Below are 114,155 nucleotides of genomic sequence, written 5' to 3' on the forward strand. Positions count from 1 at the left end.
GATGAATAACTGCAGGATAATATAACACTTGAACCCTCAACAGCAAACTCCTCAGTTTTAGTTGGTCTGATTTCATTTCCATACACAGTACCTGCAAAAAAATAAATCAATGTTTACAAACGTAGATATTTTAGTGAATCAAGTGTGATCAATGATTTATTCAGTGGTATGAATACTGTATGAATAATGCAACAAAATTGAATACTTACATGTAAAGAAATATCTAAAGTTTAAACAAAAGTAGAACAAAACAGTAAACAGAAGAAAAATATGAAAATATGCTGAAAATGAGGATATTAAATTATTTGCTGTAATTATTACAAATCATTTAATGAAGTGCTATGAGGATGTGAACACAGCAATACAACTTTTGGTTTATGTACACTAAAGTATTAAATGATTATATATCAAAACCAAAAAAAAGCATTTTAAATCATGATAAAGCTCATATGATCATAACACTTATTTTTCTCATTATGGTGTATGTTTATGTTTGCCTTTTGTGTTATTTTTATTTTTATTTATTTTTTGGTTAATGTAGCCTGGGTTTCACCTACACATTCACTTATCATTACAAAGGCAAATAAATGATTCAGTCTTACTCAAATTAATTCTGTAACTTACTCAATAACTCATAATTGAACTCCTTAACAGCTCATTAAAATGTTAATGTTGAGTTTATGTCGCCCTCTCCTGGTGTTTCATGTCTTTCTGCTCATGCATACTACACATTCACAGAAAAATTTAAATTGCAATAACCAAATTTGTGATTAATATTTTAGTGGTATGAGCAATATGAAATTAACTGAAACCAAGAGTAATTTAAAATAAATATGAATGTAAATATAACTAATTCAAATTTAGATCATGTAAACTTTTAATTGAAAGACTAAATATAATGATTAATTGGTTTTAAGAATGAAATCAGTAAACCATTTATTCTAATAGAAAATCATTTCAAAAATAGATAGCTTACATAATGATGTAATGTATGATGTTGCATGTTGTCAGAGTTTTCGTCTGAGTGTTGAGGTTTTTCAGTCACTGTGGACCTCAGAGCACAGTAGTACACAGCAGAGTCAGACACATGTAGGTTCTTGATTGTTAAAGGAACTGAAGTTGTGCTGAGATTTGCATTAAATCTCTCCTTGAATTCTTCCTCACTGTTTCCAGATTTAGAGAATTTATTAAGCATATGCTTGGGGATTCCATTGTCTTTCTGCTGGTACCAGAAGAGAGTCGGGCCTGTATTAGCAGTCTGATATGTACAGTTGATTGTTACAGTGTCACCTTCAGAAGCAAACTGAATCCTTGTATGCTGATCAACTTTGTCTTGAGAATTACAACCTGAAACAGAATTATAACAATATGAATAAATATGCACATTACACACATAAGGAAAATTCACATGAAAAATATTAGAAAAGAATAATTTATTTTTCTTACCCCATATATATATAACTATGATCACAATGGCACTTTTCCACAGTGCCATTATATGCAATTGAAATTGGCGACTCTTAAAAAATATGCAGAGTGTGATGTGTGTAATGAGCCCCTTCCTCTTTCTGCATCTGTTAAAGCAGCAATAAATTCAGATCACTTTGACTGACAGCTGGGAGGAGCCTGCACTGTTAGTCTTTTCAAAGGGTTTTACAGTAACTTACTATAGAATACACAAAGATTTATTTGGTCTCTTACCTGAATTATTACTCTCAGAGTGCTTGGGATGCTCATGGTCTTTAAAACACGAATATATATATATATATATATATAGTATATGCACTTAAACTTAAATTCCAGTAAAAACTAAAACAAACTAATTCTAAAACTAATAGCTAATGTATTGGTTTTATTTTATATACTGGTCAACATTAACTAACACCTGAACAAAATTTCACATTAGTTAACTTAATGTTAATATGAGATAAACATCGTTAAAAACATTGTTTTTTAATCAGTAAGTAAGCCTACGATTCCGTAAAATATACAATAAAAATACGGCAACTGTGGTTACCAGAATTACACCGTACAAAACGGTAACCCCGTTTTTGGTTTAACGGTTTTATACCGTAAAAAATACAATAACGCTTACCTTAAATGTACAGTTTAATACCGTAATTTAACATACTTATTTCAAAGAAAAAACATCATTTTCAGAGAATTCTGGGAATATAAGTTTAAATTAAATAAACGGAGCAATTCCAATAGGGTCCTCACACTGCAGTGCTCTGGCCCTAATTACCATGAACCATTTAACAGGTTTGTACTGTAGCATTTTCACAGTTTTTTACTGTTAAAATCACAGTCGTTTTTTACTTTAATTCAATATGCTTTATGACAAAGTCGTTTGAAAGGACAGCGTAGTTTCCTTTATAGTTACCTCAGTGTTAACTGGTTATTTGTTAACTGATGTGCAAAAATCTGACAAAACATATACATATTTTTAAACCTAATTTCTGGTCTTATTTTCTCTTAATGTGCATCCATACACAGCGTGGATGTTCTCCGGAACTCTTCCAGTCTCGTGGATTCATCCACGAGAAAAACCTGCATCGCTTCCCCGTGTCTTATTAGTTGTGACAGTAGGATAAGGTTTGTAAGCGTGAAGAAGCTCAGTGTTTAAGAATTTTCTTGGAAAAATAATTCTAATGATTAAAATGTAGTTATTAATGTTGAAATTGAATATTCATACTACTAAAGCTGGAAAGTAATATCCAGAACATACTTTTAATGTTTCTTTGAAGTTTTATAATGGGTCTAATTCAGTCCTACCCAGGTGTTACCACATATTTTATTAAATTAAGAGCTGGAGAGATTGTGGTTTTGATTGTGGTTTTCACTAGATATTTTCAAAGTGAGAAGAGCTTCAGGTTTTTGTACGACAAGTTTCATGTTTTGTATCACTGGGCTACTACTCTTAGAGCACAATAATAGAGAGCTGAATCTGACAGAGTTACACCAGTAATAGTGAGTTCAGTGGATGTGCGTGTTGTAGCTGAATTAAATCGACCATCAGAGGTGTGTGTTTCAGAACGTGATCGGGCACCTCTGCGTAATAAATATTGTGGTTCTCTGTTGGGATACTGTCTGTATCAGTAAAGCCAAATGTATTCACTACTTGAACTATATATGCAGCTCAGTTTGACAGTTTCTGTTTCTTTAGAAGTTTTTTCTGTCCCTTTATCTGGATCAATGCTGTCTCCAGCCACCAAACCTGTCAAAAGTATGATTTTGATTTATGAAATCAAGGTAGAAAACAATATCGCAAACACACTTTACTATTTTTTATGTATTTTTTAATAGAAAAATCAAACCATTAAAGAATTTAGCGTTGCAGTCTTTAAAACAATGTAAATATTAATATAGAGACTTTCAATTGTTCAGTAAATAATGTACCTGTTCCCACAATGAGTATCAGTACAAAGCATCTGTCCATGTTCAGTCAGATCAGTTCAGTTCTCTGTTGAGTCTCTCAGTGCTCTGAGCTGTAAGTCACTGCAGATCTGTCAGAAACACACACAGGAACTTCCTGTAACATAAAGCCATGGCTTGCATATTGACTGTTTAATTTTCCCATGTTTGTCATGATTATTGAAATATCAACTGGTGAAAATATTATATTAAAAAAATATTTTGCAGTTAAATTTGATGATGTTGTGTTTTATTAAGTACTTTGTTTCTGTGGAACACTTAATGTAACTAATTAACCTCTACACATGTGATATATGCTTTTAAAGTTGCCACTTTGCCCATTTCTTCAGTGAATGTTGAAATGTATACATCTGTCTGAAGACTCTTGATTTTATGTCTAATCTTGTACATGAACACCATACAATATTTTTTTTTTTTTGTTTGCACTGAAAAGAGTACTTTATTAATTACACTTAAACCAACACCAGTTAAATACCCCAGAGTGTAAAATTTGGAGTGTTACACTTTACACTTGGAGTGTAATTTTTCTACACTATAAGGTGCTATATTAACACTAAAAATGAAACACTATGAACAGTGTACTTTAACACTAGACAGATTGGGACCATATATGATCTTTAGTATAGTGTTAAAATCAACACTTTAAGTGTACTTTTGAAATGGATATATGGCATACATAAGCATATGGCATTCTGTTCAATACTGTAACTGTCATCCAAAATGTTGCCATGGTTTACATCAGAACATCTCTCCAGAGTACACTGTTATATTGACAACATGACTAAACTATTTGACTGTCTTATGCATAAACTATGACACAAGGACTTGTCATTCTGATGCCACTGACATGTTCATTGACACAGATCTTTATTTTTGTAACAATCATTAATGTTTTATCCTGATTTTCATGCAGTATGGATGGGAGTAATGTCAGAAAATTGATTTATGATTATTGGGGTAATTTTTATTATTATGAGGATAATTAATGTTTTAATATTTTATAAGAGCACAGTTTTGTTTATTGTAACTCAGTATTATATGCTATCCTTACAATTACAGGGAATATAATATTATTTAATTTTGTATACATTTAATATTGTTTTTGCAACTATATACTTTAAATAAATATTTGTGATTTCTCAAAACTAAAGGTGCCTCGGGTATCCTTTGGTGTACTCCAGGAACCTTAAAATGTATTTTAAGTGCCTCAAAGCTCTTTTTCTCATAATAGGGTTCCTGGAAGAACCATTATAGTCTTTGCAGTTCGTGCAGGAACTCATGGGATCCTTGAAGCACTTTGTTCCCAGTTCTGAGGTTCTGGAGTCACCCTTTCATTACACTGAGACCTCAAAGTGCTCTGGAGGTTCCTGGATGAACTCACATTTTAAAAAAGGGTTACTGCAAGCTCTGTTAACATTAAAGTGGTTCCTGGAAGATCTCACTTGTAAAAGCCAGCATCTGGAAGAACCCAGAGAAGTGACAAAAATTAAATTTGACTTATTATTATTTACTTTTTAGGAATGTGATGGAACAATTCGTTTTGTGGCACTTGCATGTGAAAAAAAAAACCTAAATGGTTGAACAAATCTTCACACTTGTTCTGTCAAAACATAAATAAATTAAATAACAAAAGGACATACAAAATCTTCTAAACAGACAGAATATCCAACTAAAATGTTACAATTATTTCTGAAAACACTTCTAAGCAATAGGGAATATATACAAGCAAACAGGCATCCAGTGGCTACACCATGTTTGTTATTATTATTTATTAATTTCCTCCAGACTTAAACTTAAATACTGCAATAACTAAAAATAGTTTTATTGAAATAGGCTTAATGTTAAATCATTTGAAGGAGGATAGTTTACCTTGAAACTTTAAAGCAAACATTAAAAATATTATTTAACTAAATATGACTAAACGCATTAATTTAATAAAATAAAAAAACTCTAATTATAACAATCGGTACAATAGTAATACTTAGATTTTTTTTTCTAGTGAAATAAGTTAAAATTATTCAGAAATAACTGTTCAATCGTTGTCAAGAAGAAAATGCATGAGGCTTGGCGTCCTCGCGCTCCTGCTGTTTGCTCGCGTGCGCGCGCGTGCGCGTGGAAGAGCGATTTCAAATACAAAGAAGTAACGGCTCCTTTCCTCAAAGAAAGAAACAACCGCTGCGCAAGGTGAGTAAAGGCTCCGAAATAAATACACGGGTTTATTATTTGTATACTAATTCCTACACTGACACATTAAACTGTATGTTTTTTATTTATTTATTTTTTTTGTTTTAACCATTAATTTAATAGCTGCGATGATTACGAGTCTAATGCACTTTGTGGGACGAAATGGAGACTACAAACACAAGGTCACAAACAATAATTATTAGTTAGGTTTAACTTACACATGATGTTTACGTTTATTCATTGTAACTCTTTTCTTCAACTTTTCTAAATTATTGTTGTCGTTTACGTTTGTTAAATAGTTACACATCCATTTTAAGGTACATAGCCTATAAGTCTTGCCACTATTGGGCAAACAGGTCTGATCCTTAATTACTACAATTAGCCTGAATAATTTGTAAGCTAGATTTATGCCTATTTTTTCACATCTTCGTGGCACACCACAATGATTTCCGTCATCTCATGTGTTAATATTTTTTTTTAGTGTAACAGTTTATGATTTGCAAAAATAACTGTTGCATCTGTGTAGATTACATGAGCAAAGTGTATGCGCGTTGTGCACGCTATACATTATGGTCAAGCATGCGCCCTTAAAATAGCATAATGAACAACGCGCAACGCGCCACTGACTTTAGACTAGGTTTTTTCTGGTCAGTGGCGCAATTGTTTAATGGAACAGCAAAATAGCACCAGGGATTGTTTGCGCCGGAACACGCCTCCTTTTTTGCGCTGAACTGCCCAGGGAGCGCAAGTTCATTCACTAGTTTAGCGACGTGCTTCTGTGGAGGGAAAAGCGCGCTTTGCGCGGGTGCAAAATAGGAATGACACATGCGTCTGTGTACAAAGTCAATTGCGCTGGGTGCAAGATAGGGCCCATTGACTCATTTTCAAAGATATTATCTGCTAAATGAATAAATGTAAATATTATGTGTTCTCTTATAAATGTCCTCCATTAAACAGATCTGTCTTATCAGATGTTTCAGGTTTTTGTACAGTAGTACAAAACAGAGTCAGTCACTTTAGCAGAGGAGATCTCCAGATCCACATGGTTTTGCTTTTCTTTGTTGGGTTTAGCAGTGAATCTGGGATCTACATCAGAATTCTTAGCTTCTGTTGCACGATATATGATGATTACAAGGAATTCAGGAGCTGATCCGGGATACTGACGGTACCAGAATAAAGAACGTGCAGATGAATAACTGCAGGATAATATAACACTTGAACCCTCAACAGCAAACTCCTCAGTTTTAGTTGGTCTGATTTCATTTCCATACACCGTACCTGCAAAAATAAATCAATGTTTTCAAATGTAGATATTTTAGTGAATCAAGTGTGATCATGATTTATTCAGTGGTATGAATACTGTATGAATAATTCAACAAAATTGAATACTTACATGTAAAGAAATATCTAAAGTTTAAACAAAAGTAGAACAAAACAGTAAACAAGAAAAATATGAAAATATGCTGAAAATGAGCATATTAAATTATTTGCTGTAATTATTACAAATCATTTAATGTAGGCATTTAATGAAGTGCTATGAGGATGTGAACACAGCAATACAACTTTTGGTTTATGTACACTAAAGTATTAAATGATTATATATCAAAACCAAAAAAAAGCATTTTAAATCATGATAAAGCTCATATGATCATAACACTTATTTTTCTCATTATGTTTGCCTTTTGTGTTATTTTTATTTTTATTTATTTTTTGGTTAATGTAGCCTGGGTTTCACCTACACATTCACTTATCATTACAAAGGCAAATAAATGATTCAGTCTTACTCAAATTAATTCTGTAACTTACTCAATAACTCATAATTGAACTCCTTAACAGCTCATTAAAATGTTAATGTTGAGTTTATGTCGCCCTCTTCTGGTGTTTCATGTCTTTCTGCTCATGCATACTACACATTCACAGAAAAATGGAAATTGCAATAACCAAATTTGTGATGAATATTTTAGTGGTATGAGCGATATGAAAACAACTGAAACCAAGAGTAATGGAAAATAAATATGAATGTAAATATAACTAATTCAAATTTAGATCATGTAAACTTTTAATTGAAAGACTAAATATAATGATTAATTGGTTTTAAGAATGAAATCAGTAAACCATTTATTCTAATAGAAAATCATTTCAAAAATAGATAGCTTACATAATGATGTAATGTATGATGTTGCATTGTCAGAGTTTTCGTCTGAGTGTTGAGGTTTTTCAGTCACTGTGGGATTCAGAGCACAGTAGTACATAGCAGAGTCAGACACACGCAGATTCTTGATTGTTAAAGGAACTGAAGTCGTGCTGAGATTTGCATTAAATCTCTCCTTGAATTCTTCCTCACTGTTTCCAGATTTAGAGAATTTATTAAGCATATGCTTGGGGATTCCATTGTCTTTCTGCTGGTACCAGAAGAGAGTCGGGCCTCCATAAGCAGTCTGATATGTACAGTTGATTGTTACAGTGTCACCTTCAGAAGCAAACTGAATCCTTGTATGCTGATCAACTTTGTCTTGAGATTTACAACCTGAAACAGAATTATAACAATATGAATAAATATGCACATTACACACATAAGGAAAAGTCATATGAAAAATATTAGAAAATAATCATTTATTTTGCTACTTACCCCAGATATATATAACTATGATCACAATGGCACTTTTCCACAGTGCCATTATATGCAATTGAAATTGCCGGCTCTTAAAAAATGTGCAGAGTGTGATGTGTGTAATGAGCCCCTTCCTCTTTCTGCTTCTGTTAAAGCAGCAATAAATTCAGATCACTTTGACTGACAGCTGGGAGGAGCCTGCACTGTTAGTCTTTTCAAAGGGTTTTACAGTAACTTACTATAGAATACACAAAGAATTATTTGTTCTCTTACGTGAATTATTACTCTCAGAGTGCTTGGGATGCTCATGGTCTTTAAAACACGAATATATATATACTGTAAAAAAAAAAATCAGTTGTTTCTACAGAAAAATACCGGCAGCTGTGGTTACCAGAACAATACTGTAAAAATGAGATCAAACCGTAAACATACTTATGGAGTTACATGCGAATTTTACATTTTAAACATGTATATTTAACATTGGATTTCAGTAATATTACCATCATTGTTACACTGAAGTGAACAAGTTTGTTGAGTTAATTTAACATTTTAAACATGTGATTTCAACATTGGGATTCCGTGATATCTATATGTCACTACTATGCTAAATTGAAGAGTTTGCTCAGTTAAATTTACATCCGGCTGTTTATTTAACATTATAATGTTGTATATAAATAGACACTTTCCTGTATTTTTTACATGTAATAATTGCTTATTGTGCATCAATAAATGATCAAATTATAAGGGAAATATCAAACAATAAACTAATTTAAACTGGTAAAACAACAGTAAAACTTTGCATTTTAAATTGGGATGTCCTGTATATTATACATAAAATATCCATAATATGCTGTATTTTATGTTTTAATAATGAAGTTATATTGTGGTAAATTTAAAAAGATACATCTTGAAATAAGACAAGAGAGGAAAATATATTTTACAATTTATTTAATAGCCATCAAAATAGTTGTAAATAACGATGCATTTTTTCAAACTTAGTTTTGGTAAATTTTTTAACCAAGTTTAAAGTGCCAGGCGCACAACAACAACTCAGTATGGCATAACACAATTGGCCCATTTTTTTCAAATGTATACAAGATGCAAAAAAGCTACATGTAATGTGTTTTTTATTTTTTATTTTTAACTATGACTGAATCCAAGTTGAAATACTCCAGAAGACCACCTTTCTTAATGTGCATCCATACACAGCGTGGATGTTCTCCAGAACTCTTCCAGTCTCGTGGATTCATCCCCGAGAAAAACCTGCATCGCAAGGTTTGTACGTGTGAAGAAGCTCGGTGTTTAAGAATTTTCTTGGAAAAATAATTCTAATGATTAAAATGTAGTTATTAATGTTGAAATTTAATATTCATACACTGAAGCTGGAAATTAATATCCAGAACATACTTTTAATGTTTCTTTGAAGTTTTATAACGGGTCTAATTCAGTCCTACCCAGGTGTTACCACATATTTTATTACATTAAGAGCTGGAGAGATTGTGGTTTTGATTGTGGTTTTCACTAGATATTTTCAAAGTGAGAAGAGCTTCAGGTTTTTGTACGACAAGTTTCATGTTTTGTATTACTGGGCTACTACTCTTAGAGCACAATAATAGAGAGCTGAATCTGACAGACGTGCATCAGTAATAGTGAGTTCTGTGGATGTGCGTGTTGTAGCTGAATTAAATCGACCATCAGAGGTGTGTTCATCAGCACGCGATCGAGCACCTTTGAGTAATAAATATTGTGGTTCTCTGTTGGGATACTGTCTGTACCAGTAAAGCACAACATAGTCACTACTTGAACTATATGAGCAGCTCAGCTTGACAGTTTCTGTTTCTTTAGAAGTTTTTTCTGTCCCTTTATCTGGATCAATGTTGTCTCCAGCCACCAAACCTGTCAACAGTATGATTTTGATTTATGAAATCAAGGTAGAAAATAATATTGCAAACACACTTTACTTTTATGTATTTTTTAATAGAAAAATCCACTAGTAAAATCAAACCATTAAAGAATTTAGCGTTGTAGTCTTTAAAACAATGTAAATATGAATATAGATACTTTCAATTGTTAAGTAAATAATATACCTGTTCCCACAATGAGTATCAGTATAAAGCATCTGTCCATGTTCAGTCAGATCAGTTCAGTTCTCTGTTGAGTCTCTCAGTGCTCTGAGCTGTAAGTCACTGCAGATCTGTCAGAAACACACACAGGAACTACCTGTTCACTGAACTTCCTGCTGCTGTTCACTTAAATCCATATGGTGCCATATACTGCCATTCAGAAGTTTGGGATCAATACATTTTTTATGTTTTTTAAAATAAGTCTCTCATGTTCATCCAGGCTGCATTTATTTAATAAAAAAAAAGCATAAAATATTAGTAATATAGTAAAATATTACAATTTAAAATGAGAGTTTTCTATTTAAAGATAATCTATTTAAAGATCATTTAAAGTTAATCATTAATGGATTCAGATGCAGGTGATTGGTTGGAGATGACAGTTTTAAAACCAAACAAAAGAGCCTTGAGAAAAGAAATCAGAAAATGTGTGATTGGTGTCTTTTGGTTTGGTTACAAATTTGGGATCAATAAACTGCACTCTGTTAAAAAGGTTGAAGAGAAAAAAATAATTAAACACAATAGAAGTGCATCTGCTCTGTTTTATTTTGCCAACTTCACAACTCCAGGTTCATCTTCATCAACTTTAAATACTTGATCCTTGATGGTTTGCTATAAATTACACCTTATTACTGAAAATAACTTTTCATAATGTTTTACTTTTTTTGTAGTGTTTTGTTAACATAGTTTTTAATTTATTTAGTATGTTTTTGTCTGAGTGTTGAGTGTGTTTCAGTCACTGTGGGCCTCAGAGCACAGTAGTACACAGCAGAGTCAGACACATGTAGATTCTTGATCATCAGTGGAAATGTTCTTGATGTGGAGTCCAATGTTGCTGAATATTTCTTTATAAAATGAGGCTCATTGTTTTATTGATTCAGAATAAATGTTGCTGATCTGTTTGGTATCTGTTTGTACCAAAAGAGGTGCAGATTTGTAGGAGTATAATTACACATTAAAATAACTTGAGCTCCTTTACTTTCAGGTGCTGAGGACACTGGAAAAATAAATATGAAAAAGTAAGTCATTAACATGAATTATTAGCAAAATAAACAAACATTTATTAATCTTAATTTCAGTGAATCAGTTTCTTTTAAATTATACAGATGTGCTTACCATCATAATGTGCTGTGAAACACAGGGAAATCAAAGCCCATCTATACATAGTTGATCTATAAACAAACATTCAATCACCTGTGCTCTCAAAATCTGATCATCTTGCAGTGTTTTTTTTTAAACGTTTTTGTTGTCACGTGATCTACTCATATATTGAGATGGTGAGGCTGACTCCTTGTGGATGAAGTTTGAAATTGCTTAAAAAAAAACTTTATTTTGGAAACCATTTGTCATCAATTTTAAATTAGCCTGAAAATGTTTTAGAAGACATGATTAAAATTAAATAGTCATCCCTGTGTTTTTAATATATTTATTTACTGGATATACCAGTGGGTATCATGTACCTGTATCAGGCACCAATTTGTTTTTAGCTTCTTTGAAGTAAATGATCTGAAGATGATTACTTTGGTTGTTTATTTACCACATTTGTGCATGTGTATGTGTATTTTACACTGACACTTTTCAACCTACAATAATCAAAATGCTCAAAGGTGTGGCTTCTCTGAATGGCCAAAATAGTTCTAGATATCCATGTAATTTACAGATTTAAGGGCCACATTTCTCATGGTTCTTTTATCTTAAAAAGTGAATAGCATAAAAAAAAAATAATAATAACAGTCAATCCTTACAGTTTTGTGGATATATTGTCCATATATTTTCAATAAACGGTTTAAATCGGTTTAAAATAAATTTCTACAATAATAAATAAATATTTCAAAGCAATTTTATAGTATATTCTTGTTGGTTATATAATGTTATCTATTTATTTGTATATAACATTAATAATATGTTCATAAAATACATTTAATATTGTTTTTGTAACTATAAAAAAAATCTCAAACTGTTACACATGCTCTGGTAAACACTTGAAGTTAATGTGTAGTAACATCTTAAAAAACAGTCTTCATAGGTATTTGAGTATTTTCTTATGAATCTCCTCTTATAAATAGATTTGTCTTCTCAGATGTGTCAGGTTTTTGTTCAGTGTTCTTGTGTTTCCTGTCACTGTGGGCGTCAGGGCACAGTAGTACACAGCAGAGTCAGTCACTTTAGCAGAGGAGATCTCCAGATCCACATGGTTTTGCTTTTCTTTGTTGGGTTTAGCAGTGAATCTGGGATCTACATCAGACTTAGCATCTTTTGCTTGATAAAAGAGGTTTACAAGGAATTCAGGAGCTGATCCGGGATACTGACGGTACCAGAATAAATACTGTGCAGATGAATAACTGCAGGATAATGTAACACTTGAACCCTCAACAGCAAACTCCTCAGGTTTGGTTGGTTTGATTTCATTTCCATATGTGGTACCTTCAAAAATAAATCATCTTTTATAAATGTGTATTTGGAATAAATCGAGTGTGATCAGTGATATTTTAAAGGTATGAAGATCACCTTAATTAAAATTCCTCACATTATGGTTGATTAGAATACTATGATAAAATGCAAGAAAAACAATACTTACATGTAAAGACAAAGAGCAGAATAATAGATTGCGGTACCATTGTCTGTGTTCACTAATGCAGCTTAAATGAGCTCTGCAACAGACACTGAACTGTTTTAACAAGATTACAATGAGTGTCAGTCCTTAGAGCTCCACCTCCTCTAGTAAAAATATAACTCACATTTTGAAAATCTTGAGTAAAAAAAAATAAAGTATATATTACCGTCCAATTTCTGTTGATTTTGAAATGCTCAGAGCACAGTAATACACATCAAGGTTTTGATATAAAAACTCAAATCAGTAATTCCAGATGGAGTTTAATGATCATTCCTCATGAGTGATTTTAGAAAAAAAGTGGGTTTGTGGACCCCTTTCCCAATGTGTTAACATTGCTGAGCTGCTTAGTGCGGTGTTAGAAAAGGTTCATGATGGAGAAATGTGGTGCATAATCAGACCTTTCCAGCTCAACCTAACTCTAACACTAACACACAGCAAACTTAACACATGAGCAGCATGGTCTATCTGTCTAAGATAGACGTCAGAAGTGGTATACTCATATTCAATATTAACCAAGAGTTTTCCTTCAATGAACTCTTAATTTGCTGCTTAAGTATTAGTACTGTAGTTGTTAAGTTTAGACATTGGGTTGAGTTTGGGTTAGGGTTAACTCTGAACTGCTCTGTGCAATTCTCTGAAAGGTATTTCTGAAACATTGAAATAGTTTATGAGTTTTATTGTTCAGGAGGATTTTGTACAGTGTAGTTGAGTTTCCTGTCATTGTGGGCGTCAGTGCACAGAAGTACAGCGCAGAATCTGTTACTTCAGCATCAGAGATCTCCAGGCTCACAAGATTGTTGTTTTTATCAACTTTAGGTATGATACGATCAGGAAGAGGTTTACTTGTGTCTCCATTTTGATAAATATATGCAAGGAACTCTGGTTTGGATCCCGAATACTGACGATACCAGTGCAGGTTTGTAACAGCTCCATCATATTTACAGGACAGAGTGACTTTTTCTCCCTCAGATTTAAGTGCCTTGGGTTCCCGCGGTGTGATTGACTGTGCAAGCGTCTCCTCTGCAAAACATTACATCACATTTCTTTAATGAACTTACCCAAAGGATTCATAGTAATATATTACAGCATTACAATGAAATCAGTGCACACCATCAGAAAATAATAGAAATGAAGCATCCAAACACTGTATAAAACTCATTTTTATGACAAACTCAGATTTATGACATCATTCGATCAAACTATTAAAGGTAAAGAAACAATAACTTCTTACTTTTAATCAACAATAGCAGAAGCAGAACACAAAGGATGGGCATGTTTGCAGTGCACGAAGCAAAAGTTGAGTTCCTCTTTTCAGATCTCCACAGGCTCCACCCACTGTATCTGTCATCATAAGAGGATCAAAACACAGCATTAAAATTAAACTTTTGATTGATGAACACTGAAGTAAAAATATAAACCATAATAACCAAAAAGAATTAAAGCTTGTCTGATCATTAAGATGATCTTTTTCACTATGGTGGATGTTTATGTTGGCCTACTGCTGTTTTAAAGTATATGTTTATGGTTTATTTATCAAGTTTATGGTTCATGAAATCTTCACCAACACATTAGAGTTCTAGCTCAAATTAGAGTTATAACAGCAAATTAATTTACTTAAAAGAAATGATTAACATGTCAGTAACACTGACTCTGTATCTCCTTGAAAGATGAACAGTTCATTAAATGTTAAAGTTGAGTTTATATCGCCCTCTTCTGGTCTTTAATACCTTTCAGCACACTGCACATTCACAAAACAGGTAACATGTTATAATTCTCGTGGCATGAGTAATATAAAATCAACAGAAATCAAAAGGGTAAGGGAAAATTAATGCATATTTAAAAGTAACTAAATATTAAATTAGATCATGTAACTCAAATATAAACTTTTAGGTGAAAAAAACATAAATAAAGTATATATATGTCATAAAAATGAAATTCATAGACTAAACAATTTAATCTTATCAAGTAAAACTACATTTGAAAATAAATAAAATTGAATTACATAACGTTGTTGCATGTTGTCAGAGTTTTTGTCTGAGTGCTGAGTGTGTTTCAGTCACTGTGGGCCTCAGAGCACAGTAGTACACAGCAGAGTCAGACACACGCAGATTCTTGATTGTTAAAGGAACTGAAGTTGTGCTGAGACTTGCATGAAATCTCTCTTTGAATTCTTCCTCACTGTTTCCAGATTTAGATAATTTATTTAACATGTGCTTTGGATTTCCGTTGTCTTTCTGCTGGTACCAGAAGAGAGTCGGGCCTGGAAAAGCTGTCTGATATGTACAGTTGATCGTTACAGTGTCACCTTCAAAAGCAAACTGAATCCTTTTATGCTGATCAACTTTGTCTTGAGATTGAGAACTACAACCTAAAATTGAATTAAAACAAAATGATAAAATATGCACATTACACACATAAGGAAAATTCATTTAAAAGTATATTTGAAAAGAATCATTATTTAATAGTATTACTCACCCCAGATATATAAAACTATGATCACAATAGTACATTTCCAGAGTGCCATTATATACAAAAAATATTCAGAGATGTTGTGATCCTTTTCCTCTTTCTGCATCTGTTAAAGCAGCTGATGATCTGACTGCTGGGAGGAGCCACTGTGTAGAAAACTGTAGTATTGTGTATATATTAAACTACAGTGTATCACTTAATTATTATTACATGTACAATCAGTAATCTTAGGATATACATACGCATACATGCATTTGATGAGCCTATGTCTTGGAAAAGTTCATTTATTTCAGTAATTCAACTCAAATTGTGAAACTCATGTATTAAATAAATTCAATGCACGCAAACTGAAGTATTTTAAGTCTTTGATTTTTTTTTTTTAATTGTGATGATTTTGGCTCACAGTGAATTATTGAAATAAATGAACTTTTCCACAACATTCAAATTTTTTTAGATGCACCTGTATATTATTTATTCACCAAAACATACAGTGAATAAAGTCTTGACTGATCTCTGCACTTGATGAGTCAGTTGGGGCATTCAGTGGCAGTGTAATATTTCCTAATCATTGGTGTTTTAACGCTGGCTTTACTTTCATCTCTCTCACAATGCTGACTCATGTTCTGTTATTAAAAACTCAACCGTCACTTGCATCCCAATGGTCTTCAAAAAGACCTCAGTATTACCAATGACATCAGTATTTAAATTACTAGTATTTTTTAACAGCTTTGGTCTTGTTGTTAAAGCTATTTTGTGTAATAGGTGATAATCAGGTTTTTGTACATTGTTGCTGTGTTTCCTGTCACTGTGGGCACCAGAGCACAGTAATACAGAGCAGAGTCTGATACAGCAGCAGAGAAGATCACCAGATCCACACGTTTGATTTCTTTTTTAGCTTCTGAAAATAGTCGTAGTTCAAGCTCAGATTTGTTAGAATATTCAGTGACAAAAAGTAAAAACTCAGGTTTTGCTCCGGGATACTGGTGATACCAGTGGATATTAACACTAGTGCCGCTAGTGAGGCTGTAGTTACAGGACAGAGTCATATTTTTACTCTCAGAATCATGTTTTACTAGAAACCATGGTTGTATTGTCACCAAAAGAATTTCCTGTGGGAAAAAAAAACACATTAATACACTACATATGTAACACTAAATGGATTTTAACAACAAATTTATTATTTTGATAATTTTATAATAATAAGTTTGAGAGACAGTGATTGCAAAAATAGTATTTAAACACCTGTCTGTCTCTGTCTCACACTCTCAACAGTGTGAATAAACTCCACCCACTGCTTACAGTGAAAAGTATATGTTCATGTCAAAATGGTATGTTTCAGAGCTCTTAGATCTTGTCCAGATGTGCAGAGCACAGTAGTAAACAGCAGAGTCAAACACACACATCCTGAATTGACAGAGATTGAACTAATTGACAGAATCCTGTGTATTGCACTCTGTCAAGAAAAAATACTGTATATTCTTGTGTAATGATCATGCAATATGTTAGATTTTAATTGAATTGTTACTTACCAAGAAATACTGTCAGTAAAAGTAAATTCCTCCACCAGATTAATATAGTTTATGTGCAGCAGGCAATATTAGTCTGAAGGCAGTGCAAATCTGCAGAGGATAATATAGCAGGGACTTCATAAATCAGCATCATACATTATGATTATGCCACACAGTGGCCAACTTCTGAAATGACATTGTTTTCTTTCAATTATAAAGGGTCCTTCTCAAAGACAAAAGCTGAAATAATTTTAATGCAAATAATTCCCTTTCTGACTTTTTTTCTATAAAAAAAATAATAATGTAATAACGTTTTTATAATGTGTATTTCTTTCTTGCAGCAAGACTAAAAAGCACACAAAATGTTGTTGTATTACAGAAATTACAAAGACCCTTTGAGTAAAAGCGTTTGCTAAATTAATAATATAATGCATATGGCTTTGGTTCATTGGGGACTAGATTTGAGCATGACAATAGTCTGTGTGTCAGTTGGAGAAGAAGCTCTGATGTCTGCCAAAGCCATGAAAATAATCCCAACAGACTGAACAATCATATAACAGTATAGGCTGGATGCTGTCTGAGAGGCAACAGAGAGACACGGTCATTTGAAGAAGTAGAAGGAGTCCTAATATTGAAAAAGACAGCAATCTCAACACCCTTTAAACAAATCTTCCCTCTACTGGCTCCCTGTTTTACTGCATGGCAAGCAATAAAGAAATTATATTTTGTGTTTGTGTATAAAAGGAACCACAAAGAATCAAATTTTATGTCTAATTCAAACTCACACGTGATACTTCAGATTTTATTACATTCAGGGCTGGATAGATCAAGGTTTTGATTGTGGTTTTCAGTAGTAGATAGTTTCAAAGTGAAAAGAACTTCAGGTTTTGGTACCACAAGTTTCATGTTTTGTATCACTGGGCTCTACTCTTAGAGCACAATAATAGAGAGCTGAATCTGACAGACATACATCAGTAAAAGTGAGTTCAGTGAATGTGTGTGATGTATCCAAATTAATTCAACCATCAGATGTGTCTTCATCAGAATGTGATCGAGCACCTTTGAGTAATAAATACTGTGGTTCTCTGTTGGGATACTGTCTGTACCAGTAAAGCACAACATAGTCACTACTTGAACTATATGAGCAGCTATATGTTGACCATTCTCCTTCTTTAGAGTTGATCCTTTATCTGGATCAATGTTGTCTCCAGCAACAAACCTGTCAACAGTAAAGTTGTGAAAGCAAAACTGTCAAAATAATATTGGAAACACGTCACAGCATGTTTTACAAAATAGAAATTAGCAAAATAATATCAATATAGCCTTTTGGGTTTGAGATTTTAAAAGAGCATAATTTTTATATGTACATAAATATTTTTGTCAGTTGCAAATAATGTACCTGTTCCCACAATGAGTATCAGTATAAAGCATCTGTCCATGTTCATTCAGATCAGTTCAGTTCTCTGTTGAGTCTCTCAGTGCTCTGAGCTGTAAGTCACTGCAGATCTGTCAGAAACACACACAGGAACTTCCTGCTCACTGAACATCTTACTGCTGCATATGACTTATCTGTGTTAAATAACTACCCTATTTTTATAAGTAATTTAGAGAACATTGTATATACAGTAAAACATTTTACATGGGGATCTAGCCTACACTAAAAACAATATCAGGAGCATGTTAATTAAACCATTTTTGATGAACTTCAGCTTCCTCACTGTGCACAAAACATGATAATGGTGATGATGGAGCACATGGATTATATCTTCATTAACATTAACATTATTATTCAAAAAAATAAAAAATAAAAATAAACCCAATAAATGCTATGTGATGAAGCCAGTGAAATATGCATTACACCAATATACATCCAATTTCTGAGTTTATTAAGGTTGTAAAGATACAAATATTTTATTCCTTTATTTATTTTTATTTTTTAACTACTTATTATTAGCATGGAAGTGTTAAGTAACATGCAGAATATGGGATATCTTGGTTTATATATTTTATGTTATATAAGTATATTTTCAATATAGTTTGTATACAATATAAATTAACATACTTTTGTAGTATGGCTATTTGTCTTATATAGGATAGAAACCTAGCAATATCTCAATGTGAAAGTGTGTGAACACTGCCATCCTGTGGCATAAATAAACCTGCATTGTTTATTGCAAATATGGAATATATTAAATGTTTATAGTTTGACAGTTGCCTGAATTACAGGTGTTAAAGAGCAGCTTCATAGAGATTACAGGGATCTGTATGTACCTTTTGATTTTGGTACTACCGGATTTTTTTTTTTTCATTGGTTTGTCAGTTACAGCTTCTTTCACTCTGTCTTCATCTCTGTCTCTGTGTTTCTCTCTCGTCTCTCAGTGTAACAGGTTTTTGTAGAGAGCTGATGTGTTTCCTGTCACTGTGGGCGCCAGAGCACAGTAGTACAGAGCAGAGTCTGATACAGCAGCAGAGGAGATCACCAGATCCACACGATCACTTTGTGGAATATTAACAGAGAATCTTGAATCTATCTTAGACACATCAGCTATTTTTGCTTTGTTGTTGGTGAGTACAAGAAATTCAGGTTTTGATCTTCCATACTGACGGTACCAGTGGAGATAGTTTGTAACTCCAGAGTCAGAAAAAGTACAGGATAACGTAACACTTGAACCCTCTTCAGCAAAAACATCTAGCTGTTCTGGTTTGATGACATTTCCAAAGACAGCAGCTGAAAAGGAAAAGTTAATTGGTAAATTTTTTGTGAAAAGTTTTTGAGAAAAATTGTTAAATAAATAATTATGTAAATAAATACCAGTTGAGACACAGAGCAGAATAACTGAATGAAGATCCATTGTTCAAGTGTTCACTCTGAGAAGAGTCAGAATGAATCGATTCATCCACAGTCACTGTCAGACACCATATGAACACTGAGTCCCTCCTCCCTCATATTATAGCTCAATTCAGACACTGAGAAGACAAGAAAGATCTAATCACATGATCAATTTTTACAACTAACCACAATTAATCTTGGATCCTTTTTTAGGAATATGATTGTCCTTATAAGAGTTTGGTGTTTATTTATAAAGCACCATTAAAACAACATTGACCAATGTGCTGTACAATAATAAAAATAAATAACATAACATAAAAATTCTGAAGTGAAAGAAAAGTAACTAAATAGCCAAATAAACCACACTAAAGAATTACAGAATAACCAGGTGTTTTAGTGTTTACAGTTTTAGAACTTTTTTTCTCCGTCAGAGTCAGAAACATTTTTAATGTCATTTTGTATGTCCTATTTTTAAATCCTATTTTTGGTAACTCATTAATCAAATGCAACACATACTTATGTTTCAATCGTGCATCATAATCCAGTGGCTCATGTTAGCAATACTGTTATGCTGTGAACATCCTTAAAACCAAGAAAACACATTTACATAATTTAAAGTTGAAATCATGCAATTAATTAAAAATGTAAAATGTCAGAAATGTTTACTGTAAGGAAACAAACACATCTGTGTTTAAGTTGTGTGTTTTTGTATGTGGTTTGACTTCAGAGCACATTAGTACACAGCAGAGTCAGACACACACAGATTCTGGATTGACCGAGGAACTGTTCTTAATGTGGAGTCCAGTTTTACATCAAATCTCTTCTGAAATTCAGGCTCTGTAGCTCCCTTACCAATGGAAAAGTCACTCAGAATGAATGTTGGTGATTTGTTTGGTAGCTGTTTGTACCAGTAGAGATAAGCATTTGCAGAACTCAAGAGAGTATACACACAATTTTTTTTTCAGCAGAAGTCTTTTCTCTTAAAGGCTGATCGACACTGTCCTGTCCCTCACTGGAAAAGATGGGGCATAAATTAACAACCATTCACAGATATTATGTAACTCAAATAAATTAAGAGTAAATGAAAGACTGTTCTTACCAAAAACCTTTAATATCTGAAGAACCTTTCTGTTTCACAAAATGTTTTTGTGGTGAAAGAAGGTTTTTCATATTAAAATAAGGTAAGAAAGAGGTGGTTCTTAAAACAACCTTTGATTAATAGTTCTTTATGGAACTAAAAATAGTTATTTTATGGCATCACTGTAAAGAAACTTCTGAAGCACCTTTATTTTTAAGAGTGTAGAGTGCAATATCCTTTGACAGATTATGCATAATATGACATTATTGTGTAAAATTATGTTATATATAATATATCTTTACATATCTGAATCAAGATGTGAAGGCAGGATAGACCAGATGACAGGAGAATGTCCTTAGAAAGAAAATCTTATTTGTTTTCTTATAGTTTTAGATGGTTAAGGTTTCGCTATATATAAGAATCTGAGGGATACATTATTCTTAACACATTTGCTGAGATGGACAGTCAAGCTCAGATGCTGTGCTGTCAGACTCCTCCTGCAGGTCTTAGCATTTGTGACACTTGCAATAACTTTATCAACAGAGGCTAAAAACAAGTGTCTATTGTAGATTTCAACTATATATATCTAAATCAGGTTTATCTATTTGTTGTTTAAATCTTAAAATAATGTTTATTGTTTAAATGTTTATTGTTATTTATGATAGATGTTCAGATCTATTAGGACTCGTCATGCATATATTGAATATGCCATGTTCATTTGTCTTTATAACTTGATTATACATTTCATCAGAAACCACACACAGGTGTTTCCACAAGTATAATTATATTGTGTGAATAATAGATTGTGGGTTTGATGTGGCTTGAGATCAAAGTGAAAAATAAATGTGAGTTTTTGTACAGCTTCACAAAGACTTTGTATCACTGTGATCCAACTCTTAGAGCACAATAATAGAGAGCTGAATCTGACAGGGTTAAGCGAGTAATAATGAGTTCAGTGGATGTTTCTGATGTAGTCGCCTGAAAGCGAGATTCAGCTGGGGTCCCAGTACCACTATATGCCCGAGCATTTTTCCACACTACATACTTAGGTTCTCCATTAGGATACTGTCTGTACCAGTAAAGTCTAACATATCTGCTGCTTGTATCATATGTACAGCTGAGGCTCACAGTCTCGCCTTCCTTCATGACATTAGTTTCTTTATTTGGCCTAATCTGGTCTGCAGTCATCACACCTTAAACAAAAAATAAGACAATTGGACAAGTTGCACAATATTACTAGTCCTAAAAAATAAAATTGCATCCAAATTAAAGGTTTACATAATATATTTGGGTCTACTGTGTGTATTTGTTATGTGTATATTAATGCACACACATCCACATCCATATATATATATATTCATATGTCTATATCTCATAAAATATATTAATGTACACATGCAAATATATTTTTTTAAAACCTACATGTATATGTGTGCAGATAGATACATAATAAATATACAGAGTACACACAAACTTTTATTTTGACGCTAATAACATTTGACAGTACTAATTCATACACTTATAGTTTTTCTTCTGTACATGACTAGAATGAATAAAGGGAGTCATACTGTACCTTGAGCTAGAATTAAAATCAGAAACGGGATTCTTTCCATATTTATTAGATCAGATGAATGCATTAATGTTCTCTGTGCTTAATTCTAATTAGTTTAGTCCTCACAGAAGAGGTGTGTCTTGAGGCTTTTTTTTTTTTTTTTTTTTTTTTGGTTTTATGGTTTCAGATGCAGGTGATTGGTTGGAGATGACAGTTTTAAAACCAAAAAAAAAGAGCCTTGAGAAGAGAAATCAGAAAACGTGTGATTGGTGTCTTTTGGTCTGGTTACAAATTCAGGATTATTAAACTGCACTCTAAAAAGATTGAAGAGAAAAAAAATAATTAAACACAATGGAAATACTGTAGATCTGCTCTGTTTTATTTTGCCAACTTCACAACTCCAGGTTCATTTCGAACTTTAATTATTTGATCCTTGATGGTTGGCCACAAATTACACCTGTTTATTACTGAAAATAACTTTTCATAATGTTTCTACTTTGTTTATAGTGTTTTGCTAACAAAGTTAGAGTTTTTAATTTATTTAGTATGTTTTTGTATGAGTGTTGAGTGTGTTTATGTCACTGTGGGCCTCAGAGCACAGTAGTACACAGCAGAGTCAGACACATGTACATCTTGGATTGTCAGAGGAACTGTTTTTGATGTTGTATCCAGTGTTGCAGAAAATCTCTTCTTAAAATCAGACTCAGTTGTTCCTTCACTAAAAGGAATTTTATTCAGAATGAATGCTGGTGATTTGTTTGATAGTTGTTTGTACCAGAAGAGATAAGTATTTGTAGTTGAAGCTGTGGTAGTGTAGTTACACACTAAAGTTACTTCATCTGCTTCATTAGCAGTAATTTCTCTTGAAGGCTGTTCAACTCTGTCTTGCCCCCAGCACACTGGAAAATAGATTTAACTATTAATATTTTCATATGAAGTAACTCACATATGAACAAATGATAAAGTGGAAATTAAAAACTCTCTTACCTAAATCATGAGCTATGAAGAAAAGTGTGATTGTCACCCATTTTTCCATTGCTGAGATAGTGATTAATATTTTAACGTCTTCTAATGAATGTCTCTCTGTCTTTACTCTAGCTCTTGGTTTGCTGTGTGCTGCTTTTCTCTTGATGTTTCAAGTCTTCAAGCTCTCACATGCGCCTGAATCATTGAAGACACTTTGAGGGATGCTGCCTCCCTGTGGTGAATTTATGTATATTCTAACTGACATTTTTATACAAATTTTTGAAAAACAGTCAGTAACACAATACACATAAAGTTATTAGATTTCTGCAACACAAGAGTAGTGTCTTGTAAATGTGTTTCTAGGGGAGTGCGTTTTGCAGCTTCATGATATTAATATTTAGCCTGTGGTAATAATGTATCAAGTAATACAAATATTTAATAAGAAATGTCATGAAAAATACATCCTACAGATTCATGGTTTGTGGAAAGAAATTAAATGATATTTTAAGTTTAATTACATTAGTAATATTTAGAGAAATAACACCAAATATGTAACAATGAAAAGACAAAATTAAAAACCAAACTTGGTAATATTTCCAAACTTGTGAATGCCCCACACATAGTTCTTGTGTGAGTGATGAGTGTGTTTCTGTCACTGTGGGCCTCAGAGCACAGTAGTACACAGCAGAGTCAGACACACGCACATCCTGGATTGTCAGAGGAGCTGATTTTGTTATTGTGTTGAGACGTGCATTAAATCTCTTCTTAAAATCGTCATCATTAGCTCCATAAGTGGACAGCATATATTTTGGGAATCCATTTACTTGTTGCTGATACCAGAAGAGAGTAGGGCTTGGATCAGTGGTTGTATATGAACAATTGATTATTACAGCTGCACCTTCATCTGCTGTTTGAACTCTCAGATTCTGGTGGACAGCATCCTCAGATTTACATCCTGGAACTTAGAAAAACATTAACCATTTGAATAATTCAATCATTCATTCATTCATTCCAAATTTAAAATGCAAGAAAATCTATACTTACCCAAAAAATATGAGATGAACAACATTAAATATTTTTGCCAGCGTGTCATCATAATTGTATAAATGTGCTGTGTTAAATGAAACTAAACTGAATGAACACATCAGCAGAACTGATTTTCAACCCCCTTGTTGTTTCAGTCTCTCTTGCTAAAGTTGAACACATTTACAAACACCTGGAGGAGGAGCCTCAGTATCCGAATACAGATCATTTGACTGAAAGGATTTGTGAATCATTGTACAATATTTAGCATTCGTTTTAATTATGATTCATAATTTTTCAGTTATATATGGAAAAAGGTGCAGATTACAGATAAAACAAAATTATAGAATACAGTTATTATAAAATATCAGTTTTGTTATGCATAATGATGTTAACAATGATAATTATATTACATTTTTAATGCAACATGTAGGTATTTAAATAGAAATAATAGATCTAAATGTTCTTGTATGAAAGTAAACGGTGCCGTCACCACAGGCCTGTAGCACACAGTACAGCAATACACAGAGTCAGACACACACAGACTCTTGATCATCAGTGACTGTCCTTAAAAAAGATCAACTGTCCTTGATCTGAAGTCTGATGAAGCAAAAAATGTCTGTTTAGATTCATCTTCAGTACTTCCTTTACCGACTGTAAATTCACTCAGAATGAACGTTGGTGATCTGTTTGGTATCTGTTTGTAACAGAGAGATGAAGCATTTGTAATTGTACAGTAGAGTAACTTGAGCTGCTTCACTTGCAGTCATTTGTCTTGAATGTTGTTAAACATGGTCTTGTTCCAAGCACACTAGAAAATAAATGTACACATTAAGTTAAAAAATAATGTTTTAATAATTTAATATTTTTGTTACAATATAGTCTTTGTTTCTCTTTAGCATTTTAGATTCTTCACAAGATTTTGGAGAACCATGCGTCCTTGTGGCTAGTTTAAATATGTTTTGCTGAGTTGAACCATTTAAATTTATCTTTAATATATTCTAACATAATTTGCAAGGAACTAATGTCAGAATCAGTTAATCAGAATAAATAATGAATAAAATGACATTTATTAGACATTTTATTTTGCACTATTTGAGTATTTGTTTTGAGCACTATTTGTTTTGCAGTGGAAAACTTCCTTTACGAGAGTTGTGATGTAAAATCTAATTCAGGAAGTATTGTGTTTCCTATTCATTACATTTTCAGTAACCACACACAGGTGTGCCTCCACATGTGAAATTAAATTGTGTGAATTATAGATTGTGGGTTTGATATGGCTTGACATCAAAGGGAAAAAAGAATTAGAGTTTTTGAACGGCTTCACACAAACTTTGTATCCCTGTGCTCCTACTCTTAGAGCACAATAATAGAGAGCTGAATCTGACAGAGTTACACGAGTAATAGTGAGTTCAGTGGATGTGTGTGATGTAGTCGACTGAAAGCGAGGATCATCGGGGCTCCCACTTCTAATACCTGATTTAGCAGGCTCGAATAACAAATAGTGAAGCTGTCCATTAGGATACTGTCTATACCAGTACAGATAAACATAACTGCTGCTTGTATCATATGTGCAGCTGAGGGTCACAGTCTCCTTTATGACACTTATGACACTTGTTCCTTGATTTGGTCCAATCTGGTCTTCAGTCATCACACCTAAAACAAATTATCAAAATAATTTCTGAATCAAGTAAAACAAATGTATTTCATTTAAATGTGTCTGAATACTGTAATGACTGAAAATGTTTTACCTGAAGTCAGAATTAAAATCAGCAGCAGGTGTTTCTCCATGTTGACTAGGTCAGAACAGGTGTGTGTTAATGTTGTGCTCTGAGCTGTAGATCTGTGTTACTGTGAGTCTCTGCAGTTTCACTCTCAAACACACTGGAACTTCCTGCTTTCTGCTGCTTCTCATGTTTTGCTCTGCAGCTGGTTAGTTAGAGGAAAGCTTTTGCTGCAAGGAATTATAGTATATTTGTATTTATTCATACAAACATGAATTCTTAATGAACCAATAAAATAAACATGAATGTTTCAAAGTGTTAATATTTCTGGATTTAAATTAGATTTTGAATTTCAGATTCAGGTCAGAATCCCACTGCATAAGATATTATATATTTGAATGCTCATAGAGCTTGTTTGTTGTGTTGATTTTATTCTCATGAAGCTGTGGATGAAGTCTGAAATTATTAAACATGATATTATTTTGTTAACCTTGAACAATTCTTTATCAAGATAGGAGTTATATATATCGTTTTTTAATGCTTGATCCCCAATATAGGAGTAATATATATAGTTTTTTTAATGCTTGATCCCCACTATACTTATCCCTCTGTATGTTCAGTCTGATCTCATTGCAATTCTTACAGTACATATTTTACGAGGTGGATAATTTTTATGAATTTGTATGACTATTTGTAAAAATTCATACGATTTGTACTACATCATACGTATTTTACGAGTTGCACAATTCATATGAATTTGTAGGAATGACCTACACCCAACCCCGGCCTTAAACCTACCCTAACCATCACTGGGGTCTAGACAAAGCGTACAAAATTGTATGAGTGAGGTCGTATGAATTCATACGAATAAGCCACCTTGTAAAATGCGTATGAATTGGTTGTGAGATAGCGTTGGTATGTTATAAGTCTGTTTATTCACTGGAGATACCCATTAACCTTTGTTTAGAATAGCTCAAAGGAGTGTCATTATTGTATGTGTTTTATCAAATGATTATTTGTCAAAATATATATGTACATTGTTAAATTAGAAATGTAAATGCATGCAAAACATACACAAATGCACTTACATGTCAAGGCAGAAAGCGGAATGACAGGATTAAATATAATTGTACATGTGTGTGTCACTGCAGCAGGACTGAGCTTTGTGACAGTCTAGCAAATGTAACAAGGTCATCTTGGATCAATATACCAAACTCCTCTTATGCACGTACGTAGCACTTGAAGCACAGCTGTGCGATTGCTTTACGTGCAATGTTGGGAAACGCACGTCAAACAATAACGAACGATCGTAAAATTACTCGTAGAAAGCACTCTTAAACGCTAAGATCAATCGTGCCAAAAAAAACCCTTTACATCTGCATTTAGTTTAAAAATCAACATTTTAATTAAGGCTGCATTTACACTGCAGGTCTGGATGGCCAAATCAGATTTTTTGACTGTAATCTTTTGGATGATTTCTACGACCCGCTTACACCTTTTAAAAGTGAACTGTATCTCTGCATTAACACTGCACACCTTGCAGTGTTGGGGTAGTTACTAAAAAAATGTAATTAGTCACTAGTTACTCCTGTAAATTGTAATGAGATTACTTTACTAGTTACTGCATTTGAAAAGTAAGGGTGTACTCACACTAGGCACGGTTGCCATGAACCGGGCCCGAGTACGATTGTCCCCCCTCCCCACTCCCCCTCTGGCCTGCACTCATATAGGGTTTCAGCATTCGTGCTGGAGCACGCTTACGTCATTATGGTGCGACGGTTTCGGGATAAACAGGAAGAGCGGCGCTCTATGAACACAATGGAGTCCATCGCTCTGTTTTCTTTGTGGATAATTTTGTGTCGTTTGGTCCACAGCCCTCTCACAGCCTGTTGTCAAACAGATGTGTCGCCTTAGAGGCGCGAAATTTTTCACGTAACAGTGCTGCTCGTATGAGGATGTTTGCAAGGTAACTTACCAGCTGAAGTGCAGCAAGGACTTTGCAGTTTTTAGTTTTTATGCGTTTTGCACCTCTGCCGTAGACCAAAGCGACCCTTTCTCTGCCATGTTGGTTTTGGAGCGTCGCAAAACCGTGACGCAACGCGTCCTTTTCCGTGCTCCGGCATGGTTAGCGCTCACACTGCATGCGAACCGCGCCCGAGTCCAACTGAACCGTGCCCTGGCCCACCTCTTCCAAGCGGGCCAGGGCCGGCCAGTCGAGCCGCGCCCGGGCACGATTCGGAGCACTCACACTAGTCAAACGAACCGCGCTTTGGTGGTCAAACGCACTCGGGCACGGTTCAAACTGGCAGTGGTGTCAAAAGTACTGGCATTCATTACTCAAGTAGAAGTATAGATACTAGGGTTTAAAAAGACTTTTGTAGAAGTTGAAGTATCAACTCAAGCTTTTTACTCAAGTAAAAGTGTAAAAGTACTGGTTTAAGAAACTACTTAAAGTATAAAAGTAAAAGTAATGTAAGGGGAAAAAATGCCATTAAGAACAAAAGCTTAGGCCGCACCACAGGGGCCTATTGTGTACTACCCCACCGCCTCAAAAAACATTTTTCTAAAGGCCATAGGCCATAATGACTATAATGTTATATTAAAATGTTCGTGTTGAAAAATTTGGGATGCACTAGGCTTCCTGTTTCAGCCGCATATATGAAAATACAAAAATGGTGAGCACATCCCAAACATCCAATTAGGACACAGGGTCAAGACAACTGAATGATATAGACAAATAAAGAAGTGAAGTCTAAACACTGAAAACTACTGCTCCAGAGGAATTTAATCAAGCAACGTTTCGACCTTCAGGTCTTCCTCAGCTGCATATATGCCCATTTAAAATGAACGCACTTTAGTACAATGCAAATACATTAAAGGACTAGATGATGACTAGTTGCCAATAAGTATTGTTATGGTGCAAAAAGTCAAACTTCAGAGGCTTGTCATCAATAACTTTTAATGGAATGTTTATGTACATCCAAGCTTAGCTGCAGGAATCTGTGAGGGCAATGGACAAGAACATTGGTGCAGGTTTAGTAACAATTACACTTGTATGGTTGTCTATTTACAGTAAACATTATAGTGCTGTCAAAATGAATGATTAATCCAAGTGATTATTCAAAAACTAAAACTGAAAAAGAAATCATAATCCTGATACTTTCTTGATTGATAGCTTCTTGTATTTGGTACATACATCTGCTATGTCCAGTGTTCAGGGGGGAATGAGTTACAAAGCTGGTATAGCCTTCTTATCACAACATTGTCAATCGAAAACGCTAATTTATTAAAATGTCTCGCTACTGAACTACCTAAAGTAGCTTAATTTGTGGAGGACGAAGAAAAAGCACTCATTTGGTAAATGAGCCAGTGAGAAATAATAACTTTTAAGTAGGGTCCAGTGCCTTTTCAATACTTTTAAAACGGTACCGGCTCCTAAACGGTGCCTGAACCGATACTTTAAAAAAAAAGAACCACAAAAAAACTATGGATAACTTTAAAGAACATTACAAATATTTAAAATAAATCCATAACTTGTTGTGCAAGTTGTGCTTCCCTTAATCTAAGGCTAATAAATGTATTTCACAATCTGGGTCATTATTTAATACAAAACCACACATAATGTTTCCACTGTATCTCTGTCACTCACTCTGATATAAAAATTAACATGACTGCTGTCTGTCACTGTCTTAAATCAGTTCTGTGAATTACTGTATGGTCATTCTTTATAAAGTAGCAACAATGTCGTTTTTAAAATACAGTACTGTGCAAAAGTCTTATGGAAAAATTTGTATTTTCTCCCCAAAAAGGGTTTTAAGCCAGTTATTTATATCTTTTGCTGTAGTGTGTCAGTAGGAAATATCAGTTTGCCATTAATTTTAATAATAATCTAGTGCGATTTTAAATGCACAAGCAGTCTGCCAACGGCAAAATTAATGTTTGGAAATGTAAACTGATATTTTATACTGACACACTACAGCAAAATATATAAATAACTGTCCGAACACCATTCTTTTAAGTGAAAATACTAACGTGTCTAAGACTTTTGCACAGCAGTTTATGCATAAAGTACGTATGATTAAATTAAGTATATTTAAGTAAGTGTAATTAAAGTATGTGTTCGTTCATATGTGTTAAGGGCTAGATTTTCGCTGGAGGAAACGGCTGTGGTGTGATGAGCGAAAACTTTACAGATGAGAAACCGACAGCTACCTCGTGACCTTTTGTAAACTGTATTTATGACAAAGAACTGCACAGATATGGATAGTCTAACAATCTATCGATAAACACATACCTTGTGTCCTCTGTTTGTTTAAGTGCGCATGCGCTGCTCCGTTCGTGGTCTGCGGATTGAAGAGCGCGCTGAAAGACGGGAGGAGACCGGTCTGACGCTGGTTTCATGTGAAATTTAAGGGGACTGACTCTGAGGCGATCGGATACCGGTTCCATACCCAACCCTACTTTAAAGAAATATATTTTTTGATAAACGAACCCAAAACTGTCTATGTCCTGACTGGACTGTGATGTGTCACGTGCAGGTGCGATGGATCGCGTACAGACCAATAGGGTGTCGGAATGGTATATGGTTATACTTCTCATCCAACCACAATCAAATTCACTCCATCCGGATGGCGCGATTTATCTGGATAGGTCTTTTTTTTTTTTTTTTTTTTTTTTTTGAATGATGACAAGCCGAAATGAAATTGCAGTAACGAAGCTATTTTTAAAATGTAAGGAGTAGAAAGTACAGATACTTGCCTGAAAATGTAAGGAGTAGAAGTAAAAAGTCGGCTGAAAAATAATCACTCAAGTAAAGTATAGATACCCCAAATTTCTACTTAAGTACAGTAACGAAGTATTTGTACTTCGTTACTTGACACCTCTGCAAACTGGCTAGTGTGAGTACACCCAAACTTCACTATTTTACTTTACTTTTTTTACATTTTTCTTTTCTTTTAAAGGATTCTTTTCCAAATTCCATTTTTCTGTTGAAATTTTTCTGGATTCCATTTTTTCCTGTTTTATTTTTTTCTCAGATCCTTTTTAATGGTTAAATTTAATTATATTAATAAAAAGGCATGTCTGATTAATTTAAATCATAACACTTATACATTTTCACAGCAATGTATTAAAAGTAAAAAAAAAAAAAAATACATCATAAATCTTGGCGAGTCTCCAAAAATAAATAAATGTATGGGAAACACATCCCACATCACAACCACCTGAGCCCAACTTCAGTCTACTCATCACATTGACTTTAACTGCGTTTGTAAAAGGCACCGCAGCCAGACCGATATACACAACACAGACCGGACGTTAACTTAGGTCCAGACGCGTGTGCCAGATGAAACCTAAGATGACATTTCAGCACTTGACAAACGGAGAGCGACACGTACGTAGCACTTGAAGCACAGCTGTGCGATTGCTTTACGTGCAATGTTGGGAAACGCACGTCAAACAATAACGAACGATCGTAAAATTACTCGTAGAAAGCACTCTTAAGCGCTAAGATCAATCGTTATCGGAAACCCAGCCCAGTACTTTACACACAGGCAAACACGGCATGTGTAACGGAGGAAAGCGCGTTCCTATAGTCTAGTAAAGTAGTGTAGTTACCAATATTATTAGTGTAATGCATTACTTTGTAACTTGTTACCCCCAACACTGACACCTTGCTCTAATCAAGTTGTAGGTTTTATTTTGTCCCCTATCAACTATTATTGTGCTGATGCAGAATCTGCAAACTTCATTTAAAATATTTGTAATAACTTGGGGGATAATTTGATGAATTGTGAATGTGAAATGGATTTAAACTTGGTCACTGTAACACTGCTGCTACTGAGAGGGAACAAGAAGCACGGAGATGATGGAGTTTCATACAGAATAGTCTTGATTTACATAAACCAGGAGAAAACAGAAACACTCCCTCACGCAGCACAAGGATGTTTTGACAGGAAGCTGGACTCAGGGAAACTCGGGGCTTAAATAATGGGACTAACCAGGGAATTAAACAGGACAAAGCTGAAACCAATGGAACTATAATGGGAACATGAATGGAAAGAATCAAATTAGGATATGGAGAAAAATGAAACTAGGACAACACACAACAACTACCTGAAAAAAAATCATGTGAATGCCTGTCATTTCAGTTTTGTTGATCTATGTTCTGTGCCAAAAGATTTCAAGGGGCCTGGTAATGTAAGTCCTCTGTAATGTGATTCCTCAGTTTGTCTGAGTGTTGAGTGTGTTCCAGTTAATGTGGGCCTCAGAGCACAGTAGTACTCCGCAGAGTCTGACACGTGTAGGTTCTTGGTCATCAATGGAAATGTTCTTGGTGTGGAGTTCAGTGTTGCTGAATATTTCTTGATAAAATCAGGCTCAGTGTTGTATTGATTCAGAATGAATGTCGTGATCTGTTTGGTTGCTGTTTGTACCAAAAGAGGAATGGATTTGTAGAAGTAGTAGTATAATTACACATTAAAATAACTTGAGCTCCTTCACTTTCAGTCATTTCTCTTAAAGACTGATCAACCCTGCCCTGTGCTGAGGACACTGGGAAAATAAATATGAAAAAGTAAGTTATTAACATGAATTTTTAGCAAAGTAAACAAACATTTATTAATCTTAATTCCAGTTTATCAGTTTCTTTTAAATTACACAGATGTGCGGTACGGTAAATCCTTACAGTTTTGTGGATTTTCCATATATTTTCAATAAACTGTTTAAATCAGTTAATCAGTTAAACAATTAATTTATACATTAATAAAGATCTCAAAGTAATTTTATAGTTTATTCATGTTGGTTATATAATGTAATCTATATTTTTTATATAATATTAATAATAAATGCATATTCATAAAATACATTTAATATAGTTTTTGTAACTATATGAAAAATATCTCAAACTGTTACACATGCTCTGGTAAACACTTGAAGTTAATAATGTGTAGTAACATCTTCATAGGTATTTAAGGTATTTAAGTATTTTCTCATGAATCTCCTCCTAAACATAGATTTGTCTTCTCAGATGTGTCAGGTTTTTGTACAGTGTTCTTGTGTTTCCTGTCACTGTGGGCCTCAGGGCACAGTAGTACACAGCAGAGTCAGTCACTTTAGCAGAGGAGATCTCCAGATCCACATGGTTTTGCTTTTCTTTGTTGGGTTTAGCAGTGAATCTGGGATCTACATCAGACTTAGCATCTTTTGCTTGATAAAAGATGTTTACAAGGAATTCAGGAGCTGATCCGGGATACTGACGGTACCAGAATAAATACTGTGCAGATGAATAACTGCAGGATAATGTAACACTCGAACCCTCCTCAGCAAACTCCTCAGGTTTGGTTGGTTTGATTTCATTTGCATATGTGGTACCTTCAAAAATAAATCATCTTTTATAAATGTGTATTTAGAATAAATCAAGTGTGATCAGTGATATTTTAAAGGTATGAAGATCACCTTAATTAAAATTCCTCACATTATGGCTGATTAGAATACTATGATAAAATGCAAGAAAAACAATACTTACATGTAAAGACAAAGAGCAGAATAATAGATTGCGGTACCATTGTCTGTGTTCACTAATGCAGCTTAAATGAGCTCTGCAACAGACACTGAACAGTTTAAACAAGATTACAATGAGTGTCAGTCCTTAGAGCTCCACCTCCTCTAGTAAAAATATAACTCACATTTTGAAAATCTTGAGGAGTGAAAATAAAAGAATATATTACCGTCCAATTTCTGTTGATTTTGAAACACTCAGAGCACAGTTATACACATCAAGGTTTTGAAATAAAAACTCAAATCAGTAATTCCAGATGGAGTTTAATGATCATTCCTCATGAGTGATTTTAGAAAAAAAAGTGGGTTTGTGGACCCCTTTGCCAGTGTGTTAACATTGCTGAGCTGCTTAGTGCGGTGTTAGAAAAGGTTCATGATGGAGAAATGTGGTGCATAATCAGACCTTTCCAGCTCAACCTAACTCTAACACTAACACACAGCAAACTTAACACATGAGCAGCATGGTTTATCTGTCTAAGATAGACGTCAGAAGTGGTATACTCATATTCAATATTAACCAAGAGTTTTCCTTCAATAAACTCTTATTTTGCTGCTTAAGTATTAGTACTGTAGTTGTTAAGTTTAGACATTGGTTTGAGTTTGGGTTAGGGTTAACTCTGAACTGCTCTTTGCAATTCTCTGAAAGATATTTCTGAAACATTGAAATAGTTTATGAGTTTTATTGTTCAGGAGGATTTTGTACAGTGTAGTTGAGTTTCCTGTCATTGTGGGCGTCAGTGCACAGAAGTACAGCGCAGAATCTGTTACTTCAGCATCAGAGATCTCCAGGCTCACAAGATTGTTGTTTTTATCAACTTTAGGTATGATACGATCAGGAAGAGGTTTACTTGTGTCTCCATTTTGATAAATATATGCAAGGAACTCTGGTTTGGATCCCGAATACTGACGATACCAGTGCAGGTTTGTAACAGCTCCATCATATTTACAGGACAGAGTGACTTTTTCTCCCTCAGATTTAAGTGCCTTGGGTTCCCGCGGTGTGATTGACTGTGCAAGCGTCTCCTCTGCAAAACATTACATCACATTTCTTTAATGAACTTACCCAAAGGATTCATAGTAATATATTACAGCATTACAATGAAATCAGTGCACACCATCAGAAAATAATAGAAATGAAGCATCCAAACACTGTATAAAACTCATTTTTATGACAAACTCAGATTTATGACATCATTCGATCAAACTATTAAAGGTAAAGAAACAATAACTTCTTACTTTTAATCAACAATAGCAGAAGCAGAACACAAAGGATGGGCATGTTTGCAGTGCACGAAGCAAAAGTTGAGTTACTCTTTTTCAGATCTCCACAGGCTCCACCCACTGTATCTGTCATCATAAGAGGATCAAAACACAGCATTAAAATTAAACTTTTGATTGATGAACACTGAAGTAAAAATATAAACCATAATAACCAAAAAGAATTAAAGAATTAAAGCTTGTCTGATCATTAAGATTATCTTTTTCACTATGGTGGATGTTTATGTTGGCCTACTGCTGTTTTAAAGTATATGTTTATGGTTTATTTATCAAGTTTATGGTTCATGAAATCTTCACCAACACATTAGAGTTCTAGCTCAAATTAGAGTTATAACAGCAAATTAATTTACTTAAAAGAAATGAGTACATGTCAGTAACACTGACTCTGTATCTCCTTGAAAGATGAACAGTTCATTAAATGTTAATGTTGAGTGTTTATCGCCCTCTTCTGGTCTTTAATACTTTTCAGCACACTGCACATTCACAAAACAGGTAACATGTTATAATTCTTGTGGCATGAGTAATATAAAATCAACTGAAATCAAAAGGGTAAGGGAAAATGAATGCATATTTAAAAGTAACTAAATATGAAATTAGATCATGTAACTCAAATATAAACTTTTAGGTGAAAAAAACATAAATAAACTATATATATATATATATATGTCATAAAAATGAAATTCATAGACTAAACAATTTAATCTTATCAAGTAAAACTACATTTGAAAATAAATAAAATTGAATTACATAACGTTGTTGCATGTTGTCAGAGTTTTTGTCTGAGTGTTGAGTGTGTTTCAGTCACTGTGGGCCTCAGAGCACAGTAGTACACAGCAGAGTCAGACACACGCAGATTCTTGATTGTTAAAGGAACTGAAGTTGTGCTGAGATTTGCATGAAATCTCTCTTTGAATTCTTCCTCACTGTTTCCAGATTTAGATAATTTATTTAACATGTGCTTTGGATTTCCGTTGTCTTTCTGCTGGTACCAGAAGAGAGTCGGGGCTGTATAAGCAGTCTGATATGTACAGTTGATCGTTACAGTGTCACCTTCAAAAGCAAACTGAATCCTTTTATGCTGATCAACTTTGTCTTGAGATTGAGAACTACAACCTAAAATTGAATTAAAACAAAATGATAAAATATGCACATTACACACATAAGGAAAATTCATTTAAAAGTATATTTGAAAAGAATCATTATTTAATAGTATTACTCACCCCAGATATATAAAACTATGATCACAATAGTACATTTCCAGAGTGCCATTATATACAAAAAATATTCAGAGATGTTGTGATCCTTTTCCTCTTCCTGCATCTGTTAAAGCAGCTGATGATCTGACTGCTGGGAGGAGCCACTTAGTGTAGAAAACTGTAGTATTGTGTATATATTAAACTACAGTGTATCACTTAATTATTATTACATGTACAATCAGTAATCTTAGGATATACATACGCATACATGCATTTGATGAGCCTATGTCTTGGAAAAGTTCATTTATTTCAGTAATTCAACTCAAATTGTGAAACTCATGTATTAAATAAATTCAATGCACGCAAACTGAAGTATTTTAAGTCTTTGATTTTTTTTTTTTAATTGTGATGATTTTGGCTCACAGTGAATTATTGAAATAAATGAACTTTTCCACAACATTCAAATTTTTTTAGATGCACCAAAACATACAAGTCTTGACTGATCTCTGCACTTGATGAGTCAGTTGGGGCATTCAGTGGCAGTGTAATATTTCCTAATCATTGGTGTTTTAACGCTGGCTTTACTTTCATCTCTCTCACATTGCAGATACATGTTCTTTTATTCTAAACTCAACCGTCACTTGCATCCCGATGGTCTTCAAAAAGACCTCAGTATTACCAATGACATCAGTATTTAAATTACTAGTATTTTTTAACAGCTTTGGTCTTGTTGTTAAAGCTATTTTGTGTAATAGGTGATAATCAGGTTTTTGTACATTGTTGCTGTGTTTCCTGTCACTGTGGGCACCAGAGCACAGTAATACAGAGCAGAGTCTGATACAGCAGCAGAGAAGATCACCAGATCCACACGTTTGATTTCTTTTTTTAGCTTAGCATCGTAGTTCAAGCTCAGATTTGCTAGAATATTCAGTGACTAAAAGTAAAAACTCAGGTTTTGCTCCGGGATACTGGCGATACCAGTGGATATTAACACTAGTGCCGCTAGTGAGGCTGTAGTTACAGGACAGAGTCATATTTTTACTCTCAGAATCATGTTTTTCTAGAAACCATGGTTGTATTGTCACCAAAATAATTTCCTGTGGAAAAAAAAAACACATTAATACACTACATATGTAACACTAAATGGATTTTAACAACAAATTTATTATTTTGATAATTTTATAATAATAAGTTTTAGAGACAGTGATTGCAAAAATAGTATTTGAACACCTGTCTGTCTCTGTCTCACACTCTCAACAGTGTGAATAAACTCCACCCACTGCTTACAGTGAAAAGTATATGTTCATGTCAAAATGGTATGTTTCAGAGCTCTTAGATCTTGTCCAGATGTGCAGAGCACAGTAGTAAACAGCAGAGTCAAACACACACATCCTGGATTGACAGAGATTTAACTAATTGACAGAATCCTGTGTATTGCACTCTGTCAAGAAAAAATACTGTATATTCTTGTGTAATGATCATGCAATATGTTAGATTTTAATTGAATTGTTACTTACCAAGAAATACTGTCAGTAAAAGTAAATTCCTCCACCAGATTAATATAGTTTATGTGCAGCAGGCAATATTAGTCTGAAGGCAGTGCAAATCTGCAGAGGATAATATAGCAGGGACTTCATAAATCAGCATCATACATTATGATTATGCCACACAGTGGCCAACTTCTGAAATGACATTGTTTTCTTTCAATTATAAAGGGTCCTTCTCAAAGACAAAAGCTGAAATAATTTTAATGCAAATAATTCCCTTTCTGACTTTTTTTCTATAAAAAAATAATAATGTAATAACGTTTTTATAATGTATATTTCTTTCTTGCAGCAAGACTAAAAAGCACACAAAATGTTGTTGTATTACAGAAATTACAAAGACCCTTTGAGTAAAAGCGTTTGCTAAATTAATAATATAATGCATATGGCTTTGGTTCATTGGGGACTAGATTTGAGCATGACAATAGTCTGTGTGTCAGTTGGAGAAGAAGCTCTGATGTCTGCCAAAGCCATGAAAATAATCCCAACAGACTGAACAATCATATAACAGTATAGGCTGGATGCTGTTGGAGAGGCAACAGAGAGACACGGTCATTTGAAGAAGTAGAAGGAGTCCTAATATTGAAAAAGACAGCAATCTCAACACCCTTTAAACAAATCTTCCCTCTACTGGCTCCCTGTTTTACTGCATGGCAAGCAATAAAGAAATTATATTTTGTGTTTGTGAATAAAAGGAACCACAAAGAATCAAATTTTATGTCTAATTCAAACTCACACATGTGATACTTCAGATTTTATTACATTCAGGGCTGGATAGATCAAGGTTTTGATTGTGGTTTTCAGTAGTAGATAGTTTCAAAGTGAAAAGAACTTCAGGTTTTTGTACCACAAGTTTCATGTTTTGTATCACTGGGCTCTACTCTTAGAGCACAATAATAGAGAGCTGAATCTGACAGACATACATCAGTAAAAGTGAGTTCAGTGAATGTGTGTGATGTATCCGAATTAATTCAACCATCAGATGTGTCTTCATCAGAATGTGATCGAGCACCTTTGAGTAATAAATACTGTGGTTCTCTGTTGGAATACTGTCTGTACCAGTAAAGCACAACATAGTCACTACTTGAACTATATGAGCAGCTATATGTTGACCATTCTCCTTCTTTAGAGTTGATCCTTTATCTGGATCAATGTTGTCTCCAGCAACAAACCTGTCAACAGTAAAGTTGTGAAAGCAAAACTGTCAAAATAATATTGGAAACACGTCACAGCATGTTTTACAAAATAGAAATTAGCAAAATAATATCAATATAGCCTTTTGGGTTTGAGATTTTAAAAGAGTATAATTTTTATATGTACATAAATATTTTTGTCAGTTGCAAATAATGTACCTGTTCCCACAATGAGTATCAGTATAAAGCATCTGTCCATGTTCAGTCAGATCAGTTCAGTTCTCTGTTGAGTCTCTCAGTGCTCTGAGCTGTAAGTCACTGCAGATCTGTCAGAAACACACACAGGAACTTCCTGCTCACTGAACATCTTACTGCTGCATATGACTTACCTGTGTTAAATAACTACCCTATTTTTATAAGTAATTTAGAGAACATTGTATATACAGTAAAACGTTTTACATGGGGATCTAGCCTACACTAAAAACAATATCAGGAGCATGTTAATTAAACCATTTTTGATGAACTTCAGCTTCCTCACTGTGCACAAAACATGATAATGGTGATGATGGAGCATATGGATTATATCTTCATTAACATTAACATTATTATTCAAAAAAATAAAAAATAAAAATAAACCCAATAAATGCTATGTGATGAAGCCAATGAAATATACTGTATGCATTACACCAATATACATCCAATTTCTGAGTTTATTAGGGGTGTAAAGGTACAAATATTTTATTTATTTTTATTTTTTAACTACTTATTATTTTTACTTATTAAGTAACATGCAGAATATGGGATATCTTGGTTTATATATTTTATGTTATATAAGTATATTTTCAATATAGTTTGTATACAATATAAATTAACATAATTTTGTAGTATGGCTATTTGTCTTATTTAGGATAGGAACCTAGCAATATCTCCATGTGAAAGTGTGTGAACACTGCCATCCTGTGGCATACATGAACCTGCATTGTTTATTGCAAATATGGAATATATTAAATGTTTATAGTTTGACAGTTGCCTGAATTACAGGTGTTAAAGAGCAGCTTCATAGAGATTACAGGGATCTGTATGTACCTTTTGATTTTGGTACAACCGGATTTTTTTTTTTTTTCATTGGTTTGTCAGTTACAGCTTCTTTCACTCTGTCTTCATCTCTGTCTCTGTGTTTCTCTCTCGTCTCTCAGTGTAACAGGTTTTTGTAGAGAGCTGATGTGTTTCCTGTCACTGTGGGCTGCAGAGCACAGTAGTACAGAGCAGAGTCTGATACAGCAGCAGAGGAGATCTTCAGATCCACACGATCACTTTTTGGAATATTAACAGAGAATCTTGAATCTATCTTAGACACATCAGCTATTTTTGCTTTGTTGTTGGTGAGTACAAGAAATTCAGGTTTTGATCTTCCATACTGACGGTACCAGTGGAGATAGTTTGTAACTCCAGAGTCAGAAAAAGTACAGGATAACGTAACACTTGAACCCTCTTCAGCAAAAACATCTAGCTGTTCTGGTTTGATGACATTTCCAAAGACAGCAGCTGAAAAGGAAAAGTTAATTGGTAAATTTTTAGTGAAAAGTTTTTGAGAAAAATTGTTAAATAAATAATTATGTAAATAAATACCAGCTGAGACACAGAGCAGAATAACTGAATGAAGATCCATTGTTCAAGTGTTCACTCTGAGAAGAGTCAGAATGAATCGATTCATCCACAGTCACTGTCAGACACCATATGAACACTGAGTCCCTCCTCCCTCATATTATAGCTCAATTCAGACACTGAGAAGACAAGAAAGATCTAATCACATGATCAATTTTTACAACTAACCACAATTAATCTTGGATCCTTTTTTAGGAATATGATTGTCCTTATAAGAGTTTGGTGTTTATTTATAAAGCACCATTAAAACAACATTGACCAATGTGCTGTACAATAATAAAAATAAATAACATAACATAAAAATTCTGAAGTGAAAGAAAAGTAACTAAATAGCCAAATAAACCACACTAAAGAATTACAGAATAACCAGGTGTTTTAGTGTTTACTGTTTTAGAACTTTTTTTCTCCATCAGAGTCAGAAACATTTTTAATGTCATTTTGTATGTATTATCATGTGAAACACATTTATCTCTCCATCAATGTTAAATTACAGATAAATCCTATTTTTGGTAACTCATTAATCAAATGCAACACATACTTATGTTTCAGTCGTGCATCATAATCCAGTGGCTCATGTTAGCAATACAGTTATGCTGTGAACATCCTTAAAACCAAGAAAACACATTTACATAATTTAAAGTTGAAATCATGCAATTAAATAAAAATTTGAATTTCAGAAATGTTTACTGTAAGGAAACAAACACATCTGTGTTTAAGTTGTGTGTTTTTGTACTGTATGTGGTTTGACTTCAGAGCACAGTAGTACACAGCAGAGTCAGACACACACAGTGTTCTTTATGTGGAGTCCAGTTGTACATCAAATCTCTTCTGAAATTCAGGCTCTGTAGCTCCCTTACCAATGGAAAAGTCACTCAGAATGAATGTTGGTGATTTGTTTGGTAGCTGTTTGTACCAGTAGAGATAAGCATTTGCAGAACTCAAGAGAGTATACACACAATTTTTTTTTTCAGCAGAAGTATTTTCTCTTAAAGGCTGATCGACACTGTCCTGTCCCTCACTGGAAAAGATGGGGCATAAATTAACAACCATTCACAGATATTATGTAACTCAAATTAATTAAGAGTAAATGAAAGACTGTTCATACCAAAAACCTTTAACATCTGAAGAACCTTTTTGTTTCACAAAATGTTTTTGTGGTGAAAGAAGGTTTTTCATATTAAAATAAGGTAAGAAAGAGGTGGTTCTTAAAACAACCTTTGATTAATAGTTCTTTATGGAACTAAAAATAGTTATTTTATGGCATCACTGTAAAGAAACTTCTGAAGCACCTTTATTTTTAAGAGTGCAGAGTGTAATATCCTTTGACAGATTATGCATAATATGACATTATTGTGTAAAATTATGTTATATATAATATATCTTTACATATCTGAATCAAGATGTGAAGGCAGGATAGACCAGATGACAGGAGAATGTCCTTAGAAAGAAAATCTTATTTGTTTTCTTATAGTTTTAGATGGTTAAGGTTTCGCTATATATAAGAATCTGAGGGATACATTATTCTTAACACATTTGCTGAGATGGACAGTCAAGCTCAGATGCTGTGCTGTCAGACTCCTCCTGCAGGTCTTAGCATATGTGACACTTACAATAACTTTATCAACAGAGGCTAAAAACAAGTGTCTATTGTAGATTTCAACTATATATATCTAAATCAGGTTTATCTATTTGTTGTTTAAATCTTAAAATAATGTTTATTGTTTAAATGTTTATTGTTATTCATGATAGATGTTCAGATCTATTAGGACTCGTCATGCATATACTGAATATGCCATGTTCATTTGTCTTTATTACTTGATTATACATTTCATCTGCAACCACACACAGATGTTTCCACAAGTATAATTATATTGTGTGAATAATAGATTGTGGGTTTGATGTGGCTTGAGATCAAAGTGAAAAATAAATGTGAGTTTTTGTACAGCTTCACAAAGACTTTGTGTCACTGTGATCCAACTCTTAGAGCACAATAATAGAGAGCTGAATCCGACAGAGTTAAGCGAGTAATAATGAGTTCAGTGGATGTTTCTGATGTAGTCGCCTGAAAGCGAGATTCAGCTGGGGTCCCAGTACCACTATATGCCCGAGCATTTTTCCACACTACATACTTAGGTTCTCCATTAGGATACTGTCTGTACCAGTAAAGTGTAACATATCTGCTGCTTGTATCATATGTGCAGCTGAGGCTCACAGTCTCGCCTTCCTTCATGACATTAGCTTCTTTATTTGGCCTAATCTGGTCTGCAGTCATCACACCTTAAACAAAAAATAAGACAATTGGACAAGTTGCACAATATTACTAGTGCTACAAAATAAAATTGCATCCAAATTAAAGGTTTACATAATATATGTGGGTCTACTGTGTGTATTTGTTATGTATATATTAATGCACACACATCCACATCCATATATATATATATATTCATATGTCTATATATCATAAAATATATTAATGTACACATGCAAATATATTTTTTTAAAACCTACATGTATATGTGTGCAGATAGATACATAATAAATATACAGAGTACACACAAACTTTTATTTTGACGCTAATAACATTTGACAGTACTAATTCATACACTTATAGTTTTTCTTCTGTACATGACTAGAATATAAAGGGAGTCATACTGTACCTTGTGCTAGAATTAAAATCAGAAACGGGATTCTTTCCATATTTATTAGATCAGATGAATGCATTAATGTTCTCTGTGCTTAATTCTAATTAGTTTAGTCCTCACAGAAGAGGTGTGTCTTGAGGCTTTTTTTTTTTTTTTTCGTTTGATGGTTTCAGATGCAGGTGATTGGTTGGAGATGACAGTTTTAAAACCAAAAAAAAGAGCCTTGAGAAGAGAAATCAGAAAACGTGTGATTGGTGTCTTTTGGTCTGGTTACAAATTCAGGATTATTAAACTGCACTCTAAAAAGATTGAAGAGAAAAAAAATAATTAAACACGATGGAAATACTGTAGATCTGCTCTGTTTTATTTTGCCAACTTCACAACTCCAGGTTCATTTCGAACTTTAAATATTTGATCCTTGATGGTTGGCCACAAATTACACCTGTTTATTACTGAAAATAACTATTCATAATGTTTCTACTTTGTTTATAGTGTTTTGCTAACAAAGTTAGAGTTTTTAATTTATTTAGTATGTTTTTGTATGAGTGTTGAGTGTGTTTCAGTCACTGTGGGCCTCAGAGCACAGTAGTACACAGCAGAGTCAGACACATGTACATCTTGGATTGTCAGAGGAACTGTTCTTGATGTTGTATCCAGTGTCGCAGAAAATCTCTTCTTAAAATCAGACTCAGTTGTTCCTTCACTAAAAGGAATTTTATTCAGAATGAATGCTGGTGATTTGTTTGATAGTTGTTTGTACCAGAAGAGATAAGTAGCTGTAGTTGAAGCTGTGGTAGTGTAGTTACACATTAAAGTTACTTCATCTGCTTCACTAGCAGTAAATTCTCTTGAAGGCTGTTCAACTCTGTCTTGCCCCCAGCACACTGGAAAATAGATTTAACTATTAATATTTTACATATGAAGTAACTCACATATGAACAAATGATAAAGTGGAAATTAAAAACTCTCTTACCTAAACCATGAGCTATGAAGAAAAGTGTGATTGTCACCCATTTTTCCATTGCTGAGATAGTGATTAATATTTTAACGTCTTCTAATGAATGTCTCTCTGTCTTTACTCTAGCTCTTGGTTTGCTGTGTGCTGCTTTTCTCTTGATGTTTCAAGTCTTCAAGCTCTCACATGCACCTGAATCATTGAAGACACTTTGAGGGATGCTGCCTCCCTGTGGTGAATTTATGTATATTCTAACTGACATTTTTATACAAATTTGTGAAAAACAGTCAGTAACACAATACACATAAAGTTATTAGATTTCTGCAACACAAGAGTAGTGTCTTGTAAACGTGTTTCTAGGGGAGTCCGTTTTGCAGCTTCATGATATTAATAATTAGCCTGTGGTAATAATGTATCAAGTAATACAAATACTTAATAAGAAATGTCATGAAAAATACATCCTAGAGATTCATGGAAATTGAATGATATTTTAAGTTTAATTATATTAATAACATTTAGACAAATAACACCAAATATGTAACAATGAAAAGACAAAATTAAAAACTAAACTTGGTAAAATTTCCAAACTTGTGAATGCCCCACACATAGTTCTTGTGTGAGTGCTTGAGTGTGTTTCTGTCACTGTGGGCCTCAGAGCACAGTAGTACACAGCAGAGTCAGACACACGCACATCCTGGATTGTCAGAGGAGCTGATTTTGTTATTGTGTTGAGACGTGCATTAAATCTCTTCTTAAAATTGTCATCAATAGCTCCATAAGTGGACAGCATATATTTTGGGAATCCATTTACTTGTTGCTGATACCAGAAGAGAGTAGGGCTTGGATCAGTGGTTGTATATGAACAATTGATTATTACAGCTGCACCTTCATCTGCTGTTTGAACTCTCAGATTCTGGTGTACAGTATCCTCAGATTTACATCCTGGAATTTAGAAAAACATTAACCATTTGAATAATTCAATCATTCATTCATTCATTCCAAATTTAAAATGCAAGAAAATCTATACTTACCCAAAAAATATGAGATGAACAACATTAAATATTTTTGCCAGCGTGTCATCATAATTGTATAAATGTGCTGTGTTAAATGAAACTAAACTGAATGAACACATCAGCAGAACTGATTTTCAACCCCCTTGTTGTTTCAGTCTCTCTTGCTAAAGTTGAACACATTTACAAACACCTGGAGGAGGAGCCTCAGTATCCGAATACAGATCATTTGACTGAAAGGATTTGTGAATCATTGTACAATATTTAGCATTCGTTTTAATTATGATTCATAATTTTTCAGTTATATATGGAAAAAGGTGCAGATTACAGATTTACAAAATTATAGAATACAGTTATTATAAAATATCAGTTTTGTTATGCATAATGATGTTAACAATGATAATTATATTACATTTTTAATGCAACATGTAGGTATTTAAATAGAAATAATAGATCTAAATGTTCTTGTATGAAAGTAAAGGGTGCCGTCACCACAGGCCTGTAGCACACAGTACAGTACTACACAGAGTCAGACACACACAGATTCTTGATCATCAGTGACTGTCCTTAAAAAAGATCAACTGTCCTTGATCTGAAGTCTGATGAAGCAGAAAATGTCTGTTTAGATTCATCTTCAGTACTTTCTTTACCGACTGTAAATTCACTCAGAATGAACGTTGGTGATCTGTTTGGTATCTGTTTGTACCAGAGCGATGAAGCATTTGTAATTGTACAGTAGAGTAACTTGAGCTGCTTCACTTGCAGTCATTTGTCTTGAATGTTGTTAAACATGGTCTTGTTCCAAGCACACTAGAAAATAAATGTACACATTAAGTTAAAAAATAATGTTTTAATAATTTAATATTTTTTTTAGAATATAGTCTTTGTTTCTCTTTAGCATTTTAGATTCTTCACAAGATTTTGAAGAACCATGCCTCCTTGTGGCTAGTTTAAATATGTTTTGCTGAGTTGAACCATTTAAATTTATCTTTAATATATTCTAACAATTTGCAAGGAACTAATGTCAGAATCAGTTAATCAGAATAAATAATAAATAAAATGACATTTATTAGACATTTTATTTTGCACTATTTGAGTATTTGTTTTGAGCACTATTTGTTTTGCAGTGGAAAACTTCCTTTACGAGAGTTGTGATGTAAAATCTAATTCAGGAAGTATTGTGTTTCCTATTCATTACATTTTCAGTAACCGCACACAGGTGTGCTTCCACATGTGAAATTAAATTGTGTGAATTATAGATTGTGGGTTTGATATGGCTTGACATCAAAGGGAAAACATGAATTTGAGTTTTTGAACGGCTTCACACAAACTTTGTATCACTGTGCTCCTACTCTTAGAGCACAATAATAGAGAGCTGAATCTGACAGAGTTACACGAGTAATAGTGAGTTCAGTGGATGTGTGTGATGTAGTCGACTGAAAGCGAGGATCATCGGGGCTCCCACTTCCACTACCCGATCGTGCAGGCTCAAATAACAAATATTGAAGCTTTCCATTAAGATACTGTCTATACCAGTACAGATAAACATAACTGCTGCTTGTATCATATGTGCAGCTGAGGGTCACAGTCTCCTTTTCCTTCATGACACTAGTTTCTTGATTTGGTCCAATCAGGTCTTCAGTCATCACACCTAAAAGAAATTATCAAAATAATTTCTGGATCAAGTAACACATATTTCATTTGAATTTGTCTGAATACTGTAATGACTGAAAATGTTTTACCTGAAGTCAGAATTAAAATCAGCAGCAGGTGTTTCTCCATGTTGACTAGGTCAGATCAGGTGTGTGTTAATGTTGTCTGTGCTCTGAGCTGTAGATCTGTGTTACTGTGAGTCTCTGTTTCACTCTCAAACACACTGGAACTTCCTGCTTTCTGCTGCTTCTCATGTTTTTGCTCTGCAGCTGGTTAGTTAGAGGAAAGCTTTTGCTGCAAGGAATTATAGTATATTTGAATTTATTCATACAAACATTAATTCTTAATGAACCAATAAAATAAACATGAATGTTTCAAAGTGTAAATACTTCTGGATTTAAATTAGATTTTGAATTTCAGATTCAGGTCAGAATACCACTGCATAAGATATTATATATTTGAATGCTCATAGAACTTGTTTGTTGTGTTGATTTTATTCTCATGAAGCTGTGGATGAAGTCTGAAATTATTAAACATGATATTATTTTGTTAACCTTGAACAATTCTTTATCAAGATAGGAGTTATATATATAGTTTTTTTAATGCTTGATACTTATCCCTCTGTATGTTTAGTTTGATCTAACTGCAATTCTTACAGTACATATTTTACGAGGTGGATAATTTTTATGAATTTGTATGACTATTTGTACAAATTCATACGATTTGTACTACATCATACGTAGTTTACGAATTGCACAATTCATATGAATTTGTAGGAATGACCTACACCCAACCCCGGCCTTAAACCTACCCTAACCATCACTGGGGTCTAGACAAATCGTACAAAATTGTACGAGTGAGGTCGTACGAATTCATACGAATAAGCCACCTCGTAAAATACGTATAAATTGGTTGTGAGATAGCGTTGGTATGTTATAAGTCTGTTTATTCACTGGAGATACCCATGAACATTTGTTTAGAATAGCTCAAAGAAGTGTCATCATTGTATGTGTGCTTACATTCTTATCTTAAATTACACGTCTCTGTCAGGTTCAACATGTTGAAACCTCGACTGCTTCACAACCTGGCAAAACGCAAATGCTTTTAACTATTTTCTTATCACCTCTTTGAACATGGTTGCTTTATAAAATGATTATTTGTCAAAATATACATGTACATTGTTAAATTAGAAATGTAAATGCATGCAAAACATACACAAATGCACTTACATGTCAAGGCAGAAAGCGGAATGACTGGATTAAATATAATTGTACATGTGTGTGTCACTGCAGCAGGACTGAGCTTTGTGACAGTCTAGCAAATGTAACAAGGTCATCTTGGATCAATATACCAAACTCCTCTTATGCAAAAAAAAAAAAAAAACCTTTAAATCTGCACTTAGTTTAAAAATCAACATTTTAATTAAGGCTGAATTGGTACACTGCAGGTCTGGATGGCCAAATCAGATTTTTTGACTGTAGTCTTTCGGATGATTTTTACGACCCGCTTACACCTTTTAAAAGTGAACTGTATCTCTGCATTAACACTGCACACCTTGCAGTGTTGGGGTAGTTACTCAAAAAATGTAATTAGTCACTAGTTACTAGTTACTCCTGTTAATTGTAATGAGATTACTCTACTAGTTACTGCATTTGAAAAGTAACTTCACTACTTTACTTTATTTTTTTTTTATTTTTTTTAGGGAATTTTTTCCAAATTTTGTTTTTCTGTTTAAATTTTTCTGGATTCCATTTTTTCCTGTTTTATTTTTTTCTCAACTCCTTTTTAATGGTTAAATTTAATTATATTAATAAAAAAGCATGTGTGTTTAATTTAAATCATAACACTTATACATTTTCACAGCAATTTATAAAAAATAAAAAAATACATCATAAATCTTGGCGAGTCTCCAAAAATAAATAAATGTATGGGAAAACACATCCCACATCACAACCACCTGAGCCCAACTTCAGTCTACTCATCACATTGACTTTAACTGCGTTTGTAAAAGGCACCGCAGCCAGACCGATATACACAACACAGACCGGAAGTTAACTTAGGGCCAGGCGCGTGCACCAGTTGAAACCTATGACATTTCAGCACTTGACAAACGGAGAGCGACACGTACGTAGCACTTGAAGCACTGCTGTGCGATTGCTTTCCGTGCAGTGTTGGGAAACGCATGTCAAACAATAACAAACGATCGTAAAATAACTCGTAGAAAACACTCTTAAGCGCTAAGATCAATCGTTATCGGAAACCCAGCCCAGAACTTTACACACAGGCAAACACGGCATGTGTAACGGAGGAAAGCACATTCCTATAGTCTAGTAAAGTAGTGTAGTTACCAATATTATTAGTGTAATGCATTACTTTTGCATTACAACTCGTTACCCCCAACACTGACACCTTGCTCTAATCAAGTTGTAGGTTTTATTTTGTCCTCTATCAACTATTATTGTGCTGATGCAGAATCTGCAAACTTCATTTAAAATATTTGTAATAACTTGGGGGATAATTTGATGAATTGTGAATGTGAAATGGATTTAAACTTGGTCACTGTAACACTGCTGCTACTGAGAGGGAACAAGCAGCACGGAGATGATGGAGTTTCATACAGAATAGTCTTGATTTACATAAACCAGGAGAAAACAGAAACACTCCCTCACGCAGCACAAGGATGTTTTGACAGGAAGCTGGACTCAGGGAAACTCAGGGCTTAAATAATGGGACTAACCAGGGAATTAAACAGGACAAAGCTGAAACCAATGGAACTAAAATGGGGACATGAATGGGAAGAATCAAATTAGGATATGGAGAAAAATGGGCAGAAACAGGACAACACAGGACAAAATTGAACTGAAAATAATCATATGAATGCCTGTCATTCCGGTTTTGTTGCTCTATGTTTTGTGCATATTTCAAGGAGCCTGGTAATGTAAGTCCTCTGTAATGTGATTCCTCAGTTTGTCTGAGTGTTGAGTGTGTTTCAGTTACTGTGGGCCTCAGAGCACAGTAGTACTCCGCAGAGTCAGACACGTGTAGGTTCTTGATCATCAATGGAAATGTTCTTGGTGTGGAGTTCAGTGTTGCTGAATATTTCTTGATAAAATCAGGCTCAGTGTTGTATTGATTCAGAATGAATGTCGTGATCTGTTTGGTTGCTGTTTGTACCAAAAGTAAATAGTATAATTACATATTAAAATAACTTGAGCTCCTTCACTTTCAGTCATTTCTCTTAAGACTGATCAACCCTGTCCTGTGCTGAGGACACTGGAAAAATAAATATGAAAAAGTAAGTTATTAACATGAATTTTTAGCAAAGTAAACAAACATTTATTAATCTTAATTCCAGTTAATCAGTTTATTTTAAATTATACAGATGTGCTTACCATCATAATGTGCTGTGAAACACAGGGAAATCAAAGCCCATCTAAACATAGTTGAACTATAAACAAACATTCAATCACCTGTGCTCTCAAAAACTGATCATCTTGCAGAGTGTTTTTTTAAATGTTTTTGTTGTCACGTGATCTACTCATATATGGAGATGGTGAGGCTGACTCCTTGTGGATGAAGTTTGAAATTGCTTTAAAAACTTTATGTTTAATACCATTTTTTTTTTTTTTTTTTTTTTTTTTTTTTGGATCTAATGTATGATCATTATTTTATTATTAGAGAATTGGCACAATTTTTTTTTAAAGTGAACTGTTTAAATCAGTTTAAAACAATTAATTTCTACAATAATAAAGATCTCAAAGTAATGTTATAGTTTATTCATGTTGGTTATATAATGTAATCTATATTTTTATATATAATATTAATAATAAATGCATATTCATAAAATACATTTAATATTGTTTTTGTAACTATATGAAAAATATCTCAAACTGTTACACGTGCTCTGGTAAACACTTGAAGTTAATAATGTGTAATAACATCTTAAAAAACAGTCTTCTTCATAGGTATTTAAGTATTGTATATATAAATAGATTTGTCTTCCCAGATGTGTCAGGTTTTTGTACAGTGTTCTTGTGTTTCCTGTCACTGTGGGCCTCAGGGCACAGTAGTACAGAGCAGAGTCAGTCACTTTAGCAGAGGAGATCTCCAGATCCACATGGTTTTGCTTTTCTTTGTTGGGTTTAGCAGTGAATCTGGGATCTACATCAGACTTAGCATCTTTTGCTTGATAAAAGAGGTTTACAAGGAATTCAGGAGCTGATCCGGGATACTGACGGTACCAGAATAAATACTGTGCAGATGAATAACTGCAGGATAATGTAACACTTGAACCCTCCTCAGCAAACTCCTCAGGTTTGGTTGGTTTGATTTCATTTGCATATGTGGTACCTTCAAAAATAAATCATCTTTTATAAATGTGTATTTAGAATAAATCGAGTGTGATCAGTGATATTTTAAAGGTATGAAGATCACCTTAATTAAAATTCCTCACATTATGGTTGATTAGAATACTATGATAAAATGCAAGAAAAACAATACTTACATGTAAAGACAAAGAGCAGAATAATAGATTGGGGTACCATTGTCTGTGTTCACTAATGCAGCTTAAATGAGCTCTGCAACAGACACTGAACTGTTTTAACAAGATTACAATGAGTGTCAGTCCTTAGAGCTCCACCTCCTCTAGTAAAAATATAACTCACATTTTGAAAATCTTGTGGAGTGAAAATAAAAGAATATATTACCGTCCAATTTCTGTTGATTTTGAAAAGCTCAGAGCACAGTAATACACATCAAGGTTTTGATATAAAAACTCAAATCAGTAATTCCAGATGGAGTTGGAGTGATTTTAGAAAAAAAGTGGGTTTGTGGACCCCTTTCCCAGTGTGTTAACATTGCTGAGCTGCTTAGTGCAGTGTTAGAAAAGGTTCATGATGGAGAAATGTGGTGCATAATCAGACCTTTCCAGCTCAACCTAACTCTAACACTAACACACAGCAAACTTAACACATGAGCAGCATGGTTTATCTGTCTAAGATAGACGTCAGAAGTGGTATACTCATATTCAATATTAACCAAGAGTTTTCCTTCAATAAACTCTTAATTTTGCTGCTTAAGTATTAGTACTGTAGTTATTAAGTTTAGACATTGGGTTGGGATAGGGTTAGGGTTAACTCTGAACTGCTCTTTGCAATTCTCTGAAAGATATTTCTGAAACACTGAAATAGTTTATGAGTTTTATTGTTCAGGAGGTTTTTGTACAGTGTAGTTGAGTTTCCTGTCATTGTGGGCGTCAGTGCACAGAAGTACAGCGCAGAATCTGTTACTTCAGCATCAGAGATCTCCAGGCTCACAAGATTGTTGTTTTTATCAACTTTAGGTATGATACGATCAGGAAGAGGTTTACTTGTGTCTCCATTTTGATAAATATATGCAAGGAACTCTGGTTTGGATCCCGAATACTGACGATACCAGTGCAGGTTTGTAACAGCTCCATCATATTTACAGGACAGAGTGACTTTTTCTCCCTCAGATTTAAGTGCCTTGGTTTCCCGCGGTGTGATTGACTGTGCAAGCGTCTCCTCTGCAAAACATTACATCACATTTCTTTAATGAACTTACCCAAAGGATTCATAGTAATATATTACAGCATTACAATGAAATCAGTGCACACCATCAGAAAATAATAGAAATGAAGCATCCACACACTGTATAAAACTCCAGATTTATGACATCATTCAATCAAACTATTAAAGGTAAAGAAACAATAACTTCTTACTTTTAATCAACAATAGCAGAAGCAGAACACAAAGGATGGGCATGTTTGCAGTGCACGAAGCAAAAGTTGAGTTCCTCTTTTCAGATCTCCACAGGCTCCACCCACTGTATCTGTCATCATAAGTGTCACGGTCCGTGTGGTCAGGACGGAAGCCCCCCAGGGCGGAGCAGAAGACCACCACAATTGTGTGGTCCGACCAACGGGCGGACGAAAATCTGGCAATCCCATGGTGTACATACTGGACTCCAGAAGATCGGTGCTGACCCGACAATGCTCATGAAGATTGTTGGTGAATTGCATTTGTACATGAAGATCCTTGGTGACTTGTATTTGTACATGAAGATCAGTGGTGACTTGACTGAGTCCTTGAAGATCACCGGTGACTTGACTGAGTCCTTGAAGATCACCGGTGACTTGACTGAGTCCTTGAAGATCACCGGTGACTTGACTGAGTCCTTGAAGATCACCGGTGACTTGACTGAGTCCTTGAAGATCACCGGTGACTTGACTGAGTCCTTGAAGATCACCGGTGACTTGACTCAGTCCTTGAAGATCACCGGTGACTTGACTCAGTCCTTGAAGATCACCGGTGACTTGACTCAGTCCTTGAAGATCAACAGTGACTAGCCTTGTCTCTGGAAAGTCCATGGTACCTAGCCCTGGCTCAGGAAGGTCATCAGTGACTAGCCCTGACTCTGGAAGGTCAGCGGTGACTAGCCCTGACTCTGGAAGGTCAGCGGTGACTAGCCCTGACTCTGGAAGGTCAGCGGTGAATAGCCCTGACTCTGGAAGGTCAGCGGTGAATAGCCCTGACTCTGGAAGGTAAATCGCTGACTAGTCCTGACTCTGGAGGGTCCACAAACACCTGACTCAACTCTGGAGAGTTCACTGGGACCTGACTCGACTCTGGGGGGTCACCAAGAACCTGACTCGACTCTGGGGGGTCACCAAGAACCTGACTCGACTCTGGGAGTTCACCAAGAACCTGAATCGACTCTGGGAGTTCACCAAGAACCTGAATCGACTCTGCAGAGTCCACTGGAACCTGACTCGACTCTGGAGGGTCCAGAGCGGTCACCACCGCCTTGTGGGAATCGTGAGCGGACGCCGCCGCCTCGGGGACATCGTGAGTGGATGCCGCCGCCTCGGGGACATCGTGAGTGGATGCCGCCGCCTCGGGGACATCGCGAGTGGATGCCGCTGCCTCGGGGGCATCGTGGGTGGACGCCGCCGCCTCGGGGGCATCGTGGGTGGACACTGCCGCCTCAGGGCAATCCTGAGCGGACACCACCGCCTTGGGGCAATCCTTAGTGGAATCTGCGGCTTTGTGAAGGCTAGCAGTCAGCCCCACTGCCTCAGAGGGAACATCAGCAGGCTCCACCACCTTGTGAGTCCTGCGAGCCGACCACGCTGCTCACACCGACATCCACTGTGAATCCTGCATGCAGCGCATCAACCCGTGACGCTCCAGGAACAGGTGTGAGGCACTGGGTGCAGCCGACGAGGCCTCTGCTGACTCCTGGACTGTCGCCTCGGGAGAACCATGAGCCTGCTCTGCATCTAACTCCACCCTAACAGCTGAGCCGCTCAACTGCAGAGCCAGGTTGATGTAATCCTCCAGCGTCTCGTCGGGGTGCCAGAATGGCATAAGGGACTTGAAGGGCTCGGCTAGTCCTCCCCAGAAGAAAACCATTAGACAGGTCCTCTCTGTCGCTGACAGCCGAGCCGCCCCCACGAACTCCCAAGCATAATCCTCGATGCTTCGCTCTCCTTGGCAGATTTCGAGGAATCTCCCTGCTGGACCCATATTTGCTGGCTATATTTTGTCACGGCGCGGTAGAAACGGCACTGTGTAAAAGAACAAGATCTGGGTCCAAGTGCAGGGAAGAGACACTTTATTATAACAAGAACAAACGAGAACTAAAAGGCCAACACGGCAAAAACCAAAAAAAAAAACAAAACGAATCACAGGGACAAGCCGGAACATGAGCACGAGAAACACAGGTAATCCACATAGACATTACAATATAGCCAGGCGGGGTGGTGGGTGAGACGAAACGATATACTCGTGAACAAATAGGGAACAGCTGTGTGAGTGATTATGTGCACAGGTGTACAGAGTGAGTGGATGCAACAGGTGTACAGAGTGAATAAGGTAATGAGTCAGGGAGCAAGGGAGAAACACAGGTGGAGCAACTAAACAGTAATGAGGTGACAAGGTGGGCGGGGTCAGAAAAGGAAAGGAGAGAGCACATGGCACCAAATAAACACAACACAATCCATGTGCTCACAGAAAGACAAAGACAGAAAGACAGAAGACTGTGACAATAAGAGGATCAAAACACAGCATTAAAAATATAAACCATAATAACCAAAAAGTACGAATTAAAGCTTGTCTGATCATTAAGATGATCTTTTTCACTTTGGTGGATGTTTATGTTGGCCTACTGCTGTTTTAAAGTATATGTTTATGGTTTATTTATCAAGTTTTTGGTTCATGAAATCTTCACCAACACATTTTACAGCTCAAATCAGAGTTATAACAGCAAATTAATTTACTTAAAAGAAATGATTAACATGTCAGTAACACTGACTCTGTATCTCCTTGAAAGATGAACAGTTCATTAAATGTTAATGTTGAGTGTTTATCGCCCTCTTCTGGTCTTTAATACCTTTCAGCACACTGCACATTCACAAAACGGATAACATTTTGTAATGGTGTTATAATTCTAGTGGCATGAGTAATATAAAATCAACTGAAATCAAGAGTAAGGGAAAATGTATGCATATTTAAACTAAATATGAAATTAGATCATGTAGCTCAAATGTAAACTTTTAGGTGAAATAAACCTAAAATAAAGTATATATAGTTCATAAAAAAGAAATTCATAGACTAAACAATTAAATCTTATCAAGTAAATATACATTTAAAAATAAATAAAATTGAATTACATAACGTTGTTGCATGTTGTCAGAGTTTTTGTGTGAGTGTTGAGTGTGTTTCAGTCACTGTGGGCCTCAGAGCACAGTAGTACACAGCAGAGTCAGACACACGCAGATTCTTGATTGTTAAAGGAACTGAAGTTGTGCTGAGACTTGCATGAAATCTCTCTTTGAATTCTTCCTCACTGTTTCCAGATTTAGAGAACTTATTTAACATGTGCTTTGGACTTCCATTGCCTTTCTGCTGGTACCAGAAGAGAGTCGGGCCTGGATAAGCAGTCTGATATGTACAGTTGATCGTTACAGTGTCACCTTCAAAAGCAAACTGAATCCTTTTATGCTGATCAACTTTGTCTTGAGATTGAGAACCACAACCTGAAATTGCATTAAAACAAAATGATAAAATATGCACATTACACACATAAGGAAATTTTATTTAAAAATATATTTGAAAATAATAATTATTTAATAGTCCTACTCACCCCAGATATGTAAAACTATGATCACAATAGTACATTTCCAGAGTGCCATTATATACAAAAAAAATTCAGAGATGTTGTGATCTACTTCCTCTTTCTGCGTCTGTTAAAGCAGCTGTAAATTCAGATCACATGATCTGACCGCTGGGAGGAGCCACTGTGAAGAAGACTGTAGTATTGTGTATTTATTAAACTATTACTTAATTATTATTACACGTACAATCAGTAATCTTAGGATACACGTACATTATGCATACATGCATTTTTCAACTTTTCCACAACATTCACAATTTTTTTAGATGCACCTGTATATTATTTATTCACCAAAACATACAGTGAATAAAGTCTTGACTGATCTCTGCACTTGATCAGTCAGTTGGGACATACAGTGGCAGTGTAATATTTCCTAATATTAATTTCCATCATTGATAGCAGTGGTGTTTTAACACTGGCTTTACTTTCATCTCTCTCACAATGCTGACTCATGTTCTGTTATTCCAAACTCAACCGTCACTTGCATCCCGATGGTCTTCAAAAAAACCTCAGTATTACTAATGACATCAGTATTAAATTAGTATTTTTTAACAGTTTGATCTTGTTGGTAAAGCTATTTTGTGTAATAGGTGCTAATCAGGTTTTTGTACATTGTTGCTGTGTTTCCTGTCACTGTGGGCACCAGAGCACAGTAATACAGAGCAGAGTCTGATACAGCAGCAGAGAAGATCACCAGATCCACACGTTTGATTTCTTTTTTAGCTTCTGAAAATAGTCGTAGTTCAAGCTCAGATTTGCTAGAATATTCAGTGACAAAAAGTAAAAACTCAGGTTTTGCTCCGGGATACTGGCGATACCACTGGATAGTAAGACTAGTGCCGCTAGTGAGGCTGTAGTTACAGGACAGAGTCATATTTTTACTCTCAGAATCATGTTTTTCTTGAAACAAAGGTTGTATTGTGTCACCAAAAGAATGTCCTGTGAAAAAAAAAAACATTAAATAACACTAAATGGATTTTAACAATAAATTGATTTATTTTTATAATAAGCATATTGTTTATAATAATATATCTTACCCATGCAAAGTTGAATTATTATCCAGTTAAAGAGAAACATAATGTCTTCAGAGAGACAGTGATTGCAAAAATAGTATTCAAACACCTGTCTGTCTCTGTCTCACACTCTCAACAGTGTGAATAAACTCCACCCACTGCTTACAGTGAAAATTATATGCTCATGTTAAAATGGTATGTTTCAGAGCTCTTAGATCTTGTCCGGATGTGCAGAGCACAGTAGTAAACAGCAGAGTCAAACACACACATCCTGGATTGACAGAGAAACTGAGCTTGAGGATTTGTTGAGATCTGCGTAAAATCTTTCCTTGAATTCTTTTTCACTGCTTCTTCATCCAGTCGAGAGTTTACGGAGCATGTAAACTGGGAATTCATTGGTTTTATGTTAGTACCAGTAAAGATGAGGGTATTTGGTCACTGGTACTGTAAGTTTAACCATCTCATGTTCAGAAGCTGTTTGAACTCTTGTTGGCTGATTGACAGAATCCTGTGTATTGCACTCTGTCAAGAAAAAACACTGTATATACTGTATTTTCTTGTGTAATGATCATGCACTGTTAGATTTTAATTGAATTGTTACTTACCAAGAAATAATGTGAGTAAAAGTAAATTCCTCCACCAGATTAATATAGTTTATGTGCAGCAGGCAATATTTGTCTGAAGGCTAACAGTGCAAATCTGTCTGCAGAGGATACTCATACAGCAGGGACTTCATAAATCAGCATCATAGATTATGCCACACAGTGGCCAACTTCTGAAATGACATTGTTTTCATTCAACTATAAAGGGTCCTCTAAGCATTATTTTTTTAGTCAAAAGTTATGAGCGTGTAAGACATGCTCACAAACACATTATGTTATTTCACATGCGCAAAAATGAACCTTCAGCTGGCATGATAAAAGTACGCGCGTACAAATTCAACAACCGAGAGGTGTACATGTAGCTGCGAGCGAGCGCCTGGCATACTCTTTGTAATAAAAATAAATAAATAACATAAAAATTCTGAGGTGAAAGAAAAGTAACTAAATGGTTAAATAAACCACACCAAAGAATTACAGAATAACCAGGTGTTTTAATGTTTTAGACTTTTTTTCTCCATCAGAGTCAGAAAGATTTTTAATATAATTTTGCAATGTATTATCATGTGAAACACATTTATCTCTCCATCAATGTTAAATTACAGATAAATCCTATTTTTGGTAACTCATTAATCAAATGCAACACATACTTATGTTTCAATCGTGCATCATAATCCAGTGGCTCATGTTAGCAATACAGTTATGCTGTGAACATCCTTAAAACCAAGAAAACACATTTACATAATTTAAAGTTGAAATCATGCAATTAAATAAAAATTTGAATTTCAGAAATGTTTACTGTAAGGAAACAAACGCATCTGTGTTTAAGTTGTGTGTTTTTGTATGTGGTTTGACTTCAGAGCACATTAGTACACAGCAGAGTCAGACACACACAGATTCTGGATTGACAGAGGAACTGTTCTTAATGTGGAGTCCAGTTTTACATCAATTCTCTCCAGAAACTCAGGCTCTGTAGTTCCCTTACCAATTGAAAGTCACCCAGAATTAATGTTGGTGATTTGTTTGGTAACTATTTGTACATGCAATGTAACATTAGAGATAAGCATTTGCAGAATTCATGAGAGCATACACTTGATCTCTCATTCAGCAGAAGTCTTTTCTCTTAAAGGCTGATCGACACTGTGCTCTCCCCAGCACACTGGAAAAAATGGGGTGTAAAATTAACAATCATTCACAGATATTAAGTAACTATAACTAAGAATAAATAAGAAATAAAGTTACATTCATTGGACATTTTTGAATAATTTGTTTTGCAGTGGGAAAACTTCCTTCTAGAAAGTTGTGATGTAGTTCTAAAATGTAATTCAGGAAGTATTGTGTTTCCTATTCATTATATTTTCAGTAACCACACACAGGTGTGCTTCCACATGTGAAATTAAATTGTGCGAATTATAGATTGTGGGTTTGATATGGCTTGACATCAAAGGGAAAAAAGAATTAGAGTTTTTGTACGGCTTCACACAAACTTTGTATCACTGTGCTCCTACTCTTAGAGCACAATAATAGAGAGCTGAATCTGACAGAGTTACACGAGTAATAGTGAGTTCAGTGGATGTGTGTGATGTAGTCGACTGAAAGCGACGATCATCAGGGCTCCCTCTTAAACTACTTGATCGTGCAGGCTCGAATAACAAATAGTGAAGCTGTCCATTAAGATACTGTCTATACCAGTACAGATAAGCATAACTGCTGCTTGTATCATATGTGCAGCTGAGGGTCACAGTCTCATCTTCCTTCTTCATGACACTAGTTTCTTGATTTGGTCCAATCTGGTCTTCGGTCATCACACCTAAAACAAATTATCAAAATAATTTCTGAATCAAGTAAAACAAATGTATTTCATTTGAATATGTCTGAATTCTGTAATGACTGAAAATGTCATACCTGAAGTCAGAGTTAAAATCAGCAGCAGGTGTTTTTCCATGTTGACTAGGTCAGCTCAGGTGTGTGTTAATGTTGTCTGTGCTCTGAGCTGTAGATCTGTGAGTCTCTGAAGATTCACTCTCAAACACACTGGAACTTCCTGCTTTCTGCTGCTTCTCATGTTTTTGCTCTGCAGCTGGTTAGTTAGAGGAAAGCTTTTGCTGCAAGGAATTATAGTATATTTGTATTTATTCATACAAACGTGAATTCTTAATGAACCAATAAAATTAACATGAATGTTTCAAAGTGTAAATACTTTTGGATTTAAATTAGATTTTGAATTTCAAATTCAGGTCAGATTTCCACTGGATAAGCTATTATAATATGATTGTTGAATGCTCACTGAAGAACTTGTGTTGATTTGAGGCTCATGAAGTAGTGGATGAAGTCTGAAATTGCTAAACATGACACTATTTTGTAAACTTTAATTCTTTATCATCAAGATAGTTATAAATATATTTTTTAATGCTTGATCGCCACTATACTTATCCCTCTGAATGTTATTAGGCTGTTTATTCACTGGATGCACCCATGAATATTTGCTTAGAATAGGAGTGTCATCATTGTACGTGTGCTTACATCCTTAGCTTAAATTACACGTCTCTGTCAGGTTCAACGTTTTGAAACATCACCTGCACAATGGGATCTGGGATCTATGTCAGTGGTCCTAGTCTCTTTCACACTCTCCATTATTAGCACAAGAAATTGAGGAGCTGATCCAGGAAACTGAGGGTGCCACTGAAGTGATTGTGCAGAGGAATAACTGCAGCATAAAGTAACATTTTAACGCACTGCAGCAGATTCCTCAGTGCTTTCTGCTGTGGTTTCACCTATATATAGTGATTTGAAATTAAGCATTCAGTAAATGCTACTTAATTATATTAAGCCGTAATATTAGTAGAAGCAGAGGAACATTTTCAGCATTTAAGTTTATATTTTCAGTGAAAAGTTAATTAAACGTAAGATAAGATTATTTGACAATATGTATAACAAATGCACTTAAAGGTCAAGGCAGAATGCTAAATGACTATTATTGTACGTGTGTGGCAGCAGGACTGAGTTTTGTGACAGTATAGCAAATGTAACAAGATCATCTTGGATCAATATGCCAAATTCCTCTTTGATGCCAAATCCCCCTTACATCTGCACATAGTTTAAAACAAAAAAACATTAATTTAGACCGCATTTACACTGCAGGTCTGGATGGCCAAATCAGATGTTTTGACTATAGTCTATCCAATGTTTTTGATGACCTGCTTACACCTTCTAAAAGTGACCTGTCTCTTAAATCTGCAATAACACTGCACATCTTTCTCTAATCTAGTTCTAGTATGTTTTATTTTATCCTCTTAATTGTTATGCTGAGGCAGATCTGCTAAATTTTAAAATATTTGTAATAAATTTAAGGGATAATTTGTGGACTAGTGAAATGAATTTAAACTTGGTTGCTGTCACACTGCTGCTACTGAGAAGGAACGAGGAGGAAGGATGTTTTAACAAGAAGCTGGACTCAGGTCGTTTTGGCACTCTGGAAGCCCCTAGGTACAGGCTTAAATTGGACAGAAGGCCTCCAGGGAGGTAAAGTACCCATTCCAGGAACCATTGCTGATCAGGCAGTTCAGGGAGCCATGGTGAAGCAAATATCTTAAGGAGCTATGGCGGAGCAGGCAGACTAGGGCACAATGGAGGAGCAGGGAGACTAAGAAGCCAATGCAGGGCAGGCAGCTCAGGGGGGCATGACGGTAAACAAAATAATTTGGAATAAAGGAAACAAAAACATGGAAAGAAGGGGCACTGCTTACTGTTTAAGGTCCTGTCATCTGTCACGTCGGAATGAAAGACGGAATGAAGAATGCAGAGATGGAGCTTCATACAGAATAGTCTTTATTTGCATAAACCAAGGGGGAAATAAACAGGGAACCAGGAGACACTCACATACTGTAGCACAAAGAAAGAAGGGTATTTTAACAGAAAGCTGGATTCAGGAACACTTAAGGCTTGAATAATGGGAGATGTTCTTGGTGTGGAGTTCAGTGTTGCTGAATATTTCTTGATAAAATCAGGCTCAGTGGTGTATTGATTCAGAATGAATGCCGGTGATCTGTTTGGTTGCTGTTTGTACCAAAAGAGGAACGGATTTGTAGAAGTAGTAGTATAATTACACATTAAAAAAACTTGAGTTCCTTCACTTTCAATAATTTCTCTTAAAGACTGTTCAACCCAGTCCTGTGGATATGAAAAAGTAAGTCATTAACATGAATTATTAGCAAAGTAAACAAACATTTATTAATCTTAATTCCAGTGAATCAGTTTCTTTTAAATTATCCAGAGGTGATTTTAAAATGGGTTTTAAAGGATGAATTTTGAGATTTTAAGTTTTCAGTATAATTTCTGATGATTTATAAAATGTGATTGAGAAAAAGCAACAAAGAAGTCTTTTTTTTTTTTTAAACAAAGGTTACAGTTAACAGGTTAAATGTTTGTGTCGTCACATGATCTACTCATACATGGAGATGGTGATGCTGACTCCTTGTGGATGAAGTTTGAAATTGCTTTAAAAAAAAACTTTATAACTCTTTTATTTTAATCCATTTTTCACATAATTCGGAAATGTTTTAGAACCCATGATTGAAACTAGCTAGTCATCTCTGTGTTGTAAATATATTTAGTTACTGGATATATCAATGAGTATCATGCACCAATTTTTATCTTTCTTGTAGTAAATGATCTGAAGATGATTACCTTTATTGTTTATTGACCACATTTGTGCATGTAAATGAGTTATTTCTACCACAGTATTTTACACTTACACTTCTCAGCCTACAATAATCATGCATTTGCATTTAAAAATGCTCAAAGGTGTGGCTCCATTGAATGGCCAATAATAGCAGGGTCTGCATGTTATTTAATGGTCAAATTTCTCACAGTACATATAATACATAAGTACATGTCATACTGTAAAAGAGAAAAACTGAAGAAAAAAATATCCACTGTTCAGTGCACTCAATTTACTGTCAGATCTGTTTACACTTCACTCCTGGGGAACAGTTACGATCACAAATGTTTTCTCCTGTATTACAGCAGAAAGTAGAAAATTGAGCTATGATCATTATTTTATTTTTTGAGAGTTGGCATAAAAGTAAAGGGTTGAATGTGAGAGTCACATCTTTAATAATGTGTTCAGTTGAAGTGAAGGATGTTTTTGACTGAAGCCAAATTACATATGGTGTTATTATTGGATCAATCAATCAGTTTTATTATCTTCTCAAGTATTTTTTATTAATATTTTGATATTTTATACTAGGGATGTTCCGATCAGGTTTTTTTTGCCTTCGAGTCATTTGATTTTGAGTATCTACCGATACCGAGTCCCGATCTGATACTTCTATAATACATAAAAAAAAAAAAGAATAAAGAAGAACGGGAAAAAAACAGATCCAGGATGTTCAATAAATTACATTTTGAAATATATTCAAATAGAAAACAGCTATATAGGCTAGTAAAATATTTCCAAATTTTACTTGGCTTGGTGAACAGAAGATACTTTTTTGTAGGTTTTTGTAGAGAGCTGATGTGTTTCCTGTCACTGTGGGCGCCAGAGCACAGTAGTACAGAGCAGAGTCTGATACAGCAGCAGAGGAGATCTTCAGATCAACACGTTCCCTTTGTGGAATATTAACAGAGAATCTCGGATCTATCTTAGACACCTCAGCTATTTTTGCTTTGCTGTGGGTGAATACAAGAAATTCAGGTTTTGATCTTCCATATTGACGGTACCAGTGGAGATAGTTTGTAACTCCAGAGTCAGAAAAAGTACAGGATAATGTAACACTTGAATCCTCTTCAGCAAAAACATCTAGCTGTTCTGGTTTGATGACATTTCCAAAGACAGCAGCTGAAAAGGAAAAGTTAATTGGTTACATTTTAGTAAAAAAAGTTTTGAGAAAAGGTGTTAAATAAATAATTATGTAAATAAATACCAGCTGAGACACAGAGCAGAATAACTGAATGAAGATCCATTGTTCAAGTGTTCACTCTGAGAAGAGTCAGACTGAATCGATTCATCCACAGTCTCTGTCAGATATGAACACTGAGTCCCTCCTCCCTCATATTATAGCTCAATTCAGACACTGAGAAGACAAGAAAGATCTAATCACATGATCAATTTTTACAACTAACCACAATTAATCTTGGATCCTTTTTTAGGAATATGATTGTCCTTTTAAGAGTTTGGTGTTTATTTATAAAGCACCATTAAAACAACATTGACCAATGTGCTGTACAATAATACAAATAAATAAAATAACATAAAAATTCTGAAGTGAAAGACAAGTAACTACAGTAAATAGCAAAATAAACCACACCAAAGAATTACAGAATAACCAGATGTTTTAGTGTTTAATGTTTTAGACCTTTTCTCCATCAGAGTCAGAAACATTTTGAATGCAATTTTGGGCCAGACTCAACAGTGTAGCATCATCTGAAAAACATTTATCTCTCCATTAGTGTTAAATTACAGATCAATTCTAATTTGATAATTATTTAATAAAATGCAACACATTTTTACTGTATGTTTCCATCATGCATCATAATCTAATGGTTCATAGCAATACAATTATGCTGTGAACATCCTTAAAATCAAGAAAACACATTTAAAGTTGAAATTATGCAATCAAATACAATTAATATCAAGATAAATTAATATCAAAATAACATTAAATAGTTCATTTGACTGTGTTATCTTCAGTATAACTTTATTGTAGATTTTGACATTTCTGAAATGTTTACTGTGAAGAAACAATACCATCTGTGTTTTAGTTGTGTGTTTTTGTATGTGGTTTGACTTGAGTTTTCTCACTGTGGGCCTCAGAGCACAGTAGTACACAGCAGAGTCAGACACACGCAGATTCTGGATTGTCAGAGGAACTGATTTTGAAGATGTATCGATATGTGCACTAAATCTGTCTTTGAACTCTTTATCTTCATCTCCAGTCTTACCAACTCTTTGAAGCATGTATTTAGGAACTCTGTTTACTTTTTGCTGGTACCAAAAGAGAGTCGGGGTGAGCTGTGTTTGATATGTGCAGTTGATTATTACAGTCCCACCTTCATAAACAGTCTGAACTCTTGTTTTCTGCTCAACACTGTCCTGTGATTCTGTTCCTGTAGAATCAAATCATGAACAACATCAGCAAAGCAATCTCATAAACATTCAAAATAACCTTGTAGTATTACAAAGAGTATTAAAAAGACAATTTTTTTACTTACCCCAGACATATATGAAAACAATGATAGTTTGTTTTATCCAGTCTGTCATCTTTCTTGCTTTAAAAATGAAGTCTAATATAAATCCAGATCTTATTCTCACCCCTGATCTAGTCTGAGAAAGAGTGGCTGTATGTACTAGTGAGCAAGTGCACTTGATCTACACTACACAGTTTGTTTGAGAAGGTTTCTTTGACTCCTCCCTCTGGCACGTTAAAAAACATCTGAAATCCAGATTAATAACCAAACGAAGCATAAACATGTAAAACATATTCAGCACATTGTTCATCATAGTTCATTTAGAATTTTGAATTCTAAAAGAAGAAAGAATACTAATTAAAATGTAATTTCAAATGCTTAAGGTGCTTTAAGACTGTGTATAAAACTTACCACAGAAGTGTCTTTGAAGTTTTCTGACAGGCCTCAACAGGAATGGATAGACAGTTTTTTATGTGGTTTTCACTTTAAATAAAGCAATGTGGAAAAGCACTTTGGGTGTTTGTGTGACATGTTACATATAACTGGGCGAATGATACTCTTAGAGCACAATAATAGTGAGCTTTGCTGCTGCACCCAGGGAGGAATTAAAGGTTATGTGCCTTGATTAAGGACACCTCAGTCATGTACAAGCCACTACCAAGACTCAAACCCACAAGCTTCCGGTTACAAGTCCAACTCTCTAACCATTAGACCACAGCTTCCCTGTTTTGCTTTTTCACAGATAAAAAAATAATTTGACTCATTTTAGAATGTTGCTTTATTTTATGTTTTGATCCTTTTTACATTAGATTATATAAATTCTCTCTCTCGCCTCTCATTGTAACAGGTTTTTTGTACAGTGTTCTTGTGTTTCCTGTCACTGTGGGCGCCAGAGCACAGTAGTACAGAGCAGAGTCTGATACAGAAGCAGAGGAGATGATCAGATCCACACGTTCCTTGTTTGTTACATTAGCAGTAAATCTTGGATCTACATCAGAGCGCTGAACCAATTCTGCATAGTCATAGGTGAGGACAATAAATTCAGGTTTTGAACTTCCATACTGACGATACCAGTGGAGATATTCTGTAGAGCTAGAGTCAGTAAAACTACAGGATAATGTAACACTTGAACCCTCCTCAGCAAAAACATTGGTTTTGTTTGGTTTGATGACATTTCCAAAGACAGAAGCTGAAAAAGAAGAGGTACATTTGTATTTTTCATCTTCTTCTTTTAATAATCAACTAAATAATGAGCTAAATTAATAAACATACTGTACCAGCTGAGACACACAGCAGAATAACTGAGTGAAGATCCATTGTATACAAGTGTTCAGGCTGAGAAGAGTCAGAATGAATCTTTTACCGCAGTCTCTGTCAGACATAACAACATCATGTCAGATCTAAGTCCCTCCTCTTTTGACACTTCAAGACAAAATAAAAGCTTTATTTTGTAGGAACAGTTTTTCTTGGGGCCTGACTCATTACTGCTGAGTGGGTGCCTAGTAGATTTTGTTACACAAGTTTAAATTAACATTAGTCATATTTTAATGTCAGACAGTCTGTCACAGTCAAATAAAAACCATAGCTACATGAAACACATATCGTCCCCTTGGAATTATGACATTCTGTCTGCATTCCAAGTAGTTTTGAGATATTGAGCTTCAAAGTGTTTCTATTCCATTTGACTGTGTAGATAAAAACCTTATTGATTTTTAAATAAAAATCCCATAATGTATACAACATAAAAAAAAATCTATCACATAATGTAAATAAGGTATCACAGAATACAATATGGGAGTAACTAAATTTTGAAGAAAAATGTAGTAGAACCTTATAATTCCAAGGGGACGATATTCTTATATAATATGGGCAAGCTCTATGTTTTTTTGCAAATGTACCATGAATGATGTGTAGTGCATTTCTGTAACACACAGCTGCAAACCTAAACCCTTTTAAGCATTTTTTTTTTTATAAAACATTTCCTTCTCTCAACCTCACTCAGGTGTTTGCAGTTATTATCTTACACTGAGGTTTTGATTTGGTTTTCATAATAATAACTTCAAAGGAAAAAATGGCTTGAAGTTTTTGTACGACTTGTTTCATGATTTGTATCACTGGGCTGCAACTCTTAAAGCGCAGTAGTAGAGAGCTGAATCTGACACAGTCACACTACTAATGATGAGTTCAGTCGATATGCGAGAACTTCTTGACTGGAATCGAGGATCAGAACTGTCCTTCAAACTGTTTGATCGTGCTCCTTCATATAATAAATATTGAGGTTCTCCATTAGGATATTGTCTGTACCAGTACAGACGTACATATTCACTGTCTGACTCATATGAGCAGCTCAGCGTTACAGACTCTTCTTCTGTTTTGATGAAGCTCGTCCCTTTATTTGGCTCAATTTTGTCCACAGCCGTCACATCTGCAAACATTAAGCACAATATTAGCTCATTTTGTTTTATTTTAAACACTGTATATCACTAAAGATATAAATTACAAGTGTTTTGAAAGAAAATAAATAAAATAGGTAATAGCAGCTAAATTATTTAAAGTAATCATAAATGACACACCTGATGCCATAATGAAAAGCAGCAGCATGTATTTTTTCATAGTGAATATGATCAGATCAGTTGTGTGTTATTTCTCTCCGTGCTCTGACTGTGTGTTACTGATGCTTTCTGCTGTTCAGTTATAAAGACATTCAGGAACTTCCTGAACTCTGTGAGTGTGTCACCAGTGAAACCTTCATTTTTATGTCACCAGTGAAACCTTCATTTTTATATGAAATATGATAAAAATAAAATAAAATACACAAAAAATCTGCCTGCCTTTCAGTCACTTTTCACATGATATAAAAAATGTAGTCTAGCATAATTTTTTTCAAATTCTGTTATTGCATTTCCTATGAAATGTCTGAGAACACTGCCACCTTGTGGCACATTCTACCTGCACATTGTTTTACACACGATAATAGACTGAAACTTTAACTATTAAATAAATTAAAAGCAACCAAGCAATAAAATAACAGATTTATGAAAAGCCTAAAAAAAAATGTATAATTATAATATAATTTTATAACAACTGATTTTTTTGTATTATAATAAACATATTGATTGACTGCTAGTTTATTTGTCGATTTGTTTTTATTTGTGACAATGTACAAAATACATAAATCTTACGAAAAGATGTTTTGTACCAGAGTTAGCAAATGCTAATTTCCATCTGCAGTCCCGGGCAGGTGCACAGAATATTAAAACATTACATTACAAATAACTGTCAGTAGCACTAACAAATACATGCAATATTAGTTAAACAATAACCATTTAAAACTAATCAGATGTTTAAATGAAAAGCTAATCGAAAAACCATCACAACATAAAATATATACAACATAGTCGAAAACATTTACCTCAATGTTACATTTGTAAACTTGAAGTGTGCTGATGCTGACACAGCTGGTTATTGAGGATGTATTTCTTTAAGATTCGAGAGAAATTATTCAGATCTACAGACAACTTTAGACTGTCTGGGAGTTGATTCCATTGTTTAATATTTTTAAATGAGAAGGTTGTCTGTGCAAAGGCAGAGGATCTCTTCGGGATAGCACAATTTCTGTGAGCAGTGGAGCGGGATGTTTGTTCAGAATAAAGTTTTATGATTTTTTTCATTGATGGTGGAGCAATATAATTCACAATTTTGAAAATGGTTTTTAAATTTGAATATCGAATAAGGGAGTCAAAACTTAATATTTTATATTTACTGAGAATATTGCAGTGATGATAGCGAGGGGCTTTTCTGTCAAGCACCTTTAACTCCTGATTATAAACCGATCTGAGCGGTTTAAGTGTGGTCTCGTTGGCCTGAGACCAACAGGACAAACAGTAGGTGATGTGTGGAGAGATCATGGCATTAAAATACATGAAAGATCCTTGTCAAACTATTCCTAATGTGTCTAAAGATGGAGATATTATATTTAATAGAGTTGCCCACACTATTATAATGACAATAATAGTATCTGAATAACTGTTTTTACTCTCTTACTTTCAGTGTGAATAAGGTTCACCCACTGGTCACTGCTGTAGTGTTCATTTGGTAAAAATAGAGACAAATTATATAGAGAGTACAGTAAACAGCATCAAAACACAGTTGTTTCACTTTAGATTTGCTACTGCAAAAACATGAACACATCATTAATAGATTATTTGTAAAGATGTGTAATTAGAGGTTGACACAACAAAGACCAACAAATGAAGATCGAATTGAAAGTTTTCTGACAACATTTCAGTTTACCATAAATAATCATATGTTAATCATTAGGTAATGTTTAGTAAGTTCATTAGTAACTATTAACAAGAACTTTATCTCTTATTTCTATGTATATATGCATAATATGTAACTAATGATCTGTTAAGCATTATAATGTTTGTTAATGATTTATAAAAATTCTTATATTAAACTAAAAGTTATTATAACGTGTTAACATGTTAAATATATATAATTTTGTGTATAAAATGAGTAAATAAAAGCAACATTCACATTCATTCACCTTCCAGTTTGCATATTAGGCCAGCCGGTCTATTGATGATGCAGTCTCTATTGCTCTCCACTCGCCTTCTCCCTTTTGGACACAAAGGACTCTGATGTGTGAATGCTGTTCATTTCACTTCAGTATTTATACCACCATCCATAGCAGTTAATACAGAAACTCGACCTGCTGCACCTCCCTGTGCAACTGGTTGCTGGACTTTCTCACTGCAAGACCACAGGCAGTTTGTGTCGGCAACAACACATCCAGCACCATCACAATGAATACAGGGGTCCCCCAAGGATGTGTTTTCAGCCCTCTGCTCTTCACCCTGCTAAACCATGACTACACAGTACACACCAATGTACAGCAGCAACCTCTTCATAAAGTTGCACATGACACAACTGTGGTGGGTTTCATCAGCAACAATGATGAGACAAACTAAATAAATTAGGTGTGACAACTGGCCAGGTGGGGCAGCGACAACAATATCTCAAAATATAGAGAAAACAAAGGAGATCGTTGTCAACTTTCGGAGAGCACACACCAAGTACCAAAAGCAGCATCACATTTCTGAGTGTATACATAACAGAGGACAACAGCATCTTTATTTCCTTCACAAAATGAGGAGAGCTAAATTCCCAGCACCCATCATGTGCTAATTATATTGTGGCACCACACTGCATCACACTGTTGTTTGGTAACTGTACATCCACAACCAGAAATCCCTGAAACATATAGTAAATACAGCAGGAGAGATCATTGGTGTCACACTCCCTTGACTTCTGGACACCTACAATACCCGACTAACGCGGAAAGCTCTCAGCATAGTGGCTAACACCACACTCCCCTCACATGCCTTCTTTAGGCTTCTGCCATTTGAAGAACAGCTTCATCCACCAAGTTGTTAGGAAATTGAACTCTCTCAACTCTCTGATGCACTGAATTGTACCTCCCCACACTCTTAAAAATAAAGGTGCTTCACAGCGATGCCATAGAAAAAATCATGTTTGCGCTACAATGTAAATATATTTAAACATTTTAAAATCATGTTGGTGTCTTACACCGTAGATTTGAAAGAAATACAATTTCAGCCCTCTGTATATCCATGTACATATAGAAAAATTGACAAAGTTGAATTGGACCAGGAGATGCATATTAAACTGTCTTGACTTGTTTCAGCTCCTGTGTTTTTGTATTTGGTTTGACTGGTTTGAGTTTTCTGGGCCTCAGAGCACAGAAGTACACAGCAGAGTCAGACACACGCACATCTTTGATTGTCAGTGGAGCTGAATTTGATGACACTTTAGAGTCAAATCTCTTCTGGAACTGAGCATCATTATCTTCTCCTCCATATCTGTTTCTCCTCAGGATGTATTTAGGAAAGTCATTCGCTCTCTGGATGTACCAGAATACATTTTCTTGTGCTTAATCTGTTTTATATTTACACTGTAATTTTAATGACTGGCCGTCAATTTCAATCACATGTTTGTCTGGCTGATCGACTGTGTCCTCTGAGCTGCACTTTGTAAAGATTTAAGAATATTTAATGTAGATTCCAATGCAAATTTAACTTACATTAATTTTTAGCTGTATTAAGAATTCATACCAAAAACAAATAGTACGAAGAGAAATATATTACTCAGACTGTGTAACATGACTGTATATATGTTGAAGTCTAGATAAATCAGTAAATACTGTATGAGAGATTTGCTTTTGGTATTGTAAAGATGATCAGAGGAGGAGCTTATTGAGACCTATAAAAGCTTCTGTATTGTTGAATGTCATGTTGAGTAAATACTGCCCTCTTCTGGGTAACTGCAAGTATTGCTTAAACTGAAACCGTAGTATCTCAATGTAAACAAGATAATTATTTTCTTAACTTAAGAATATTCAGAAGGATTACTTATAAGTAACTGGTGAACTAAAAGATTTTTTTGTAGTGATTTAACGTAATGTGTCTTTGATACTGCCACACAAAAATTACCATACTATAATAAAAAGTGGCTGTGTTTAGAATCTCAGTTTCTCTCTTGTCTCTCGGTGTAACAGGTTTTTGTAGAGAGCTGATGTGTTTCCTGTCAGTGTGGGCTTCAGAGCACAGTAGTACAGAGCAGAGTCTGATACAGCAGCAGAGGAGATCTTCAGATCCACACGTTCACTTTTTGGAATGTTAACAGAAAACCTTGAATCTACATCAGACTGCCGAGCATCTTTTACAGTGTCATACGTGAGTACAATAAATTCAGGTTTTGAACTTCCATACTGACGGTACCAGTGGAGATAATCTGTAGTGCTAGAGTCAGTAAAACTACAGGATAATGTAACACTTGAACCCTCCTCAGCAAAAACATTGGTTTTGTTTGGTTTGATGACATTTCCAAAGACAGCAACTGAAAAAGAAGAGGTACATTTGTATTTTTCATTTTCTTCTTTTAATAATCAACTAAATAATGAGCTAAATTAATAAACATACCAGCTGAGACATACAGCAGAATAACTGAGTGAAGATCCATTGTATACAAGTGTTCAGGCTGAGAAGAGTCAGAATGAATCTTTTCTACCACAGTCTCTGTCAGACATAACAACATCATGTCAGATCTAAGTCCCTCCTCTTTTGACACTTCAAGACAAGACAAGACGAAAAAGCTTTATTTTGTAGTATTTAACAGTTTTTCTTAGGGCCTGACTCATTGCTACTATTATGTGAAACAAATTTCCTGTCCATCATTGTTAAGATACAGATGAATTCTAAATAGTAATAATTCTAAGTGAGTGCTTAGTAAATTTTGTTACACAAGTTACAAGCTACAACATTAATCATATTTCAATGTCAGACAGTCCGTCACAGATAGAGAGAGAAAAAAGCAAATTAAACACGTTCATATATAATATGGGTTAGCTTTGTTTTGTTTTTGTTTTTGTTTTTTGTTTTTGTTTTTGCAAATGTACCATGAATTTAGTGTTCCACACCTGTAGTATATTTTTGTAACGCAGACGTTTGCAGTAATCCTCTCACATTGAGGTTTTGATTTGGTTTTCATAAGAACTTATGAAATGTTACTGTCAACAGTTTGGTTACCATTGATAAGTATGTCGCTGTTAGACTAGTGCTCTAAATTGAAGATGAACATGTTATTTTATAATCTATTAATATAATAAGTAATAAAAAGTAATATCTTTAGTGTATTTTGATGCTTATAGCGTTGTATTTTATTTAACTAGGGATGTATTTGTATTTTAGTTAAATGGATAGTTAACCAAAATCAGGATGCAATATGCAATAACTAAGCAATCGTTTATTTATCTTCATGCATGTCATTCCAGTCCTGTATGATTGTTTCTTCTGTGGAGCATAAAAGTTATTCTGTACGGAGTCCTGCACATGACATGAAGGAAAAAATATAAGGCTAAATCGTGTGCACGATTTACTAATTCGTTCCCTCAATGTACTAATACGTGCACACGATAGCATACTAAATCGTGCGCAGGATTTAGCAAATCGAGCGAACGCAATAGTAAATCTAGGGAATGCAATAGTAATCGTTTGCACATTTTAGTACATTGAGGGAAAAAAATAGTAAATCGTTTGCACAATTTATTTACTTTTTCTTGCATGTCATGTGCGGGGATCCGTAATTCTGAGACTTTTCCTACCATGCAAGACTTTTTCATGTCCCTCAAAGATATGATTTTTGGCTTCCTTATGATAAGCACAATGGCTCATTTCACTGAATTTTACAAAAACTATCGACAATATTTATATTACTGTACATACAGTATCACATTTATCCATTAATAACAACCACTCTGTCATTTAGGTGATTATATATTCAATTTCTTGTGTAATTTTTCCCATTTTAATTTATGTTGACTCAGAATTTATTTTTATTTTCATTTAATTTCTAAATGAAGACTGCTGTGTTCATTACTACATCCAACAGAACACCTCAGTTGCTTAGGAGACATCCTTGTCTAAAACCGTTCTGGCGTTGAAACAATGACTTACTGATGACATCCATTTGTCCTGTTGGTTATCCTTTTATCATCTGTATCACTATACATTAAGTTATACTTACACTATATACACACACACACACACACAACACACATATTATATATATAAATTAAATTTTTATAATAGAATCTTGTGTATAAATTAAGTGTAAGGGTGGTTTCCACAGTGGTTTAGGCTGTAGGATTGCCGAAAGACTAACAAAATGTTATCAGCATGATAGTGTAAATACACAGATGATTAAAATTAACGGTATAATAAGAAAATATGTGGGAAACATTGCTTTTGATTTACTATATTGTATATTTACTATATTGTATATTGTATATAAAGTAGTTAGCACATACTTTATAATTAAAATAGGATAAATAAAAGTATTTTGTTATGATTACACTTTCAAATTAGATGAAGGATGGTAAAACATACACAGTTAAATGTACCCAGCATGTTACCTGAGAAAGAGACAGAAAGAGAGATGGGGGAGATAGAAGGAGAAAGAGCAGAGCCCCAAGAAAAGGGCACCCAGTGGAAAGTTTACTAAAAAATCTAATCTGAGACATTCAAACGGACCATTCAGCAAAATACAGCTTTCCCCACCAAGCAAAATGTGTGACAATTAGCAGATCCCTTGTGTATACACATACTGGCCTACAGGCTACTATCAGTACCTCTGTACCTTCCGAATTTCCAAATGGACCTTGTGTTACTAAAGGTAAGTTTGGGACAGGAAAGCAGAAGTATTTGATTAGTTTCAATCCTACATAAGTATTCAAAAGCCAAATTCATATTCATATAACAGGAGAAGCACAAGGTAAACAATTTTGAGTAAGATTTAGCTTGTGTTTTTGTATGTGGTTTGACTTGAGTTTTCTCACTGTGGGCCTCAGAGCACAGAAGTACACAGCAGAGTCAGACACAAACAGATTCTTGATTGTCAGTAGAACTGCATTCGATGAGACTTTAGAATGAAATCTCTCCTCGAACTGGGGGTAATTTTCTCCTTCATATTTTCTTCTCCTCGGGATGTACAGTATTTAAGAAACTCACTTGCTCTCTAGATGTACCAGAATAGTTCTTCTTGTACTGAGACCAGTACCGCCGCTCCCTATACGCAGAGTACGCAGTCTGCGAAGGGCACCTTCCCAGTTGCTAAAAAAAAAAAAAAAAAATATATATATATATATATATATATATATATAAAACCTGTGTCATTCTCCCATCCGTGTTCGCGACCACTCTCACCTCATGTTTGTGGCTGAATGTTCATAATTGATGGATGGACATCTATGCCCGGGTAAAAGACATCATCATTCAGAGAAAATAAAACAGGTATAAAGTAAAAAGAAAAAAAACACGCTTAAAGTTGGCTTGACATTGGACGTTCGAGAGTCTCAAATTTTGGGAATGTCAGTAGCATTTGAGGAAAATGACTTATGTAAAAACAAATGTAATTGTTCATCTAGGTCTCAGCTATAATGCACAATTGAATTGAATGTTTGATATTTATTAAAATAAACTGTAAATCATATGTAAATTATTTTACTTTTTCACATGCTCATATGCAAATTTGAAGCTCAATAGCATTTGAGGAAAAAGACTTGCAGTCATAAAACAATTGTAATGTGTTCATTTAGGTGTCAGCTACAATGCACACATTATACATTTTTAATATATATTAAAATAAATTATAAATCATTTAGGTAAAAACGAGGCCCGTTTATCACTTTCAGGCACATTCCTGTGAAAGTTATTATTTATTTATTTTTCAGGTTGCCTTAAGAAAATGACCCATGGTTTTAACAATAACATCACAAATCATCTTTCTTGTAGCCATGGTAAATGCAAATTAACCATGGTTTTGTTACTTCAAATAATAATTTACAAATAGGTATTAATATACTGTAATCTTAATTTGTTGCTGTTGTGGCTATAAAAACAGTCCTAAGCCATCAATAGCCTTTAAAATGATTTAAAATGCATTATATATATATATATATATATATATATATATATATATATATATATATATAAAAACAATGAGGCAATAATGATTGGTTAATAATAACACTGTTAAAATACATAATGTAGGCAAATACAAAATAAACTATTTATGTACATGTTAATACAAATGCCTGTAAAGGGAGCCAAATGCCATGTAATTGCTGCTGTTACACTTACATGACAATCAAATCCTTGCTTAGGCTACTGACCAAACATTTAATTCAAATATTCACTTAATCTTTCATTTTTGGCCACCTTTTTGCTATAGATGACACAGCCTTTATAATTTCCTCAACAAAAAAAACATGCATATCACAACCCTTACAAAAATAAACCATGGTTTTATCATAGTAAAACTGCTTAATTTCCTTTTGCATGATTTTTGAATGCTTGAGACTATAAAATAAATTAGAGTCATAATTAAGTTATAGTAAATGTCAAGAGCTACAATTGTAATTTTTAAATAATAAAATGTATTAATTTTTTTTTTTTTCATTTGATTAAAGTTTTCACCAGCAGCGGCCCTGACTGAGACAGTACGCTATTATATTTAATACTACTGATCTTCCTTCAGCTTCAGTCACATGTTTGTCTGGATGATCATCTGTGTCATCTAATCTGCACTTTATAAAGACTTAAGAATATTTAATGTGCAATACATTACAACAGCCAGCTTAAATTAATATACAGTTAATGTATTAATTAAACCTCATACCAAAAAAGAATAGTGCGAAGAGAAATATATTCCTCAACCTGTGTGGCATGAGTATCTTGGCTGAATACACTTTGAAGTCTAGAAAAACCAGTGAATATAAGAATTTTGCTTTTGGTATTATAATGATTTGACCAAGGAGGAGCTTGCGGAGACCTATAAAAGCTGCTGTACTGTCAAATGTAGTATTGAGTACATACTGCCCTCTTCTGGTTAACTAGTATATTGTAAGTGGAATTTCATGCTTAATTCAAGTCTAGTTGTTGAAATTCCCCGTGAACAAAATGTTGTGCCTCACAGGACCATGGTGCAAGATTTATAAACATTTATAAACTTACACATAGCTCAACTATTAAAATAAATATATACTTTATATATACTTTAAACAAATACAAAACATAACACCGCAGTTGTATGGAAGGACAGTGCAAAAAGAGATATTTAGGGAAGAGTTCAAGATGGAATAAAAGCAATGGGGCATAATAGACAGACTGTAGTGTATGTACAAGTAAACATGCCTTTTAATGTAATAAAATATCTTCACATAAATGGATTAATGTAACTAAACTGTAAACTTTAAAATTAGATCATAAAAACTAATGTACATTTTAAGTGAAAGAAACATACTAAAATAGAATAAATTTATGGATGAAAAGGGTCCAATGAATGAAATCATAGAATAAGCGAAAAAAATTAAATTACATGATGATGTAGTGTATGCTGTTGCATTGTCAGAGTTTTTGTGTGAATGTTGAGTGTGTTTCAGTCACTGTGGGATTCAGAGCACAGTAGTACACAGCAGAGTCAGACACACGCACATCCTGGATTGTGAGTGGAACTGCATTTTTGTTGAGAGACGCATGAAATCTCGCCTTGAATTCTTCCTCAGTGTTTCCAGAATTAGAGACTTTATTTAGCATATGCTTGGGATTTCCATTGTCTTTCTGCTGGTACCAGAAGAGAGTCGGGCCTCCATAAGCAGTCTGATATGTACAGTTGATCGTTACAGTGTCACCTTCAAAAGCAAACTGAATCCTTGTATGCTGATCAACTTTGTCTTGAGAATTACAACCTGAAATTTAATAAAAACATTATGAGTAAGAAATATTCTCATTGGCTGCAAAAAGAATATGCACATTCACACATAATGAAGAATCATTTTAAATATATTTAAAAAGAACCATTACTTAATTGTTCTACTCACCACAGACATATAAAACTATGATCACAGTGGCACTTTTCAACAGTGCCATTATATGCAATTGAAATCACCAACTCAATAAAATAGACAGAGATGTATATGTCCTCCTTCTCTTTCTGCATCTGTTAAAGCAGCAATAAATTCAAATCACTTTCTGACTTCTGGGAGGAGCCTATATTCTACAGTGAAGACTGTAATATTATATATATAAATAACAGGGCACCAGAGCACAGTAGAACAGAGCAGAGTCTGATACAGCAGCAGAGGAGATCTCCAGATCCACATGTTCACTTTTTGGAATATTAACAGAGAATCTTGGATCAACATCAGACCACTGAGATTCTTTTGCACCACCATAGGTCAGAACAAGAAATTCAGGTTTAGATCTTTCATACTGATGGTACCAGTGGAGATAATACATTTGACACTTGAACCCTCTTCATAAACAACATCGGTTTTGTTTAATTTGATGACATTTCCAAAGATCATTACCAACTGAAAAACAAAACATTTGTAAGAGTACATTTGTAATTTTTTTGTGATATATAAAAAATCTATAATTCACCAAATTAATACTCCCTAGCTGAGACACAGAACAGAATAACTGAATGAAGATACATTGTACATTTTTCACAATTGTTTCATGTCTCTGTCAAAGTTTCTATTGGATGTTTGAGAACACTGCCACCGCCACTGCCCACAACTGATAAAATTAAGAATATTAGTATTATTAGAAAATGTAAAGTTGATTTAATATTTTTATTTGCAGTTTTTGCACCTGGTGATTTGGATTCAGTACTTGTTTATTTTTTTTAATCAGATTATTTTATCAGACCTATAAATACTTTACAGTTTCTCTCTTAGTCTTTGTCTCTGTATGTGTGTGTTTGTGTTTTAATTTTACTAGATAAAAGGGAAGGTTTTTGTACATTGTTGCTGTGTTTCCTGTCACTGTGGGCACCAGAGCACAGTAATACAGAGCAGAGTCTGATAAAGCAGCAGAGGAGATGATCAGATCCACACGTTTGATTTCTTTTTTAGCTTCTGAAAATAGTCGTAGTTCAGGCTCAGATTTGCTGGAATATTCAGTGACAAAAAGTAAAAACTCAGGTTTTGCTCCGGGATACTGGCGATACCACTGGATAGTAACACTAGTGCCGCTAGTGAGGCTGTAGTTACATGACAGAGTCACATTTTCACCCTCAGAATCATGTTTTTCTAGAAACCATGGTTGTATTGTGTCACCAAAGGAATTACCTGTAAAAAATGAAAAGAACCATAATTAATCAAACAATAAAACACATTAATAAACTGTATAAAGCTAATTGGGTTTTATTTTATTTATGGATTTATGGATATCTCTTACCTATGCAAAACTGGATTATTAGAAAGGTGAAAAGAAACATGATGTCTTTACAGAGACAGTGATGACAACAATATAATCTTTATAACTGTACTGTAGCTGTTTCACTCTGCCTCTCACTCTCAACTATAAGCTCCACCCACTGCTGGAGTGTGTTTATTCTAGTTAAAAACATGCTCATGTTGCTTCAGTGCTTAACAGTTAAGTTACTTACCAAGAACTGTAGCCATTAAAAGGAAATTCATCAGCCAGATTAACATAGTTTACAGTATGTGCTGCAGGCAATATTAGTCTGAAGTTTACCAGTCCAGCACGCAATTATTTGCAGACATTACACACATACAACAGGAACTTAAATGAGTAGTTTCCATCAACATCATAGATTATGCCACACAGTGGCCAACTTCTGAAATTGCATAGTTTTAATTAAATTATAAAGTGTTCTACCCAGAGTCAAAAGCTGACATAATTTTAGAACTCCCTATCTGACTTTTAACTTTTTTTTCTGTACAAGAGTGAAAACAAATATATATTTTAAAATGTTGTTATTCTTTTTGGAATTATTTTTTTGCGTCCATAGTTGTTGTCATGCTGAAATAGTAAAGAACTTTTTTATAGTGAGCGTGGATGTGGATGTTCATGTAGTCGACTGAAACCATGGATCAGCGGTGTGTTCATAGCTATATGATCATGCACATTTTTGTAATAAATACACCTTTTTTTGTACTACCGTAAATATTTCTCATATTCTGTTTGTACCTGAAAAGCCATATAATTGTACTATATGAGCAGCTCAATTTGACTATTTCCCTTTCTTTAGTGATAATTTCTGCACTTTACAAATAATAGTAAAAATAATGATAATAATAATAAATAAATATCTGTTGAGGCTCTCAGTGCTCTGAACTGTAAGTCTTCCAGATCAGTCAAAAACATACACAGAAACTTCCTGCTTTGTAAAAGCATGTTTTAAATACTTTGCATTTATCATTTTCATTTTTGACTGATGAAAATGTGAAGAATATTTTTTGTTTATAGTCTAGCTATTTTTATATAAAACGTAATAAGAATTTGGAACAAGCAGGAATTCCACATGAATGTACAGTATGTACTATACTGTATTACACATGAGAATTATTTGAGATCATTTAATTTTTATTTATTTTATGTACTTTTTCTCTTGTCTCTCAGTGTAACAGGTTTTTGTAGAGAGCTGATGTGTTTCCTGTCACTGTGGGCTGCAGAGCACAGTAGTACAGAGCAGAGTCAGACACAGCAGCAGAGGAGATCTTCAGATCCACATGGATTTTCTTCTTTTTCTCAACTTTAACAGAGAGTCTTTTATCTATTTTAGACACCTTGACGTCTTTTGCACTACCGAAGGTGAGTACAAGGAATTCAGGTTTTGATCGTTCATACTGACGGTACCAGTGGATATCATCTGAAGCTGCAGGTGAATGACTGCAGGACAATATAACATTCGAACCCTCCTCATAAACATCTGTTTTGTTCAGTTTGATGACATTTCCAAAGACAGCAGCTGGAAAAGTAAACATTTTTAAAAGTATATTTGAAACTTTTTGGAGATTTAAAGTACAATCGTAAAAAAAAAATTAAAAAAAATCAGAAGTAACCAAATGAATACACACCTGTTGAGGCACAGAAGAGAATAACTGAATGAAGATCCATTGATTGTGTTCACTCTGAGAAGACTCGGATTGAAATCCTTTTAACCACAGTTTCTGTCAAACACATTAGATCATGTCAGATCTGTGAGTCCCTCCTCTCTGAGCCACATTACACCTGTATAAGTTCAGCTCTGTTGTTCACTGCTGCAGGTCCTAATAATTGTCTGAGAACACTGCCATCTTGTGGCACATTATACCTACACTGTGTGTTACACATGATAATGCTTTAGAAATTAAACTATAGGCAACTTTTGTATGGATTTTTGATGTAAATAACGATGGCTTTCTTAATACACTTCTGAATTTCATATGTATTTAAATGTTCACTTATTTTGATTTCCACATGTAGACTGTGGATTCAGTAGCTTTTTATCAGATTATTTACCTATTAAATCTATTATTAATATTAATCACAACTACAGTTTATAATTGCTTTCTTAGTATTTTTCTCTGTGTATCTTGCTTTTTTAAGGACTTGATTTGAAATGTAAAAAGAAACTCAAAAGCCATGGAAATAAACCCAGAAGACTGAGCGATAATTTCATGCTGAAAGACACTTCATTTGAAGAACCACAAAGAGTGATAATATTGAATAAGTGAGAATGCCAGCGCCATTCAACAAATCATACTTAACTGATCTGTTTTTAATGAAGTATCACAAGCATTAAGAAATGTGACCCTGGACCACAAAACCAGTCTAATGTGTACATTTTTCAAAATTGAGATTTATAAATTATCTGAAAGCTGAATAAATAATCTTTCCATTTTTTTCCCGTATGGTTTATGAGTATCTGACAATATTTGGCTGAGATGCAAGTACTGAACACTGAACAAAATTATAAATGCAATTCTTTTGTTTTTGCCCCCATTTTTCATGAGCTGTGCTTAAAGATCTAAGACATTATGTACACAAAAGGCCTATTTATCTCAAATATTGTTTACAAATCTGTCTAAATCTGTGTTAGTGAGCACTTCTCCTTTGCTGAGATAATCCATTCACCTCACAGTGGGATATCAAGATGCTGATTAGACAGTATGATTATTGCACAGGTGTGTCTTAGGCTGGCCACAATAAATTGTTACTCTAAAATGTGTGTTTTTCTAAAGTGTTGTGTTTGTAGTTTTGTTCAGTGTATTTGAAAACCTGAAATCTGAGGGTGCAAAAAAAAAAAAAATAATAGAAATACTTAGAAAATCGCCTTGGTATTTGTCCAAATGAATTCTTACTAATCCATATTACTAATCAAAAATTACGTTTTGATATATTTATAGGAAATTTACCAAATATCTTCATGGAACGTGATATTTATTGAATATCCTAATGATTGTTCATTTTGACCTATACAAATAATGTTTTTTGTTTTGTTTTGTTTTTTTGGCTATTGCTAAAAATATACTCCAGCGACTTAAGACTGGATTTGTGGTCCAGGGTCACAGATTATCTTGAGAATGTATTTGTATAGGCTATAAAAGGAGCCACAAAGAACTTATTTGAATACATTTCACTTCATGCCTCTTGGAATTTTTAACAGACCTGATTCAGACTGACACAGGTGTGACCACATATTTTATTACATTAAGAGCTGGATAGATTGTGGTTTTGATTGTGGTTTTCACTAGATATTTTCAAAGTGAAAAGAGCTTCAGGTTTTTGTACAACATGTTTCATGTTTTGTATCACTGGGCTCCTACTCTTAGAGCACAATAATAGAGAGCTGAATCTGACAGACGTACATCAGTAATAGTGAGTTCGGTGGATGTGCGTGTTGTAGCTGAATGAAACCGATCATCAGAGGTGTCTTCATAATCTGTTGGTGGATATTTGAATAATAAATACTGTGGTCCTCTGTTAGGATACTGTCTGTACCAGTAAAGCCGAACATTTTGACTACTTGAACTATATGTGCAGCTCAGCTTGACAATTTCTCTTTCTTTAGAAGATTTTTCTGTCCCTTTATCTGGATCAATGCTGTCTCCAGCCACCAAACCTGTGAACAATAAGTACATATGAACTGCAAACACATTTCTAACCACGTTCTACAGAAATACAAATTACTAAAGTAATGTAAATAGCCTTTGTGGTTTGAGATTTTAAATCCTCATAAATATTTATGAACAGAGTTTCATTAATTAATCAATAATGTACCTGTTCCCACAATGAGTATCAGTATAAAGCATCTGTCCATGTTCAGTCAGATCAGTTCAGTTCTCTGTTGAGTCTCTCAGTGCTCTGAGCTGTAAGTCACTGCAGATCTGTCAGAAACACACACAGGAACTTCCTGCTCTCTGAACTTCCTACTGTTGATGACTGTCATTTATCTGTGTTAGATAACTATATTATTGTATTAGACAATAAGAGTATGTTATATTTAAAAAGATTTGCACTAGCTTTTGCCTCAAAAGCACAAGAAGCATGATGTTTAAATAATTTTGATGCAGTTTAGCTTCCTCTCTGTGCACAAAACTTTACAGTGGTGATGATGGCACATACCTTTAAAGTATTTTAATGTATTTATAATTTAAATTAATTAATTTAAGGCTATAGTCTCTTAAAATATTTGATGCATATGTTTTCCCTTTATTATAAGCATGGAAATATTATGTAATAAAAAGTTAGTTTTTTGAAGCAAATGTAATTCCATACAAGTGAATGTATGTGAGCACTGCTCTCCTGTGGCATACATGAACCTGCACTATTTAATGCACATGAGAATCATTTGAGATGATTTATTGATTAACAGCTTTCTGAATTACAGGTATTTAAGAACAGCTTCAGATTTTATGTATCTGTAATTTAATGTAACGAATACTTTTCACATTGCACACAAATTTAATTAATCTCTGTCTCTGTGTTTTTTTTCTTGTCTCGTGTAACAGGTTTTTGTAGAGAGCTGATGTGTTTCCTGTCACTGTGGGCTGCAGAGCACAGTAGTACAGAGCAGAGTCAGACACAGCAGCAGAGGAGATCTTCAGATCCACATGGATTTTCTTCTTTTTCTCAACTTTAACAGAGAGTCTTTTATCTATTTTAGACACCTTGACGTCTTTTGCACTACCGAAGGTGAGTACAAGGAATTCAGGTTTTGATCGTTCATACTGACGGTACCAGTGGATATCATCTGAAGCTGCAGGTGAATGACTGCAGGACAATATAACATTCGAACCCTCCTCATAAACATCTGTTTTGTTCAGTTTGATGACATTTCCAAAGACAGCAGCTGGAAAAGTAAACATTTTTTAAAGTATATTTGAAACTTTTTAGAGATTTAAAGTAAAATCGTAAAAATAAAAAAATCAGAAGTAACCAAATGAATACACACCTGTTGAGGCACAGAACAGAATAACTGAATGAAGATCCATTGATTGTGTTCACTCTGAGAAGACTCGGATTGAAATCCTTTTAACCACAGTTTCTGTCAAACACATTAGATCATGTCAGATCTGTGAACACTGAGTTCCTCCCCTCTGAGCCACATTATACCTGAATAAGTTCAGCTCTGCCATCTTGTGGCACATTATACCTACACTGTGTGTGTTACACATGATAATGCTTTAGAAATTAAACTATAGGCAACTTTTGTATGGATTTTTGATGTAAATAACGATGGCTTTCTTAATACACTTCTGAATTTCATATGTATTTAAATGTTCACTTATTTTGATTTCCACATGTAGACTGTGGATTCAGTAGATTTTTATCAGATTATTTACCTATTAAATCTATTATTAATATATAATAATAATAATAATAAGTGAGATTGCCAGCGCCATTCAACAAATCATACTTAACTGATCTCCCTGTTTTTAATGAAGTATCACAAGCATTAAGAAATGTGAACCTGGACCACAAAACCAGTCTAATGTGTACATTTTTCAAAATTGAGATTTATAAATTATCTGAAAGCTGAATAAATAAGCTTTCCATTTTTTTTCCGTATGGTTTATGAGGATCTGACAATATTTGGCTGAGATGCAAGTACTGAACACTGAACAAAATTATAAATGCAATTCTTTTGTTTTTGCCCCCATTTTTCATGAGCTGTGCTTAAAGATCTAAGACATTATGTACACAAAAGGCCTATTTATCTCAAATATTGTTTACAAATCTGTCTAAATCTGTGTTAGTGAGCACTTCTCCTTTGCTGAGATAATCCATTCACCTCACAGTGGGATATCAAGATGCTGATTAGACAGTATGATTATTGCACAGGTGTGTCTTAGGCTGGCCACAATAAATTGTTACTCTAAAATGTGTGTTTTTCTAAAGTGTTGTGTTTGTAGTTTTGTTCAGTGTATTTGAAAACCTGAAATCTGAGGGTGCAAAAAAAAAAAAAATATAGAAATACTTAGAAAATCGCCTTGGTATTTGTCCAAATGAATTCTTACTAATCCATATTACTAATCAAAAAATTACATTTTGATATATTTATAGGAAATTTACCAAATATCTTCATGGAACGTGATATTTATTGAATATCCTAATGATTGTTCATTTTGACCTATACAAATAATGTTTTTTGTTTTGTTTTGTTTTTTTGGCTATTGCTAAAAATATACTCCAGCAACTTAAGACTGTATTTGTGGTCCAGGGTCACAGATTATCTTGAGAATGTATTTGTATAGGCTATAAAAGGAGCCACAAAGAACTTATTTGAATACATTTCACTTCATGCTTCATGGAATTTTTAACAGACCTGATTCAGACTGACACAGGTGTGACCACATATTTTATTACATTAAGAGCTGGATAGATTGTGGTTTTGATTGTGGTTTTCACTAGATATTTTCAAAGTGAAAAGAGCTTCAGGTTTTTGTACAACATGTTTCATGTTTTGTATCACTGGGCTCCTACTCTTAGAGCACAATAATAGAGAGCTGAATCTGACAGACGTACATCAGTAATAGTGAGTTCGGTGGATGTGCGTGTTGTAGCTGAATGAAACCGATCATCAGAGGTGTCTTCATAATCTGTTGGTGGATATTTGTATAATAAATACTGTGGTCCTCTGTTAGGATACTGTCTGTACCAGTAAAGCCGAACATATTGACTACTTGAACTATATGTGCAGCTCAGCTTGACAATTTCTCTTTCTTTAGAAGATTTTTCTGTCCCTTTATCTGGATCAATGCTGTCTCCAGCCACCAATCCTGTGGACAATTAGTAGATATGAACTGCAAACACATTTATAACCACATTTTACAGAAATACAAATTACTAAAGTAATGTAAATAGCCTTTGTGGTTTGAGATTTTAAATCATCATAAATATTTATGAACAGAGTTTCATTAATTAATCAATAATGTACCTGTTCCCACAATGAGTATCAGTATAAAGCATCTGTCCATGTTCAGTCAGATCAGTTCAGTTCTCTGTTGAGTCTCTCAGTGCTCTGAGCTGTAAGTCACTGCAGATCTGTCAGAAACACACACAGGAACTTCCTGCTCTCTGAACTTCCTACTGTTGATGACTGTCATTTATCTGTGTTAGATAACTATATTATTGTATTAGACAATAAGAGTATGTTATATTTAAAAAGATTTGCACTAGCTTTTGCCTCAAAAGCACAAGAAGCATGATATTTAAATAATTTTGATGCAGTTTAGCTTCCTCTCTGTGCACAAAACTTTACAGTGGTGATGATGGCACATACCTTTAATTAAAGTATTTTAATGTATTTATAATTTTAATTAATTAATTTAAGGCTATAGTCTCTTAAAATATTTGATGCATATGTTTTCCCTTTATTATAAGCATGGAAATATTATGTAATAAAATCTGAATAATATGTCATTTTTCTTTGTAGAGTTACATTTATTTATTTTATGATTAAGTTTACATTTTCAGTATAATTTTCACAATATAAATGTATAACAATGTTAAAAGCTAATGTTGTAGTACGATGTTTTCTCTTTATAGGATTTGAAACAGCAGTAACTCCATGTGTATGAAATTACATTTGGTTCAATAAAAATGAACGTAACTTTATAAAACTGAACGTAACATTTTCAGAAACTATCAAAAATATGCCATCACGAAAAGAAAAACACGATTCAAATAGGCTTCATTCTTTGTTAAGGTAAGATTTGTTTTCACTAATCATGCAATCCATTGCCACAGATTTCGAAGTGCCTTTTAAATTTGTTTTCATCGTGTATTTCTTCTTTTGTAATGGCATGTTTTTGATAGTTTCTGAAAAAGTTAGTTTTTTGAAGCAAATGTAATTCCATACATGTGAAAGTATGTGAGCACTGCTCTCCTGTGGCATACATGAACCTGCACTATTTAATGCACATGAGAATCATTTGAGATGATTTATTGATTAACAGCTTTCTGAATTACAGGTATTTAAGAACAGCTTCAGATTTTATGTATCTGTAATTTAATGTAACGAATACTTTTCACATTGCACACAAATTTAATTCATCTCTGTCTCTGTGTTTCTTTCTTGTCTCGTGTAACAGGTTTTTGTAGAGAGCTGATGTGTTTCCTGTCACTGTGGGCTGCAGAGCACAGTAATACAGAGCAGAGTCTGATACAGCAGCAGAGGAGATCTTCAGATCCACACGTTCACTTTTTGGAATATTAACAGAGAATCTCGGATCTACATCAGACTGCCGAGCATCTTTTACAGTGTCATACGTGAGTACAATAAATTCAGGTTTTGAGCTTCCATACTGACGGTACCAGTGGAGATAATCTGTACGTCCGGAAGCAGTAAAACTGCAGGATAATGTAACGCTTGAATCCTCCTCATGAACAACATGTGTTTGGTCTGGTTTGATGACATTTCCAAGGACAATCGCTAAATATGAAAAAAAAAAAAACTTTTTAGATAAATGTTTGATTAAACTTGTTAACAATAAAGAAATATAATTAAATGCATGCAAATGAATACACATACCAGCTGAGACACAGAGCAGAATAACTGAATGAAGATCCATTGTTCAAGTGTTCACTCTGAGAAGAGTCAGACTGAATCGATTCATCCACAGTCTCTGTCAGACACAAGATCATATGAACACTGAGTCCCTCCTCCCTCATATTATTTATAACTCAGTTGAAAAGTGCAGGAGAGAAGAAAGATCTAATCACCTGAACAATTGTTACAACTGTATTATTAATATGTGAACTTTATTTAGGAATATGATTGAAAAAAGTTATTGTTATAATTATTGTAAAACATTATGACTGTTTTAGCTGTTTTAGTTAAAATGATATTGGACAGTAATGAAGGAAGTAGTTTACTGTTTTAAAGTTTTTTCTCCATCAGATTCAGAAACATTCTGAATGTCATTTTGGGCCTGATCTCCTAACAGTGTAGCATCATGTGAAACACATTTATCTCTCGTTTAACTAAAATGAAGTTGAATTTATGCAATTAAATATAATAAATATCAATATACTGTTACATTACTGTGACCCTACAGAGGATAAATTTTATAATGGATAATAGTTACATTTTAAATAATAAATACATTTTAAAAGGATAATATTGATTTCATGATTATTATTATAGTTCAATTGACCATTATGATTTTATTATAGCTTTACATTTCAGAAATGTGTATTGTAAATAAACAGTCATGTGCATGTTTATGCCTATGTGTTTTTGTATGTGGTTTGACTTGAGTTTTCTCACTGTGGGCTTCAGAGCACAGAAGTACACAGCAGAGTCAGACACATGTAGGTTCTTGATTGTCAGCGGAACTGAATCTGATGAATGTTTAGAGTGAAATCTCTCCTGGAACTCAGTGCCATTGTCTCCTCCATATCTGTTTCTCCTCAGGATGTATTTAGGAAAGTCATTCGCTCTCTGGATGTACCAGAATAAATTTTCTTGTGCTGAATCTGTTTTAAATCTACACTGTAATGTTACTGATCTTCCTTCAGTTTCAGTCACATGTTTGTCTGGCTGATCAACTGTGTCCTCTGATCTGCACTCTGTAAAGATTTAAGAATATTTAATGTACAATACAATACAACAAATAAACACCTTATATGAATATACAGCTGTATTAAATGAGAATTCATACCAATAATGAATATTGTGAAGAGAAATATATTCCTCAACCTGTGTGGCATGACTGTGTCTATGTTGAAGAAAAATCTGTAAATGTAATGAATGAGTAAGTCTTGAATCTGGTATTATAATGAAGATCCAAGGAGGAGCTTGTGGAGAAATATTAATACTGCTGAATTCTCAAGTTAAATAGTCAATATCTACTGCCCTCTTCTGGTTCACTGCAAGTATGGCAACTGCAAATCTCATACACCTTCATGCAAATGAGGTATTTTATTTTCTGCACAGTAGAATTTTTCTAAAGTGACCAGTCTATTAGAGGACAGTATTATATGGATTTGCTATAATTCACGTTTCATAATGCCAGGCAATTTTTATACTGTAAAAAAAAACCTGGCCTTTTGACTAACTTTAGAATCTTATTTTCATGTTTTGATCATGTTTGCATTTTTCTCTCATTGTAACAGGTTTTTGTACAGTGTTCTTGTGTTTCCTGTCACTGTGGGCGCCAGAGCACAGTAGTACAGAGCAGAGTCTGATACAGCAGCAGAGGAGATCTTCAGATCCACACGTTCACTTTGTGGAATATTAACAGAGAACCTAGGATCTACATCAGACTGCCGAGCATCTTTTTTATTGCTGTAGGTGAGTACAAGAAATTCAGGTTTTGATCTTCCGTTCTGACGGTACCAGTGGAGATAATCATTCCCTCCAGATGCAGTGAAACTACAGGATAATGTAACATTTGAACCTTCCTCAGCAAAAACATCTGTTTTGTTTGGTTTAATAACATTCCCAAAGACAGCAGCTGAAAAAGAAGAGGCACATTTGTCATTTTTGTGAGATGTTTTTAATAGTACTTATTTTTAACAACAACAATATATATATATATATATATATATATATATATATATATATATAATTAACCAAATAAATACACACCTGCTGAGGCACAGAACAGAATAGCTGAATGAAGATTCATTGTACAAGTTTTCACTCTGAGAAGAGTCCTCTGAATGCTTTCAACCTCAGTCTCTGTCAGATACGAGATCATATGAACACTGAGTCCCTCCTCTCTGAGCCACATTATGATGAATTTGACATCAGATCCAGTCACATGACCTGATGTCACATCTGTATGATTACAGAACAAATAAACCAAATTTGATTTGCTATCCTTATTTAAGAAAATTGAATGAGTAGGATTTATTTGTAAAAATAAATTTATTTTAAAAAATAACTTTATTCAGCATTGTCTTCTCTTCCTGGTCTATTGTGACCCAGAGGAGAAGACCCAGAAGATAAATATTTTAAGAGTTTTTTTTTTTTTTTTTTTATTCTGATGGGTACGACTTACAGCTTATGAAAATTTTAAAATCATTACCTCAGACAATCAGAATATTTTCTCAAAGATCAATAAAAAATAAATAAATAAAGATTTACAAAACTAAACAAAAACAAAAATCTCCAAAGCTGGTTTAATAATACACTCAATACTTTTGTATGAATTACTACTTCGATGCAGTTTGGCATGGAGGCGATCAGCCTGTGGCACTGTGGCAGAGTTATTGAATGTAAGGTTTCTTTGATAGCGGCCTGCAGCTCCCCTGCATTGTTTGTCAGATATTACTTATCTTTCTCTTCACAATACCCCATAGATTCTCGGAGAGGTTCAGTTCAGGCGAGTTGGCTGGCCAAACAAGCACAGTAATATCATGGTCAGCAAACAAGTCCTGCTGCAAAATGAAATCAGCATCTCCATAAAGCTTGTCAGCAGATGGAAGCATAAAGTGCTCCAAAATCTCCTGGTAGATGGATACATTGACTTTGGACTTGATATGGATTCTGTGCCTCTCCAGTCTTCCTCCAGACTTCAGACCTTGATTTCCAAATGAAATGCTAAATTTGATTTCATCTGAAGAGAGGAGTGTGGACCACTGAGCAACAGTCCAGTTCTTTTTCTCTTTAGCCCAGGTAAAATGCTTCTGCCATTTTTTTTCTGGTTCAGGAGTTGCTTGGTTCTAGGAGTGTGACAGTTGTAGCCCTTTTCCTGAAGACGTCTGAGTGTGGTGACTCTTGATATGCTGACTCTGACTTCAGTCCACTCCTTGTGAAGCTCTCAAGGTCTTGAATGGGCTTTTTCAGACAATCGTCCCAAGGCTGTGGTCATCCCTGTTGCTTGTGCCCCTTTTTCTTACCACACGTTTTCCTTCCAGTCAACTTTCTGTGAATATATTTTAATACAGCACTCTGAGAACAGCCAGACCTTTTAGCAATGACCTTTTGTGGCTTACCCATCTTGTGGAGGTTGTTGATTATTGTCTTTTAGACAACTATAAAGTCAGTAGTCTTTCTCATAATTGTGGTTGCATGTGCTAAACTAGCTTAAGAGGTACCCAGTATTTATACTCAAAATTAATCAAACTAATCAAACTCAAAATGCAATATAAATTTTTTCATTTCATTTTTTTTTATTTTCCTCAGCTGTAAGTTGTAACCATCAGAATTAAAACAAAAAACAAAATCATTTGTGTGCAGTATATGTAAAATATAATACCTTTTCTGTTATATTAATTTTTTTTTTTAGATGCACCTTTAATAATATTGTCTATTACTGAGCTGGTGATTTTCTGGACTGAAAGAAATGACTGCTGGACAGCTTGACCGCCCATCACTGGAAAGACTTCACACAGCCTTGAAAAAAAAAAAAAAAAAAAAAAAAAACTAAATGATATTGAAATCATTACATTAAATCACAAAATCAATATAATAATGATTATTATAATGTAATATAACAAAATGTATACTACTATATTATCAAATGTAATATTGAACAACTACTGCCCTCTTCTGGTTCACTGCAAGTACTACTTATTGCAAATAAAAAAAAAATTCTGACAGGATATTCTAAAGTGAGTGATAATGGCTCTATAGGGACTTGATGTAATTAATCTTTTATGCTGCCAGAAAAATTTACATTCACATTTTTGTTTTATGTTTTGATTGTTTATGCATTAGATTGATTACATTTGCATATTGGCGATCTTTCACTATCTTTGTGTTTCTCTCTTTTATTTCTTATTGTAACAGGTTTTTGTACAGTGTTCATGTGTTTCCTGTCACTGTGGGCTGCAGAGCACAGTAGTACAGAGCAGAGTCTGATACAGCAGCAGAGGAGATCACCAGATCCACACGTTCGCTTTTTGGAATGTTAACAGAGAACCTCGGATCTACATCAGACTGCTGAACATCATTTGCTTTGCTGTAGATGAGTACAATAAATTCAGGTTTTGATCTTCCATACTGACGGTACCAGTGGAGATAATCTGAAGCTCCAGATGCAGTGAAACTACAGGATAATTTAACCCTTGAACCCTCCTCAGCAAAAACATCTGTTTTGTTTGGTTTAATGACATTTCCAAGGACAGCAGCTGAAAAAGAAGTTGTGCATTTTTGTGAGATTTTTTAATATAACTCATTTTCAACAACAACAACAAAAAAAATGTAATAACCAAATAACATACCAGCTGAGGTACAGAATAGAATAACTGAATAAAGATCCATTGTACAACTGTTCACTCTGGGAAGAGTCAAGCTGAATCGATTCAACCTCAGTCTCTGTCAGATACGAGATCATATGAACACTGAGTCCCTCCTCTCTGAGCCACATTATGATGAATTTGACATCAGATCCAGTCACATTACCTACTGTTAAGATTGGTTACCAGTAAATAAATAAATTAACCAAATTTGATTTTAATTATTTAACCAAATATCATCCTTTTTTAGGAATATGACCTTGTGAGAATATGATTATTGTAATATGTTCCTGCTGTTTCTTCCATTTCTTCCATTGCAGTCACGTCTTGAATGGTATTTTGGGCTTGACGCACACAAATAAACACAACAGCGTACCATCATTTGATGCCTAAGCATAAATAATATGTTATCCTTTTGTTTATGTTGGAAGACAGTTCAACTACAAACATGGCCTTAAAAAAAATACAAAATAAACACTATTACAAAATTATACTGAAATCATCAAGTTACATTAAATAATGCAATCAATATAATAATGATTGCATGATCAATATTGTAGTTCATGATTGACTGCTAGATTCATTTTGATTTTAACACAGTTTTTAAACTATAAATATGTTTATCTTAAAGAAACAGTCACATACATGTTTATGTCTCTGTATTTGTATATGTGGTTTGACCTGAGTTTTTTCATTCTGAGCCTCAGAGCACAGCAGTACACAGCAGAGTCAGACACACGCACATCCTGGATTGATGATAGTTTAGAGTGAAATCTCTCCTGAAGCTGAGCATTATTATCTGCTCCAACCTATTTGTCTCTCTTCAGAATGCATAGGAATGTCATTTGCTCTCTGGATGTACGAGAAGAGGTATGGTTGAGTTGAGGTTGTTGTATATGTACAATTTAATGCCACTGATTTTCCTTCAACTGCAGTCACTTATTTCTCTGTCTGATCAACTTTGTCTTCTGATCTGCACTCTGTAAGGATTTAAGACTATCGGATGTAGTTAAGATTTTGGTGCGTATCATAAAATCCATATCAACAAACAGTCAATACAAATGAGTTATCTAACTGCTTAAAGGGACAATAAGTAACTTTTTAGGTATTTTATTATCTAAAATCAATATTTTTATTCATAAATATGCCCTCAATGGTGTACAAATACCTATGCCAATGTTTAAACTAATCCTTGTAAATGAAGAATTTATTATCTTTATATACATGGGACGGGTAGGTCGACGGAGGCTTCCATGTAGTTCCGCCATCTTGCAAAACTATAATAGCAGAGAGGGACAAAAAGTACTAAGCCAACGCGTTTCCACAGCGCGTTTTCGGTCAGAGCCAGAAACGCAGGTGCAGAGCAGTGAGAGGCGCTTGAAACTGCACCGGCAAGTTTAAAAGTCTGGATTGCTTCTTATTATGGACCATACATATGCCGCGCCACAGGAGAAGAAAACATCGGCGCCAAAACAGTAAAAAATAGAACGTAAAAGGAAACGTGACCGTGGATTACAGAAAACAAGAGTTAATGTCGGGGAAGCTTTTTCTAGGTGGAAAGAGCTAATGCTTGATAAAGATTTCAAAAGAGACACTGAAGTGGCCAGTTTTCTTCTCGACAGTTAAGTCAGTGTTACAGTCTATATTATAATATTTTTTTTATATCTAACAATGCATATAATTCAGAAAATATAACGAATAAATTAGACATAACTACTAATTACAATATTTCATGTTTTCCACAGTCAGTAATTCATAGGCTACTGTAACATTCGTTTGTTAGTTGTCATGTTGCAGTTTGTTTGAAATAACACACCTGTTCACCTGAAGGAAAACTCGACGAAGTGCTATTAGAAGACATCCTGTCAAAGCTTTTTGGTACATATCGCCTACCGTAGATGCAACGCCCATTTGAAAACGCGAGGCGCTGGAGAGCAAAATTAGTTTGAATGCAAAATACAATTTCACCACTAGATGGGAGTAATTCCTACTTAGTGTCCCTTTAAAATGTGTAGAAATACATACCAAGAATGAACAGTGCAAATAGAAATATATTCCTGGACCACCTCATGATCTGTTTCAAACAATTAAGTCAAAATAGGTTTCCTTTCACAATAGTATTGGACTCTGAGGAGAAGCTTGAAAGTTAAAGAAACCAGTTCCTGAAGAAAGTTTGAGAACACTGCCGCTTTGTGGCGTATTGTGATTGAAACGTAAGCCTTATTTTCCTTTTGTATGAATCTACTGGAATTAACAATTTTATAATGCTGTTTTCAGTTTGCATTATCATTATCTAGAATCTTTATCTTACTATCACTCTCTGTTGTTTAAAGTGATAAAATATAACTTAATTCCCACCATATTTCTGATATTATCGATCAATCTAATCTGATTAATTTGATCATTCACTTTTATTTTAAATCCGTGAGTTCAGTGCACATGCATCGCATTAGCACTTGTTAACTTGTCATTAGCGTCTTCATTCGTACCTATCACTGTTTTCTTTTCTCCTTTCCTCTCTCTCGCTACTCTCTCTCTCTCCAGTTTTTCAGAAGTTCATCAAACAACTGTGGTAAGAATATTTCATCAAACACGGTGAGTTGTGGCTTCGTCTGCTATTGTTATTTGCACCTCTTGCCACATGTACAGTTTGTGATAAATGCAAGGAAATAGTTAGGCTGACAGAGAAGATTTCAGAATTAGAGACATACATTCAAACTTTAATTGAGGACAGTAAGAATGTGAGGGCTCTAGATACGGGTTTGGATGCGTCTAGCTCAGGGTTTCTTGTACATTGTTCGGTTCCGGCAACAGAGCCCCCGCAGCAGGGCAACTGGTTGACAGTGAAGCGGCATAGTCACGGGTCAAAACACTGCTCTTCTGTTCCGATCAAAACATTAAACAGGTTCTCCCCACTCAGTGATGCACCCACTGAGAAACCTGATGGAAGTGCTCCAGAGAGACACCAGCCACCATAGTCAAATGTTTACCAGGACCCTCATAGCAAATTTCTTCTGGCCCAGATCCGGACCACACAATGACTTTTCCTTCGGCCCAAGTACCGCAGAGAATGATGGCCCGGAAGTGGCCCAGAACTGGATTAAAGACTCAGGCCACACATGGGCCAAAACTGGCCCGAATCTCAGCCAGTTAATCAGCATTAGCTGGCCCTGATCTGGGCCAAAACAGGTTTTTATTATTGGTGCCAATTCTTAGCCTTAAGTAAACCAGAATCCCCAAATCTGAGCCATACCTGAGCCTTATATAGCCCAGACCCAACCCAGACATCAATCAGTGTAGGCCCAGATCCGGCCCGATTGGATTTCACGCGGGCCGGATCTGGGCCAACACTATATTGCTGTCTGGGAATTTTAATATTTCATATTATTACCTTGTATATTACTATGATCGCAATTATTCATTTTCTGACATGCTTTAATGTAGACACAAACTATGCCAATAAAGTACATTAAACTGAATAGAAAATCAGGCGTATTGCATTGGTTTTTCTATTTATTTTTATAAAGAACAAATCAACGAATAAAGAGTGAGTGTATAAAGTATACAGTCCATAAGAGAAATCTAACTAAGATAAACACATGTAACCTAATCATAATAATTTATTACAGATGTGACAAGGAGCAGTACCACAGTAGTCCAAATGACGATGCATTGCAGTTGCAGTCCACTCGGGCAGAATATAATAGTAGGGCGAGGAAAAGGGCATCATTTAATTTGTTAAATGCTGAAAATACTATCCCGATCCACTCCGTCAAGGTGCAGTTTAATGCACTTTACTGATTTGTTTAATTTTTAAATGATATGTTTCATTCTGTTTTGACTTGACTACAAAGACTACATTTTAACAATTCTACACTTCATAAAAATGTATGTGATCATTTAACCATTATCATGTAATATTGTATATATCTTGTTTATCATGGGTCACATAATATGCTGCCAGATCTTAGCCTGATTTGGGCCACATATCACTGGACTGATCTGGGACACACTCCTCCCATCAACAATCGGCCCTCATGTTGTTTGCTGGATCCCCGCCATGCCGTCATTGCCATACATGGCCCAGCTCTGGCTGAAAGGGTACATGCCATTGCGGACAGGAGGCCAGCAGTGCCACCTTGAGGCTACATGTTGGCCAAGTCCATTTGCTATGTGGGGAGCCAGAGCACCTGACATCTTGGCACATTTAAAAGTGCTGCCTAATGCTAAACATAAATACAGTAAGATTGTTATTCATGGCAGTGCTAATGATGTTCGACTTCGCCAGCTGGAGATCACTAAAAATAACATTAAAAAGGTGTGTGAACTTGCAAGCACGATGTCGGACACTTTAATATGCTCTGGTCCCCTCCCTGCTTACCGTGGTGATGAGATACATAGCAGATTGTCATCACTCAATGGCTGGATGTCTAAGTGGTGCCTTCAGTATAACATCGGTTTCATAGACAATTGGACAAGCATTTGGGGCAGACCTGACCTGTTTAAAAGAGATGGTCTTCATCCCTCCTGGGGTGGCTCCGCTCTTCTCTCTAGAAATATGGCACATAGTCTTAGTGTTTATACTTGAGTAACTGGGGCCCAGGTCAGGAAGCAGACAGACCGGCTAAACCGACCGTCTGCTAGCACATAGAGACACTTTCACCTAGATATCACACTATAGAGACATCCAAACCAATTTAAGAGTAACAATTTAATTGAAGTTCAACAAATAAAAAACATGCAATACGGATAAACAAATGATAAAGCTTGGCTTATTAAATATCAGATCCCTTTCTCCGAAAGCACTTTTTGTAAATAATATGATCACTGATAATAATCTAGATGTGCTCTGTTTGACAGAAACCTGGCTAAAACCTGATGATTACATTATTTTAAATGAGTCCACCCCCAAGATTACTGTTAGAAACATGAGCCGCGTCCAAAAGTCAAAGTAGATAACTATATTATTGTATTAGACAATAAGAGTATGTTATATTTAAAAAGATTTGCACTAGCTTTTGCCTCAAAAGCACAAGAAGCATGATGTTTAAATAATTTTGATGCAGTTTAGCTTCCTCTCTGTGCACAAATCTTTACAGTGGTGATGATGGCACATACCTTTAATTAAAGTATTTTAATGTATTTATAATTTAAATTAATTAATTTAAGGCTATAGTCTCTTAAAATATTTGATGCATATGTTTTCCCTTTATTATAAGCATGGAAATATTATGTAATAAAATCTGAATAATATGTCATTTTTCTTTGTAGAGTTACATTTATTTCTTTTATGATTAAGTTTAAATTTTCAGTATAATTTTCACAATATAAATGTATAACAATGTTAAAAGCTAATGTTGTAGTACGATGTTTTCTCTTTATAGGATTTGAAAAAGCAGTAACTCCATGTGTATGGAATTACATTTGGTTCAATAAAAATGAACGTAACTTTATAAAACTGAACGTAACATTTTCAGAAACATTCAAAAATATGCCATCACGAAAAGAAAAACACGATTCAAATAGGCTTCATTCTTTGTTAAGGTTTTTCAAAGATTTGTTTTCACTAATCATGGATTCTAAATGCATTGCCACAGATTTCGATATTTGAAGTGCCTTTTAAATTTGTTTTCATCGTGTATTTCTTCTTTTGTAATGGCATATTTTTGATCAGACTGCCGAGCATCTTTTACAGTGTCATACGTGAGTACAATAAATTCAGGTTTTGAGCTTCCATACTGACGGTACCAGTGGAGATAATCTGTACGTCCGGAAGCAGTAAAACTGCAGGATAATGTAACGCTTGAATCCTCCTCATGAACAACATGTGTTTGATCTGGTTTGATGACATTTCCAAGGACAATCGCTAAACATGAAAAAAAAAACTTTTTTTTTTTTTACTTTTTAGATAAATGTTTGATTAAACTTGTTAACAATAAAGAAATATAATTAAATGCATGCAAATGAATACACATACCAGCTGAGACACAGAGCAGAATAACTGAATGAAGATCCATTGTTCAAGTGTTCACTCTGAGAAGAGTCAGACTGAATCGATTCATCCACAGTCTCTGTCAGACACAAGATCATATGAACACTGAGTCCCTCCTCCCTCATATTATTTATAACTCAGTTGAAAAGTGCAGGAGAGAAGAAAGATCTAATCACCTGAACAATTGTTACAACTGTATTATTAATATGTGAACTTTATTTAGGAATATGATTGAAAACAGTTATTGTTATAATTATTGTAAAAAATGATGACTGTTTTAGCTGTTTTAGTTCAAATGATATTGGACAGTAATGAGGGAAGTGGTTTACTGTTTTAAATTTCAGAAACATTTTCAATGTCATTTTGGGCCTGATCTCCTAACAGTGTAGCATCATGTGAAACACATTTATCTCTCCATCATTGTTAAATTCTAATTCTAATTTGGTAAATCTTTAAAACAAAATCAGATGAAACACATACTTGTTTACATCATGTATCATAATCCAGTTGTTCACATCTTTGCAAGACAATTATGCACAGACCTTAAATAAAAAAATAATAACACGTTTAATTAAAATGAAGTTGAATTTATGCAATTAAATATAATAAATATCAATGTAATGTTACATTGCTGTGACCCTACAGAGGATAAATTTTATAATGGATAATAGTTAAATTTTAAATAATAAATACATTTTAAAAGGATAATATTGATTTCATGATTAGTTCATTTGACTATTATGATTTTATTATAGCTTTACATTTCAGAAATGTGTATTGTAAAAAAACAGTCATGTGCATGTTTATGCCTATGTGTTTTTGTATGTGGTTTGACTTGAGTTTTCTCACTGTGGGCTTCAGAGCACAGTAGTACACAGCAGAGTCAGACACACGCAGATTCTTGATTGTCAGCGGAACTGAATCTGATGAATGTTTAGAGTGAAATCTCTCCTGGAACTCAGTGCCATTGTCTCCTCCATATTTGCTTCTCCTCAGGATGTATTTAGGAAAGTCATTCGCTCTCTGGATGTACCAGAATAAATCTTCTTGTGCTGAATCTGTTTTATATTTACACTGTAATGTTACTGATCTTCCTTCAGCTTCAGTCACATGTTTGTCTGGCTGATCAACTGTGTCCTCTGATCTGCACTCTGTAAAGATTTAAGAAGATTTAATGTACAATGCAATACAACATATAATCAACTTACATGAATATACAACTTTATTAAATGAGAATTCATACCAAGAATGAATATTGTGAAGAGAAATATATTCATCAACCTGTGTGGCATGACTGTGTCTATGTTGAAGAAAAATCTGTAAATATAATGAAATAGTGAGTCTTGAATCTGGTATTATAATGACGATCCAAGGAGGAGCTTGTGGAGAAATATAAATACTGCTGTATTCTCAAGTTAAATAGTCAATATCTACTGCCCTCTTCTGGTTCACTGTAAGTATGGCAACTGCAAATCTCATACACCTTCATGCAAATGAGGTATTTTATTTTCTGCACAGTAGAATTTTTCTAAAGTGACCAGTCTATTAGAGGACAGTATTATATGGATTTGCTGTAATTCACATTTCATAATGCCACACAATTTTTATACTGTAAAAAAAAAAAACCTGGCCTTTTGACTAACTTTAGAATCTTATTTTCATGTTTTGATCATGTTTGCATTTTTCTCTCATTGTAACAGGTTTTTGTACAGTGTTCTTGTGTTTCCTGTCACTGTGGGCGCCAGAGCACAGTAGTACAGAGCAGAGTCTGATACAGCAGCAGAGGAGATCTTCAGATCCACACGTTCACTTTGTGGAATATTAACAGAGAATCTTGAATCTACATCAGACTGCCGAGCATCTTTTGCTTTGCTGTAGGTGAGTACTATAAATTCAGGTTTTGATCTTCCATACTGACGGTACCAGTGGAGATTATCTGAACCTCCAGATGCAGTGAAATCACAGGATAATGTAACATTTGAACCTTCCTCAGCAAAAACATCTGTTTTGTTTGGTTTAATGACATTTCCAAAGACAGCAGCTGAAAAAGAAGAGGCACATTTGTAATTTTTGTGAGATTTTTTTTAAATAGTACTTATTTTTAACAACAACAAAAAAATATATAATAATAATTAACCAAATAAATACACACCTGCTGAGGCACAGAACAGAATAGCTGAATGAAGATTCATTGTACATGTGTTCACTCTGAGAAGAGTCAAGCTGAATCAATTCAACCGCAGTCTCTGTCAGATACGAGATCATATGAACACTGAGTCCCTCCTCTCTGAGCCACATTATGATGAACTTGACATCAGATCCAGTCACATGACCTAATGTTACAGCTGTATGATTACAGAACAAATAAACCAAATTTGATTTGTCATCCTTATTTAAGAACATTGAATGAGTAGGATTTATTTGTAAAAAGCTTGGAAACAATTCTCGCTCAGAAATATTTAAAGGGTTAGTTCCCCCATAAATGAAAATGATGTCATTAATAACCCTCACGTCGATTCAAACCTGTAAGACCTCCGTTCATCTTTGGAACAAAATTTAAGTTATTTTAGATTTGGTCCGAGAGCTTACTGTCCCTCCATTGAAGCTGTGTGAAGGGTATACTGTCCATGTCCAGAAAGGTAAGAAAAACATCTTCAAAGTAGTCCATGTGACAACAGAGTTGTTGAAGCATCGAAAATTCATTTTGTTCCAAAAATAACAAAAATTAGGACTTTATTCAGCATTGTCTTCTCTTCCCGGTCTATTGTGACCCGGAGGAGAAGACCCAGAAGATAAATATTTTAAGAGTTTTTTTTATTTTTTTTATTAATTCTGATGGGTATGACTTACAGCTTAGGAAAATTTTAAAATCATTACCTCAGACAATCAGAATATTTTCTCAAAGATCAATAAAAAATAAATAAATAAAGATTTACAAAACTAAACAAAAACAAAAATCTCCAAAGCTGGTTTAATAATACACTCAATACTTTTGTATGAATTACTACTTCGATGCAGTTTGGCATGGAGGCGATCAGCCTGTGGCACTGCGGCAGAGTTATTGAATTTGAGGTTTCTTTGATAGCGGCCTTCAGCTCCCCTGCATTGTTTGTCAGATATTACTTATCTTTCTCTTCACAATACCCCATAGATTCTTTGAGAGGTTCAGTTCAGGCGAGTTGGCTGGCCAATCAAGCACAGTAATATCATGGTCAGCAAACAAGTCCTGCTGCAAAATGAAATCAGCATCTCCATAAAGCTTGTCAGCAGATGGAAGCATAAAGTGCTCCAAAATCTCCTGGTAGATGGATACATTGACTTTGGACTTGATATGGATTCTGTGCCTCTTCTGATGACTCTGACTTCAGTCCACTCCTTGTGAAGCTCTCAAGGTCTTGAATGGGCTTTTTCAGACAATCGTCCCAAGGCTGTGGTCATCCCTGTTGCTTGTGCCCCTTTTTCTTACCACACGTTTTCCTTCCAGTCAACTTTCTGTGAATATATTTTAATACAGCACTCTGAGAACAGCCAGACCTTTTAGCAATGACCTTTTGTGGCTTACTCTCCTTGTGGAGGGTGTTGATTATTTTCTTCTGGACAACTGTAAAGTCAGTAGTCTTTCTCATAATTGTGGTTGCATGTACTAAACTAGCTTAAGAGGTACTCAGTATTTATACTCAAAATTAATCAAACTAATCAAACTCATAAAAAATTTAATATTGCATTTTATGTTTTTTCCTAAGCTTTAAGTTGTAACCATCAGAATTAAAACAAAACAAAAAAATCATTTGTGCGCAGTGAATGTAAAATATAATATCTTTTCTATGATATTAAATATTTTTGAGATGCACCTGTAATAATATGGTCTATGACTGAGCTGGTGATTTTTCTGGACTGAAAAAAAATTACTGCTGAACAACTTGACCCACCACCCCTGGAAAGACGATTCTACTTCACACAGCCTTGAATAAAGAAAAAAAATAACTAAATTATATTGAAATCATTTCATTAAATCACAAAATAAATATAATAATGACTATTATAATGTGATGTAACATAATGTAAGCTACCATATTATCAAATGTAAAATTCAACAACTACTGCCCTCTTCTGGTTCACTGCAAGTACTACTTCTTGCAATTAAAATAAAAAAATCTGAATGACAGGATATTCTAAAGTGAGTGATAATGGCTCTATAGGGACTTGATGTAATTCATCTTTTATGCGGCCCAAAAAAATTACATTCACATTTTTGTTTTATGTTTTGATTGTTTATGCATTAGATTAATTACATTTGCATATTGGCTATCTTTCACTATCTTTGTGTTCCTCTCTTTTGTTTCTTATTGTAACAGGTTTTTGTAGAGAGCTGATGTGTTTCCTGTCACTGTGGGCTTCAGAGCACAGTAGTACAGAGCAGAGTCTGATACAGCAGCAGAGGAGATCTCCAGATCCACACGTTCGCTTTTTGGAATGTTAACAGAGAACCTCGGATCTACATCAGACCACTGAACATCATTTGCTTTGCTGTAGATGAGTACAATAAATTCAGGTTTTGATCTTCCGTACTGACGGTACCAGTGGAGATAATCTGAAGCTCCGTTAAAAGTGGTTACCAGTAAATAAATAAATTAACCAAATTAGATTTTAATTAGTTAACCAAATATCATCCTTTTTTAGGATTATGACCTTGTGAGAATATGATTATTGTAATATGTTCCTGCATTTTTTTCTATTTCTTCCATTGCAGTCACGTTTTCAATGTTATGTTATGTTATCCTTTTGTTTATGTTGGAAGACAGTTCATCTACAAACATGGCCTTAAAAAAAAAAAAAAAAAAAAAAACACTATTACAAAATTATACTGAAATCATCAAGTTACATTAACTCATGCAATCAATATAATAATGATTGCATGATCAATATTAGTTCATGATTGACTGCTAGATTCATTTTGATTTTAACACAGTTTTTAAACTATAAATATGTTTATCTTAAAGAAACAGTCACATACATGTTTATGTCTCTGTATTTGTATATGTGGTTTGACCTGAGTTTTTTCATTCTGAGCCTCAGAGCACAGCAGTACACAGCAGAGTCAGACACACGCACATCCTGGATTGTAAGTGGAACTGAATCTGATGATAGTTTAGAGTGAAATCTCTCCTGAAGCTGAGCGTCATTATCTGCTCCAACCTATTTGTCTCTCATCAGTATGCATAGGAATGTCATTTGCTCTTTGGATGTACTAGAAGAGGTATGGTTGAGTTGAGGTTGTTGTATATGTACAATTTAATGTCACTGATTTTCCTTCAACTGCAGTCACTTATTTCTCTGTCTGATCAACTTTGTCTTCTGATCTGCACTCTGTAAGGATTTAAGACTATCGGATGTAGTAATGATTATGGTGCGTATCATAAAATCCATATCCACAAACAGTCAATACAAATGAGTTATCTAACTGCTTAAAATGTGTAGAAATACATACCAAGAATGAATAGAGCAAATAGAAATATATTCCTGGACCACCTCATGATCTGTTTCAAACAATTAAGTCAAAATAGGTTTCCTTTCACAATAGTATTGGACTCTGAGGAGAAGCTTGAAAGTTAAAGAAACCAGTTCCTGAAGAAAGTTTGAGAACACTGCCGCATTGTGGCGTATTGTGATTGAAACGTAAGCCTTATTTTCCTTTTGTATGAATCTACTGGAATTAACAATTTTATAATGCTGTTTTCAGTTTGCATTATCATTATCTAGAATCTTTATCTTACTATCACTCTCTGTTGTTTAAAGTGATAAAATATAACTTAATTCCCACCATATTTCTGATATTATCGATCAATCTAATCTGATTAATTTGATCATTCACTTTTATTTTAAATCCGTGAGTTCAGTGCACATGCATCGCATTAGCACTTGTTAACTTGTCATTAGCGTCTTCATTCGTACCTATCACTGTTTTCTTTTCTCCTTTCCTCTCTCTCGCTACTCTCTCTCTCTACAGTTTTTCAGAAGTTCATCAAACAACTGTGGTAAGAATATTTCATCAAACACGGTGAGTAGTGGCTTCTTCTGCTATTGTTATTTGCACCTCTTGCCACATGTACAGTTTATCTATCTCTGGCGCTGATGAGGGATTCACATGTGATAAATGCAGGGAAATAGTTAGGCTGACAGAGAAGATTTCAGAATTAGAGACATACATTCAAACTTTAATTGAGGACAGTAAGAATGTGAGGGCTCTAGATACGGGTTTGGATGCGTCTAGCTCAGGGTTTCTTGTACATTGTTCGGTTCCGGCAACAGAGCCCCTGCAGCAGGGCAACTGGTTGACAGTGAATCGGCATAGTCACGGGTCAAAACACTGCTCTTCTGTTCCGATCAAAACATTAAACAGGTTATCCCCACTCAGTGATGCACCCACTGAGAAACCTGATGGAAGTGCTCCAGAGAGACACCAGCCACCATAGTCAAATGTTTACCGGGACCCTCATAGCAAATTTCTTCTGGCCCAGATCCGGGCCACACAATGACTTTTCCTTCGGCCCAAGTACCGCAGAGAATGACGGCCCGGAAGTGGCCCAGAACTGGATTAAAGACTCAGGCCACACATGGGCCAAAACTGGCCAGAATCTCAGCCAGTTAATCAGCATTAGCTGGCCCTGATCTGGGCCAAAACAGGTTTTTATTATTGGTGCCAATTCTCAGACTTAAGTAAACCAGAATCCCATAATCTGAGCCACACCTGAGCCTTATATAACCCAGACCCAACCCAGACATCAATCAGTGTCGGCCCAGATCCGGATCTGGGCCAACACTATATTGCTGTCTGGGAATTTTAATATTTCATATTATTACCTTGTATATTACTATGATCGCAATTATTCATTTTCTGACATGCTTTAATGTAGGCACAAACTATGCCAATAAAGTACATTAAACTGAATAGAAAATCAGGCTTAAAACCCACACATCATTTTTTTAAAAAAACGTATTGCATTGGTTTTTCTATTTATTTTTATAAAGAACAAATCAACGAATAAAGAGTGAGTGTATAAAGTATACAGTCCATAAGAGAAATCTAACAAAGATAAACACATGCAACTTAATCATAATAATTTATTACAGATGTGACAAGGAGCAGTACCACAGTAGTCCAAATGACGATGCATTGCAGTTGCAGTCCACTCGGGCAGAATATAATAGTAGGGCGAGGAAAAGGGCATAATTTAATTTGTTAAACGCTGAAAATACTATCCCGATCCACTCCGTCAAGGTGCAGTTTAATGCACTTGACTGATTTGCTTAATTTTTAAATGATATGTTTCATTCTGTTTTGACTTGACTACAAAGACTACATTTTAACAATTCTACACTTCATTAAAATGTATGTGATCATTTAACCATTATCATGTAATATTGTATTTATCTTGTTTATCATGCGTCACATAATATGCTGCCAGATCTTGGCCTGATTTGGGCCACATATCACTGGAATGATCTGGGACACACTCCTCCCATCAACAATCGGCCCTCATGTTGTTTGCCGGATCCCCGCCATGCCGTCATTGCCATACATGGCCCAGCTCTGGCTGAAAGGGTACATGCCATTACGGACAGGAGGCCAGCAGTGCCACCTTGAGGCTACATGTTGGCCAAGTCCATTTGCTATGTGGGGAGCCAGAGCACCTGACATCTTGGCAAATTTAAAAGTGCTGCCTAATGCTAAACATAAATACAGTAAGATTGTTATTCATGGCAGTGCTAATGATGTTCGACTTCGCCAGCTGGAGATCACTAAAAATAACATTAAAAAGGTGGGTGAACTTGCAAGCACGATGTCGGACACTTTAATATGCTCTGGTCCCCTCCCTGCTTACCGTGGTGATGAGATACATAGCAGATTGTCATCAATCAATGGCTGGATGTCTAAGTGGTGCCTTCAGTATAACATCGGTTTCATAGACAATTGGACAAGCATTTGGGGCAGACCTGACCTGTTTAAAAGAGATGGTCTTCATCCCTCCTGGGGTGGCTCCGCTCTTCTCTCTAGAAATATGGCACATAGTCTTAGAGTTTATACTTGACTAACTGGGGCCCAGGTCAGGAAGCAGACAGACCGGCTAAACCGACCGTCTGCTAGCACATAGAGACACTTTCACCTAGATATCACACTATAGAGACATCCAAACCAATTTAAGAGTAACAATTTAATTGAAGTTCAACAAATAAAAAACATGCAATACGGATAAACAAATGATAAAGCTTGGCTTATTAAATATCAGATCCCTTTCTCCGAAAGCACTTTTTGTACATAATATGATCACTGATCATAATCTAGATGTGCTCTGTTTGACAGAAACCTGGCTAAAACCTGATGATTACATTATTTTAAATGAGTCCACCCCCAAGATTACTGTTAGAAACATGAGCCGCGTCCAAAAGTCAAAGTTGGAGGTGTTGCTTCAATTTATAACAATGTCAGGTGCTATAAACAATTTATTCTGTTTTCATGATTTCTCAGAGGGCAGGCTTCAAGTATAACTCATTTGAAGTAATGGTGCTTCATATAACATTATCCAGAGAAACAAATGTTAATGATAAATCCTCTATGATGTTTGTTCTGGCTACTGTATACAGGCCACCAGGGCACCATACAGACTTTATTAAAGAGATTGCTGATTTTACATTTTGCTGAGTTAGTGCTGGCTGCAGATAAAGTTTTAATAGTTGGTGATTTTAATATCCATGTTGATAATGAAAAAGATGCATTGGGGTCAGCATTTATAGATATTCTGAACTCTGTTGGGGTTATACAACACTCAGGACCTACTCATTGTCGAAATCATACTCTAGATTTAATACTGTCACATGGAATTGATGTTGATAGTGATGAAATTATGCAGCCAAGTGATGATATCTCAGATCATTTAGTTTTGTGCAGACTTCATATAGCCAAAATTGAAAATTATACTTCTTGTTACAAGTATGGTAGAACCATCACTTCTACTGCAAAAGACTGCTTCGTAATCTTCCTGATGTATCCGAATTCCTAAGCATATCCACAAACTCAGAACAACTTGATGATGTAACAGAAATTATGGACTCTCTCTTTTGCTCCTTTACGCTTAAGGAAGGTTAAGGAAAACAGTCTGACACCATGGTATAATGAGCACACTCGCACCCTAAAGAGAGCAGCCCGGAAAATGGAGTGCAGCTGGAGGAAAACAAGACTAGAGGTATTTTGTATTGCTTGGCGGGAAAAGTAACCTATCCTACAGAAAAGCATTAAAAACTGCTATGTCTGATTGCTTTTCTTCTCTTTTAGAAGAAAACAAACATAGCCCCAGGTATTTATTCAATACAGTGGCTAAATTAACGAAAAATAAAGCACCAATAAGTGTTGACATTTCCCAACATCACAGCAGTAATGACTTTATGAACTACGTTACTTATAAAATCGATACTATTAGAGATAAAATTGTAACCATTCAGCCATCAGATAAAGTATCACATCTGAAAGTGCACTATAGATCCCCTGAGGAACAGTTCCATTCATTCTCTACTATAGGAGAGGAAGAATTTGATTAACTTGTTAAATCATCTAAACCAACTACATTTATGTTAGACCCTATTACATCTGAGCTCCTAAAAGAGGTGCTCCCAGAAGTCATTGATCTTCTTCTGACTATTACTAATTCCTCATTGTCATTAGGATATGTCCCAAAAACCTTCAAACTGGCTGTTATTAAGCCTCTCATCAAAAAAACACAACTTGACCCCAAAGAACTAGTTAATTATAGATCAATCTCGAATTTCCCTTTTCTGTCCAAGATACTAGGAAAAAGTTGGTATCCTCACAATATTCCTTCTTAGGGAAAAATGGTATCTGTGAGGATTTCCAGTCAAGATTAAGACTGTATCATAGTACTGAGACTGCTCTCCTTAGAGTTACAAATGATCTGCTCTTATCATGTGATTGTGGTTCTATCTCTCTATTAGTGTTATTGGATCTTAGTGCTGCGTTCGACACTATTGACCACAACATTCTTTTGCATAGGCTAGAACACTTTGTTGGCATTAATGGAAGTGCATTAGCATGAATTAAATCGTACTTATATGATGGCCATCAATTCGTAGCAGTGAATGAAGAGGTATCATATCGATCACAAGTGCAGTATGGAATACCTCAAGGCTCAGTACTTGGGCAGCTACTCTTCATGCTTTACATGTTACCCTTGGGAGATATCATCAGGAAACATGATGTTAGCTTTCACTGTTAAGCTGATGATACTCAGCTTTATATTTCTTCGCGGCACGGTGAAACACACCAATTTGAAAAACTAATGGAATGCATAGTCGATATAAAAAAAAAAACTGGATGACAAGTAATTTCTTATTGATAAATTCTGAAAAAACAGAGGTGTTAATTATAGGACCTAAAAACTCTGCATGTAATAACCTAGAACACTGTCTAAGACTTGATGGCTGTTTCACTAAAGTGCATAACTGTTTCACCAAAGTGCTCTTGTGGTCCGGTTAGCCCCGGCCCGTGATTTCTGCCGAGGGTGGGGATGTGCAATATGAAGATTTTTGGTCGTGAATGATAAAAATGTCTCCATGATCTGCTTTTGAAGAAATATCGTTGTATCGTGCTCACATTATATTAGCTGCTGCCTAGATCTAGCAGTGCGGAATCAATCTAGCCTACTATCCAACGCAACATCTGTTAGCATCAGTGTTAACTCAGTGGTAGAGTTACTCTCTCACAGGACACTGCACTTATTAACAATCAAGTATATTTTTTGCATCTTCTTTAAAGCCTTACGGTTAAACATTTCATTCATGTGCTGTTCTGACAAGTGATTTTTCAATTGACAAAGATTTTTATATTCGCCCACTTTGGCCTAGTTATCTGCCAATCTTTTTTATATTTTCTTAACTTGAAAGGCTTTGTCTTTATAATGGGCAAATTAGTTTGGCTGTAATGCTCAAACATTAAAAAATTTTGATATTTAGCAGAGGTGCAACAAACCCATACACCAAAACCAACAACCCAACCCCCCCAAAAAAGTAATTCTGAGATTACATGACCATATAAAAGTGGTTTACATGTGGAACATGACATCTGGACATGTTAATGCTACTTTTATTAAGTTTCTAATTTACATTTTATGCCTTGCAACAAATATCTTATTCTGTCTAACACAGGTGTGACCACATATTTTGTTATTTGAGGCTATATAGATTGTGGTTTTGATTGTGGTTTTCACTAGACTGGTTCAAAGTAAAAAGAGCTTTATGTTTTTGTACGACATGTCTCATGTTTTGTATCACTGGGCTCCAACTCTAAGAGCACAGTAATAGAGAGCTGAATCTGACAGAGTTACACTGTTAATAGTGAGTTCAGTGGATGTGCTTGATGTAGTCGATTGAAACCGCTGATCAGATGTGCGTTCACCACTCGCTGACCGAGCATTTTTGTATAATAAGAATATTGGTTCTCTGTTGGGATACTGTCTGTACCAGTAAAGCCGAACATATTGACTACTTGTACTATATGAGCAGCTCAGCTTGACAGGTTCTGTTTCTTTACAATTTTTTTCTGTCCCTTTATCTGGATCAATGTTGTCTCCAGCCACCAATCCTGTGAACAATAAGCACATAGAACCAAAATAATAATAAACATAATAAAAAAATAAAAAATAAATATTTTTTCAAATACAATTTCCTTTATTTATGTGGAAAAATAAACAATCATTCAACTAAATAATTTAGCATTTGGGGTTTTATGTTATAAAAAAGTTCATATTCATCAGTTACTCAGTATATATACCTGTTCCCACAATGAGTATCAGTATAAAGCATCTGTCCATGTTCAGTCAGATCAGTTCAGTTCTCTGTTGAGTCTCTCAGTGCTCTGAGCTGTAAGTCACTGCAGATCTGTCAGAAACACGCACAGGAACTTCCTGCTTTATAAAGGCATGGCTTAAATTCTTGATGTTCTTGCATTTTTCACTGTAGTTTCCACTCGTTTCTCATGAACATGGAAATCACTTATAGCTTCTTTCTGTCTGTCTTAATCTCTAGCTCTGTGTTTCTATCTTGTCTCTTAATGTAACAGGTTTCTGTAGAGATCTGATGTGTTTCCTGTCACTGTGTTATAGAGCAAAGTCTGATACTGCAGCAGATGAGTTCTTCAGATCAATATGGTTTTTCTCCCTTATACAACTTCAACAGAGAATCTTGGATATACATCAGACACCTCAGCCTCCTTTGGAATACAGGAGGACAAGGACATACCAGAAATTCAGGTTCATCTTTCATACTGATGGGACAAGTGGAGATTATCTGTATCTCCAGAAGAAGAAAAACATTATTTTCCACATTACATGTACACTGTACATTATCATTTCTCCTCTGTGCCCTGCCTTTCTAAAACGCATTGTTCTTCGCAAAGCTCAACATTCTGTGGAGTGAGATGTATACTGATTGGCCAGTGCGTTGTGATTGGCTGAATGACGAGATGTTACGCCCCTTATAATACTGTGATACTGTGTGTCCCATTGTGTTAAGACAAAACCAATAAAAGCCATTACAAACAAGGAATTTGTTGCATCCAGTGACAACATAATTACTGATTATAATGACTTATACTGTATTTTTACACGTTTTGTTGCATATCAGGCTGCATAAACATAAAATCATGTCTGCATTTGTGATCGGAGAAAGACAAACAACAAGCTCTATACTCTACACTGCTCAAAACTCATGTTTGAATTATCAGTAGCAAATCCTTTACATATGAAAAAGCACTAACAGGCTGTGAGTCAGAAGCGTCAGACTTTCCTTGGAAAGTTTGGAATTGCCATAAAATGCGCTGCGGACATCTGAATATTTGGGTTGAACTGTTCTGGACCAGTGTTGTAAATACAACTTAACCATTGATTTCTAGTTGTGTCCTCTTTTGGAAGGCCAAATCTTTGGCTTTTACAAAGAAACACAGCTTCTCCACAACATAGCAGCGGCAACAACAGCGAGAATAAAAGTTACGCCTTATTTCTTTGCATGAATATTTGGGAGGTATAATTCAAATCTTGAGCTGCTGAAACAGTTCTACTCCACCATCATCCAATCCATCCTCTGCACTTCAGTAACTGTCTGGTTCAGCTCAGCTTCTAAATCTGACCTCAGAAGACTACAGAGGGTAGTCCAGACTGCTGAGCGAATCATGAATGCAGGTTTTGATCTTCCGTATTGACGGTACCAGTGGAGATAATCATTCCTTCCCGATGCAGTTTTGTTTGGTTACAGCAGCTGAAAAAGTTTTAACCAAAAAAAGTACTATTACAAGATCATATGAACACTGAGTCCCTCCTCTCTGAGCCACATTCAAATGAATTTGACAGCAGATCCAGTCACTTGACCTAATGTCACAACTGTATGTTTACAGAATAAATAAACCTCATTTTATTTTCCATCCTTATTTAAGATTACTGAAGGAGTAGGATTTACGTGAAAAAAGCTTGGAAACAATTCTCACTCAGAAAAGGCTACTTAACCCCTTACCAGTCACCCCCCATGTTTGGCATGGAAACAGAAATGACATACCCAAAATAAAAAGGTTTCTGCTCATGATTCTTTCTGAATAGATACATAATCAACATACTGTATGTTCACAAAGCTGACACTTCAAATTTTACTGTAATTTATCAGACTGTTATGATAAAATAGCCATTTTTCTACTTTAAAAATGTAAAAAAAATAATAATAAAAAAAATAATCAGTTTTATCAGGTTAGCTCTGTGGTGGTGTGAGTTTCCGTGCTTCACTCCACAGCTCTGTGTGCATGTAATCTAAACTTTGTCATAAGAGATACCGGTTTGTGCAGACTGCATTTGCACCCTTTGCCCCTGTATAGTATGAAGAGATGTATTTGTATTTTGTATGTATTTATGAAAGACAAAAGGAATTTGACAAACCAGAACAGCACAGAGATTTGCAGAGAAGAAACATTATCACAATTCTTACACAAAGGATCAGCTTTGCCAAAAAATAAAACAAAGGATCGCTATTCTATACTCTTCATCCAGGCTCTGAGTGGTGAACTGGATCAGCAAGCATAGTGTTTACAGTTCAGACTGGAGGGAGGATCACTCATTATTAAATGTTATTATGACAGGAAATACAGTACGCTGCTAAGAAATACTGATGCTTTGATGAGAAACAGGTTTACTATTCTCACCCTATTCTGGTGTATGCTGAAACCAAAAGAAAAGTGTCAATAATTGATCATCCATATTCAGAGTTTCTTTATTGTGACTATGGAAAACTTGCAGTATAAAGACACTGCAGCTTATTGGTGTGCTGTGGAGACTGGAAGAATATTTCAATCGGGATGGGTGCAGTTCCTGATAAATCTCGAATGACTGGTGTGAGTGTTCAGCCACTGCTGCTCTGTAGGAGATCAGAAGGCTTTCGTTCAACTCACAGTCACTTGTAAAACTCGCTAATCAGATATACACAAGTTTACGAGGAATTATCTGTATAGACATTTGACACAGGTTTTATACCAGATAGGTAATACAGTTCTACCTATAAAGATATTTTCTGTTTTCAGCAGCAACTGTGAGCACAGACTCTGACACTGAAGGAAATATTAGTATTAACATGATTATTGAGATTTATTGAGATATGAGTAAACATATTACAAAGTATTTTTATAGTCTACAGTACAGTCCATCATGTGATTTGTTTAACACTCAGACTTTCACTTTTGTGCTGTTCAGTCACTAATCTATGTTCTCTTTCAGCTTGCAACATTTCTGTCTGTATATAGAGAATAAGTCAAGTCACCTTTAAGTATATATTGCTTTATACAATAAAATTGTGTCTAAGCAGCATTACAGTGTTAAACAGTAATGTGACCCTGGACCACAAAACCAGTCTCAAGTCGCTGGGGTATATTTTTAGCAATAGCCAAAAAAAAAAAAACGGGTCAAAATGATCGATTTTTCTTTTATGCCAAAATCATTTAGATATTAAGTAGGTATCATGTTCCATGAAGATATTTAGTAAATTTCCTACCGTAAATATATAAAAACTTAATTCGTGATTATTAATATGCATCAGTAAGAATTTCATTTGGACATATTAAAAGGTGATTTTCTCAGTATTTAGATTGTTTGGTACCCTCAGATTCCAGATTTTCTAATAATTGTATCTCAGCCAAATATTATCCTATCCTATCAAACCATACATCAATGGGAAGCTTTTTCTCAAAAATTGTTTTGGGGTCCAGGGTAACAAATAGTATGTCAATAATAAAAACAAAATTCAATTTAGCTGTAATGCAGCTCTAAAAAGAGGACAAAAAGTAAACAGTCAATATTTAATTTTGCTATTATTATAGGACAGATCAGACATGACAGGAAGTGAAGCTGGAAAGCTGTTGCTAACTCTGTTTATAAACCACTAATGTAGACAGGAAGTGACTGTCTGGTTGAAAAGTAAAGTTATGAGGTGATAGGTTAAGTGTGGGGAACTTATATATATATAAAAAAAACTATCTAACCAGTTCTGGTTCTTGGTGGTTATTGAAGGGTGGGCTGGCAGATATCCTGGGCGGGCATTTTTTTATACTATAGATACTGCTATATGAACTATATTATATGTACACTGAAATAGTTTTCATGAGCAGCCCTATAAAAGCATGCACTTTCACAGCAAATTTTTTTTCTTTTTGAATAGTAAAAAAAAAATCATTGTTTCTTTTCAACTACCTTTTTAATTTATACCAAACAAGGCTGTAATCGTGTCTAGAACATTGGGGGACCAATTTTTTTTTTTGAGGAAAATATAAAGACCAGACCACTATGGTAATGGTATTTATTTAAAGAAACTAAATTTAAATGGATTTATAAGAAAAAATTCTTTAAAAAAATTATTAATTTAAAGAAGAAAAAAAAATAAAAGAACAAGAATACGATTTTTTATGAAGAAATCAAACTGAGCTGCAAATACTATTTTTATTTTAAAATATGCAACCATTTGGAGATCACGTGACCCATCGGAAGCAATGCATACATAGTCCTTCGCTCTGCTCATTTTGTCAGTAACTGTATATATCCTGTCAGTAAATGTTTATCCACTCTTTACCTAGCGAACTATGAGTATGCCAGCAGTCAAGCAAATTCAGAAAAGAGAGACTAAACAATCACCAATAAAGAAAAAAGTCTAAGATCCCACCATCTCCAGAGAGGATCTGGATGCAGCTATAGATAATGGTATCAAGATAGTGCTCAAAAGAGCAACAAAATACATTTGATTCAGTTGTGGTTTCGACTGTGA

At 34.7% G+C, this 114,155-nt stretch overlaps 2 long non-coding RNA genes and 6 gene segments (V, D, J or C); 1 reads left to right on the forward strand and 7 right to left on the reverse strand.

Annotated features, from left to right (window-relative positions):
* Positions 1-9,385: 9,385 nt before the first annotated feature.
* LOC127951271 (T cell receptor alpha variable 18-like) lies at positions 9,386-10,395 on the reverse strand. The segment is given in 2 exon segments: positions 9,386-10,126; positions 10,318-10,395. Coding segments are annotated over 2 exon segments (354 nt in total).
* Positions 10,396-19,246: 8,851 nt separating this feature from the next.
* LOC127951268 (T cell receptor alpha variable 38-2/delta variable 8-like) lies at positions 19,247-19,879 on the reverse strand. The segment is given in 2 exon segments: positions 19,247-19,669; positions 19,754-19,879. Coding segments are annotated over 2 exon segments (393 nt in total).
* A 20,135-nt stretch (positions 19,880-40,014) lies between these two features.
* LOC127950637 (T cell receptor alpha variable 38-1-like) lies at positions 40,015-98,097 on the reverse strand. The segment is given in 2 exon segments: positions 40,015-40,367; positions 97,788-98,097. Coding segments are annotated over 2 exon segments (393 nt in total).
* LOC127951273 (T cell receptor alpha variable 18-like) lies at positions 46,278-46,953 on the reverse strand. The segment is given in 2 exon segments: positions 46,278-46,745; positions 46,837-46,953. Coding segments are annotated over 2 exon segments (354 nt in total).
* Positions 58,984-59,560, reverse strand: LOC127951272 (T cell receptor alpha variable 18-like). The segment is given in 2 exon segments: positions 58,984-59,364; positions 59,460-59,560. Coding segments are annotated over 2 exon segments (357 nt in total).
* Positions 72,765-76,077, reverse strand: LOC127951277 (uncharacterized). Its single transcript, XR_008152637.1, has 3 exons — positions 76,002-76,077; positions 74,489-74,569; positions 72,765-74,434 (listed from the first exon to the last, which is right to left on the reverse strand). It is a non-coding gene; the product is annotated as an uncharacterized LOC127951277 (long non-coding RNA).
* LOC127951275 (uncharacterized) lies at positions 85,368-91,330 on the forward strand. The gene is made up of 3 exons (XR_008152635.1): positions 85,368-86,890; positions 88,739-88,916; positions 90,859-91,330. It is a non-coding gene; the product is annotated as an uncharacterized LOC127951275 (long non-coding RNA).
* A 1,393-nt stretch (positions 98,098-99,490) lies between the features above and the next one.
* Positions 99,491-100,113, reverse strand: LOC127950638 (T cell receptor alpha variable 38-1-like). The segment is given in 2 exon segments: positions 99,491-99,843; positions 99,955-100,113. Coding segments are annotated over 2 exon segments (393 nt in total).
* Between the last annotated feature and the right edge of the window lie 14,042 nt (positions 100,114-114,155).

This window comes from Carassius gibelio, chromosome B2 (genome assembly GCF_023724105.1).
Source record: "Carassius gibelio isolate Cgi1373 ecotype wild population from Czech Republic chromosome B2, carGib1.2-hapl.c, whole genome shotgun sequence".
Classification (NCBI taxonomy): Eukaryota; Metazoa; Chordata; class Actinopteri; order Cypriniformes; family Cyprinidae; genus Carassius; species Carassius gibelio.